Genomic DNA, 108,973 nt, shown 5'->3' on the forward strand with positions numbered 1-108,973 from the left:
ACAGCAAGCCAGATCCTTTGCAGCTATGTTTGATCTGCTGCTTTACAGCACAACACTAATCTGGGTTGTTCTCAGGGGAAGAAATCAATACAGCAAAATGACTAACCTAAAGGTAGGAAACCTAGTAATGGCTAGTATGGATGAGCAGGGTAATTAGGGCATAAGAATAAATGTCACATAATAATGTGTTAGTTTTTCCACGTATAGATTACCAGATTAAATCTGGTAACATTACTGAGCCTGTGAAAATCATTCTATCATGTCTTTTGTTGTTTTGGTAGAGCGTCTATCTATCTATCTATCTATCTATCTATCTATCTATCGATCGATCGATCGATCGATAGATAGATATATGCATGTATGTATGTATGTATGTATGTATAAGAAGTAAATTTTTGAACACCGTCAGACCATGAATGGACACTGAAGACATGCAACAGCACTCCCTTCCAGAAACACTCTTAATACCACAGCACAAAGTGGTGTGTGCTGTAACAGGCTAAGTGTGGCTCTTGCTGTGTGAGCAGAGTAGGAGGACTGCAGTCGGGTACAAAGCGGGAGTGTTTCACTCAGTGTTTATGTGATTCACACAGCCGAGGCTGTGGAAGGCTTGACCCTCCAAAGACCTCCCCAGCACAGCGGAAATGACTTCTGTCTAAGTAAGACTTCAGCTTCTCTGTTTCAGTCTCTCCCAAAGTCCTAATTTGAAGCTTTAGGAAATGTAAATAAGACAGGAAAGTAGCTAAAGCAGAGGGAGTGTTACGTTGCTTGTGCTTGCATTCTGTGTATCAGCCACTGTGCTTTTGTGTTTTTATATGTATACGTGCCAGCCAGGGTGCATGTGCTTCTATTGTGCACATAGCTGCCTGTGCAGTGTGTTTTACAAGTTCTTCGGGCAGAGATTGTTGTGGCAGAGAGGAAAACATGAAATAACACAATGGAATTCAGGCCTGGAGTTACTCTCCCCACGGGAGGCAGGCAGACTGCGTTTGGTCTGGAGCCAGGAACACTGAAGGAAAATGAGAACAGTGTCCATGCTACTTTTCTTATTCTCTCTTTCTCTTAAGTTGTGACAACGTCTTTTTGATTTTTTTGTGTGTGCTTGTTTGGGGGTTTTTTGTTCTCTTAATGCAGAACAAGCGCTTCCATATGATTCTTCTTCTTTCCTTGCCTTTCTGTATATCTGTGTTTCATATTTCCTGTGTCAGTGTGTGCTCCTCTCACTCTGGTATATTAATAGCACTTTGCAGTGATGATTAGGTTGCCACCTGCGCCCTATCACAGTCCCACCCCACACACACACACACACACTCATTGGCTGTGCGTGTGTGTGTGTATCACTGCAAGGAAATTAACAGCAAATAAAAAATATGCATATGAGAGAAGGTAGTGAATATGCAGTAGTTTATTTGATAAAAAAAAAAAAGGGAGGGGGTCTATGCAAATGAAAATATATTTGTCTGATATCCAGTTCAAGAATATCTTCTCCAGCTTCTCTTAGATGTCTCAGTGAAAGTCCCACTCTGTCCCCTTGCACTTGTGTCTCAGACAATGTGTGCAGTGTTCAACATGTCAAACTTTCAGTTTGACTTTTGGAACGTGGGCAGGAAAGCAGGGAGACATACCTGGTAAGGAAGGGAGGCAGTTGGTAAGACTGGTGTGGCCAAAAAGCTCCTGGCTTTTCAATTTGTCGGTGTTTGCTCAGTGTTCTCTCCATGAGCCTCAGGATTTTCTAATAGAAATCAGCATGGAAGGTTTTGCCTTTGGGTGCCAAGTCATGGTGCACAACCAAATGAATTTAGGGAGAGAAAAAAAGACAAGCATGGTTTTGGTCTCTCCCCTTGCCCTGATCATTGAGCTGTGATAACCTTTAGCACAAACATGGGGTTGCTCTCTGTCCAGGATTGAGGTCCATGATGAAACTGCCAAGTGCACAGCACAAGTGGTCAGAATGGGACGTCTAGTGAGTGATCTAAAAATAGTAGCTGCACTAGAAGCTGTCTGGATATGGCCAAGAAGATGCCTTCGAATGGAGATATAGCCAAATTCAAATCAGGTAATTGTTTTTCACTATTATTGGACTATCCCCAAAACTTGTCAGTCATATCTGTCTGTATGTCACAGACTAACAGAAAGATCACCCACGCACAGAGCACTGAGAAAGCTAACCAGGTTTATTTTTTCTGGTTCTACCAGAGGTTCCTTCCTGTTAAAAGTAAGTTTTTCGTTCCCACTGTCGCCAAGTGCTTGCTCAATGGGGTTTGTCTGACTGTTGGAGTTTTCTTCTTAATACTGTATGGTCTTACAATATAAAGCACCTTGGTTGCTACATATAAATAAAATTAAACTGAATAAAATCAAATTAATATCAATGCTTAAAATATAGTTGTGAGTGTTTGCGTTTTAGTTTAGCAATTCCATCATTTATTGAATAACTTTATCTTGATATTCATATTGCAGAAAAACATCCTGACATTTTCTTTAAAAACATGATGGCACAATAAAGAATCCATGCTATGTGTTCAATCACAGATCAGTTAAATTGAAACTGTAGAAAATAGTTATTTTACCTTTTTCAGCTTCATGAGCATCAATTATTCTGATTCTGTGGGATTCTGAGAAATCTCTTTCTTTTTTTCAAATTTGCACAGAAACAGAGAAAATTGAAAAGCATTCACATTCTGAACAGAACAGTTTTAATATGAAAGAGTAATGTAGTTATGTTTAGATTGTTCAATTTCACTTACATATTATGTGCAAATCAGTGGAAGTCACCAGTACCACTAGAGAACCCACACAGACATGCAGAGAACATGTACACTGCACAAAGAACGGCTCCGAGCAGATGATGGATTCAAACTCAGGACCTTCTTGCTTGCTTTTCCCCCCACTTTATTACTTAAAAATTTATGTGTTTAATGCAATTTATTTTAGGTTTTTTGGAGGGGGGTGTTCACACCAATGAAGTAGAAGTCTGAAAAACTCACAAAAACTATGTATCAAATATGATGCACGCGTTAAGAGCAGCTCTGCAAGAGACTAAAATTTGCAATTCAATGAGGAGATTTGGCAGATCCTGTTCTTAGCATGATAGATTCTTTGAAAATGTGTAATATGTTGAGCCACAAAAAGGAAAAGATTGAAATAATTGGAAGAAAATGTGAAGCCTTGGAATCAGTAGGCCCAATTATAGAATTGACTCAGTTTAGTTTCAGTGTGGTTATAAATATAATCCAATGTGATGAATGTCTCAATATCTTAATGAAATGAGTGCTGGAGCTGGTGGAGGGGAGAACAGGGAGGACAAGAAGGAAAGAAGAGGCAGAGGAGGTGACAGTGAGATGTCAGCACAACAGGAAAGAAAAATGATCTGACAGGAACTGGGAGGGTATAGTAAAAGAGAAGAGAGAAGAGCGTAGAGAGGAAGACTAGGCGAGATTTAATGGCGGAGAGTGAGTGGGAAGAAGAGAGCAAGAAAAACAACAAGGCCGAGGGAGGGTGGACAGGGGAGGGAAGCTGGGATGACACAGTCATGGGAAACCACATTCGGTCCCTGCCCCAGACTCTGCAGTTGTTGGCCTCGTCAGTGTTGTTGTTTTGTTTTCACATGGCCTTAAACCTCTCTGTGTGGACCACAAACAGATGTTAATGACGTTTCTCACTGCAGTTTGTGCTCGAAGTCATCAGTGCTGCAAATGGGCTGTGGTGAGACGTCCTGTGAGGATGGACGCCAGCAAACAAGAAAGAGGTTAAAAAAAAGAAAAAAGAATCTCAGAAACACTCATGAAACAAAAACGTGAAAAAAATTTGTTTGGCGATGTTGGCCAAAAACCCAATTTGCTTACTTTACAGTTATACCATTACAACGATGATGAGTGGAGGCCTGACAAATGTCAATATTAAAGGGTTTACAGCAGTTCCAGTCAACACACAGCAAACAGAAGCCGGTGGTGCAAGTCTTTGTGGCTACAGCTGGGGGTGAATTCCATTCAGGCTTTCTGTGGTAACAGGTTTCTTACAAAACATATAATTAGCAACAGTAGAACAATGCACCACATTATGATTAAAGATCAATGACAAATTACACAAAACTCCCACAGCTTGGTTTATCAGAAGTGCTCATTAGCATTGATTCTCTTTGATTTCCCGTCAGTGCAGCTGAACATTTATTTTATTTGTTTTTTACCTGTTTACTGAAACATATTCCAATTATATTGGAATAGTTATATAATTTACATGGACACCATGTGTAGACTCTCAGCTTTCATTTGAGAGTATCCACATTCAAATTGGATGAAGGGTTTAGGAAATTCAACTCCTTAACATGTGCCAGCCTCTTTGTAAAGTGACCAAAAGCAATGGACAGTTGACTCAAATGCTATTTTATGGGCAATTTTGTTATGTCATTATCAGTTAAGCAGATAAAAGGCCTAGAGCTGATTTGAGGTGTGATGCTTGCATTTGGAGGATTTTGCTGTGACGATATGTGGCCAAAGGTGCTCCTATGCAGGTGAAACAAGCCATCCTTAAGCTGTGAAAACATCAGAGAAATTGCTACAATATTAGAAGTGACAAAATCTACAGTTTGGTACATCCTGAGAAAGAAGGAAAGCACTGGTAAACTCAGCAACACAAAAAGATCTGAATGTCCATGGAAGACAACAGTGGGGAATGATTGCACAATCATTTACATGGTAATGAGAAACCCCTTTGCAACTGCCAAGTTAACAACACTCTCCAGGAAGTAGACATAATGATATCCAAGTATAAAATAAAGAGAAATAAAGAGAGCCTCAAGGCTCAATTGTACTTTTCTAAACAACATCTAGAAATCCAGCAAAGCTCTGGAAAAACCAAGACAACTTCTAACAGAATGACGGTATGAAGAAAGTATGGAGAAGGGGTGGAACAGCTCATGATCCAAAGTATACCCCATCATCTGTAAAACACTGCGGAGGCAGTCTAATGGCGTGGGCCTGCATGGCTGCTAGTAGAACTGGGATACTAGTTTTTATTGATAATGTGACACAGGACAGAAGCAGCAGAATTAATTCTGAGGTGTTCAGAGACATACTGTCTGCTTAAATCCAGCTAAATACAGTCAAATTGATTGGGTGGCGTTTCATAATACAAATGGACAATGACCCAAAACATCTGTCTGTCAATCTCCCGCTCCTTTCTCCCATCACTCGTAACCAAGACCCTGAGATACTTATACTCCTCCACCTGGGGCAGGAACTCGTCTTTGACCAGGAGTGCACACTGCACCCTTTTCTGGCTGGGGACCATGGCCAGATTTGGAGGTGCTGAATCTCATTCCCACCGCTTCACACTCGGCTGCAAACCATTCCAGTGCGAGCTGGGGGTCATCACCCGATAAAGCCAACAGAACCACATCATCTGCAAAGAGCAGAGATGAGATTCTGAGACCACCGAAGTGAAAGCCTTCTGCCACTTGGCTACACCTAGAAATTTTGTCTATAAAAATTACGAACAGAATCTGTGACAAAGGGCAGCCCTGGCGGAGCCCATCACCCACTAGTCCAACTTATTGCCAGCTATGCAGACCAAGTTCATGCAATGGTTGTATAAGGATTGTATGGCTCGTAGCAATGGGCCAAATACCCCATAGTCCCTAAGCACCTTCCACAGGACACTCTGACGGACATGGTTGAATGCCTTCTCCAATACCACAAAGCACATATAGACTGGTTGGGCAAACTCCCATGCACCCTCAAGAATCCTTGAGAGGATAAAGAGCTGGTCCAGTGTCCCACAACCAGGATGAAAACTGCTCTGTTGCTCCTGCATCTGAGATTTGACTAATGGACAGACTCTCCTTTCCAGCACCCTTGCATAGACTTTCACAGGGAGGCTGAGCAGTGTGATCCCCCTATAGTTGGAACACATACTCTAGTCCCCTTGCTTAAAAGTGGGAACTACCACCGCAGTCTGCCAATCCAGAGGTACCATCCCGGATCTCCACGCAACATTGTAGAAACGTGTCAACTAATACAGCCCTACAACATCCAGAGACTTCAGGAACTCAGGGTGAACCTCATCTACCCCAGGGGCTCTGCCACCAAGGAGTTCTTTAGCTGCCTCAGTGACCTCATGCCCAGAGATAGAAGATTCAGTCATTAAATTTGTCCAATTAAATAACTGAAATGAGTTGTCTTATTTAGAATGCATTGTGGTAATGCAAAGAACCAAAATTTGAAAAAAAATGTTCTCTCTGTCCAGATATTTATGGACCTATTTTTATTTTCCAGATTTGTCCTTTGTAAATCATAATCCAGGAATGTCAAAGATTAGGCCCGGTCCAGCCTGCTGGAGTGCTTTCCAAAGTGTGTCAATTTCAGCAAAATCATCACCAGTACTGCTACTGTACTGTATGTGATAGTGTACAGGGCCAGTATTGACAATATTCTCAATACTGATACTTTTGACTTAAATGCAGCTTATGTAGGGGAGAGCAGCGTGTCATGGTTTGTGAGATGAATCATCATTTTGCAAATTCCCAAACCCATTTTAGTGACTAACTAAAATGGGTTAGTCACTAGTTAAACCACTAAATGATTGTGATTTTTACTTTTCACGATAACTGGTGAACGGAACAAAACATCTATTTTGACATTGAGGTTTTTTTTATAGAGGACTTGTAAATGTTTCTGTCTCTAAAGCACTTTGGATCAGCTCCTGCTGTTTAAATATTATATAGGCTATAAAAATCATAGACATGAAAGTGAACACAGAAAGGCTTTTTTTTTTTTATATATATATATTTGAGGTACCCAAAACATTGATTTGGTTGATCGAGACGTGACATTTTCAGATGAACAGAACAGAATCAACTTTTTGGGATTTCGTTAGCTGGATGATTGAGCATGCATCAAGACATATTTAACCTCTTAGGACCTGGTGTCCACATATGTGGACATCACATTTTCTGATGTCTAGACCAAAATACTACATTTTGCTCTTCAAGGACCTGATATGCACTTACGAAGACATCATACTGCCACTGTTCTATCGAAATTTAAAGCGAATGTCCTCAAATGTGGATCTCATTTTTCTCAGAAACTGAAATCAGGTAAAAAAAAAAAAATGCATCCCACGATTCTTTGTTTTTACATTCATCAGGTCCCAATCAGCCCAAATAGCAAAGAGAAATTAAAAATTCATGCCATGAAAGAGTTCAGGTCTTATGAGGTTAAAGTATATTTATAATAATAATAATAATAATAATAATAATAATAATAATAATAATAATAATAATTTAACAAAATTCAGAGATCTACATACTGATCTTAGAGGACCAAAACAAAGTATCGGTCCTATCATATCATATACAAACAAAATTTGGATCAATCTGCCCATCTTTAGCCAGGAGTACTGGCATGACCAGGAAATAGCAAGTTAAAGGTATGTTTAGATCTTGATAAGTTGTTTGGTTAAAAATACACTGTTATCTGTGAATTTCATATGTAATGTATGCATAAATGCATTATATATAGTGACTGCATATGGAAAGAGTGAGACATAGTGACTAAAATGTACACGTTCATTGTGAGTGCATGGTACTTGAAAGAACTTGACATATAACATATATGTCAACTGAAGTAATTCATTTAGTATTGCTCACTCGGAAAAAACAAGTTATTCTAAGTACTCATTTTGAACAAGTTGCCCTAACTTAAATATCTTAAATAAACTGTAAGTTTTCTAATGCAGTGAGTCTGCATAATCTTTTTAAGTACTGGCAACTTGTCAGATTTTACAGTGTCAAAGCACAAGTGGTATGGAAAGCATTTCCCATGACACACAGGCGTTAATCTACCTTCATTATAACCAAAACAAAACCAAACACTTTCCCTGATAGGGACAGTCTCACTTTATCATTACTGTGGCTACAAGAACTACGGTATCACCATTATTTTTACAATTATGTTTACAAGAAGTATGTGTGTTAAGAACAAATTATTCCAATTTTCAGGTCTTTCAACCATCAATAAAATAGCACAAATTGTGATTATATAAGAGATATGTAATAAATCAAGAACATGCATAGATCTTATGCTGGAGCTTCTTTTTTCCTGTAGCAGGGCAGTCTGAACAGCTGTGTTTGTTATGAGAGAAAGAGGAGAGAGGATGCTGGAGAAGAATCGGGAGTAAGAGACTGTATACTATTATGTACGCTTGTTTGATTCTGTGTATATACAACATACATGGGCCTGTGACATGTTTGTGTGTGTTTTTGTCTGTGTCTGCATGTGTGTTTTTAGGGAACTGACCACAGCAGGAGGCCTCCAGCAGCAGGGGCTACCAGTGCTTCTCACAGCCTGCAGAGTGACTCCTTGACAGGGATCGTGAGAACCTGAGTGGCAGGGGTCCTTGTGGTCAAGAGGAACTTGACTAAATGTAAAGAAATGAGAAAAGGCAGTGTACACAGAGCATCTGGCAATTCTGCTCAGGGAAACAAGGACGCTCTTTGATTTTCTCCTATTGTACTCCTTGCCACTGAAACATCCTCTTTTTTTAAAAGAAATAATAATTATGAAAAATTATTACTCATTGTTTTTAAACATGCAGAAGTGGTCGACATGACCTGCCAAAGCTCAAAAGATGAAAGAAAATTGATTCAAGTGACTCTGAACCCGGCATGGTTGTTGGTGCCAGGTGGGGTATTTCAGGGACTGCTGATTTACTGGGATTTTCCCCATTCATTACAACTGAGGTATGGAGAAGAGCATCTCTGAATTGCCATGGAACATTGAAGCAGATGGGCTAAGGAAGCAGAGGAGCACACGTTGTGCCATGTCGAAACTGAGGCCAAATTTGGACCATAAAAGATTGGAAAACCAATCTTGTCTGAAAGTGTCAATTCAAGCTAAAATTTTCAATGGTAGGCTCATAATTTGGCATAAACAACATGAAATCAGGGATCCATTCTTCATTGTATCAGTGTTTCAGGCTGCTGGTGGGGTAATGATATCAGGGATGATTTTTTCGGCACGCTTTGGGTACTAATTGTACATCATTTAAGCACCACGGGCTACCTAAGCTCTGTTGCTGACTGTATCCATCCCTTTATGACCACAGTGTAACGACAAACAACAAAATCTCTGAGGAATGTTGTTGAATCTGTGTCATGAAACATTAAGGTAATTCTGAAGATGAAAAAGGGACCAACCCCGTACTACCAAGGTGTACCTAATGAATTGGTTAGTGAGTGTATATTTTAATTCAAATGGTTTGCTCAAGCCCTGAATTTGATTTTTTAATTGATTGTCATTATCGTTATTATTATTGTGAAATAAACAATGTGAAAAATGCGATAGTGTAAATTGACTGTTTGTAAATTAAAATGCTTTACAGTGCTCCAACATTTAATATGTCTATGATGAAAGTAATTTGTAATTTGTAAATTTAAATGTTTTTTTGTTTGTTGTTTTACTTTTGATTTTTTTTTTTTCCATTTTAGAAGTTTCTTTTTTGTTGTTGTTTTTTAAATAACAATAAATTTATAATCAGTCAGAGGCTCATAATCACAGCTGCAAAGTCTTTGGTGGAGGTAACTACATTCTTCTGTGATTTTTCCAAACAACTTTGTTCTGTATGACTGCTTCAAGTCCCTCATCGCTCTTTGACACTGAGCTGGAAGCAGCAGGACATCTGATTTTCTTTCTGTTCCCACACCTGTCTTCTTGCTCTTTGCTGCTGTTCTTCTTTCTCTTAGTCATCAAAAGACACCACGTCCTCTCTGTTTTTTTCCCCCTATGTCCTTCATCTCAAACTCTTACTTGTGTCAGTTTGTGCCTGTGTTATTATTTATGGGCTGGTGAATGGAGAGAGATTGAATGAGACCCAGAGCTTGGCCTTTACCCTCACACTGTCTGCTACTCCTAAATCACCACAGAGTCTGGCTTACTTTCACATTAATGGTTTGTCCATGGTGTTTGTGTGAGTGAGAGAAAGAGCCAGGCACAGAAAGAACAAAAGAGCCGCCTTTTGTCCTTAAACTACTTGGTTGTTTGTCCAAAAGCCTCATATAGCCTTTGTTTTCTGTTTTCTTGTTGTAAAAACAAGTATTTTATTTTAAAAAATTCAGTTTCTTCAGTTATGAACAACCACTTAGTGACAGTGAAAAGGAAAAACTCTCTTTTAACAGGAAGAACCCTCTGGCAGAACCAGGCTGGGGGAGGGCCAGGAGGCTGCCAGGTCACTGTGGAAGAGATCCAACGATTATTAATAACTAATGATTAAATGCATTTAATGACTGGTGTTTTAAGTTTATTTAGTTTAAAGCCTAATATCAAAAGTATAGAAACTATCCAATCAAAACTGGGAGCTGGTTCCACAGAAGAGAGGTTTGAAAGCTGAAGGTTCTGCCTCCCAAAATTGCAAACTAGCAGTCTGAGAGCCAAATGCTCTGCTGGGGTGATATTGCTCTATGAGGTCTTTAAGATAAGATGGGGCCTGATTATTCAAGACATTGTTTGTGAGTATTCACTCTACTGTCAGCTTGTCTCCAGATTTTTTTCAAATGAGTGTGTCAATATTTGAGGGCTGTACAGGTAAAAAAAATGAGCTCTTTTCGTATTGTCATTGGATTCATTATACTACTAGCTTGGCTTAACTCTGTCACTGTGGTTTTCATGTAGAGGAGCATGTTCATGTAGCACAGAGCTGTTTTAACATATGCAATTAAAACTCTTCAATATAGTTATCTGTTCAGTGGTTTACTTCCCATAAAAAAACCATAATATTCTGCACATCAGTGCAACTTAAACCACTGTACCTGCTTTAAAGATACATGCACTGATGGATGTTTTTGGTGTGTGTGTGTGTCTACGGCCAAAACAGGACCAGCTCAAGTTTATGACCCTGCAGTGCAGTCTTTCTTCTCAGGGTGACAGAGCAGACAGCCGATCTGCAGGGGGAATAGGAGGCTAGTCTGAAGGACACCTGGTCTGCGAGGAGCTCAGTTGGACAGTATTTTATGTATTTTGTACTTTCAAAGTCATTGAAGCAATTGTAAAAATATATTTTCAGAGTGTCCAATTTTGCCTTGTCATTGTGATTTAAATGGACATGAAGTTTAAATTGGGTTTGCACGTTAGCCTGGAGCAAAATCATCCTAATCCCTCTGTTTCCCTTTATCTGTGAAGCAAGTCACCTTTTTATGCTTTGAAAAAACAGCAATTGTGTCATTCATTGGTATTTGGTATGTCTATTTTTATCTGTGTATGCTTAACTTCTTCTCAGCTTCAGTAAATTCAAAACACACTTTCTATTACCCCGCACCAAACTACTGAGAAAGGCTTTGGTTTCTTAGGAACATAAATGATATCCAATTCTCCTCAAAGCTACAGAGAGAGAAGGAGAAAGACTGCACACAATAAATCATTCTGAGCTCCATCAACTCAATCCTTTTTGATAGCATCAAAGGAAGGAAGAAGATGAGCAATTTCCTGTGTTGTGAGTGTACAAATTGAAAAGTCTGTATAGTCTCTGTGAGGGTTTGTGTTTATACCTGAAACAGGAACACAATATATGGCCTAGTAATGCACACACCGCAGACACATGCTCAAACAATCTGTCTAGTGGGCAGAGACAGGAAGTAGTCTGAAAAGGAGGAAGAAAAAAATGGTTGCAACATTTAACATTTAAAGTGACAAAAAGCACAGCAGTGCTAAACCAACAAACGTATGGTACACTCACACTAGCACACCCATGTGTGTGTGACCTTCAAATTTAAAGTTTGTTTGACTAGTGGGATTACTGGTCCTGGTCTTACAGGACTCACAGGTGGCCCCCTGTGTGGATCAGTTGGAGCCAGACATCACTAACACATGTAGTGCGATCAACTCCAACAGCTCCCACAGCCTGGTACTTCAAAACCTCAACGAGAGTTTAAGGTACTGGGAGTCAAAATTGGTGGGTAATTGTGCTAAGTAATCAATAAATCTGTGAGGAACAGTGTGTGCCCACTTCATTGTGTCACCAAAGGCATAAAATACTGAAGGGAGAGAGAGTATGACAAACAAATTGTCGCTATTTAAATTTTTAGCTGTTTTCTTGGTTAAGGCTGCAGTCAGCGGGAGCTAGAACAGGGCCTTGACAGAAAGTTAATGGATCAGAGAGCTGGAGATAAATGAAAACACAAACCTATCACATTACCCTCGTGGAACAGAGACAAACCATTGTATGACCATTAGTTCTGAGCATGTTACTCGCCGGTTTCCCCCCCCCTTTTTATCAATATGAAAATTGCTTTTAAAATTGCCAACAATGACTGTAATTCTTTCATGCATGCTTTTCATATTCTTTAAGCATCTTTAAATTTTAAGAAAATCCATGATGTCAAACCATCATTCCCCAAATAGCATTAACGCTCCTGCTGTAGGCACAATACAGCACTCAGTTGTGCAGACTGTGTGAAAGAAATACTTCTTTATTCTAAGCATGAAACTGCACATAAGTGATATTTAAAAGTGTCAGACAATCAAATGCACGTCTCTCCTTTTAGGTTTGGAACCTACCAAAGATTTCAGTACTCACTGTTGATTTCTACTGGAGCCAAAAAAGATTCAGTTCTTAATACACAGTACCCATGAGTGCTTGCCTAAAACTCTGACCTTGATGGGTCAGAGGTTTTGGTGCTTCGTTGTGTTCATCAACATGTTCTGGAAGTTTTTTTGGAAGTTTATGAGCGAACTCACTGGCTGACAGGATAAATGGCAGACTTGCCTTTCACCTCAGCATCGTTGCTCCTCTTGACACAATGATGAGGAAGAGGTTCCTGGCATTCCTCCCGAGCTTCCTGATGCGTTCAAGTCAGCATTCCTAAATCCTTCTGTGTGAGCTAAACCTTTCTTTAGATGTCTGTTAAATGCTAAAAGTTGTATTTTAAAATTGTCTCGTTTTAGACGAATGTCACTGTTCTCAAATATATGGCCAGATAATGTTAGGTAAATGTAATTAAAAGTAGTTTAACAATTATATATTTTACCTTAAAAATTCAAAATTTCCATTCATTTGGAAAACAAACACCACATAGTACATTTCTTTGATGCTGGATTTTTGGTTAAAAATTAAAAACTTCAATTGGACTTAAACAGACATAAAATGATTTTTATTTAATGTAAATATTTTAATTGTGTTTTGAAGAAATTTACATCAAACTTTTAAATGAGTGGGGTTGATAAATATGCAGCAGATTAATAAAAATTGTTGTTGTTGTTGTTGTTTAAAGTGGTTAGGAGTGTTGTGGCTTAAATTTTATCGAATCAAAGTCTGCCATCTTGTGGAAGTATGAGAAACTACAACTGTATTCCCAGTACTGGCCAGTTTGTTTAAACTCGTGGTACTTTTCCTATATCGCATTGCATCAAGATCATACATGCAACATAGTTTAGATAACATCAGTTTAACTTGACATAGAAACAAGTATGTTACATGAACTAGGAAAAACACCACAGCATTTATATCCTAAATCCTATATATCCTTTATTTATATGTATATCCTTTGGTGTTATCCATACCATAACACCAAATATAAAAGACAAACACAGAGAGTAAAAAGTACAGAAAGACAAAAGAGCTAAAGTTAAATACAAGAGGATATAAAAGTAACTTAAACATCTCACACTTGAGCTGAGGATAAAGGAGGCCTGGCTGACTTCAATAAAAAGTGATTACAATATCATTTTATCATTTGAAAATCCAATATCACCACAAAGATCTAACATGTAAATATATAAATGTACTCTTAATACTAACCCCTGACAAAAAGCCTCTCACAACCTCTGTGCTTCAGTTAAATATATTGACCTTTTTCAAAGGAAAGAAAATTATATTAACTTGGCCTAATGATCAGATTTTGCAAGATGTACCGTAACAAAGGTGTCTCCATTTTGCCACATAATAAATATGCAATATTTTATTTTTGTTTTAACCATTGGCCAGATTCAGGTTCCCACTCCATTGATCCAAAATCCTATAAACAATACCTTTTTTGGAAAACCTTCAGCACTGAACTCCCCGTTTGATCCTCTCCCAGTAGCCATTCATTTGCAAGATGCTTGTTGTTGTCGAAGTGATCACCTTTGAAAGACTGCAGCTGCTCAGAGAATGGCTGGGATTGACAAGAAACATTGTTTCTTCTGGAGGGTCAGTAGGAGATACGCCCAGGCGTTTCAGACACATGCCGAGGTAAGCATCTTCAATGTAGATCGGTTTGATCTCAGGTGACACTCCCAAGATCTTCCCAGGAAGGTCTAGTGACATGACGTAGGCAAAGCCGAGCGGATACGGGGGGTACTCTGATTCAGCAATCACAGATCGAGGCATGTAGAACTTTATAAATGGGTTCCTTAAAACAGGACTATGCCACCAAACCAGCCCAGTCATATAGTTTTGCTTAGCTGTGCTAGGATCCACCAACAGTTTCACCAGATTCGGGACATTGAGTATAACATCGGAGTCGATCTTCATGACAAAGGAAGCCTTAGTACAGTGTGCAGCCAGCCACTCCAGCATGACCATAGTCTTGATAGTCAGATTATAGTAGCTGTCCTGAAAGTTGCTCTGAATCAGGTCATGGTACAGCTGATTCTCCTGCTGAAGCTTCTCTTGCTGATGTTTAGCATCACTTCCACCAGGGAGGCCCACTATGAAGACAGTCTCTACCTGCTGACCCAGAACCAGCTTCTCATTTGCCCACGTCTGCCGGATGGCATCCCGAGTTGCCACATTACCGGGTGCAACAGGAACCATCAGAATAAGGAAAGGAGTTGTGGTCCTACATGTAGGCGTGTCATCCATGATGAATTTGTAGTTTCGTGGGTAGGCCACATGATATGGTCCTGGATCCTCCCAACGTGGCTCTGCTGATGCTGGTTGATAAGGAATGTTCCTAACCACTTTGTTGGAATTGAGATAGAAAAAGATGAAAATCACTGCTGCTGCAATGCAAATGAAGATGCCTTTTAGGTGCCTCTTCTTGTCCATGAAAACTACAGAGAAAGGAAACATATTTTATCGCGAGAACTTGTACAGCACGTATTCTGATAACACAGCAATACACAAATTAATAAATAACAGAATTAAAGTCATAAGGTCTGTGAAGGTTCTCAGTCATCCAGGTCATCGTAGTCAAAGGAGCTTGCAAAGAAAAGCGTCTGGACTTCTTTAAGTTACTTAATGCCCACTCACTTCCTGGGCCATCTGATCTCAGGAATTCGCATGATAAGGTGGGGCCAGGTTGCACAATGAACACACCCGAAACTCTGGCTGATTGGGACCCACACCCAGTTTCACACCTTGTCTCAGGCGATTAGAGGATCATCAGGGGGTCCTTTGTCCCTCTGTGGGGGGATACTCCCACTAGGTTTATATCTGGGACTCTCCACCATTTGACCTTAGAACTGAAGAAGCTTCTCGGATGAGAGGTGAAACGTCTTCAAGTAACTTAAAGAAGTCCAGACGCTTTTCTTTGCAAGCTCCTTTGACTAAAGTCATAAGGCTTCCAGCTTTGTAGCCCTCAATTTCTCATATCTGCTTTTTGCAGAGAATGTGGTTCTGCAGGCTTCATGAGGGGTTCACAGCTAAGTGTGAATGACAATCAGCACCTCCACATCTGAGAACATGGTCCTCAGTAGGAAAAGGCCAGACTGCCCACTCCGGGTCAGGGACGAGTCACTGCCCGGGAGTGGAGGAGTTCAAGTATCTCTGGGTCTTGTTCACAAGTGAAGAAAGTGGGAGCCTGACAAACAGTTTTGGTGCCACAGCAACAGCAATGCAGACGTTGCACCCGTTTGGCACGAGACGGCCGCTCATAGAAGCAAAGCTGTTGATTTACTGATCGATGCATGCCCCTACTCTCAATGTGATAAAGGAGCGCCGCATGATTCACAGTTCAAATAATTGTTTCGTACTGGGCCTTAGTGTGGTCACCCAATTAATCTAATGTCTGAAAGAAGTTGTTTCCATTGCTCTCAAGGACACGCTTACCTTTCTGAGTGGCTGGCCCTTGAAAAGCTCAAAACAGCAGTCAGGTGGGACTGCTGTGCAGATCTATCCTCAGTTACCTATCCAAATTCGCTATCAAAAGGCCTTTACACACCAGATGTGTAATATTTGTGTGAATATTTCTTGTTAAAAATTTATTTGGGCCTCACCTATTTTCTTTCTTGCAGCCATTCACACAGAACAATGTTTTGACATTTATCTTTTTTTTTTTGGACACGAATAAACAGCTTTAACCTAATCAGACCACTGCACTTGGCAACAAATGCGCTCATCGTGTTGAATATACAATTCGGAAATAATTCTATTTTAACTCAGACACACAGCTAGACACGATTCGGGGTCAATCGGCTCACTGAACCTATTTGTTTGCCTCCTCAGATGAAAATCTCATGGTTTGATGGTTGCTTCTGGTGAGAACTAGACATAGCCAGAATCTCTTTCTTCCTTTTCTGGTTCAGAAACATCAGGACCAGCTCATCGTCACTTGATGTCAACTTCATGTATTTCACAGTTTCTTTTTTGAAAACTAATTTTTCACAAAACCAAAACACATTCAGTACATCTCTATGTTACAGGGCAGGGTCACATTCGGAAAAATTTTTTTGCAACATACGCGGTAGATAATGACTCAGAAAGCTTTGGCAATTTCTAAAAACCCTCTACCCTTGCCATTCATTTATGAAGTCAAATATCTTAACAGTCAATACAGAAGCAACATCCAGAGTCAGGGGCGATTCTAGGATCAGGGCTTTGGGGGTGCTGAGCACCAGGAGAGCTGCCCAGCCAAGCAAGATAAACTTTACTTGTCACAATGAGACTTCTTCCCTGTCTCTGTCAGTCCCTGTATCCCTAAATGTCTCCAGTTGTCCCGAGTTCTCTCTGATTGTCTCCTTGGTGCATTTAAACCCCTGTTCCTCCCTGTCCTCATCGACTGTTGTCTTCGTCTTCGTTATCAGTCATCATAATTTTACCATCTCTGTGCAAGTCTGCAAATTTCTTTATTAAATAATAAGATTCTTAAATTCATCAAGTCTCAAAACATGAGATCACTGTTTTGTACATTTTAACACAATTTAATAAGCATATGCTTCAGCCAATACCTTTTCATTAGCCTTGTCTTGGTTTCTTGCTTTGTGGTAGATCTTTATTCTGTTTTCACTGAGATATTTGAATGCTAATCAATAAATCAATATTCAATTCTAAAAAAAAATCTAATCCCCACATTTGTGAAAGAAAACCAAAACAGCTTTTTGAAAAGTCTGTATCAAAACCATCAAATCTGACAAAGGTTATTTAAATGCTGCAAAAGAAAAATGGATTGGAATAAAAAAAAAAATACATATCCTAACCTTAATTACTGGGGGAGAATAATGAATGATGCTCACAGTGAGTAAAAAGTAAACTGAATGCATTTTTTGGACAGAGATTCACTTTTAAAGTGTATGTATAATATAATACAGATACATAAAAAATACACTCCAAAAATAGAAGAGTCCTTGAAATGTACAAAATATTAATTAAAAAAATTATAAAAATGGAGACAACTGTGCCTATGGTACAATGTATGAAAAGCTCTTTACTGCAGATACTACTAATATGGCTCTGCAGATTTTTTATATCATTTTAACCTATGTCGCCTCACCTTGAGGTTGGAAAATCTATCACTGTTTCGTGGTCAACTCTCTCAAGCAGTTTAACAGTTTCTGTTTTGCCTGTCACTGTTCCCTGTCTGTTTTCTTACCTGGTTCTTCCTGACCTTGTACTTTCTCCTCACGTTCCCCTCTTTCCTCTCTCCCTCTTTGGACTGACAATCATACACAAATAGATTGTATTGAATGAAAAAAGTTAAATTAATATGAAAAAAATACTATTGAAATCACTATTAAAGTCCCTTCTCAATGTACTTTCAACCAAAAGGCAAATAACCAAACACATGAACATCTAATAAAAGATATAAATACTGAAACACTGATCCAACATTATCCTTTATTGACGGATAATTTGATCTTACACTTTTAACTAAATGTGGCTACTTTTTTGAAAAAACTTCCTTATATCCATTATGAACGTGACTGTCTCTCTGTACACACACACACAACAGGAGTTAAGGCTAATGGGAATGCAGTCAGTTAGCTGATAAGTACCTTGGGTTTAATATCGGCACATATGACAAAATAACCGGCTTCTCTCATTCCTTTTCAAACAGGACAGTGGTAACAACAGCAGGCTACAGACACTTTTAAGTTTTAGATTTTAAATAGGCTTTATACATTTCAATGGGAGCAACAGGACCGTCAACTGTCGCTTATTTTACTACAGAGCAGGACGGATTGTAGGGTAGCAAACATCATCGGAAAACACGTTTTCAACACTGCAGGTTACCCGGGTGTAATGTTTTTCAGCTAAAAAGAAACATGGTCTGACTCCTACCTAACTATATAAAGAGTAACTGAAGGTTAAATGCAGCTAATATGTCCTGTTTTAAGGCAGGCACTTACACCTCCGCTCCTCTGCATCTCAGCGACTATCGGTCTGGCAGTGAGGGCTAGTGGTGGGCGGATTGATCCAAATATCGATAGTATCAATCCCAAGTCGGGATCGGTATCGGATCGATACTAGCCTGGTTAGATCGATTCTTTTATGTTATGTTTTGTTTGACAGTTCTGCTTGTTTGCTATGCTATGCTGTGCTTTCGGCAAAAACGAAACAGCCAGGTCGCTGGACTCGCCGCTCCTGTGTCAGCAGTAAACACTTTGCTTCCCCCCCCCCCCCCCCCCTTATATTTCGGTGTTGCGCTCAATAATCACACGGTTGCTGTAACAGTTCATTCAACCGCTGCAGCTCTCCCGCTGGCAGCCGTACACATCACCACCACCAAACCTGCAGCGGCATCACAGAACACGCCCTGCCACATACCCCCATCGCCCGCTTCACCCCACCCCGCGAGCAGGCGAGGGAATCGGCCCGGACCATTGGCGCCCCATGCCCCGGCCCAGCGACAGGGAAGTGTTCACTCTGGTGGTCGCCCGCGACTCCAGCGGAAGCCCGGGAGCTGGCCTGATGGCCACCCATGTGGCAAGCAGCGGCGGCGCAGCAGCAGTGGAAGTGAGCCAGGGCTCAGAGGCAGCTGGGCGGACAGCATTCAGGGCCAGGCAGGACCCCCGCGCACCTCGACCTTCATCTCCAGCTTGGCAGGTCCCGCTGGCGTGCCAGCCTCCGGCTCACCCCAAGCCGCGCGCTGTCCACCCTTACAGTGATCACCCGGTTGCTGTAACTGTAGCCTACATTTAATGGCTGCAGCCATCCTGCTGCCAGCTGTACACATCAACACCAAAAACAACAACAGCACAAGCAGCGCACAGGTTTTAAGCCGGTGAGGCATCATTGTAGATGCAGTGAAGGTGAGTCCATCTCCTCTGCAGCAGCATCGCAGACCATGGCCCGCCACAATAATAAAGCATTTTTTTATTTAATTATAAATAAATGATTTCTCCTAATTATGTCCTGGGTTTTAAGTAATTAATAATACAAAAGGAAAAAAAAAATCACAAAAAACACTTAAGGTCATGAAAATTAATTGTGATTTAGCAATTCAATGAGGCATCCACCTTATTTATTGAAAAGTATCGGTAATGGTATCGGCGATACTGGCCCGTATTTACTTGGTATCGGATCGATACCAAAATATGCAATATCGCACACCACGTAGGGCACAAGAGCCAGAGCAGGGGCAAGGCGAGCTGGAACAAACCATTTTGGGAGGGGGGTATCTATACTTTTGTTGTTAAAATATTACATCTCAACCAAGTACTGCATGCTTTCTATATTTTTTGTAGTGTATCACACACACAAAAAAGACAATATCCTGTACCAAATATTGTCAAAAAAGTAAGAAATCTTTGGGGGTGCTTTAGCCAGAAATGGGCTAAAAACGCTAAAAACGCCCCTGTCCAGAGTACACTGTTAAAGATTCTGTATTTTAGGTTCAGTGAAATGTTTTACATAGGCTACTGAACCTGATAACTTGTTTTATGCTGGAGCGGATGTAGACAGAAAGCAGTCTACAGACACTCATAGAGTGTAATGCAGAGAACACTTCCACTTGTAATATAACACTTGAAAACTGTGGTAATCAGATGTGTACAATAGTTCTGCTTGTTTTCGCTGTTTATAACAAAATATTAAGCCTAGGAGCAACTCTTGGCCTTTTTTCCATTTTAGAGATCACCACACTCCAATGAGGAAGTCAACGTGTAGTGTTAGTCTAGCTGCACAGATGAGTGATGTCCAAACAAACAAAAAACAGAAGCGAAAAAGAGGGTTCAAAAACAATGAAAAAATATGCACTCCACCACTGCCTGTGCATTTCATGCTGTACTTTTAGATCTGTGTTGATCTTCCTTATTCCGGCCCACTTATCAATCAATCAGCATTCGACCTACATATGGGTCATCCGTGTCCAGCCTCGTGCAGCTAACATTTAGAATTGCCCTGTTCTCCAGAACACCGGCAGTGTGTGCCGTTTGTGAATCCCCCTCTACGTTTGCTGATCAAACGGAAACCGCTATGCAGACGGAAAAACTACAGACACCATAAATGTAGGCGTTTAGCCATCATTTCCGCGTTCGGTGAAATTTCTCGAAGCATGCAAGCCGACTTTGTCTTATCAGGAGAACTTTTCTTTATTCCAGAATAATCCTTTCACGTAATAACATCATTCTGTGCTCACCTGTTTTTGTTGGGCATTAAATCGGAGCACGAAGTAAAGCGTGGATGGAAAGTTTATTCAACACGGGAAACCCACGTAGGTTGCGTTGTTCCTTGATTTCCATCCGCTTGTTTGTGAAAAGCGGTCTTCTACGCTTTTGTCTTTATAAACAGATTTTACGCAGATAAACTCCAAAGAGTTCCTAAACGGTGTGGTCGCAGACAGGGGACCTCCCAGTGCAGAGTTTACCTGAAGTCACGCCGAGTCTAGGGTTGCCAACCGTCCCTTAAAATACGGAATCGTCCTGTATTTCGAAACAAAGGTACACATCCCGTATTGAGCTAATAAGGGACGCACTTTGTTCCGTAATACAGTGAGAATCAAAAGTAGTCTATAAATGTTTATGGAATTAACACTTTGTTTGAAAACATAATTCCCAGACCCTCTCCTGCTTTGTGACCAATGAGCTGACAGCACACTTATGACAATTCGAGTATGACAATTCAGATTACCGCTCATCTCATTGGTCGAGGAAAGGTCGCTTGCGGAGAAAATACCGGAAGACAACAGATGACCACAACAAGAAGCATGGCCAACAGGGAAACAAACGCCGACACTGCGGTGCAAGTCTCGGACGACAGTACACACCTAAAGCTGGACAGACACTGTGCGATTTTCAAACTGCACGATTGACTCGCAGGGGTTAGAAGTTGGTAGGTCACGTGCAGGGTCTCACACTATACCGCCCGATGCTCTGATGCGACCTGAGTGCTCACACTGTGCCTCCATAACATGAAGGTTATAACAGAAAATCTGTCGCTCGCTCTCTCTGTCTTTCACTCACACAGACACACCACCACCATCAACTTTGCTAAATTGCTAATGAAAAACATTGATCAGGCAGCTGTGATTGAGCAGCAGTGTAAATCCAACTATTTTCACGGTTGTTGTGGTCGTGATAATTTTGTGATGCCACATCGAAAAACTGCGGTCAAGTGAGCCCTCACTTACGAAGTCGCAGTCAAGCTAGCCGCCCCGCCAGCCGCACCGAAAATGTGGTTGCACTACTCTTACGTATATTACGGTATGGGTGAAGACCGGCTTAGAAACGCAGTGTTTTGTGTCCTGACACTATTTTACTTCACAATCCACTCCCATTTTTAGTGTATCTCCACTTTCCCCCCTGTGATCCACAGCCCAAATTACTGTATGATTCAGAGAAAATTAACAATAAAATTTACCCAATTTGCTCAACTATACTTTTAATGTCCTCATCTTTGACCTCAGATTACAGGAAAACTGTAAGAGGTGACGCAGATATTTCACTGGATTATGACTCTGGGTGACCCCCACTCTGCACCCTGTGATCCACAGCCAAAATTACTGTACGGATTTTGAGAAAATTCATAGCAAAATCTTCCCATTATGCTTTACTGTACTCCACATATTGACATCTTTGAGCTCTGATTACAGGAAAACTGTAAGAGGTGACACAGATATTTCACTGGATTATGACTCTGGGTGACCCCCACTCTGCACCCTGTGATCCACAGCCAAAATTACTGTACGGATTTTGAGAAAATTGATAGTAAACTTTGCACAATTTACTCTACTGTACTCTATATATTCTCATCTTTGAGCTTAGATTAAAGGAAAACTGTAAGAGGTGACGCAGATATTTCACTGGATTATGAATCTAGGCCATCTCCACTCTGCACCCTGTGATCCACAGCAAAAATTACTGTATGGATTTTGAGAAAATTCATAGCAAAATCTTCCCATTTTGCTTTACTGTACTTTATACATTGACATCTTTGAGCTCCGATTACAGGAAAACTGTAAGAGGTGACGCAGATATTTCACTGGATTATGAATCTAGGCCATCTCCACTCTGCACCCTGTGATCCACAGCCAAAATTACTGTACGATTTTTGGGAAAATCCATAGTAAATATGCACAATTTACTCTACTGTACTCTATATATTCTCATCTTTGAGCTCAGATTACAGGGAAACTGTAAGAGGTGACGCAGATATCTCACTGGATTCTGACTCTAGGCTGTCGCCACTCTTCACCCTGTGATACACAGCCAAAATTACTGTACGGTTTTTGAGAAAATTGATAGTAAACTTTGCACAATTTACTCTACTGTACTTTTAATATTCTCATCTTTGAGCTCAGATTACAGGAAAACTGTAAGAGGTGACGCAGATATTTCACTGGATTATGACTCTGGGTGACCCCCACTCTGCACCCTGTGATCCACAGCCAAAATTACTGTACGGATTTCTGATAAAATTAAATCCTATTCCATTACCAAACAAAATGAGTTCATTGAAGTATTTGCTTAACTACAAGAAATGTCTTTCCACACACAATTTAAATTTTTCAAAATGTCATTCACACACCACCTCAAGTATCAACTTCAGTTTTAGACATTATTTATTCAGTGCTTAATCACAACAATAGTCAACTTAAGGCACTTACATAATAAGTTAAACCTTACAATAATACATACAGAGAAAAACCCAACAATCATATGACCCCCTATGAGCAACAGTGGGAAGGAAAAACTCCCTTTTAACAGGAAGAAACCTCCGGCAGAACCAGGCTCAGGGAGGGGCGGCCATCTGCCTCAACCGGTCAGGGTGAGAAATTACATTTCTCAGATTACTGATTTCTCATATTACTACTACACAGTTTAGATACACTCAACAAAAATATAAACGCAACACCTTTGTTACTGCTCCCATTCCCCATGGGATGGACGTAGAGACCTAAAATTCATTCCAGATACACAATATAACCATCCCTCCCAAACAGTGGTCACAAATCAGTCCAAATGTGTGGTAGTGGGCACATCTGCCATATTGAGATAATCCATCCCACCTCACAGGTGTGCCACATCAGGATGCTGATCTGACATCATGAGTAGTGCACAGGTGTACCTCAGACTGCCCACAACAAAAGGCCACCCTGGAATGTGCAGTTTTTTGCGCTATTGGGGGTCTGGGGACCCAGAACCGGTCAGTATCTGGTGTGACCACCATTTGCCTCATGCAGTGCAACACATCGTCGCATGGAGTCTATCAGATTGTCAATTGTGGCCTTTGGAATGTTGGTCCACTCCACTTCAATGGCTGTGCGAGGTTGTTGGATATTCGTGGGAACTGGTACACGCTGTCGTATACGCCGGTCAAGCACATCCCGAACATGCTCAATGGGTGACATGTCCGGTGAGTATGCTGGCCATGCAAGAACTGGGACATTCTCAGCTGCCATCTGCCCTGAACAATGTGAACCATGATTCATCCGTGAAGCGCACACCTCTCCAACGTGCCAGACGCCATCGAATGTGAGCATTTGCCCACACAAGTCTGTTACGGCGACGAGCTGGAGTCAGGTCAAGACCCCGATGAGGACGACGGGCATGCAGTTGAGCTTCCCTGAGACGGTTTCTGACAGTTTGTGCAGAAATTGTTTGGTTGTGCAAACCAATTGTTCCAGCAGCTGTCTGGGTGGCTGGTCTCAGACGATCTTGGAGGTGAACCTGCTGGATGTGGAGGTCCTGGGCTGGTGTGGTTACACGAGGTCTGCGGTTGTGAGGCCGGTTGGATGTGCTGCCATATTCTCTGAAACGCCTGTGGAGACGGCTTATGGTTGAGAAATGAACATTCAATGCACGGGCGACAGATCTGGTTGACATTCCTGCTGTCAGCATGCCAATTGCATGCTCCCTCATTGCTTGTGGCATCTGTGGCATTTTGCTGTGAGACAAAACTGCACATTCCAGGGTGGCCTTTTGTTGTGGGCAGTCTGAGGTACACCTGTGCACTACTCATGATGTCAGATCAGCATCCTGATGTGGCACACCTGTGAGGTGGGATGGATTATCTCAATATAGCAGATGTGCCCACTACCACACATTTGGACTGATTTGTGACCACTGTTTGGGAGGGATGGTTATATTGTGTATCTGGAATGAATTTTAGGTCTCTACGTCCATCCCATGGGGAATGGGAGCAGTAACAAAGGTGTTGCGTTTATATTTTTGTTGAGTGTATCTAAACTGTGTAGTAGTAATATGAGAAATCAGTAATCTGAGAAATGTAATTTCTCACCCTGACCGGTTGAGGCAGATGGCCGCCCCTCCCTGAGCCTGGTTCTGCCGGAGGTTTCTTCCTGTTAAAAGGGAGTTTTTCCTTCCCACTGTTGCTCATAGGGGGTCATATGATTGTTGGGTTTTTCTCTGTATGTATTATTGTAAGGTTTAACTTATTATGTAAGTGCCTTAAGTTGACTATTGTTGTGATTAAGCACTGAATAAATAATGTCTAAAACTGAAGTTGATACTTGAGGTGGTGTGTGAATGACATTTTGAAAAATTTAAATTGTGTGTGGAAAGACATTTCTTGTAGTTAAGCAAATACTTCAATGAACTCATTTTGTTTGGTAATGGAATAGGATTTAATTTTATCAGAAATCCGTACAGTAATTTTGGCTGTGGATCACAGGGTGCAGAGTGGGGGTCACCCAGAGTCATAATCCAGTGAAATATCTGCGTCACCTCTTACAGTTTTCCTGTAATCTGAGGTTAAAGACGAGGATATTAAAAGTACAGTAGAGTAAATTGTGCAAAGTTTACTATCAATTTTCTCAAAAACCGTACAGTAATTTTGGCTGTGGATCACAGGGTGAAGAGTGGCGACAGCCTAGAGTCAGAATCCAGTGAGATATCTGCGTCACCTCTTACAGTTTCCCTGTAATCTGAGCTCAAAGATGAGAATATATAGAGTACAGTAGAGTAAATTGTGCAAAGTTTACTATCAATTTTCTCAAAAACCGTACAGTAATTTTTTCTGTGGATCACAGGGTGAAGAGTGGCAACAGCCTAGAGTCAGAATCCAGTGAAATATCTGCGTCACCTCTTACAGTTTTCCTGTAATCTGAGGTTAAAGACGAGGATATTAAAAGTACAGTAGAGTAAATTGTGCAAAGTTTACTATCAATTTTCTCAAAAACCGTACAGTAATTTTGGCTGTGGATCACAGGGTGCAGAGTGGAGATGGCCTAGATTCATAATCCAGTGAAATATCTGCGTCACCTCTTACAGTTTTCCTGTAATCGGAGCTCAAAGATGTCAATGTATAAAGTACAGTAAAGCAAAATGGGAAGATTTTGCTATGAATTTTCTCAAAATCCATACAGTAATTTTTGCTGTGGATCACAGGGTGCAGAGTGGAGATGGCCTAGATTCATAATCCAGTGAAATATCTGCGTCACCTCTTACAGTTTTCCTTTAATCTAAGCTCAAAGATGAGAATATATAGAGTACAGTAGAGTAAATTGTGCAAAGTTTACTATCAATTTTCTCAAAATCCGTACAGTAATTTTGGCTGTGGATCACAGGGTGCAGAGTGGGGGTCACCCAGAGTCATAATCCAGTGAAATATCTGTGTCACCTCTTACAGTTTTCCTGTAATCAGAGCTCAAAGATGTCAATATGTGGAGTACAGTAAAGCATAATGGGAAGATTTTGCTATGAATTTTCTCAAAATCCGTACAGTAATTTTGGCTGTGGATCACAGGGTGCAGAGTGGGGGTCACCCAGAGTCATAATCCAGTGAAATATCTGCGTCACCTCTTACAGTTTTCCTGTAATCTGAGGTCAAAGATGAGGACATTAAAAGTATAGTTGAGCAAATTGGGTAAATTTTATTGTTAATTTTCTCTGAATCATACAGTAATTTGGGCTGTGGATCACAGGGGGGAAAGTGGAGATACACTAAAAATGGGAGTGGATTGTGAAGTAAAATAGTGTCAGGACACAAAACACTGCGTTTCTAAGCCGGTCTTCACCCATACCGTAATATACGTAAGAGTAGTGCAACCACATTTTCGGTGCGGCTGGCGGGGCGGCTAGCTTGACTGCGACTTCGTAAGTGAGGGCTCACTTGACCGCAGTCATCGAAAAGGCTCGGATGAGCTTTTCAAAGTTCTACAAGTTGTGCCTCCATTGCTTGTGTCCAGATCACACGCTGCACAGCTGTGCTGCTAAGTCTTTTTCACCGACGTTTACGTGTTTGCGAGTGAGCAGTGTGAGCGGCTGCGGTGACACGTCACGAGCGATTGATGATCGGGAGCTGGTCGTGAGGTGTTAATCGCTTCTCGTTACCCCACGTATACTACACGACGCACGATGAAGGCCAAAATCGGGCCGATCACCAAATCAGTCGCACGACTCAAAAATCGTCTCAAAATGGGCCAAAAATCGCACAGTGTGAGCCCAGCATTAGAGCAGCAATGTTTGTTCCCCTCAGAGAAAGGGAAGAATGGGAAAAGGAAAACACCTGGCTGGAAAAAGTTAATATGGGCATGTGCAGTGAATATCAGCGCTATGTGGCCAGAAGTGTGATAATATAACTTATTTTGTGTAATAAACAACTGCAAGGATAAATGATTACAACAAATAGATGACTAATACATAAAAGTAATACATAGATGAATAATGATGATGAGTTAAGATGCTTAATCATGGGAACAAGCGGGTTTACAAACAGGAGCAGCTGATTAGCATTAGAAAAGCTGAAATAATACCTCAACTGAAGCCAATTGTACTAAATGCACTAAATGTGCACTGTTACAAGAATATTTTTCGTTCTATTGCTTTCTATTGTTTTCTATTATTTTAAGTTAAGCAGGACAGAGTTCTTTTAAAGAAAGATTTACTTATATTCTCAAAAGTTAAGCATGACAGGCTTCTGTTTAAGAAGGAGACCTGTTTTACTGTGTTAATGTTGTCATTGTGAGCTAAAAATAAATGGCTAAATGATCATTTGTTTCACATGTGTTCATATCACAAAGAATAGAATATGCATCTACTTAAATCAACTTCAAGTCAAATAGTTAAAAAAATAATTTCACACACAAAAAAAGAGCTAGAAAATTCACCACACTGGGAAGGGTGAAGACAACTGGGTCGCCCGGCCCTGGCCACGAGGTGTCCCTTATTTATTTTTCAGGGAGTTGGCAACCCTAGCCGAGTCTGAGCACCGCCCGCGTCAATCCAGTCTCTTCCGCTTATTCGCAATGACCTCAGTCGGCAGGAAATCATCTTGAAATTATATTTAGAACAAATTTCTAACAATTGATATTTTTCACTCCAAACACTTCCAACTGTTCGCTTGTGAGGATTTTCCAAACACTACAATTAGAAACAAAGTATCCTAAATGTATGTATTTAGTGTTTTAATTAACGTTTTAAAAATGAAATATATAAACCCGTACTAAATATTTGTATGGGGAACCTAAACAAAGACTATATGTCAAAAAATATTCTGCTATTTCTCAATTCTTTCCTAGAAGGTTTTGATGAAACTGATCATTCGTGCAGAGGTATCGAAAACGGTTTCTTACTGCCATTGTTTAAATTCACAGTATATACAGTATACCTTTAGGGAATAATATGGGCATCTGATCTCTTCTTCGGGTCAAATAAGGCCAAACTTTTATAAAATGTTTTTATTTTTAAAGTTGTGCTTAAAATGTGGTTGCCTCTGTTTGTACGCTGTACGGGGATTCTAAAGATCACAAACGTGTCACATTTGACTGGTTAGTTATTTTGAAATATACTGTAGTATAATTTTATGTAATAAATATAAATATGTAATGAAGTAAAGTAAAGCTCAAAGTCCGTACCTATCCACGACTTACTTCTATGTAATGTTTGTGTGATCGAAGTAGACGTCAGGCTGCCCTTATCTGATTTTTATTGCATGACTAAAGAGAACAAAGAAATCAAAATGAATATACAAAGTAAATGTTGCCCAGGGCTGACCTACCTGGAAATGCAAACTCACTGCAAAATATGACACTCGTTTCTGAGGTTGGAAAAATTCCCCTGGCCCCAAATGATATCTGCACAGTGCTTTGACACGAAACAGCATTCTGTCAATGTGAGAGTGAAATGCTTTTCTTTACATGCAAAACAATTTCTTTATCTTTAACAAATAATGGTGTCTTTTATCTGCCTGCAAAACTGTATAATGTAAAACGACCATCATGGCCCAGATGAGATGAGACTACACAGTGAGCAGAGCAAAGCTGTACAAGCATCATCAAGCCCAACACTTCAGACCTTGAATGCAGACAGCAGAGGTTCAAACAGCACACCAGTGAAGAATTTCTAAGCCTAATGAAAAAGTGTTTTAAAAGCATTTTAGCAGTTGAGCTGCTGAAATACTGTTATTATTTCATAAAGGAGAAATGATGCATTACATGAAGCATTTCATAAAGGATAAATAAAGTAAAAAGAGAAACGTAGCTGAGACTGAATGCCTGTGTTTGGTGTCAGACGAAGGCGTGTTATTCTTGTATCATATTTCTGCAGCGTTTTCATGTTATTTGCATAACAGGTGCCTTTTGAGGAAGTCATGTGTCATCTAACAACGAAATAACACATTGTCAAAAGCATCCTGACAGATTACTGCCTGCAGGCAGTAATCTGTCAGGATGCTTACAGGGCAGGCATGGCTGCTGTCATAAATTTAATAAAATGCAACTACAATTTATTAACTCAGTAGTTAATTCTTTATAGCACACTTGATAAAATACTCAAAAATTCTAAATTTGAATCCTACCATATTGTTTTTTGTTTTTACTTTTATGATATTTTTATTCACATTTTTCTTTTTTGGGACCTCAAAATGGATGTCAGCATGCCGTCTTGAAGAATGTGTCCATTCCTAAAATGCATCTGAAGTTGAGAGAGGGCTCCTTTATTGAAGACGTTTTCAGCAAATAAACAAATAAAATGACACACAGCTTGTCCCTTTAATGTGAACTGAGATAAAAAGAAACATATAAGTCATCATGAATGCTCCTGCTTAGCAGTCATCACATGAAAAACACAACAATAATACCTCATATTCAACTATCAGCTATGTATGCATCATTCTGATGCTCATACTCCATATATGCACACATGCCTATGTTACAAAGTTACTTGTGAGAGAGAACTTTTTCTACAAGAAAAATAAAAGTAGTTTTCATATCCACGCTGAAAACTGTGCTACTATATTCCTCCTCAGGTACATGGACTGATATCATCAGATTGCACCATAAGGGCAACTGGAACTGATGAGCATAACTGATAGCTAAACAGACAATTCAACAGAATTGAACTACCGGGAAATGGTTATCTATAAGAGCTGTAGAGAAAAAAAATCCACCAAAAGCTGTTGCATAAGTACAAAATATCATCAGCCACAATGACGATGTCAGTGCTAACAAGCTTGCCACCAACAGATGCTTGTTAGCTGCCATTAGGCATTTGTTTAGTCTAAGTTAAAATGTTTCTATTTTTGACATGATATTTACAATTTGCAGGACATGTTGCAAATATCAGTCAACCATTGCAAATATCATTTCCAGTAAGTGTACCACTTGTTACTACAGCATAATAAATGAAATACTACATGGTGGTATCTGAATTCATGCAGTCTGTTTGTGTAGTTAGAGAGTGTGAGTCAATTGCAGTCTTCCAGTGAGTGAAGTTGCCCCCCCCCCACCTTCTTCAAATCCAACAAAAGTGGTATCAAACGTTTGTGCTACGTTTGTGCTGGTTTGTGCTGCAAAAATTTTCGTTTGTGCTGCTATCATTTTAAAGATATTAATAAAAATTACTAGAGGTCATAAGAGGTCAACCAGCCCCCCCCCCCCCCCCCCCCCCCCCCCCCCCCCTCACATTAATTAAATCAAACAAAATGGGTGTCAATCAGTTGTGCTATGTTTGTGCTGGTTTGTGCTGCTAAAATTGTCGTTTGTGCTGCTTCTGTTTTAAATATATTAATGAAAAGGTAAAGGTCAAAAGGTCAACCAGCCCCCCCACATTACCCAAATCCAACAAAATTGTTGTTAAACGTTTGTGCTACATTTGTGCTGCGTTTCTGCTGGTTTGTGCTGCAAAAATTTTTGTTTGTGCCGCTATCATTTTGAAGAAATTAACAAAAATTTCTAGAGGTCAACAGAGGTCAACCAGCCCCCCCACATTAATGGAATCAAACAAAATTGATGTCAAATGTTTGTGCTGGTTTGTGCTGCAAAAATGTTTGTTTTTTCTGCTAACATTTTAAACTTTTTAATAAAATAACATCTTGATGCGTGCTTAATCATCCAGGTAAGTAAATCCCAAAAGGTTGATTCTGTTTATCTGGACATTTTCAGTTGGAGAAACGTTTCGTCACTCATCCAAGTGACTTCTTCAGTCTCAGCTGACTGCAGGTTTCCCCAACCTTATAAACAGTACATTTGCATAGGGAAGAAACTAGCACCACTGAATGAACAAAGTGCTGGGGGGTTAGTTCCATGATTGTTAGTATGCAAATTCTTATGAGCATTGATCAATGACAACTAATCAAAGCCTACTGAAGAATGGCCATGAGTACCATTCACAGAAAGTGGGGAATGGCTACAATCATAGCATTGTAGGATGGCGAAAGATGTACCCTTGGGCCCCCCTTCTCAATTCAGAGATGATCAGCATCCTGACAGCCCGATGGACAAAGCTGTCTCTCAGTCTGTGTGTTCTGGCCCGGAGGCTCTTCAGTATCCTTCCTGATGGCAGCAAACTGAAGACGCTGCTGAAGGGATGAGTGGGGTCACCTGTAATGGAGACGACCTTCCAAATGAGGCAGGTGCATTGTCATTTTTTCCTGCAGAACCCAGTGCAGGAGTCATACCACACAGTGATGCAGCTGGTGAGGATACTCTCAACTGTGCCTCTGTAAAAGGTGCTCATAATGGGGGTTGAATCTCTTGTGCTTCTCAGTTTGCAGAGGAAGTAGAGTCGCTGTTGGTCTTCTCCACATTCAGGGACAAGTTGTTGTTGCTGTACCACTCTGCCAGATGGTTAACTTCACCCCTGTAGTAGATCTCGTCGTGGGTCAGCAGAGTAAAGAGAAGGGTGCTCAACACACATCCTTGGGGAGCCCCCGTATTCAGTGTTCTTGGGCTGGAGTTGTTGCAGTCGACCCGTACTATCTGCTGTCTTCCTGTCAAGAAATCTAGCAGCCAGTTATACAGCAAGGTGCTGATCCCCAGCAGATCCAGTTTGTGAATGAGTTGCTGGGGAATGATGGTGTTGAATGCTGAACTGAAGTCTATGAACAGCACTCTGACATATGAGTCTCTAGTGTTGAGATGTGTGAGGGCTGAGTGAGGGGCAGTTGAAATTCCATCATCACTTGAGCGTTTTGACGAAAGAGATCATTTGATTTGATGCAGGACTAACCGTTCAAAGCACTTCATAATGATGGAGGTGAGTTTGACAGGACGGTAGTCCTTAAAGCAGGAGGTAGATGACTTCTTGGGTACAGTAATGATGGTGGAGGCTTTGAGGCATGTGGGAACGGCGGTACTGATTTTGGCAAGGGATCTCCACACACTGTCTGGGGATTGTGTCACCACGGTCTGCAGAGTGGGCTTGTAGTCTGTGATGGTTTGTATTCCTTGCCACTGCCTCCAAGTATCTCTGCTGTCGCTGAAGCTTTGCTGTAGCTGATGCCACGTGACAGGTTTGCCCTTGCTGTTCTTTTGCTCACCTAATTCCCGGCTCTGAAGGCTTGCATTTTTCAACTTTAGCAGCATTTAAACCTGACCTGTGAGCCATGGTTTCTGATTGGCCCGGACAGTGATAGTCCTGGTGTCACGACCTGCAGGATCGGCAAGGTGCTGATCAGAATCTCTCCACTCCTAGCCCTCCTTCTCTTCTCTTTTTTCCTCTCTCTCCCCCTCTCTCCTTCTCTGCCCTGTTTTGCAGGGGCAGAACTCATGGCGGCTTCACGCCCTCGGTCCACACCTTCCTGGATTGGGAACACCTGGGCCTCATCAGACCAACTGGTATATTAGAAGGAGGAGATCAGCTGTTCAACGCTGGATTGCTGTGAAGGCTCTAGTCAGTACACGTCTAGCTCAAGTTTCCTGTGCCTCCGTCTCAGAGACTTAACGAGTGTTTCTTTGTTCCTAGATTCCCCGTGTTTCCCCGTGTGGAGTGTGGAAGGAGTGACTGGTCGCTAGCGGAGAAGAGAGAGGTTGAACTGAGCGCGTGTGTGATTTCCCCGTTTTCCCTGGACCCCTGGACCCCTGCCCCTCACGTCTTGTATATAGCACTAACCCCGCACTGTCTGTACATACACTTGGTGAAGATCTGTAATAAACAATCTCTGTTTAAACGCTACTCATGAGTCCTGCAAGTGGTTCCTCTAAGCAACCGGTGACACCTGGTCTCTGTGACATCATCGATGCATTTTGGGATGTAGGCAGTAACAGTTTCTGTATATTCCTGAAAGTCTGCGGTGTTGTCGTGTGTAGCAACCTGTGGTGGAAAAGCAGTCTTGCAGTGCCTCTGAGTACCCTTCTGGCCACACCTGTACCTGCTTACGAACTGGTTTGGTGACTTTGACCAGGGGCCTGTGGGAACCCATGGCACACCTAGGTTTCTGCCTGTACTGACCCTTATGCAAAATAGGTGGAATTAAGACAGTTCCAAAAGCAAACACAACTGATCAGTGCTGAGAGTGGTCCTGTTGCTGAGGTTGGGGTGATCCTGTAATCTCTTATGAACTACCTCCAACGCTTCTATGACTGGGATGCAAGTGAAGACAGATGTAACATCTCTCTCTCACTGTACATGTACTGTTTATAAAATTAGGGAAACATAACCTGCACAAACAAAATAATTTGCAGGACAAATGTTTGACATCAATTTTGTTCGATTTGAAGAAGGTAGGGGGGCAACTTCACTCACATGTGTTTATAAGGTTGGGGAAACCTGCAGTCAGCTGAGACTGAAGAAGTCACTTGGATGAGTGACGAAACGTTTCTCCAACAGAATCAACCTTTTGGGATTTACTTACCTGGATGATTAAGCACGCATCAAGACCAGCTGATCATTGATCAGTTTCATGATTGAAGTAGTAACAGGAGAGCGAGGGTGAGAGAATTTGAGAAGAAGAGGCAGCTGACAGCGTAAAGACGCAGAATAACTCCAGAGAGAGATAATCCCATACAGCTTATGACAAAATTTGATCCAAAGTGATTGATGGCCCTAATCACGACCTTTTGACCTCCCGCCCCTCCCCCCCCCCGGAAGCGTGTAATGAGCGTGACGAATCGCATCCGGAGAAGGGGGGTGGGAAACCCCCCGCGTGACGAATCGCATCCTGAGAAGGGGGGGGTGAACCCCGGAAGCGCGCCATCTGTTGCTAACCGTGTCGAATCGCATCCTGAGAAGGGGGGTGAACCCCGGAAGCGCGTCATCTGTTGTTGGGGAAAAAAAAGTTTTTAGAGGGAGGGGGGAAACCTCCGGAAGCGCGTCATCTGTTGTTGGGAAAAAAAGTTTTTAGAGGGAGGGGGGAAACCTCCGGAAGCGCGCCATCTGTTGGAGGGGAATAAAAAAGCAGAGAGGTGGAGTCCGTCACAATTTCTAAGGCACAGACACAAGATGGATTTCCTTCTGCAGCGTTCCTGTGTCCGATGAGATCTGCTCTCCCAAAGAAGAAGGCTTTGAATATGACATATTCAAATACAGCATATTTACTATGGAAGGCCTCGATCCGGACCTTATGACCCTACCGGAAATACTCCGGAAGTGTCTAGTCATTTTCAGACCTGTTGCGTCATGTTCCCTAAGCACAGCGGTGATGCAGCAGATGATTCTGTGATGTATAGAGAGACAGAGCGGATGTAATTTTACTTTCTTAAGCTGCACCGGCGTTTGTAATGGAAATAAAGAGTGACTTCCTGTAGAGATTTCAATAGTATTTTATTTTCCTATAATACAGACGCTGTAAAAAAAACCTTTAAGATACACCATAGCTTGTGATGAAAAGAAGAACTTTCTATCCGCTTGTAACCTACAGGCTGCCTATGTGTAAAAAAACGAATAACTATCCCTTAGTGAATACTACTTTTCCTTTTGAGAGACTGAAAAACAAACCAGCGACAGGCGATCTTGTTTCACTCACACACACACACACACACACACACACACACACACACACACACACACACACACACACACACCCCGCGGGCCAAGGAGGAGTTTTTTTTCTTCAATACTTTAACAATAAGTTTTCTCAATAGATAGAAAATGATGACGCTGAGGAGTCAACATCCGATATTATCATTGCTTGTAACCCGGTAAATAATTTCGTACATCTCCCCATAAAACAAGTCTTAGCGGGGAAAAAAGCTCATATTCGAATAAGTTTATTAAAGCACCCCCCTCTGTGGGAAAGAGTCAACCATGAGGCGAGTTTTGTCAACAGCAATTGTCCATTTGGTAAAACAAATATCCGTCTCAAAGTCGTATTTTACCGTTGCAGAATGCGGAAAACAGACGGCGTTCGCAAGAAGGCACACACACACACACACACACACACACACACACACACACACACACACACACACACACACACACACACACACACACACACACACACACACACACACACACACACACCGCGGGTCAAGGAGGAGTGAGACGGCAGAATAGTTTTTTTCTTCATTACTTTTACAATGGGATTTCTCAATAGATAGAAAATGATGACGCTGAGGAGTCAACATCCGATATTATCATTGCTTGTAACCCGGTAAATAATTTCGTACATCTCCCCATAAAACAAGTCTTAGTGGAAAAAAGCTCATATTCGAATAAGTTTATTCCCCTCTGTGGGAAAGAGTTTTTTTCTCAGAGTCAACCATGAGGCGAGTTTTGTCAACAGCAATTGTCCATTTGGTAAAACAAATATCCGCCTCTAAGTCGTATTTTACCGTTGCAGAATGTGGAAAACAGACAGCGTTCACAAGAAGGCATTCAAAAAAAAGGAAATTGGATACCCCAACACCCCAACTCTCCCGACTGCACACACACACACACACACACACACACACACACACACACACACACACACACACACACACACACACACACACACACACACACACACACACGCTTGCATAGATAAACTCTGAATATAGTAGTGGGACTTCAGCTGTTTATGTAACTTACTATCTTAAGACTTTTGTGTCTACAATAATTAGTTTCCTTGGAACCAGATCCCTACCTGTTAATAATTCTCCACTGTACCCATGGTTCAGAAAATTACAGTCAGCCTGCCAGGGACACGTCACTCAGAGAGCTTTTAGAAACATGAGAGGCATCCATACATTTAGAGCACGGGCCTGTTATCAGAAAAAAGTACAAGCCGGAGTTGAATGGTGTTCAGTTTCACCTTCCTTCCTGTTGCTCTATGACGTAGTTTGAAACAGAAACCACAAGTGAGTCAGTCTCGGGTCGAGGTTAGGATTTCCAAAATCAGAGTTCACACACATGTAGCTCTTGATCATATATGTTCATATGTTAACAGTCTTTTTCTTCCCCTTCTTTATTTCTGCGGGAGTCAGGTGGCAGGAGCTCTGTGGAGGTATTTCATCTCCAAAGGCATTGAGTATCTGGACACTGTGTTTTTCATCCTGAGGAAAAAATTTAACCAGGTCACCTTCCTGCACGTCTACCATCATTGCTCCATGTTCACGCTCTGGTGGATTGGCATCAAGTGGGTGGCAGGAGGACAGTGTGAGTAGCTTACAACACAGCAGACATCAGCTATATGATATATATATGAATTTATCAGCATTGCTGTTGATAAAGCCTTCACCGGCTCTGTAGTTTTGTGGTTTATACTGGGTGAGGGCTGGGAAGAGACACAAATGCCTTGGTGGATGCTTCAGGAAGCTAAACCAAACATGTGGAGCTACTTGTCTATAAACCTTTTATTCACTACTGGTTAATGTATTCATTATTGTTGTTTGTTGAGCTTATTTTTTTTTTTTTTATAATATGCATCTGCATATTAACAGCCATGCTAGCAACTCTGTAAAGGTATACCACAGGCAGAGGAGCACTTTGAGCTAAGTGCTAATGCCAACAAGGCAACATGTTGAGAGTAATAGCATTTAATTGCTGAAGTTTACTATTGGGTACAATGTTTATCATGTTCACAGTATGTATTTAGCATGATAACACGCTATCACTTGCTAATTAGTAAACACAGGTGCAGCTATATGTATATTTGCAAGTAGATGATTGTGACTGAGAGTAAACTGAGTCTGAACACTGATGAGGAAGCTAGATGACAAATTTCACTGAAACCCACAAGCATAGTATCGTCATATGTAGCTTGGATAGTTTAATCTGGATTCATGGGCCCCTGGACCTACACTTGTTTGTATCTCCCACCCCCTCAACTATTGTCTTTTTATTGGATACAGACAGCAGGAGTTCAGAGCAACTCAGTTTAAGATTTTTTTTAACTATAGTAAGCAGAACAAAATTAAAAACTTATTGTTTCTTCTACTGCAGCATTCTTTGGTGCACATATGAATGCGATGATCCATGTCCTGATGTACCTGTATTACAGTCTTGCCTCCTGTGGACCTAAGATCCAAAAGTACCTGTGGTGGAAGAAGTATCTGACAATTATCCAGATGGTAGGTTGATTTCCAGGGTGGCTGATTTTGAAATTAAATATACTGATTGTAGGGATCATTTGACTGAAAATCATTCTTCTTGCTATGAAAGAACGGTGAAAACACAATATGGTGCAAAAGCATAACTCTTATTCTCTCTTTGGGGCTCAGATTCAGTTCCATGTCACCATCGGTCACACGGCCTTGTCTCTCTATCTCTAAAGACAGAGCACATATCTGAACCACTGGAACACAGAGGTAAGAGAAATCTGTGGAGATACATGCGAAGGATTAAACTATAAATTAGTTAATATTAGATTATTTCTGCCAAGAAAAATGTTGCCTGAGTTGATGTAGCAGTAATCTTGTTTGCGTTGGCCATGTTTCTTTTGGTTTGTGTTACCTTACCTGCTTTTCTTTCATACTCTCTTTAGGTAATAAAGCCACATCTTTACCATGAAGCTACCTTTGGCTCTGGTGTTTGCACTCACCCTCCCCATCATCAGGGCTCAGGTTCCTCACTGGGGTCCGTGTCCAGAGCCTGCTGTTCAACCCCCCGTCAGCCTTAAACAGGTACCAGTGACGATGCAGACTGTGCAGAATATGCTGAACACATTAGGCGTGAATGTCATGAGATACTTCTTCTCTCGCACAGTTTGAAAAGGAAAAAGCTGACACCACAAACATTATCAGAGATTTCTGTTAAACGAGAATTTATTAATATAAATATTGTTTTCATGTGAAAAAATAATTTAATTTATTAAAAGTACTTTTTATTTATATAGTTTATAATATATATATATATATATATATATATATATATATTTTTTTTTTTTTTTTTTTTTTTTTTTTTTCAGCATTTCAGCATAATCTTTGTTGTAAGTCAACTCAGTACCCAAAGTATTGTGTAAGTAAAGCTTTTCAGTACCTTTAATAGCATAGAAATGTGCATACATTAGTACAATAACTGAATAAATGAAGACAGACTTTTTCCCAGAGGGGAAACTTGGCAAAACATTGTGTTTAATTACTTCCTCAGCTGGTGTAGAGTAGGTTTTTATAAAACACATACCATATATCAGAGTATGTAGATTTATTCATAGTCTGCCGACCCCCTCTTCTTCTTCTCTGTGTTGGTGTTGTTGTTCGTGTGCGTGTGTGTGCGTGTGTGTGTGCGTGCCTTAGAAGTCAATTAATACATTAGCCATACTTAAAAAACATCTGAATTTCATTTAGAACTGAGATTCTAAGTTGTAAGCAGAAATCTTATGCACAGCCAGAAACATGTTTCCCCACTTTCACAATGCTGAGGTGTCAAATCCACAACCCCCAACAAATGGTTTGTTACACGCGGGTGTGAAGGGCAAGCTTTACTTACACAGCCTCACACACAGTAGATTTTTAAAGTTTTTGGGTACAGGGGTTTAGCCACAGATGCAACATCCACTTTTGATAAAGATCCCTCCACCTGTTTATTTCTTAAGAAATTAAGCATCTTTATTAAGCTCTTATTTATAATTGTCTACACAATAATAGACACCGTGTGCTCTGTGACATTATAGTCTTCTACTGCTGCTTCCATCGGTTTGCATTTTAAACTCCCAGCCTTTCAGTTTGTTATGAACGACTTTATATCACAAAATGTTAGAAATATAAAGTGATCCATGCGACTTTTTTATTTTTTTTATTTTATTTATTTTTTTATTTTCTGTTTGATGGAAGGACTTAAGACACGAGTTATTTAAACAATTCTAAATGACAGTGTGATGGCCATAGCACTTTATGCGGGTCAAATGTGTTAAGGATAATGTTTATCAATGTAAAATTGCAAAGAACTTGTGGATAGATTATAACATTTTGTAAACAGTTACCTCAGAAGCTGTACTGGTAGATCTATGTATGTAAGGTAAAACTATCCACAGTACTTCCACTTAAGTAGCTAAACACATAAAGTCACCCTTACCAATAATCCGCTGCTCCTTGAAAAAGTAGCACAAACAGACAACTGACTGAGCAATGATAAGTAGAGCTACCCGAGGCCGAGACTCAAGCAGAAGAAAATTAAAAGTTGTTGTTTTTGTGGCTCGAAAAATTAAAGAAAGTATGTTTAATAATTCAACAAGACCCGCACCTTCAACACATGTACATTCAAATTCTGGTACAGGCTCATCATTGCTGCTGTTCAATAGTTTTTATCCGTTTGAAAAAGTCATTTTACGGCTTTAATGTTTCCAGCTGATAAGGAGAATGAGCGCGTTTTAAATGAGCGTTCAAAGGCTTTAAACATCTGCTTTGTCTGTAACGACAGTATCAAACTACAGAGCATTGTTTTTACTAAAATTCAACATTTTCAGATGAAAATTTGGCTGCTTTTTGTTTTTTTCACTGTAACACCCACCTCAACGCCATTTTTAGGATATTCTTGGTGATCCCACCTTTTTCATATTTATGCTTCTGGCACTGAGGGTATCTGATACGCATGTTGTCACTGTGTTTGTACTACCAGCTGTGAGGGCTCTGCCTTTGCTTTGAGCAGTCTGTTTTTATTTTGTCTCGTGACTGTGTGTGTGTGTGTGTGTGTGTGTTTTTCAAACGAGATCCTCGTCAGTTTGATTTTGTTACCACAAACTTTGTGTGAAGTTCACAACAGAGGTAAAGAGATTTAAACACCCCAGTTTAAGGAGGCAGGCAGGCAGGGGTTGGACCACCTGCACAGGACAGGTGAAGCAGAGAGTGTCGGGGGGAGATGTGCAACAGAAGCAGAGGGAACATTTTACTAGATGGTAAATGACAGATTTAGGTGATTAAGGATTTGTTGACAAGATTAAAAGACACGTCCGTCAGAGTTCAACAACATTACAGTTTGATTAAATAAAAAGTTTTTAAACTACACAAGGGTCATTTTCTCCTCTGATAGTAAGCATATTAAACATGTCAAGAAAGAAAGAGTATAAAGAAAAATAGTAAATGTGTGTCTAATTAAACTCTTCCTGTGAACCTTATATCATCCTTTAATATGTTCGGTGTTACAAACTTGAAGAAGCACAGAAAAGATCATCAGACATTAATCTAATCAGTTTTCAGCCTTCATTCATATTGAAAAGTTGAAATATGAATGAAGACCCAAGACCCTGCTAGACCCAAGTGCAGCGTTTAACACCGTTGGCCATAACATTTTATTACAGCTATTATTAAATGGAGAGTCCTCTTCACACACTGAGGTTAATTATGAAGCTCCACAGGCTTCTGTGCAAAGACCAGATTTGTTTACATTATACGTGCTTTAGAAGACATAGCATAGCATACATTTTCACTGCTATGCATAAGATACCCGCTTTTATTGGTTAAACTGCCGGGATGTCTTAGACACATAATGAGCTTTAATTTTCTGCTTCTAAGTTCAGATAGAACTGAGGTTATTGTAACGGGGCGTAAAAAATCTTAGAAACACTGTGGCTAACAAGATCCTTACTCTGGATGGCATCGCCTTGAGCCGCCTGTTGTAGTGATTTGGCACATTATAAGTAAAATTGAAACATACAATCCCATAGCACAACATCAACATTTATTTATATACAAAAATAAAAATGCTTTTTCAGAAAAGAATTGTAACTTCACAATTCATCACCGATTATGTGGGTACATTTTTTTTTTTAATGCACTATATGTAGAATACATTGTTTGGTAAAATGCTGGTTACACGTTCTAAGAATGAAAAAATCAGTCTTTCAGAGAAAAAATTAGCAGCCTCCTTTGTAAAACTCTGCGACCAACCGTAGCTGTCTGATTTTCACCATGTCCAACCCTACCAGATTGTGGTATGCCTCGGCTATGGCGTCAAAGACTTTCCTTTCCGATTTCAGTTCGCGCAAGAGAGTTTCCGCCACCATGCAGACTTTGACGTCGTCCATTTTGATGTGGCGAGCAATCAGCAGCCGTTGAATGGATGGAATGAAACGAGGGGTGAGGAGTCTTTTTCTGATGCTGTAATAATTTTCAGCGTAAAAGTCATCCTCCAACACTCGCAAACACTCATGCTGTTTCTGGAGGGGTTGATCGGCCATACAATCGTTGCATGTGTCAGTGAGGTACTTGTTGATTACGAGGTTGACAAGATGATACACCGCGGTTTTCACGGTATCGATGAACAAAGAAGATGCCCAACCGTCAAGCTCGTCCTCTTGCTGCTGCTTTTCCAAGGGGCGATAGTAACCGGACGTGTCAGGTAATATTGTGCCCTTGTCCGCAGAACTTTCCTCCTCCTCCGCAGGGTGGCGCAGGGCTGTAGAGGCCATACTTCTCTCTGTTTTTGAGCTAAAAAAAAAAGGTTTGAAGGAATGAGACGGCGGTCTTCTTTTTAAATAACAGAAGAGGGCGTGGTCTGGAAGTGGGTTGATCTTAAAGGGTGCGGGTAGGTGTGGCAGCTATTTTCAAAAACCGTAGAGTCGGCCACTGCGTCTCTAGCAGCTGTAACTTTGGAAAAGAACGGTAATTCCCATCTGTTGGGCTTGAAATTCTCCATGAAAATGGCATCTTCCAGCCCTTCTGCTCAATCAACCATCAGAGTGACAGAACTTGGTACATATTTGGTACTTGGTACCAGGGATACTGAGCAATCTTTAGTCTCTGAAGATCCAGCCACGAACCCTACATTTGAAGATTGGAGTGAAGTGTCAGAGTGGAGCACACCCCCCTCACCACCACAGCTGTGGACGATGGACATTGACAACGAGGAAGATTTTTTGTATTTCGGCGACTCTCCCGACATTGATGAGGTAGACTGGACATGGCCACCCTTCCAAGGCCCTGAGAGATTACCGGAACAGCTATGGGATAATGATGAGGACTTACCCTATGTACCCACATAATCGGTGATGAATTGTGAAGTCAAAGTCTGCATGGTGGCGGAAACTCTCTTGCGCGAACTGAAATCGGAAAGGAAAGTCTTTGACGCCATAGCCGAGGCATACCACAATCTGGTAGGGTTGGACATGGTGAAAATCAGACAGCTACGGTTGGTCGCAGAGTTTTACAAAGGAGGCTGCTAATTTTTTCTCTGAAAGACTGATTTTTTCATTCTTAGAACGTGTAACCAGCATTTTACCAAACAATGTATTCTACATATAGTGCATTAAAAAAAAAAATGTACCCACATAATCGGTGATGAATTGTGAAGTTACAATTCTTTTCTGAAAAAGCATTTTTATTTTTGTATATAAATAAATGTTGATGTTGTGCTATGGGATTGTATGTTTCAATTTTACTTATAATGTGCCAAATCACTACAACAGGCGGCTCAAGGCGATGCCATCCAGAGTAAGGATCTTGTTAGCCACAGTGTTTCTAAGATTTTTTACGCCCCGTTACAATAACCTCAGTTCTATCTGAACTTAGAAGCAGAAAATTAAAGCTCATTATGTGTCTAAGACATCCCGGCAGTTTAACCAATAAAAGCGGGTATCTTATGCATAGCAGTGAAAATGTATGCTATGCTATGTCTTCTAAAGCACGTATAATGTAAACAAATCTGGTCTTTGCACAGAAGCCTGTGGAGCTTCATAATTAACCTCAGTGTGTGAAGAGGACTCTCCATTTAATAATAGCTGTAATAAAATGTTATGGCCAACGGTGTTAAACGCTGCACTTGGGTCTAGCAGGGTCTTGGGTCTTCATTCATATTTCAACTTTTCAATATGAATGAAGGCTGAAAACTGATTAGATTAATGTCTGATGATCTTTTCTGTGCTTCTTCAAGTTTGTAACACCGAACATATTAAAGGATGATATAAGGTTCACAGGAAGAGTTTAATTAGACACACATTTACTATTTTTCTTTATACTCTTTCTTTCTTGACATGTTTAATATGCTTACTATCAGAGGAGAAAATGACCCTTGTGTAGTTTAAAAACTTTTTATTTAATCAAACTGTAATGTTGTTGAACTCTGACGGACGTGTCTTTTAATCTTGTCAACAAATCCTTAATCACCTAAATCTGTCATTTACCATCTAGTAAAATGTTCCCTCTGCTTCTGTTGCACATCTCCCCCCGACACTCTCTGCTTCACCTGTCCTGTGCAGGTGGTCCAACCCCTGCCTGCCTGCCTCCTTAAACTGGGGTGTTTAAATCTCTTTACCTCTGTTGTGAACTTCACACAAAGTTTGTGGTAACAAAATCAAACTGACGAGGATCTCGTTTGAAAAACACACACACACACACACACACACAGTCACGAGACAAAATAAAAACAGACTGCTCAAAGCAAAGGCAGAGCCCTCACAGCTGGTAGTACAAACACAGTGACAACATGCGTATCAGATACCCTCAGTGCCAGAAGCATAAATATGAAAAAGGTGGGATCACCAAGAATATCCTAAAAATGGCGTTGAGGTGGGTGTTACAGTGAAAAAAACAAAAAGCAGCCAAATTTTCATCTGAAAATGTTGAATTTTAGTAAAAACAATGCTCTGTAGTTTGATACTGTCGTTACAGACAAAGCAGATGTTTAAAGCCTTTGAACGCTCATTTAAAACGCGCTCATTCTCCTTATCAGCTGGAAACATTAAAGCCGTAAAATGACTTTTTCAAACGGATAAAAACTATTGAACAGCAGCAATGATGAGCCTGTACCAGAATTTGAATGTACATGTGTTGAAGGTGCGGGTCTTGTTGAATTATTAAACATACTTTCTTTAATTTTTCGAGCCACAAAAACAACAACTTTTAATTTTCTTCTGCTTGAGTCTCGGCCTCGGGTAGCTCTACTTATCATTGCTCAGTCAGTTGTCTGTTTGTGCTACTTTTTCAAGGAGCAGCGGATTATTGGTAAGGGTGACTTTATGTGTTTAGCTACTTAAGTGGAAGTACTGTGGATAGTTTTACCTTACATACATAGATCTACCAGTACAGCTTCTGAGGTAACTGTTTACAAAATGTTATAATCTATCCACAAGTTCTTTGCAATTTTACATTGATAAACATTATCCTTAACACATTTGACCCGCATAAAGTGCTATGGCCATCACACTGTCATTTAGAATTGTTTAAATAACTCGTGTCTTAAGTCCTTCCATCAAACAGAAAATAAAAAAATAAATAAAATAAAAAAAATAAAAAAGTCGCATGGATCACTTTATATTTCTAACATTTTGTGATATAAAGTCGTTCATAACAAACTGAAAGGCTGGGAGTTTAAAATGCAAACCGATGGAAGCAGCAGTAGAAGACTATAATGTCACAGAGCACACGGTGTCTATTATTGTGTAGACAATTATAAATAAGAGCTTAATAAAGATGCTTAATTTCTTAAGAAATAAACAGGTGGAGGGATCTTTATCAAAAGTGGATGTTGCATCTGTGGCTAAACCCCTGTACCCAAAAACTTTAAAAATCTACTGTGTGTGAGGCTGTGTAAGTAAAGCTTGCCCTTCACACCCGTGTGTAACAAACCATTTGTTGGGGGTTGTGGATTTGACACCTCAGCATTGTGAAAGTGGGGAAACATGTTTCTGGCTGTGCATAAGATTTCTGCTTACAACTTAGAATCTCAGTTCTAAATGAAATTCAGATGTTTTTTAAGTATGGCTAATGTATTAATTGACTTCTAAGGCACGCACACACACACGCACACACACGCACACGAACAACAACACCAACACAGAGAAGAAGAAGAGGGGGTCGGCAGACTATGAATAAATCTACATACTCTGATATATGGTATGTGTTTTATAAAAACCTACTCTACACCAGCTGAGGAAGTAATTAAACACAATGTTTTGCCAAGTTTCCCCTCTGGGAAAAAGTCTGTCTTCATTTATTCAGTTATTGTACTAATGTATGCACATTTCTATGCTATTAAAGGTACTGAAAAGCTTTACTTACACAATACTTTGGGTACTGAGTTGACTTACAACAAAGATTATGCTGAAATGCTGAAAAAAAAAAAAAAAAATATATATATATATATATATATATATATATATATATATATATATTATAAACTATATAAATAAAAAGTACTTTTAATAAATTCAATTATTTTTTCACATGAAAACAATATTTATATTAATAAATTCTCGTTTAACAGAAATCTCTGATAATGTTTGTGGTGTCAGCTTTTTCCTTTTCAAACTGTGCGAGAGAAGAAGTATCTCATGACATTCACGCCTAATGTGTTCAGCATATTCTGCACAGTCTGCATCGTCACTGGTACCTGTTTAAGGCTGACGGGGGGTTGAACAGCAGGCTCTGGACACGGACCCCAGTGAGGAACCTGAGCCCTGATGATGGGGAGGGTGAGTGCAAACACCAGAGCCAAAGGTAGCTTCATGGTAAAGATGTGGCTTTATTACCTAAAGAGAGTATGAAAGAAAAGCAGGTAAGGTAACACAAACCAAAAGAAACATGGCCAACGCAAACAAGATTACTGCTACATCAACTCAGGCAACATTTTTCTTGGCAGAAATAATCTAATATTAACTAATTTATAGTTTAATCCTTCGCATGTATCTCCACAGATTTCTCTTACCTCTGTGTTCCAGTGGTTCAGATATGTGCTCTGTCTTTAGAGATAGAGAGACAAGGCCGTGTGACCGATGGTGACATGGAACTGAATCTGAGCCCCAAAGAGAGAATAAGAGTTATGCTTTTGCACCATATTGTGTTTTCACCGTTCTTTCATAGCAAGAAGAATGATTTTCAGTCAAATGATCCCTACAATCAGTATATTTAATTTCAAAATCAGCCACCCTGGAAATCAACCTACCATCTGGATAATTGTCAGATACTTCTTCCACCACAGGTACTTTTGGATCTTAGGTCCACAGGAGGCAAGACTGTAATACAGGTACATCAGGACATGGATCATCGCATTCATATGTGCACCAAAGAATGCTGCAGTAGAAGAAACAATAAGTTTTTAATTTTGTTCTGCTTACTATAGTTAAAAAAAATCTTAAACTGAGTTGCTCTGAACTCCTGCTGTCTGTATCCAATAAAAAGACAATAGTTGAGGGGGTGGGAGATACAAACAAGTGTAGGTCCAGGGGCCCATGAATCCAGATTAAACTATCCAAGCTACATATGACGATACTATGCTTGTGGGTTTCAGTGAAATTTGTCATCTAGCTTCTTCATCAGTGTTCAGACTCAGTTTACTCTCAGTCACAATCATCTACTTGCAAATATACATATAGCTGCACCTGTGTTTACTAATTAGCAAGTGATAGCGTGTTATCATGCTAAATACATACTGTGAACATGATAAACATTGTACCCAATAGTAAACTTCAACGATTAAATGCTATTACTCTCAACATGTTGCCTTGTTGGCATTAGCACTTAGCTCAAAGTGCTCCTCTGCCTGTGGTATACCTTTACAGAGTTGCTAGCATGGCTGTTAATATGCAGATGCATATTATAAAAAAAAAAAAAATAAGCTCAACAAACAACAATAATGAATACATTAACCAGTAGTGAATAAAAGGTTTATAGACAAGTAGCTCCACATGTTTGGTTTAGCTTCCTGAAGCATCCACCAAGGCATTTGTGTCTCTTCCCAGCCCTCACCCAGTATAAACCACAAAACTACAGAGCCGGTGAAGGCTTTATCAACAGCAATGCTGATAAATTCATATATATATCATATAGCTGATGTCTGCTGTGTTGTAAGCTACTCACACTGTCCTCCTGCCACCCACTTGATGCCAATCCACCAGAGCGTGAACATGGAGCAATGATGGTAGACGTGCAGGAAGGTGACCTGGTTAAATTTTTTCCTCAGGATGAAAAACACAGTGTCCAGATACTCAATGCCTTTGGAGATGAAATACCTCCACAGAGCTCCTGCCACCTGACTCCCGCAGAAATAAAGAAGGGGAAGAAAAAGACTGTTAACATATGAACATATATGATCAAGAGCTACATGTGTGTGAACTCTGATTTTGGAAATCCTAACCTCGACCCGAGACTGACTCACTTGTGGTTTCTGTTTCAAACTACGTCATAGAGCAACAGGAAGGAAGGTGAAACTGAGCACCATTCAACTCCGGCTTGTACTTTTTTCTGATAACAGGCCCGTGCTCTAAATGTATGGATGCCTCTCATGTTTCTAAAAGCTCTCTGAGTGACGTGTCCCTGGCAGGCTGACTGTAATTTTCTGAACCATGGGTACAGTGGAGAATTATTAACAGGTAGGGATCTGGTTCCAAGGAAACTAATTATTGTAGACACAAAAGTCTTAAGATAGTAAGTTACATAAACAGCTGAAGTCCCACTACTATATTCAGAGTTTATCTATGCAAGCGTGTGTGTGTGTGTGTGTGTGTGTGTGTGTGTGTGTGTGTGTGTGTGTGTGTGTGTGTGCAGTCGGGAGAGTTGGGGTATCCAATTTCCTTTTTTTTGAATGCCTTCTTGTGAACGCTGTCTGTTTTCCACATTCTGCAACGGTAAAATACGACTTAGAGGCGGATATTTGTTTTACCAAATGGACAATTGCTGTTGACAAAACTCGCCTCATGGTTGACTCTGAGAAAAAAACTCTTTCCCACAGAGGGGAATAAACTTATTCGAATATGAGCTTTTTTCCACTAAGACTTGTTTTATGGGGAGATGTACGAAATTATTTACCGGGTTACAAGCAATGATAATATCGGATGTTGACTCCTCAGCGTCATCATTTTCTATCTATTGAGAAAACTTATTGTTAAAGTATTGAAGAAAAAAAACTCCTCCTTGACCCGCGGTGGGTGTGTGTGTGTGTGTGTGTGTGTGTGTGTGTGTGTGTGTGTGTGTGTGTGTGTGTGTGTGTGTGTGTGTGTGTGTGTGTGTGTGCCTTCTGTTTTCCGCATTCTGCAACGGTAAAATACGACTTTGAGACGGATATTTGTTTTACCAAATGGACAATTGCTGTTGACAAAACTCGCCTCATGGTTGACTCTTTCCCACAGAGGGGGGTGCTTTAATAAACTTATTCGAATATGAGCTTTTTTCCCCGCTAAGACTTGTTTTATGGGGAGATGTACGAAATTATTTACCGGGTTACAAGCAATGATAATATCGGATGTTGACTCCTCAGCGTCATCATTTTCTATCTATTGAGAAAACTTATTGTTAAAGTATTGAAGAAAAAAAACTCCTCCTTGGCCCGCGGGGTGGGTGTGTGTGTGTGTGTGTGTGTGTGTGTGTGTGTGTGTGTGTGTGTGTGTGTGTGTGTGTGTGTGTGTGTGTGTGTGTGTGTGAGTGAAACAAGATCGCCTGTCGCTGGTTTCTTTTTCAGTCTCTCAAAAGGAAAAGTAGTATTCACTAAGGGATAGTTATTCGTTTTTTACACATAGGCAGCCTGTAGGTTACAAGCGGATAGAAAGTTCTTCTTTTCATCACAAGCTATGGTGTATCTTAAAGGTTTTTTTACAGCGTCTGTATTATAGGAAAATAAAATACTATTGAAATCTCTACAGGAAGTCACTCTTTATTTCCATTACAAACGCCGGTGCAGCTTAAGAAAGTAAAATTACATCCGCTCTGTCTCTCTATACATCACAGAATCATCTGCTGCATCACCGCTGTGCTTAGGGAACATGACGCAACAGGTCTGAAAATGACTAGACACTTCTGGAGTATTCCCGGTAGGGTCATAAGGTCCGGATCGAGGCCTTCCATAGTAAATATGCTGTATTTGAATATGTCATATTCAAAGCCTTCTTCTTTGGGAGAGCAGATCTCATCGGACACAGGAACGCTGCGGGGCTGCAGAAGGAAATCCATCCTGCGTCTGGGCCTTAGAAATTGTGACGGACTCCACCTCTCTGCTTTTTTATTCCCCTCCAACAGATGGCGCGCTTCCGGAGGTTTCCCCCCTCCCTCTAAAAACTTTTTTTCCCAACAACAGATGACGCGCTTCCGGAGGTTTCCCCCCTCCCTCTAAAAACTTTTTTTTTCCCAACAACAGATGACGCGCTTCCGGGGTTCACCCCCCCCCTTCTCAGGATGCGATTCGTCACGCGGGGGGTTTCCCACCCCCCTTCTCCGGATGCGATTCGTCACGCTCATTACACGCTTCCGGGGGGGAGGGGCGGGAGGTCAAAAGGTCGTGATTAGGGCCATCAATCACTTCGGATCAAATTTTGTCATAAGCTGTATGGGATTATCTCTCTCTCCAGCTTTGTGTCTTCTTCCATTCTAGCTGACGTCCAGGACAAACTGTGTTCTTTTTCAGCTCCGTACGAAGTGCGTAATAATTTCTCTGAATGCGGGGCGATTCTGTTTTTTACAGAACAGTTGGCAACTCTACTAACTAACTTTATGAATAAAATAAAGTTCACTGTCAGCAACATCATAGCTCCCATAGTACGCAGTACAACTTATTGTAACTGTAAAAAGTCAGCACAACGAAAATAAACTCCACCTAAACTTGGTTTATATCTGACCCAGATAGACTGCAGGTCATAACTTCTTACCTGAAGTTCAGTTCACCTGATACTCGGACCGGCAGCTGCCTCGGGTCTCTCCTCCTCCTGCCTCCACTCTCCCTCATCCACCTGCTGGCCTCTGTGGCAGCTCCGCCACAGCCACCAAAAATTTGGTTACTGAGTTACTTTTACATATCGGCCAGCATCTGGCCAATCCACCACCTTTCATTGTTTATACCATAAAAAAAAAATTTTTAAAAACGAAAAATCGCCATCGGCCCACCGGTATGCCCGATGGCCAGTCCAGCTATGATGTGGCCATTACATTTTTGGTTGTCTAGACCAAATCACAAAATTTTGCTCTACAAGGGCCTGATATCAACTTATGAGGACATTATACTGCCTCTGTTTCATCAAAATTTAAAACAAATATCCTCATATGTGGCTCTCATTTTTCTCAGAAACAAAAATTCAGTTTAAAAAAAATCTGGTAATTCTTTGTTTTTACATTCATCGGATCCCAATATGCCCAAATACCAAAGAGAAATTAAAAATGCATGCCATGGAAGAGTTTGGGTCTTAGGAGGTTAAGATGTGCAGTGAACCTTGGCTGTTTTGAGTCTTTGCTGTCTGTGTGTCTTATTTCTGGTGGGAGAGATAAGGACACAATGGGAACATAACAGATGTATGCAATGAGAGATGAATACAATTGAAATAAAGAAATAGTCTAAAAGAATTGAAATTGCTTTGCAGATTAAAACAATCTGAGGCACTATAGAGAAATATGGATTCTGTAACTAGTATCTTTCTGTATGTCAGAAACTGTCCTCTAAGGGCTTTTAAGGATCCCAGATTTGCCAGTGATAGAAAACAAAACAGGACAGTGCTCTACTGTGGTATTATCATAGACTCTAGTATGTGAATGGCGTTTCTCACAACATTCAAGAGAACACTGAAAGGTTGAGGTTTTGGAAAAACATATTCATTACATTCAAATGAATAAGAACAGTCCATTTAATTAAATGTACTTTAATATGTAAAATAAACCTTATAATCTTTTAAAATATTTACACCTTTCATTAGCAGTCAATTTAATCTTTAACCCCAACTGTATTATTTGTAAACGCATTTAAGTAACCTCAGCATTCTCACATAATAATCACACATGTAAAAGTGCACCCCAATGAGACCTGGTAAACCTATAAAACCTTGAAGCAATTGTTCACCTTCACCTTTCCAAACAAGTAACTCTAAATCACATTTAAAAAAATAAATAACTTCGGTAGTTTATAACAATCTATAAATACATTAAAACTCTAGCATAAAGCTAAGGTGTTAAGGACAAGGTGGCCCAGGCTTTTTCAGGTCTGTCCAATAATCCAGCAGCTGTTTAGAAGAACCAAGAATGTATGTAATGACCTTGGAAAATTCACAGCGATTATATGCATAGTTATAGGCCTTGAACTGGGAGGGTGTTGGTGGTGCTGTGAGGGCAAGTCCAAGCTTTTTCATGCACATCCCAATATAAGCATCCTCAATGTTAAAGGGTTTGACTGACTTTGACATTTCCACATATTTCTCTGGAAGATCATTAGAAAAGACATATCCCATACCCAGTGTGTAGGTCGGGTATTCAGGCTCTGGATACAATTCCTCAGGCACATACCACTTGGAGTTCTTGGAACGAATGACTGGTCTGTTCCACATAAGCATCCCTGTCAGGTAGTTGGTCTTGGGGATGCCCGGCTGTTTTAGCATGATTACTAGATTGTCAACATTCAGAAACATGTCAGAGTCAATCTTCATGGCATAGGCTGCTGCAGGGCAGTGTGTACTTAGCCAGTCCATGATCACCATGGTTTTGATTGTTAGGTTTAGATAACTGTCTGTGAAGTCACTCTGGATCAGATCATGGTGCTGCAAATTTTCCTGTTTGAGCTTCTCAACATCATCTTCTCTAGAGACACCCAACATAAATAAAGTGAGTACCACCTCACCCTGAACTATGTTTTCTTTGCCCCATGTCTGGCGGATCGCGTCCCGAGCTGCCACATTTTTTGGTTCCACTGGAACCATGAGAACCAGGAATGGGATCTTGTTCTTGCAAACCTCTGTGTTATCCATAAGAAAATGGTAGTTGCGTGGATAGGCTTGGTGGTACTGGAGGGAGGTAGATCGCACAGTCGAAGGTTCAGTGGTTTTGTTTAATATAACTTTGTTTTTGGGATGAATGCGGTAAGCAGGTGCATTAACCCTACTGTTCTGGTTTAAAAACCACTGGTATTGTTCCTGCAGTGGGAAGCTCTGCCATAGTGACAGCGGGCGGCTGGACAGGGTGTAACACAAGCCTAAGGCCAAAACACAAAATAGAAGCAGGAGCTGAAACCAGGAATGAAATAAGATCTTCTTCTGTGGAAAGATGCTCTGGACAAGTTCCCTAAAAAGACAAGAAAGATAAAAGTGGTGAGTTATATCATCTTTCTTTGCCATTGTTAACAAAGTGTACAGCTTCACAACATTTGAGTTAGAGCTGAAAATCTCTAAGCTCACTGATACTGAAGATTTATGCTTCAGTGGGAAATCTGCCTCATATCAACACTCCTCTGAAATCCTGCGCTATAACCTATGGAACAACTTGATATGCACCTCCTTAATGATGTAAGTACAATCCAGGTGAACACAGCCCACAGCTATTGTGTTCAGCCTCTTTAGTACTGCCAATTTCTGTTGAATGTTTCCAGCTACTTTTTTGAATTTATCAGTGAAAGATTAACAATCATTACCTCAGTATAGGGAACAATATTTATAGCATCAATATAAGGACTCACAAATGGCAACAAATTCCTGGAGGCAGATAATACAGTCATGATAACACTTGAAAAACAGGCCATTTCTTTGTTTCATCAGAAGTCACTTTGACCTTTGTTGGAAAACGATTGTTTGCGCAGGTTTTATCAAAGGGTCTATAAAGATTTTCCACATTTTTTTTTTGTAATGATAGCACTGAAACTGAGTCACGGATGCCTGTTTAGATTATTTTCTGTCACCAATGCCTTGTGTGAAACTTTTTCTGAGGTTTTCTCTCTGAGCTATTGAACTTGTTATTACCTGTAGGGCTTCATATTTTGTTTATCAAATGTGTGTTGTGAAATTTGCATTTGAGTTCTCATCTCTGCACTCCACACTTTGTGACATCTAATGGTGACCATAGGTGGAAAGTTACAAAGTACAAATACCTACGTTATTCTACTTTAGTAGAAATTTTAGGATTCTGTACTTTATTTGAGTATTTTAATTTCTGACAACTTTTTTCTTTACTCTCTACATTTTTACATAAATATTTATGCTTTCCACTTCTTATATTTTCTAACAGATTTGTTACTTCGGGAATTTAAGTGGGGGAAAGGAGTGTAGGTCTAAGTATGTTGTGTTTGTGATACATCAGAATCTAGTGCTACAGAAGGGGGGAAGCATGAAAGGAGTGGCATTTTTTAAGTGTTAGGTCATTTCAAATGTAATGTTTCTATCAGCTAAACAAACATCAACAATCACACAAACTGTTTGTCTGCATTTTGTCACACAGTGTGTTGCCAGGTAAAGGTTCAGCTGCTGTATTTCCAGGGAAAGAAAAGAGAGAGCACTAACTTCACTCAGTGATGGAGAAAGATGTAGGAAAACAGAAAGAACAGGAGAGGAAGATGAGAGGTTATATTTAAAGGTAAGGGCAAATTAACTGCAAATTTAAAGCTTACATATGATGTCATCATTATCAATCACATTGATAAATTACGTATATTATCACATGTTTTATATATAAAGCTAAGCTGTGCTAACTCCTGTTAGCTGTTATTCAAATGTTGCATGTTAGTGGGTAGTTATATTATGTATATAAATATATAGCTTAATTTGAATTGGTGTGGTGGATTCACAGTAAAGCACTGTGTTGGATTGGTGCACAGTGCAGCATAGGGATGGGTATCGTTTAGGTTTTATCCGATACCAGTCCCAATCCGGTACTTTTGAAATGGTGCCAGTGCTTAAACGGTGCTCGAACCGGTGCTTAAAGAATCAAGAACACAAACTTTGTCCAAAACCTCTCATGTTTAGCTGTTTTTTGTAAAAAGATAACAATGTTAGCCTTTTCTGCAGCTATAGGGGATTTATGGTATCACTCTTGGCTGGAAGCAGTGCTTAAACAATGGAAAAAACACAAACTTTATCCAAAAACCTCTCATGTTTAGCTGTTTCCCACATTTTCTTTGGTCATTTTAGCCTTTTTGGCCAGGGTGAAGGGAGTATCTGCCATCAAACAAGAAGACAGCCGCATGTAACTACAACGGTGTTTGCTAGTTCACCTTACATGCATTAATTTAATAACGTGGTTACACACGAACAACATTAAGCTACTGACCCAGAGAAGAACGGCTGCTGCTGCCATCATCATCCGTCATCATTTCTGCTACACTGACAGGGCTAGGGGCCAGGACTCTCCTCTTTGGGTTCATGTTGCTAACTCCGGGTCCGATAACAGGCACCACACCCGCAGTAGATATGCTCGGTGTGAGGTCCTGCAGCAAGCTATCAAATACGGCGCATTTCTCGGCTTTTAAAAAAATGCTATACGTCACCAGGTGTTTCATCAGATTCGAGGTGTTACCTCCTTTGCACAGTATCACCGTATCAACATAATACCACTTGCTGCAGGCTGCTGAGTTTGCCCGCCTACTACGCTTGCAAAGGTAAAATGATTGGCTAGAATCCAAAGTGTATGACATCTCAGGGAAAAAAAGCACCGAAATGTGCGCTGCTTTTCGGTCTGGTTACTACCGTTTATGTCAGAACCAGTGCCGGAACAGGTGTTGTGCCAAAAAGTGATTGTCTGCCAAAAACTGATTTCCGGTATTTGCCAAAAAGCGATTGCTCATATTTAAAGTGCTATAAGTAACTTGTTGGGCTATAATATGTTAAACATATGTCAAATGCATCCCTTATGGATGACATAAAGTCATCTTGAGCCACAAACAACATTCGTGTAACAAGATACAAGCCGCAATCAGTTTTTGGCAGCGACTTTTATATAACCTTTATTTATGCAGTAAAAAAAATCTCATTAACATTAAAAATGTATTTTGTAAGAGTAAGTTGCCCAACAGGACAGCAGAAACGGCAGCAAATATTACAATAGTTCTGTAAAAATATTTTAAGTGGGGATAAAGGACCGGATTGGTTATAATGTAAGTACAAGTTGTAAAGATACTTAAAAAACAGATAATTTTTTAATTCTTTATGTAACCCCTTTGTATCCCCTGTTCACTGAAGTCTATTTACGAACATACGTAAAGATATTACACATAAAAAAATACACAGAAACACTGGAAATCAGTTTTTGGCAGACAATCACTTTTTGGCACAACACCCGGTACCCATCCCTAGTGCAACAGAGCTGAATTAGCATTTAATCTGACTGGAGTATTTTTAAACCTAGGTATCTCTATTTCTACTTAAGTAAAGAAAGTCTGTGCTTTTGCTACTTCTGAGGTTGACGCAGTTTCCAAATTACTTCAGAAATTATTTCTAGTATTGTTATAGTAGTGTTAATGATGATCTGGAGGAAGGAATCAAAAGGTATTTTTCTGCCTCCTCAACATTTTTATTTAATGTATGCTGCGTGACAATGGATGCCATCTATCAACTGGAGTTGATAATTTAACACTTATTAATGCTAACTAGGTGTTAAGAGTTTATATACTAACTCTCAGAGTATTCTAGTTTAACTACATAAGAGATCTTCTAATTAATTCTTAAAAGTTTGAATTTTACTCTTCTGAACTTCTAGAAATTCCTTTGGAAATAAACATGTATTACAAAGAGGCAATGGTTTTTGAAAAACATTTATTTTTGAACTGTGCACTACAATTTCAAAACATTTTCTGAAACATGTAACAATATGGAGCAATGTACATGTTCTCACTTTCATTAGAATATTGTTTATCAAATGCTCTGACATAGATAAATGCAACAGCATGCTCATTGTTCTTTTCTTCAATGGAGGAAGTGATGAATGTCCTCCATTCATCACTTCTGCTTTCCCCCATATTCCACCTTCACAAGCATATCCTGTGTGGAGATTCAATAAAAATTAGTTGTGCACTAATTAATTGCACAAATAATCTTTTGAGCTGTAACTTGTATTTAAAGGCAATATTCTACCCGAACATGTTTGTTGAAATGGTGCTCTCTCAAACAACTGAAGAACACAGACAACAGTTAATGGTGAACTAAATTTAAAAACTCAATCTTTTTCATTTTTACCTAAACCGTGTGCACAAAACTCTGGAGGGATCTAAACGTACAACCCAGTCAGGACGTCTGCAACTGCTGTTTGCTCGGTTTTTTTTGTGGGAGATCGTTTTCAGGCTTGAAGTAGCACCATTATACCAACATTTCACAATCTAGATATTGTTTTAGGTGTATTTAAGTTAACCAAAAACCTGACTGAAAATTCATATGCAAGCTTTTTTTCAAGGCTGTACTATTTGCCCGCAGACAATATATTTCAGCTAGCTAAAACAGATTATTATGCTATCAGCGAGCAACATGGCTAATGCCTTTCACACAGCTTTGTCTCAACTCCAAAAAGCCACAGAAGTAAAAGCTCATAATAATAATTGAAACAATCTCACAAAAAAACGACTTACCAAGCATAGCAAACGGCTTCACTTCAGCTTGGATCAGAATCTGTGGTACTGCGGGCGGAGTCTGTGAATTTACTCTATTAGTGTCATAGCCCCTCTAGGAGTTCGGAGTTAAGAGGTCAAGAGTTAATGTTAACATTGTAACACCTCCAGATTTGAAATAGAAACACTCATTTTTAACACTCGATTTTAACTACTATCATTTTACACCTCAGAGTTACATTAAAAGAATGTGACTCTACTTAGAGTAAAATTAACTCTACTTTTGCAAGAAGTCTACTAACACCAAAACATTTGACACTTTTGAATTTGCTGTGGCCTATAATCCTATACGATTAAACACTGGTTTCTGTTTCACCAAACCTGTTTGCCTCACTCCACAGCAGTAGAGCCACACCAGCTTGACTCGTTTTATTTTCTCAAGTAATACTGCTCATATCTGTAATTCTAATTCCCCAAAAGTTTTCCATTGTACTTAAGTCAAGCCAAGTGGATAGTAAAGACTCTGTATGCGCAGCATTGGAGTTCAGGGAATGTTTTATTTGCACACTGCCTTTTGTATTTTATTATTTATTTTGTTCTGTCAGCCAGACTGATTAAACAAATTGCATTTTAATAGTCTACCCATTGTGTTCACTATGTTTTGTTATACTGATGTGTATACAAACTTGCCATGAAAAATCAGTTAGATGCAAGTCACCAATCATTAATCATCAATCATTTCCAGCTCAGAACAAGACGGTCAACTTTGTCTAACTTACCAGGAAGAACAATAGCGTTAACACACCATCAACAATAAAACACACAAAAGACGTTAAATAACATCTTTAAAAATGTTAGTTTTCGTTTGTTTTGTTTTGTTTTCTAATCATTCATTGACACCGAAACTGTTTCTTGCTTTTAAATAAGTTGAAAGTGACTTCAATTAAAGAGTTTTGTCTGTCAGGTATCCAGTATTCAAGTAGAGAAAATGTATAGCTTATATTATCGCATAAGTCAGCTTCTCCCCGAACGCTAACATTTAAGTTTAATCAGTTAAACTTTTTAATACTGATCTTGTCACTTTTTTCATCACAAAAAATGGAATCAAATATGAATGAAAGCTAAAGAATAGCGACTAATGCGTCCCAGAATGATGAATTCAGAGCCTTTACATGCTGCTGCTTTTCAGGAAACCAAAGCTGAGTTTTGGTTTGGAAGCAGTTTGATAAGTTCTTACCTCTTCGTTCCATTTGCACCTGAGCCAGTGTCGGAATCCCCCATGATCGGCCCCGATCCTTCTTTTCGTGATTCCTTGTTCTCTTTCTTTCTTCTTCGCTTCAGCCACAAAATCCAGCGATTATTTATTTAAGTGGCTCACTTAAGGTGTTCTATCCATTAATGTTTCCAGATAAATGAATGAAGCGACTTCTTTTTGTCTTTTTCCTTTCATTGTGTGTGATATAGGATAAGTGAGAGAAGGAGGGAGGCGCAGGAGGAGACTGGGGAGGGAGAAAAGGGGGAGGAGAGAGACGGGACACGGGGGGGGGGGGGGGGGGGAATTATAGCTTGTAATTTTCCCCTAATTAGAACCAGCTCATCTTTCCACTCAAGTTAACTGTAATCTGAAAATTTACTGCATGTGGTCTTTTATGGTATTAAAATGGATGTCTATGGGAGTAGGAAGGGTCTTAACCACAAAAATTGTGCGCATGGGAGGAGACGCATTCTTTTTAATATTGAAGGAGTCAGCCGAGTATTGACAACTTTTACGCACAGCACTCTACACCCTAACCCTCTACACCGGCACTGTCAACTGCCTTTTAACGGCTGAGGTGCTGTGGTTCCTAGAAGCCCGGAGAACTACTCTCTTGTAATTTCTTTAACACTACATAAAGAAATTTCAAGAAAGCTTGCCTAAGACAGCTCGGGCTGTGTTGAAGACTTAAGGTTAAAATCGGGTCGCAAATACCTAAATAAACATTGACTTCAAAGCATCTTTGAATTGCACAACTATTCTTTTGTGTATGTTCTATTTGTTTGAACACTAGTGTTTGTTCAGTACAAGGGCGTAGATTTGGTTTTGGCATTGTTGGGGACGGATGATTCAACCACCGAACCCTGCCCTGTTTCTTTTTTTTTCTTTTTGTCTTTGCTTCTTAATAAAAAAAAGGAGAAATATACTTGCCTACATATGTTATTCTACATGCTTTTAAACCATTTAAAATTACAATTCATAGTTTTATATGGGAATTATATAATGTTAAGTTACTATTAAACAAATGACTGACTAAGTATTTTATACTTTAGTTTACTTCAACCATATTCCATATAAATCAGATATCATACAAAAATAAAAATACCTTAAAATACAGTCATGACAATAAAAGAATATGACTTTAAGGACTTAACAACATTACTTCAGTTATACTACACCAACATCTCTTATAGAATAGAATAGAATTCAACTTTATTGTCATTGCACATGCACAGGTACAGGGCAACGAAATGCAGTTTGCATCCATCCAGAAGTGCTTTAGTGATATAGATATATTACAATATATATTAGCAATAGTATAGATATGTAAGTATATTACAGAAATGGGTCTATTATGGTATGTTATAATGTACACGGTATGAAGTATGTTGTGAATATTCTATAACTAAGTATGTAAAGGCTGTAGTGAGTACAAGCTATGTACAGGCTATGAACAGGATATAAATATGAAAAACTATACAGAATATGAAATAAATAACTTTACAGAAATCTGAGATATACAGCTATACAGAAATGGGAACTATGCAAGTTGTAAACAGTTGTAGGATTAAAGATTATTGAATGTACAGAATGATTATTTACACAGAGCTATACAGTAGTGCAGTTAAGATAAGTGAGGGTGTAGATAGTTTCTACAGAGGCTATATAAAGTGCTAGTGGTTGTGAGTGGTGGTTCACTCCATGTTATTATTGTGTGTTTGAGGGTACAGTTGTCCATTGTGGGTGTGTGTATGTTCAGTCCATGAGTTTAATGTGGGTCAGATGTCAGGAGGCAGAGTTCAGGAGTCTGACATCTGTGGGGAAGAAGCTGTTCCGGTACCTGGTGGTCTTAGTCCGGAGGCTCCTGTGGCGCCTCCCAGAGGGCAGGAGGGTGAAGAGTCCATGTGATGGGTGACTGGGGTCTTTGATGATTTTCCCAGCCCTTTTCAGACACCGCTTCCTGTAGATGTCTTTTATGGCAGGAAGTGGTGCTCCGGCGATGCGCTGGGCAGTTTTCACGACCCTCTGCAACGCCTTCCGGTCCGAGGCAGAGCAGTTCCCGTACCAGACTGTTATACAGTTGGTCAGGATGCTCTCGATGGTGCAACGATAGAAGTTCACCAGGATGTCTGAGGACAGGTGGTTCTTCCTCAGGGTCCTCAAGAAGAAGAGGCGCTGGTGAGCCTTCTTGACCAGCTTGGAGCAGTTGGTCGTCCAGGTGAGATCCTCGGAGATGTGGACTCCCAGGAACTTGAAGCTGCTCACACGCTCCACAGCCGTCCCCTTAATGTGGATGGGTGGATGTGGGTCAGCATTCCTCCTGTAGTCCACGATGAGCTCCTTGGTCTTCTCGGTGTTAAGCAGCAGGTTGTTTGTGTCGCACCACTCAGCCAGACGATCCACCTCCTCCCTGTAGGCGGCCTCATCGTTGTCACTGATGAGGCCAATCACCGTGGTGTCATCTGCAAACTTAATGATGGTGTTGGAACCATCAGCAGGTCTGCAGTCGTGGGTGAAGAGGGAGTAGAGGAAAGGGCTCATCACACAGCCTTGTGGTACACCGGTGTTCATTGTGATGGTAGATGAGCAGTGGTTATCCAGCCGGACATGTTGGGGGCGGTTGGTCAGGAAGTCCAGTAACCATTTGCAGATGAGGGAGCTGATGCCCAGGTCTGTCAGTTTCCTGATGAGTTGTGAGGGGTGGATTGTGTTGAATGCTGAACTGAAGTCTATAAACAGCATTCTGGCGTAGGTGTTGTTGTTGTCCAGGTGTGAGAGGACAGAGTGCAGTGCGATGGAGACTGCATCCTCTGTGCTCCTGTTCCGGCGGTATGCGAATTGGTGGGGGTCCAGGGTGGGGGGGAGACAGGATTTGAAGTGTGCTAGGACCAGCTGCTCTAAGCACTTAGTGATGATGGGGGTGAGTGCTACTGGGCGGTAGTCATTGAGGCAAGATGGGTTGGAGTTTTTGGGTATCGGGACGATGGAGGTGGATTTGAAGCAGGCCGGTACCACAGCGTGGGCCAAGGACAGATTGAATATGTCTGTGAGCACTCCTGCAAGCTCCCCAGAACACGCTCTGAGAACACGCCCGGGGATGCCATCTGGACCTGCAGCCTTGTGGACATTGATCCTGCTCAGCACCGCTCCTACATCGGTGGGGGAGAGAGTCAGAGGTTGGTGGTCTGGCGTCATGTCTGCTTTGGTTGTGGTTGTGGGGTTCCCTCGCTCAAAACGAGCATAAAAGTTGTTGAGCTCGTTGAGGAAGGAGACATCAGAGGATGCGGGGGAGGGTTTGGTGGTCCTGTAGTCTGTAATGGTCTGGAGTCCTTGCCACATGCGTCGGGGGTTGGAGTTGGAGAAGTGTTCTTCTACCTTCTTTTTGTAATGGTGTTTGGCTTTTTTGATGCCCTTCTTTAGATTAGCCCTGGCTGTGCTGTAGGCGTGTGCATCTCCTGACCTAAAGGCGGTGTTGCGGGCCTTCAGGAGGAGACGAACATCCCGGTTCATCCAAGGCTTCTGGTTGGGGTACATGGTGATCCGTTTCTGGGTGGTGACACTGTCTGTGGTTTCGGAGATGTAATCCAGTACAGATGAGGCGTACTGGTCCAGGTCTGTGTGGGTGAACATATTCCAGTCTGTGTTTTTAAATCTGTCCTGGAGCACTGCGTCTGTCCCCTCTGGCCACACTTTAATTGTCCTCACAGCAGGTTTCACACGTTGGATGAGTGGTGAATACCGAGGTGTGAGGAACAGGGAGAGATGGTCCGATTGTCCAATGTGGGGGAGGGGTGTGGCTTTGTAGGCTCCAGCCAGGTTGGAATACACATGGTCTAAAGTCTTGTCTCCTCTGGTGTGGCAGGAGACATGTTGGTGGAATCTGGGGAGGACTGTCTTTAAATTGGTGTGGTTGAAGTCGCCAGCAACAATAAAAGCAGCCTCGGGGTGTTTATTCTGGTGTTTGTTAATGGCTGCAGAAAGTTCTTTCATGGCTAACCTAGCATTAGCGTCGGGGGGGATATACACGGCAGTGAGTATGATTGAAGTGAGTTCTCTGGGGAGATAATAAGGTCTGCATTTGACCATTAGAAACTCCGCATTAGGTGAGCAGTGACTCTCAGTAGTAGTGGAGTTCATGCACCAAGCATTGTTAATATAAATGCACAAACCTCCACCTCTGGTCTTGCCGGAGTCATCTGCTAGCCTGTCGGCTCGGTGTGTGTGGCGTCCTGCTAACTCGATAGCATTGTCCGGGCAGCTGTTGTTCAACCATGTTTCGGTGAAAAACATGACATTTGAGTCCATAATCCGTCTGTTGTTAGAGATGGAGAGCCGTATCTCATCCATTTTGTTTGCCAGAGAACGGACATTGGCGAGGAAAATACTGGGTAAAGGCAGCCGGTGTGGTGTTAGCTTTAGCTTAGCCCGTAGCCCTATACATTAGCACTAAGGGAACGCACTGAATGACCTGGTGGTTTTTGTCCATAAAACTACTCGTCTAAGATTACCACAAAGTAAAAGATCTCTCAGCAAAATTATGCAACATTTTAGGCACACTATTGCCCCGATCAAATCAGTGAGCTGGGATGTTTTACTCTAAACATGAACTACTGTTACAGCAACAGACATGGACTACTAGTTGTAATCTGGAAAAGGTCACCTTCTATTTGTTCTCCCGTAAATTTTTTACAGCGCTGTTAATTCAATCTTGCAGGCCTTCTTAGAACAAAAATGAGAAAAAGAGAGCCGATTAGTAGCTCATCCAAGCACAAAACAAAATCACCTGCCAGGTTTTCTCTAAGTGCACTGTCACAATGTTAAAGGGCCCCGTTATACACTGAAAAAAAGGGATTGGCCAACTCTTGGATTTACGTAAGCATCTTGCGTGTATTTAACATAAGTGCCTCATGCTTTAAAGTTAAGTGTAATTATATAGTGTAGAAACTACATGATATGCAGAGAGGCTAGATTAAATTGTTCATATCATGTTCGAGTGAAGTAAGTCAATAACTTACTGCGACACCACACGGGATTTCAGTCTCGCACGCTTTGGATTGTGGTTTCAGGAAGACATCCATCTCAGTCAAATCGAGCAGCCGCCTCTAAGTAAATTGGGTGGTTGTTGCATTAAAAAAGTCGAACTTGTAATTTAAACACAATAATTTCATGTTTCTATGAATGTAATTAAATCATGAAGAATCTGTACGAAATTCAACAACTTAATTTGTTCTTGTTGAGACGACCTGATACAATCTAGTAAGAGTGGTTAGTTGCTGAACTCATGAAATTCACAAGATCGCACGAGATTTCAAACTGCAGGAAAACCACTGGAGTTATAAGAGGCAGACAACTACACACACACCACATGTATGCTATTGCTATTTATTGTGGTTTAACCTGTCAAGGACAAAAACGTACAAAAGAATTCTGCATCAAGCCTTGAAATCATAGCTTTCCTCCTTTCGTTAAGTCTGGATTGGTGGCGTGGTGGTTAGTGCTGTTGCTTCACATTAAGAAGGTCCTGGGTTCAAATCCACAATCTGGCTAGTTTGCACTGGGTTCTCTTAGGGTATTCTGTTTTTCGTCCCAGAGTTAAAAGTCAAGCAGTTGTTAGAATTAGGTTAATTGGTGATTCTAAATTACCTGTGAATGTAAGTGCAAATGGTGGTTTGTGATAGACTTGGGAGCTGTCCTGCCTTGTAACCTATCACTTCAGGGTTATTTCCCAGCCCCCCTGCACCAGAATAAGGTTAGGAGGATGGTAGCTATTGTAGATCCATTCAATTTTTATGGTAACCAGACTCTAGACTTTGTTGAACATTATGTAATATGAAGACAACATGTAGTATTTAAGTGACCAAGTAGTACTGGGGTAAAAGTTATTGAATAGTGTTAAAATAAAATGACAAAATTGTGAAGGATTAAAATATTCCAAGAGCTCAACTTACATCATCTGAACATGTTTCAATCGTGTTTTATGAACACAAAATGCACATGGTTATTACATATGAAAAAGCTGTGTTGATTTAACTCAATTGTTTAAGTTTTTGCCAAAGCAAGAAATTTGTGTGCAACCAATGTCCACTATTGAATCAAGTAAATTCAACATGGCCTTTTGTTCAGTGTAGACATGTCCATGGTGGAGATGATTCCACACTGCTTCAATAAGTTTGAGCTCCATGCTCTGGAGAAGCCAGTCCATGACTGATAGTATTCCACTGTGTGTTTTCCCATACAGCTACATGTTTACTGAATTGGCATTGTGTTTGGGGCAATTGTCATGCCAAAGCAAAAGCCATCACCAATAAGATTGTATTGTTTGTATATGTTCGTAGTTCCATCCAATTTCGCCAAAATCCCCAACATCACTGGCTTGAAATGCAGCAGTCACTGTTGTACGCCTCATAAGTTCATGACCGTTTGACTCAAAATTCTGAAATCTGATTTCACTCCTTGATAAGAGGCGTAACAATTGTAATTTGGCAACCTCAGCCTTTGCTCCATGTTAACCTTCCTTGACAGCTAACCTTCTGAGACCATTTCTAATGAGGCTTCTCATTTCAGGTATTTGGTAGATTTCTTTAATTTCTTAATTTCAGATACTATTCATCTATTGCAGGTAGTTTTTAAGCAACACCACTTTTTCTTTTGTCCTCCACAGTTCCACATCATGCAGAGATCCACTAGATTTTCAGGTGATGGCTCTTTGGAGATCATCCTGTTGGTGCAGAAATAATATTTTTATGCCTATCAAACTGTTTTATTGTTGGCATTTTTCATAGATTCAATTAAAGAAATGGGGAGGGTTAACTCGGCGCAGACAAGGATTTACACTCACATTAACACCTACAGGTCGTTTAGAATCAACAATTAACTTTTCCCTGCTGGGGGGATTTTCCCATGACATTTTTATCAGACACTTCTGTGGTTAACCACAATAAGCCAGTAATTGGTTGGAATCCCATCCCTCCATTCCCTCCTCTTTCTTTTTGTGTGTTTGTGTGTGAATGTTATATACCACAGCCACAGCATTTAAATGTCCTATTTCCTCAGGCTGGCAGTTCATGCCTGTCCAATCAAGGTTAGAATTAGGGTTAGGGTGGGGACTAGGGGTCTAAGTGAGCATTTGCAGATTGAGTGTCATCACCCCATGAGGTTTTGGATTGGAGGTATAAAACTTGTTCCAACCAATCCACTGTCTTCAGTCCAGAGAAAGATTACACGTTTACAATGCTTATACAACTGTATTACTTCTCCAAGTGCTGAAACCTAAGGCTTTCATTACAAAGGTGTATTTACACGTCAAATATTTACTGATTTTCTTTCTCACCTACGAACAATTACCTACCTGGAGGGGAAGAGGGGCCCTTACTATAACCAAAGCTGTGACAGGCATGCCATTGCAACACCCATCAGAGATGTTTTATTGTTAATATGTCACCCGAGATGTGGAGACATATTATTATAACCCACTTAGATATGGGAGGACCATTTTCTGATTCTCCTCGGAGCTATCAGTAACATTCACGTGGTAATTCTTTCACATCGATAAGAAGATACCTGTTTGTCTGCTTTTTCCTGCTTTCTATTAATGCTGGTATACAAGGAAGCTACCTGATGTCATAATCTCAAACAAATGAAACAGCAGAGGCAAACTCTAACTGTGAGTGGGCATAACACAAATAGAGAAGAGTGGACACGCACAGTAAGAAAAACCCTAATTTATTACAATTCTTTATTCTACCATGTAGTCTTTCAACTTGTAAAGTAACAAAACAAAAAACATCACAGCACAAAAATTACACAATGGTGTCACACTCTCTCCTTTAATGCATTTATTGACACTGAGTCATTGCCATAGTCGTAAACATTGGTGGAGTGTTTAAAAGGTGTTGCAGTCGCCCTGATGTACAAATCACATCTGTTGTCAAGCCTTTAAAAAGTTTAACGTTTCCTAAAATGTAATTTTTAAAAAAAAAGCATATATATGCACTTTACAGCTGAGTACATATGTTCCATATACTGAGTGATATATTTTAGCTGAAACACAAGGCACTTACTGGGGCACCTTTGAAATACTGATCAGGATGTGCAAACAGGAATACAAGATCAACACAGATACTGGCCATGTGTGGCCATCGTCAAACACTTCCCCTTCACTGCCTCTGGACAGACTGCTTTTTTTTCTGTTCCTACTTATGCCATGTCTCAACATTTGTTCAAAGCAAATGTGTAATTATTATTGCCATATACACACCTTTGTCTACCCACAAGAATTATTCCTTCAGGCAGGGCTGATCCTGTTTAGACCATTGTCTTGAAACGATTAGTACAACAAACACTAAACTAATATAATCTGCGAGTGAAGGAGCTCTGACCTTCACTTGTGTCAATATGTTTGTTTTTCGTTTTTTTTTTTTTTTTTTTAGTTCGTTCTTCTTGCGATTAGAAAAATCACATGGTCAACATAGCTTTTTGTTGAAAATAATCTGTCACACATCATTGTGTTCTAAGTCTGAGTCAAGGTTTTACTGTTAGCTAAAATAAACAGCAGTGGAGATATGAGAGCAACACTGAGCACTTTTCTATGTGCAAATTAGTGCGATAACTGCTGACATTGTCCTGTGTAGCGTGAGACCTCTTGTGATTTAGCATTTTTAAATCAATATTTTTGGGGGTTGGAGGCAAGGCAATTATTCTGTTTGCTTTTGGCTTGGAAATTAAGCAGGTGAGGGGATATACCAGGACTACATATTGCACGTAGCAACTGGTGTACCAAACTGAAACCATAGAAACCTTTACATGATCAGACCGAGTCAAAGATTTTGATTTCAAACTGACTTAAGTACAATCTATAAGAAGACTGCTGTGCAAAATCTTTTCCATAAACACATAATTTCCTCTTCATATGCATAAATATTGTGTAAACAGCTTTGCTCAAATAAAATCAACTGTATCAAGGGTAGCTCTGTATTGTATGTTTTAATATTACATAATTGTGTGTGTTTTGGTGTGTGGACTGTACTTCCTATTGCTCCCCACATCCTTGTTTCCTCACATCTTTATTGTTGAGGAAACAATCTGAGTCGATGGAAGCACTCTGTGGGGGTTGTCGAGCTTAAAAACTACACAAGGCCGGGGTGCCAGCTGTTTTTCCTTAGCAGCTTTGGTAAATTTAATCCACGAGCTTGCCTGTGGAAAAATCCTTTAGGAAATCAAGCTGTAGATGAAATTAAAAAGATGGGTTTATGAAGGCTCAGTTCACCCAGATTACACATATTCCCCAACTTCTGTTATTTAGCTGTGCAGCGATGTGGTTTTGTTTCTCTTTGGAGTAAACATTTCCTAGTGGGTTTATGATCTCAGGCCCCAGTTTCAAGTCTCACCATGATATTAACTTGGTAAACTGTGGTTTAATTTAGAGTAAAACAGACTATGAAGGTGGGTATACGTGATGGCCGGGCAATCACAATGTTTTCCCTGGTCATTACTGTATGAGTCACTATTATATGGACTTACTTTTTGACCTTTGGTTCTCTTACTCATCATCTGGGGTTTTAAAACCAGAGACCAGTTAAAGCAAACAAATTTTAAATGCCCGAGACTTTTTATCAAGCCTACTAATAACTACAAACAGCTATAGTGGTTGAGGAAATTATCCAAACAACATTGCTATCCTTAGGAGTATTTCAACAGGAGAAACTGTTTGCACTGATGATTTAACATTACCCAGATAACAACTAGAGCTATAGAGATACTCAGTAGGTATCTCAGGTCAATGTGAAAAAAAAAATATAAAGTGGATCTGCATGCTACGATTAAGGATCTGGCTTTTTTTCTTTTCTTTGCAATATGGATGAACTGACCTTCTCAAAGTTAAGACAGCTAAATGCATGTATGGTGTAAAAAATAACTGTTATGCAGTACAAAAAGGCCCTGCTGAAGTTTTGCTCATTACAAGACCACTGTACTCAAGTCTGTCTTTAGTTATTATTGGTTGGAATGGCTGAACTGTTGCATGGCTCTAACTGTGGAAGGGATTTTTATAACCTTATACACCCACAAAAGCTTTCCACAGTCATATGCACTGCATTATGTTAGTAAAACCAATAAGGTTTCATGCCCGGGTATTAAATACTAGTGTTTTGTCAGGAGCCACCAGCTTCACAGAGATCTACACCTTTGGTTTAACTCCTTAATACAACATAAATGAGGAAGTAAACGTCCTGTTTTAAAGAGCAACAATATATCAACAAAAGGAAGTGATGCAGGCATACACTGAGGGACTGTAGATAGAATTATCTGGATTTTCCATGATATGCCAACATAAAGACATTTCAGTGTATCTTAATGTGGCACCAAGGTATCCAGAGCGAGTCTCACATGTTATGTACTTTTTTAAACTATTACACTTACATTACCAGTGATTTCTGATAAAATGTTAGTATGAGACACGGTGATAATGATGATGGCAGGCTGGAAAAACACAAAGTCAAACTCTCTGGTTCTCTGAGTTGCTGACAGTTCATCTTAACTAACAACAGCTGGTTTGAGGAGTAGCGCCCTTGATGGAACCACCACCCAAGACAAAGCGTCACTTTGTCTCGCCCCAACCCCTGCAGAGAGGTTCAGCACTTCCCCGTCCTCTCCTTCCTCTGATTCCTCCCCGTCCTCTGGCTCCCTTCTTACCACCTGCCCCAGACCTCCCAAAGCCCCCAACCCAAACATAGACGCAGCTGAAAGTCCAAAGCGCAACAGTGGGGAGTCTGAAAGGCTGAGCGATCCCATGCTTCCTCCTCCACCCATGGAAAAGAGCGGTGCCCGGTTGTGGCCTAGAGCTCTGGCATGGCAGAAAGCAGAGAGTGGCAAGGACGTCCCAAGGCCCCCAAGAAGGGCTGCAGCAGCCCCAGGGATGATGACAGGAGTCCCGCCTACAGAGGGCTGTTCAGTGGCACTCTGGTGGGTAGGAAGGCCCAGCCCTGTCCCTGACCTACTTGAACTCCCCGGCTCTTGGGCAACAAAGTGCCCATGAGCCTTGATGTGCTTGCGTAGGGAGCTGGGGTCTGTGTAGCGCTTCAGGCAGCCAGCCATCTTGCAGTAGTAAGGCTTGTCCACATAGTGGGTGCGAGTGTGCTTGAAGCGGTCACTAGAGTTGGAGTAGCGCTTGCTGCAGCCTTCATAGGGGCAGATGTAAGGCTTTTCCCCTGAAAGAAAAGAGAAACAAACAAATATGAGTCAGAGACAGAAGGACAAAGGAAGGAGAAATGGAGGGGAAAGAAATGATTTGATTTGAGAACAATGCCAGAGAAGGATGTTGTCAGTTTGTTTCTAACTCTTGAGATTCATGGTGTGTCATTGCTCAACAAGGAAAGGAACAAAGAAGAAAGTGTTATTCCGATGTGACACTTTTTAAAAGAACAAAATAAAATACTGCATAAGAACAAAAGATATAAAATACTTTATTTTTAATGGTCAATGGTCGCCATTGACCATGGTCGCCTTAATGGTCGCCTTTTGTAATAGCCTCACTGGGACGTTCCTTTTTTTTCAAAAGGTTTAATTTGCTCCTTCTTTACATTATTAGAGTAAAGTCTGTCATTTATGACAGAAGTGATAGCAGAGTTGTACGTTTTATTTTTTCAGAAATCACTCAGTCAGAACATGCTATATTATTTAGTCTTAAAATATTTTTGGAATCTTCCCGTGTACCACTAGAGGGAGCCCACGTACCACCAGTGGTATGCATACCACAGTTTGAGAATGACTGGTTCAAGTCATTGCTGGTTTTGATGGGACTGAACTCACCTGTGTGCGAGCGAGTGTGTATCTTCAGGTTCTCCAGACGTGAGAAGCTCTTGTTACAGGTGGGACAATGGTGTGGCTTCTCATTGGTGTGTGTGCGGATATGAATCAGCATTTTATACCTAGAAATCATAACAAATAAGACACACATTTACAATCAAGATCAAGCCGTTTTTATTTTTTTCAGCATTTTTACCTAGGATGTGGCTGCTGATATTCAAATGTGTCTTATCTTGGAAGCCTGACATATGATGCTTACATTTATTAGTTTCAGATGTAGCCATTCTTGTATTTTGCTTGTTTACATTATTGTATTTGCACAACTCTGTTGCTTGTGAAGCTCGCACACAAGAATTTCACTCACATGTACTGTACCAATGTACCTGCACATGTGATGTGACAATAAAAGTGATTTGATTTTGACATTATATTGAAAAGATCATGACTCGCTCTGATGACCTGTCACACTGGATTCAAAGCTACTATTGCTAGCATGTTTTCATTTCTTTGTTTCTTAAGGCAGCCAACCTTTTTTGCACCACGGACCAGTTTATGTCCAACAATATTTTCACAGACTGGCTTTAATGTGTCGCGGATAAATACAACAAAATAAAATCAGTACTGGTACCAAAAAAAGAAGATTTATTCATGATATACGGGAAAAGACCCAGGGAAACCGAGTTAACAATAAAAAGGATAAAAATTAAAACAACGCTAAAAACCAATAAAAACCCTGAGAACCATAAATTTCGCACTCAAGCCTCAACTGTCGCGGCCCGGTACCAAGCGACTCGCAGATGGGTACCGGAAATTACATTGCTTTTAACACCTGTTGCTTAGAGACTGGTATAATTTTTATGAGAAATATGCTTTGTGTCATCCTCATGACAATGGAATAAAGCCACAGAATACCTTGCATTGAAGCCCCTCCCATTTCGAGCACAGCCTTCCCATTGGCAGCAGTATCCAGAATCCTTTTCGGGCTTGACATGGAAGTCGTTGATGTGATCCACCAGGTCCTGCAGTGAATCGAACAGCAGGTGGCACTGAAGGGCAAAAGAGGGAATGAAGCACATGGCTGATAAGAAACCTGATTGTGACCTTTTTAGGAAACTTTCACACAAACAGTTGATGTTTTTTTCTTCTTATGTCACTCTTTCTTTTTAATTGAAAATGTTTGAACAGTATACCATTAAAAGCAACCTTTGTCAAAGTATCTACAGTTCCACAGTTCAGTACAGTAGGTGCTATTTCCTAAATTTGTAAACTCCGTAACATATTGTATTATTTAAATAGTTTCGTCTTTTACTGTTACTGTCTTGGAGCAACTGTAACCCACACAATTTCCTTAGGGATTAATAAAGCATTCTGATTCTGATTCAAAGGATTAAAGAGAAAATAAGCCTCTGTCTCTAGAATTTTCTGCATTGTCCCAGGATATGGATTTTATATCTGTAAATTTAATGTAAATTAAAAAATAAAATGAAAAAGCAGAATCATCCTAGACAAAACAAACCAATAGGCGATTGTGGCAGAGGTGTGGTCCTTGGCTCAGCTGCAGGGGAGGGGTGGTGCAGTGAGCTCAAGGGGCAGTGCCAGGGAGGTTGGTGGGACACGTGTGTGGTGTTATAGTTAATGAGCTCTCTCTCTTTTCCTGTCTGATTTTTAGTGAAGCCGGAGCAGAGAGTGGGGAGGTGTGTCAGAGTGTGGCTGGAAGCTGCTCGCGTGGGTGCCAAGCCGGGGAAAAACGACAAAGAGACTGTCAGTAGTGTGTGTGATGGCAATAAAAGGAAAATAAACCCATACAGTGTGTCCATTTGTGGTCCTTCTTCACAGCAATAGTATTTTCTATAAATTTGTATATTTTAAACATTTATTTTAAAAAGTTTCTATTGCACTAAAAATCAGGTAGCATGACAGATGTTTTGTCTAATTAAATTAATATAATGTAGGAGTAGGTCGTGGATAATAGGCATTGATTTGTAAATAACTGGACATAAACTTGAGCTTATTATATAATATTATACGAGAGTATCTTTCTAACTAAATAGGCAGCTTGTAATCTTTTGCTTGAGGTTATATCAAGAGATATAAAACGTTCTGGGGTCTACTTGAAGGAAAGGCAGATGCCAAATTTAAAGTGAGGTCAGAGGTCAAATGTGACATGTGTCAAACTATAATAACATGATACAGGCACGCAAGCAAACACTATCAAAAACATAACTTTGGCAGAGTCAACTGCAGTTTAAATGACAGGTAATAAGTATGTGTAAGTATAAAAAGATCATTTCATAGCTCGGATAAAGCCATCATAAAAACATAATGTTATTGATGGGTAACTCTAAATCTTTAAAAGAGTTTTTCCTGTGGATTCACAACAGTCACAAACCCCATGAATGTGTGACACAAGCTTTAAGTGTGCAAGCTGATCATCACAAAAAGTTATTCTTCTTTGCTTCATATTTATGGTTCATCCCATCTTCAAACTTAGTCTTAGTACACAACTATACATTTCTGTGACTTTGATGGCTCTGTGTGCGGTATGAATGTGAGTATTAATGGGTAACTGTGGCTTGGTGTAAGAGAGCTATAAAAAAAACAGGTGAAAACACTCTGAGGAACACTGCTGCTGCTAGCAAAAAGGGAGATTCTGGCTATTATTAGCCTGACGTGATGATCTTACTGTATGTAATAAATTTAAGTGTGACGTACTGAAGAGCATGTCCATTAATCATAGCATCTGTTGTTCTGATATATGAGTTACGTTTTGTACAGTTTACCTAATCAAGGTACTTCATTGTTTTTCATTCATTTTTTATACATAATTATTAATCCTTTAGTTCTTAAAACACCAGAATATAATATAGGAAATGGTTGATTTTGACCTTTTAATTCACCCAACTATATTTTTTTAAAAACACAAAGTTTATCTATTTAAAATTATACAAACAGATGAAAAAGTAAATCCCTTTTCACACCAAAATGGTTAATTTGTTATTGCTAGATCACACCGCACACCACACTCATTTTTTTATACTGTAACCTCTGATAGCATTTATCCCCGCTGACCTCTTTTTCTGTAACTCTCAGCTTTATATATTTTGTTTCCAGCGCCACTTAGTGGTCAGAGTAATGTTTGCAGGCTCTTTTTCACCCTCATTGAAGAAACTGCTTGTGCCTGCTATTAAGTGTAGGGTTTGAAGCGCGACACATGATTAATAATATTATCTGCCAAAATAATATGACTCAAGCTTCTGCTAAAATGCATGCAATAAACATATAACTAATATATAAGTATAACTAAACCTACAATATTTAATTACACGTACCTTCATCCAACGACAGGCCAACTGAGCATCCATGGAGGGTTCCGGAGAAACCGGCTTCTCTCTAGTCTGACTGATGAACATGGAAGAGGGAAAGCTGTAGCTTCTTGGTGGACTTCTAACTGGGACATAAAATGGATAGCCCTGTGGTGAAGCACCAGGTTCCACACCTCGGTGAAAAGGTGATTCCTAAAGCAGAGGAGGATAGAGAGAGGTCAGAGCAAGAGAATTTTGTGGCAACAAAGGCAAGATGTTCATTAGCTATTCACAAGAAAAGAAAAATAATTAATTTACTTCACCGTTAACGATGAAGAAAGAAGCTGACCTAACACTAAAGCCTGCCACTTTGAGCTTGATCATTAGAAAGATACAACTATCAGAGGAAATGGAGGAAGGTTGTGAAATAATAATGTACTCCTTCTGATCGTGTTTACTTCAAGTGTGTTAAAGTACGATTTAAGAGCTTTTGCATCCATGACATGTATGTTTATTAAATGGGGATTGAAGGTCTGCATTTGTTTTTTGATTTATAGAATACACTTCAGCAAATCCAGTGATGACAATGAAAAAGGGCTTGATAATGTAAAAATGAGGACTTTCTCTGCTAAATGATAAATCTGGTCCAAGAAGGGAGATTTTGTGCCGTAACTAAAGGAGTTGTGTGTTTGATGTTTTCACCATTAAAGCACAGCTAAAATTTGATTTAGACAGAATCACTGCGTGGCTGTGGGCTGTGTGCAGATGCTGCACCGGCAAATTAGATTCACTCCCTGGATCACTTTTCTATTCAGTCCTGCTGAAGAAAAATGGAGCGCATTCAGCCACGATTAGTCACCGGTGTGAGAATTCTAAGATTGTGGTCATGCCTGTTCAGAAGATTAAGTGATTACATGAATACATACACGTACCTGGAGTGCGTGCTTGTAAAACATTTTTATTATTCTTTTTATTCTTGCAATCGTCTTTAAAATGAGTGCAACACACATGTGTTTGTAATGAACCCCGCTCAGGTTAGGGGAATGTGACATTCCTGGGTTTTTCAAAAGCTGGACAAACATTAAAGGAACTGTTTTAGAAACATGCTCACATGCGTTCATGCTGAGAGACAGATGTGACTCACATGTGTACTGTGAAGGTAACACTACAGCCAGCAGCCAGTTAGCTTGTAAAATATTCATTTGTGAGCTGTACAGGTGCTAGTAGTCCCAAAAACCGCTGTTCTATTAATGTCCTCTTGGGTTCTGCTCCCATTTGTAAAATGCCAAAATCCAGCTGTAACAACTACATCTCTGTACAAAAAAAATTATATTCACATTCACAACAGCTTCACAGTTGGTGATCTTTTTTTTATATCTCATCCATTTTGATACTTTTAAGACATCAATTCAGGGGCATGTGCATTTTAATCCGACCAGTGTGCTGACACAGGGAAATGATTACCATTTCCTAGGCCTCACTTCTGCTTATCTGAGATCTTAAACAATCACATGACCTTCTATGAGTAAGCATTTTGTCAACAGTGGAAAGAAAAATCTCCCTTTTAACAGGAAGAAACCTTCAGCAGAACCAAGCTCAGGGAGGAGCGAACATCTGCTGCGACTGGTTGGAGTGAGCAAAATAGCACAGGACAAAAGACGTGATGTGAAAGGGAGCCAGAGATTAATAACAACTGTGATTCAATGCAGAGAGGTCTATGAACATAGTGAGTGAGAAAGGTGGTTGAAGAAGAAATACTCAGTGCATCATGCAAATCCCCCAGCAGTCTACACCTATTACAGCATAACCAAGAGAGGATTCAGGGTCACCTGATCCAGCCCTAACTATATGCTAAGGACAGTTTTAAGCTTAATCTTAAAAGTAGAGATAGTGTCTGTTTCCCGAAGCCAAACTGGAAGCTGGTGCCATAGAAGAGGGGCCTGAAAACTGAAGGCTCTGCCTCCCATTCTACTTTTAAATAATCTAGGAACAACAAGTAAGCCTGCAGTGCGAGAGTGAAGTGCTCTAATACGGTGATACTACAAGGTCATTAAGATAAGATGGGGCCTGATTATTTTAGACCTTGTATGTGAAGAGCAGGATTTTTGATATCTCAAATCAAGATCAACAAGGTCAACAAAATTCGAAGCAGAGGTTTGGCAATACAAATGTGCAACATAGAAGATGTCATTTTTTTCTCCCGTTAATTTTTAAACAAACTAAAACGCTATCCACACAATCCTAGCAACCGCTATCTAGACTCGCAAATTGACATGTAGTTTTTGACAACAATCATTTTTCAAGCTTGATACACTGCTCACAAATTGCTGTTATAAAAATGGGTCTTAATACAAGGTATTGATTCGGTCTGATGCTTTGCATGCTAAGTATACTGCACCCAGCCACTCAATTCAAATCTTTTTAATCCCCATGTCCACTCTGGAATGTCACAAGAGATTGAAGTCATTACCAAGTCAACTGATGAAACAAGCAAAACACAACTTTCGTGTTTGCACACTAATTGCAAAGTGCAGCAACGCAAGGAGCGGTAGCATTAGTGCACTCCAGCAAACACATGGACTCACCCGAGAGAAGAGGTGTGGCTGAGGGCTGCTGCTGCTCTGAGGGGACTCCATGGGAGAGGATGGAGAGAGGGAGGATGGCGAGGAAGGGGATGGGGAGAGAGAAGAGGCATGGCGCAAGGAGGGGGACAGGCTGAGGTCCATGGCTGGAGGGGTGAAGCAGGACCCAGGTCGTTCTTGAGAGGAAGACAGGGAATCTAGATTAGAGATTAGAGATAAAGCAGGATCCTTATTACACCCATCGCAGTATCATGATTCATTGATTTCTTGCTTTGCTGAGGTTCATTTCACAAAATGTCCCTGTAATTTTACCAACGCGTTATTGTTTGCAGGTAATGCCACGGTCTTAGCAACACCCCTGCTCACTCTTTTTAAATATGTTTCAAAATATTTTAAATATACCTTTTCAATTTCATTGAGGCATGTAGAACATTTCTATAATCCTCTGACTTATTTTGTTCTTTCTTCTTCTTAGATTTTATAACAATCACAATAAAAGTAATAAATAAATCATGAGGCACTTTTCAAAACACGAAGAAAGTCGCATAAAAAATTGCACAAAGCGACTCCCAGGCCATTTCATTTTGTTATTATCGCAGCTATCTGAAACAATCACACAGAACTCATTAATGTAAGTGCATGGTGCTTCATCCATACTGGACACACAATAGCTACTAGCCCTTTGTTTGTCATCAGTAGTTAAAGCAAGCCATTTATCAGTTTGAAGGTTGGTGGATCAATTCCCAGTCTACCCCAGACTGCGTGTGAAGTCATCATTGGGCAGGATACTGAAACTCAAGTTGCCCCCAATCCATCCTTCAGAGTCTGAGTGTATGTGCAAATGTTAGACAAGGCACTTGGGTATGGATGTGTGCATGACTGGGTGAATGAGACTTTTAATAACAAGAGCTTCCATAAACATGGAAGGGATGACCTTGGCATTGTTCATTAGTTCAGTCACGGCATCCATTGTGAATGATGGATTAGGTCCTCTTTATATGGTGATATATGGACTATTTATTATTATTTATATGGGCTTAAGTTTTTCCTTGTGTGAAGCTCAAAATCTCTTCTCTCTGTCCCAGGTTCACCACTCACCCCAGCTTCAGCCGTCTGCCTGCACCCTCTACTCTCAGCCCGTCCTACCTGCCTAGCTCTCCAGAAACCTTCCTAAGACTATATATGCAAACCAACCAACTAAATTTGTTGTAATCTCAGTTTCTATTTTCTGCCCATGTGTCCTTTAATCAATAGCAACAGCAGTGTTTCTGTGTTAAACAGAGACGGAAGCACACAACGCAGTAATGCTGAGCACAAAAGCTGACACAAGAATGAAGACACAAAGTCCATTGTGTTTGTGAATGTCACAGAGGTGCTGTATTTTTTTTAGGTCACTTCATATCAGTGTCACACTCCTCTTGTTATGAGCTGCACTGACAAAAATGGGGACAATCTTCTCGAGGACACAAATGAGCTACTGTTCACTGGGTTTGCAATAATAGGTTACCAGGAAAGTGAGGACAGAGAATCAACCTATTACGCTATTGCATTACCACAGTGATAAACTTAATTACTGCGCCATGACAATATCAAAGTCATGTCATGTGTGTATTTAGGAGAGTAGAAATGATGGAGAATTTATTTCGGTGATGCTAAAACTGCCAGATGTTTACCAGGTTAACTCGTACCTGGAGAAGAAGGAGGCGATGGAAAAGTTGTGCACTGTAGCCGCAGTCGTTTGATGCTGATGTGGGCACAAATAGAGGACGGGCAGCTCCTCTTTCCCAGTATCCCTGGACCGTCTGTGCGACCTGAGGGAAGCTTCAAGTCCAGTGGCTCATCCACAGACAACATGGCCGCCGATTATTGTTGCCCACCTAGCAACAGACAAACAAGTTAACAAACAAAGTGTCTTTATTTCAGTAAAGAGCAATGAAAGCAAATTTATTATTAGGACTTGCTTACTAATGTGTTTTTTTTAATAACCTCCTGGAATAAATCTGTACATTTCTTTTCCCTTTTCTCTCTCTCACACTCAGGGATACTGAGTCTGTTGTGGGTGCTAACCACAACTCCCCACACTCTGAAATGACTCTGACTCATCTGGGAAAGAAATACCTGGGACCCACAAATCAAAACAATCTCATTTACACGCAGGGAGACATTTCTTTCACACCACCGTGCTAACGGACGACTATATAACAGGTTATTAAACAAAAAAATAATTTTGCACATCTTACAGCTACAGATGAGTTAAAAGATACGATTAATTCAATTAATTCACTCAATAAAGTGAGTTGTATGACTAAAATCATCCGTTTTTCTTGATCCAGGTTCTTAGGCTCTCGAGATTCAACATTCACACAAATAGTACAGAGTTACACATCTTTCTTCATGGGATATCCGCTGGTGTATCATCAGCTATCATTCCCCTCTTAGAATTTGGATAACAATATTCCTCTCTTTAGTAGTAGAGCATCCACATTTAGACTTCCAGATGCAATGAGAAATAATTCTGCAATAATCCCAAAAAAATTCTAAAATGACAGTCACAAAACTGTTACAAAAAGCTACTTAATATCCCACAAACTGAAGTAATAGTAACAGTTAGTCTAGATGACACTTCACTAAATTGTGAATACTTGTTAATTAACATACTACCTACAAATGTTAGTTGTTCTAGGTCATGTATTCTGTAATAAGGCAATTTGAAAATAGCAGGGCTTAGTTCTTTCGTTGTCAATTTTCGTTGTAGCTCAGTTCCCGGGGGGAAATCATAATGATGTGGGCCTGTTACTTTGATCCTCTGCATTTCTGTGGTGAACACTCGAGGGCCTAAACTAGACTTTTCAGTAGTTTTCCACTTCTGATGGTATGATACTCTGGGTGAAGCATGCGACAAAAGTTATCCCAGCCAACGACTAAACTCATGGGTTCTTGTTAGACTAAATGACTCAAGACGCAGATATGTGCTGCAAAGAAAAAAAATCTCCCAGCAGAAAACCAAAGAGGGGAAATTCTTGGACCAAACCCGCAGTGAAATGCTTGACAGCTGCCGGGAAAGTCAACGCAATACACGACATTTTTGCACCTGAGAATTCCACAGCTGTTATTCACTCCGTGTCAGTGGGAGTGTGTACGCGATGTCAAAAAAAGCTCATCTAATGTTGAATTACATTTGGTATTATATATAGGGTGGGCCATTTATATGGATACACCGTAATAACATGGGAATGGTTGGTGATATTAAAGTGCTGTTTGTGGCACATTAGTATATGTGAGGGGGCAAACTCCTCAACATGGGTGGTGACCATGGTGGCCATTTAGAAGTCGGCCATCTTGGATACAACTTTTGTTTTTTCAATAGGAAGAGGGCCATGTGACACATCAAACGTATTGGTAATGTCACAAGAAAAACAATGGTGTGCTTGGTTTCAACGTAACTTTATTCTTTCATGAGTTCATGAGGTTTATCTACTCTATGTTATACATACATAACTATAACATAGATATACACTCAACAGTCATAGCATTATGACCACCTGCCTAATATTGTGCTGGTCCCCTTTTGCTCCAAACATCGAGTCATGGACTCCACTAGACCTCTGAAGGTGTACTGTGGTATGTGACACCAAGATGTTAGCAACATATACTTTAAGTCCTGTAAATTGCAAGGTGGGGCCTCCACGGCTCAGACTTGTTCGTCCAGCACATCCCAATGATGCTTGATTTAATTGAGATCTGGGGAATTTGGAGGCCAAGTCAAAACCTTAGACTCATCGTTGTGCTCCTAAAATCATTCCTGAACTATCTTTGCTCCAGCATTATCCTGCTGAAAGAGGCCACAGTCATCAGGGAATACCATTTCCATGAAAGCGTGTACATGGTCTGTAATGGTTAAGTAGGTGGTACGTGTCAACATAACATCTACATGGATGGTTGGACCCGAGGTTTACCAGCAACATTGCTCGTAGCAACACACTGCCTCCACCAGCTTGCCTTCTTTCCATAGTGCATCAAGTTGCCAGGTGTTTCCTCATTCAAAACTTTGATATATATGTTGCTAATTGCAAGTTTACTTTAAAGAAAAGAAAAGAAAAAAGACCGAACCAGGCTTAACTGTTAGCCCTTGCGTTTAATTGCAACCCTAGCATACAGACAAGACAATGGTAAAATAAAAATATTTCCCCATCCTACAAAAAAGACAGTTTGAAAACATTTCTACTTTGCAGAGTTCACTTAAAATCTTACACCCACAGTGCAGAAATGTTTGCAGGTATCCGTTTCAAAGACAACAGTATTTAAACTGCATTTAGTCAGTGTTTGCCTCCAGTGGAACTCCTAACTGGCGCCAGACGTGGGTTGTAAGTGCATTTTGTGACACAACTGCAAAAGCTCCACAGTGTGTCTCACCATATGACTCTTTAATGATAGCTGGCAGCAAGAGCATTCTTAATTTACTTTCACCGGCTGGATTAAACCTTCCAGCTACATGTACACCTCCTTAACTTCTAAACTTGCTGTCGCCGCAAATTCTTCCACAATCACCGACACAATCCCCCGACATAATATAAGGCAGAGGCTAAACCACAATGAAGTCAGTGTTTAGGTCCTCCTGTCGGCTTGCCAGCTACCTCACCACACTAAGTTTCACATTCCACAGCAACCTTGTTGACTTCTCTCTCTCACACGCACACAGCTATTTGGAGGTACTGTAACAGCACGCACACTCAGGACCATATGTCACACCAGTAGACATGTGTATGGCTCATAACCACACATGAGCCCCCAACCTCCCAACGGGTCCACCCCCTTTTTTCCCCTCAGTGACCTGCATTTGGGCAGCACGCCCAGATCCACTTATGGATCCTCCACTGCCTACAAAAACACATAGTTTGACTATTTGCAGACTTACAGTCAAGCATATGTACATACTTGTGCACTAGTGCATGCACTCACTGTCCTATACAGTATAGTACATACTGGTATGGTCTTTGTATGGTCTTTCCATACTGTCCCTCACTGAAAGATGGCACCACTCTACACAGCAGAATCTCCAGTGTTAAATTAACACTGGAGAGTGTCTATATGGGTCCACACCTCTGAGTGTTAAATACAACACTGTTGAGTGTTAAATTAACACTTTTGACGGCGTTATATGTTTAAAAGTAACCTAGTCAGTTTTGAAGATTAACAAAGACTAACACTGAGCAGTGCTGATTTTCTAACACTGGAAAATAACTCAAAATGTTAGAAATATTCCAGTGTTAGAAAATCAGCACTGCTCAGTGTTAGTCTTTGTTAATCTTCAAAACTGACTAGGTTACTTTAAAACATATAACGCCGTCAAAAGTGTTAATTTAACACTCAACAGTGTTGTATTTAACACTCAGAGGTGTGGACCCATATAGACACTCTCCAGTGTTAATTTAACACTGGAGATTTTGCTGTGTACCTCAAACCTTCAACAACAAAGTTATGCTTAAAACCAACCTACATTAAACCCATTTGTTTGAAATCCAAAACACCTCATAAGTCAGGAGCGTCCTCACACAGTGGTTAGATATGCCTGTCAGAACCCCATAATTCTTACAAGGGAGGCAAGCTGACAAACACGCATACACACAAAGTGCATTGCTTACACATTTTTGCATGGAAATACGTACTGGTTTACACTCAGACTGGATTGCTGATGCTGTGTGTATTCTCAGCACACAAATCGTTATTAGACTCATCCAAATCCCACTTTGACTGTTCGATTTTTTGACGCTATTATATATGAAGCAAAGCAGACACACACATATGCTCACACAGTTTATCCCCTCCCCTCAGGTGTAACACACCCACACATGAGAGTTTGTCCTCCTCTCACAGGAAACATTTGCTTCCACGGTGCCCCGATGTGGCCTCTCCCTCTCTCTTATTTTTTTATTTTTCCTCCCCTGTCTCTCTCTCTCGTGCGCTCGCTTTACTTCCCTCCCTCTCACTCCTTCCTGCGGTTTTCCTCTCCCAGTCCTCCAGCGGAGCATACCTCTCCTGTTCTCTGTACCTCCCACTCCTTTTTCTTTTCTCCTACTTTTTCTTCTCAGTGCATTTTTGAGCTCCCTTCTTTTATTTCTCCCCAGTTTCACGACTTGTTTTTATTCCTGTTCTGTCCTTCAAATCGAACAAGATACAATGACATGAAATGACAGTGTTAATAACTGAGAAGATAGACTGTAAAGCTTTGGATCAGGCATGGACTTCACAGTCTTGAAGTAAAAACCTTTTTCAGTGTAGGTATTCAATGATTGTTTTTTTTATGTTTTACTCTAGACCTATGCTTGTTCCACGTGTGAAAAACTAGCTGTCAGGATGAGGAGGAATCAGGTTCAACAAGGCAGCAGACAGAGAAAGAGATTTAAGCCAGTCCATCACTCCAGGAACAACGTCAGGCCTGATTTCTAAGGTTTATATATTCTTTGATCTTCCACTCAGTGTCCTTATAAGGTATTATGCAAGACCGCCGCAACAGTGAGGATGATAGGAGGCTTTGTTTTTGTGACGTGGAGGCATACAGAGACAAAAAGAAAAGAGGCCGAGGTGCCCTCGTGAGAAATGAAATTGGACACCTGTTTGAACAGCAGTGGACAAAAAAACAAAACAACTGGTTTGCATTAGGGAGAAAAAAAGGGTTTCTAAGGACATAGAAAGGTTGTTGAGAAGCATGGAGGAAGCAGCGGGGGGTTCCTCTTACCACACACTCTGTGGTGAGTTGGAGGTAAACAAGTTCTTGGAGGCAAGTTTGTTTTTCTTTTAAAGAAAGAGGACAAACACGAGTTTTTCTTTTCTCATTGAAGTCCAAGTGTTGCACAATATGTTTTTTGAGGGCCGGAGAAACTGTGCAGATCATCCAAAACACTAATGACTATATCACATTTCAAACTCCAGTCACAAAAACAAAACCACCTCCGCTGCAATCAAGCGGCTTTTTTTTCTTTTCACCGCCACGGCAGCAAAAAGGAAATTTACTGTCAGTGTTCACAACTTGAGAATGAGTTGCGCTGTTGTTTTATATGATGTCAACTCTGATTCACGGCGCGCGCTCTGTGCCAGCATTCACGAGGGTGAACTTCCCTCAGGAGAGAGAAAAACGGCAACAGTGCGGGGAGACTGAGAGCGAGTGGGCGATGAAAAATGGCAAGGAGAAAACAGAAACTGTGGGAGTCAGACATGGGCTCCCACCCTTTCCTCCCCTCACACTTTTCCCATTATTTGTCTCGGCATGTCTCGGCCTTCCCTCTCTCTCTCTCTCTCTTGCATCTCGGCAGCACAAAGTGATGCAACTGTACCGAGCAAGTCTGCAATAGCTACCAGTAGAGCCTGCAGTGTCTCTCATACTGACACTGGCGTCTACACCACTTATGAAGGGAGTGGTGGCGACTGTCAGGGGGAGGGGGAGCGGGGGTGGGCGGGTGTAACTTCTGGAATCAGCGACTGTCTTTTTTTCACTTGAAACATACCACAAATCTCACATCTCTATACGTCAATAAGCTTACTTCTGACTCTTGCTGTCTATAGGGAGACTTTTGAAAGGCATGAAGTAGCTGCTCACTTTACCAAAAAATTTGTTCCAAAAGGGCTGAGCTGCTAAGTGTCATGACAAGAAGTGCACATTAGAAAACCCAACTTTAAAAGTTGAACAGTGCTGTTTATTCAAGCTCAGATTCACTCACACAAACAATGCTTTTCCTATTAATTCCTTGAATTAAAGCCCCAGTCAGCCCAAGAGACAGATCAGAAACTCCATGGCAACCGCCAGCTGCTAGAGGAAAATATATATTCCCCAACCAGATGGTGAGGGGTTGCTAGAGGTTTCTGACTGACCATAGGTGAACTTGATCGCTAAAGACTAGTCCAAGTCCCCCTGCCAAACACAGGTTATTACAGAAAACTGGGTATTCCCCAACAGGTTGGCGAGTGGGTGCTGGAGGATGCTGGTCATCAGTAGCTGAAAATGGTTAGTAGCCATTGAAAACAGGCATCATTTTGACTGCTTGGTTAGCGAGCGCTTGCAACATCATGGATCACAAGGAGGATTGTTGGTGTAACACCTACTTTGCAACTACTCACCAATGAATGGGGAATGCATATTTTTTCTCCAACCAACCAAAGATTTCCAGGAGAGGTCGCTGACCAGTCTGTAGGCCTATATGACTAGGTCCTAGGGTTTGTTTTTACATTCAACAACTTCAATAATCAGGGAGTCAAACTTCATTGGAAGCTGCAGTGTTGCACACTTGATACTGTCTGAAATGCCACCAGCAATGATCCTCCAGTGCTTCTAGTAAACTGTTATTGCTAATACAAATTGTATTTAGAAATCTGTTCCTTAGGGTGTTTTCACACCTGCTGGTGTTTAGTCCGCTTAAATCAAACTCGGGTTTGTTTCCTCCCTCGGTGCAGTTCATTTGTGCAGGTGTGAACATGGTAATCACACTCAGGTGAGGAGCGAAAGCAAGACCCTAATTAACTCCAGAGTGGTTCATTTATAGTGTGAACGTGAGCCGACCACGATCTGAACCAACTACCAGGTGTACATTACAAGTTTGAACTAAAAACCACCTTGGATTGCTTTTCTGGGATGTGCCAAGGTACAATTAAGGTACAATTAAGGTACAATCAGTGGTTTACTTTTGTTGCTCCCACCCCAGACACATCTGGACAAGAAGCGAGCTGAACGTTTTTTCGTGGTTTGTAGTGATGCATTTAGTTTTGCTTGGAGTTCATTTTGATTTTTCTCTGTGTGAAAAGAAATCAAATCTACAAAACAAAAGAGCTACAAGGTTACTGTGGCGGGGCGGGGCTTGCAGTCCTGTGCAGGGAAGGCAGACGCACCTGCACAGCGAACGTGAACGTGCACCCAGGTCTGCTGTGGGTTTGTTACAGTTACAAATTAATCAACTTATACGGACCAGACTAAACAATCTATAGGTGTGAAAACACCCTTAGTAGTGACCTCAGCTGTCACAAGTAATAACAGTTATTAACCTGTTACAAAAACATCTTCCATGTCTACTAAATTTACAGACTTTTAACATAATTCTTCACCATATGTATTGTGTTAAAATCAACCATATGGTTGTCAGCAATGCCCTTTAAAAAAAACCTCTGTTATATACACTAGGTAGCATAACAATGAATGAACCAAACCTGCTTTATCATACTTTCAAAGTAGATGAAAGGATGAAAGGACTTGATCTTTAAACAAAATGTTTACTTTGTATAAAGAGCAAGGGAGCAGAGAGTCATTTTGTCATAGAACCAAAATTCTTAATGCACCCGAAGGAGTCGCCCCCTGCTAACCATTAGAAAGTGTGCAGGTTCAAGGCACTTTTTCACTGACATGTACTTTTCTGACCATAAAGTACACGACACGCATCTTTTGTAGAAAGTACAATAGTGGTGTAGCTAACACTAATGGAAGCATTTTTTATTCGATTGCAAGTTAATTATTCATTTGTGTCAGATGCCAAATACACAATAGTTTTTGCTTTTTTATATTTAAATCCCAAACAGACTCCAGTGCAGCTATGACCAAAGAGTCACATTTGCTTTAAAATAAACAAAGTGGAACAAGCTCGATCAACAGGTTCTTAAACAGCATCCAGAATGCTGAAAATCACATTTAGGGACATTAGGCAGTGAAATATGTGTGTTTATTGCAAAAATATGGGATACCTGTTTTTTATCATATATAAAAAAATTGCTGAACATTTTGGAAGATAGGCCCTGGGAGGAAAATGCTGGAGAGTTATTTAAGACTCCCCCACTTAGAGCACATGGGGTGGGCGGGCGTTAATCAGATAGGAGCTTTATAAATGGAAAGATCAGTTGAGGAAGAGCTGTAATAAAAGATAAACCCCCCTCGTTACAGTTTATCCCTTCATAACTCAAAGATGAACATAACCATGTATAGTAAACTTCATGCTGGTGGAAGTTAAGAGCATATTTGTACTAACTGAACGGTTCTTACTCCTTAGTTAAAGAGGGTCTGTTTTTCTTCTCTAATTCTTCAGTGTTAAGAATTTTGTCAAATCTAACTCTTTTCAAGAAACACTCTGAAACCACTCCTTTGTGCTTACATTAATGAAATGGGTCAAATGAATGCAAGAAAAAGGGGTGATTTGATTTCACTTTAACCATATCAAACCAAATCACTCCAGAGCTTTTCACTCCCTTTGTACACTCGTACTCCTCCCTGACCAACCAAATGGTTTATTAAACCAACAGTTCATTCTTCGCTCAACACCAAGCAGCAAGCAGACAAAGGAAGTAGCTAACTGATGAACATTTAATCAGCCAATTAGCTCTGAAAGAACCATTATTCTGAGAAGAATGAATATTGGATTTAAATGAATAAGTTAACAGACACTTCACCTCTACCTGCAGCTTAAAGAATAGCCTGTGTTGCTCAGCTTTATAAAGTAGGCCCACACTGGTATAGTACGTCTGTTTTGTGTTTTGAGATTGTTTTGCTCATTGCAAGTGTAAGAAACAGAAATTGCTCACTGTTTACTTACTTTTTACGTCTGTTTCATCAGATATCTGAAATGTGCAGCAGTTGCACTGATGCAGAGTTTAATATGTTTTGTGTATTAGTTTAGAAAAGTGAATCACTATAATAGATGGCTATGGTTTATGTATTATCTGTCCTTATGAAAAGTTTCTGTCAGTGGTAAATGTAGGGACAAATTATTGGCCTGTTGACAAAAAGCTGAGGGTTTCATCCCCATATGGTTTAAATCAGAGTATAAAATTTTCTATTCTTCCGTACGTAAACTCTGAACACAACAGAATACGCATAACCATAACACCATAGCAGTAATACAGCTTATAAAAACCACTTATAGAAAATCATACAGACAGAGCACTCATTCACACTGCATGTTAAAACATATGCATGGCCTAAAAGAATCAAAAACATTGGGGGAGATGAATGGCTTAGTTAACTCAGAACATGCTCATCACTGCCAGTAATTAAACCACATGAGGGCAAAGTGAGCATGTTTCACTTATTAAATCATTGTTTGTATCTACCTGTCTGACTCAGCCCATGCCTTATGTTGTAAAAACGAATTCATAATTATTTGTAATTAATTAGTTAGTAATTAGCACAGACACAGCGCCCCAAGCATGCACTTTATGACAAATAGATGCTAGTCAAATTTTTTATAGCAGCAACATCTTTCCAAAAGATATGTTGATCTCACGGTGGTTTTGGTTTAATTATACTTGGTTTTGGACATGAACACAAATGCCACAAAGAGGCATTCTTGTTACACTTCACTGAAGTCCAGCTAAAGGGTCGATGCATAGCTGGCATGCTGTACTCTGTTTTTTTCTGAGTCTGCGCAGGCACAAAAACTGGCATGTGAACTTCTGCATCGATGTTCACATGCACTCTCTGATGATAAATGCTCACATTCATGGAAGCAATAAAACACCTCCAATGAGTTCACTACTCTGTTAAAGGGTGTGTCGGGCAATTCTTTTCATCAATCTAAAAATAGCATATTCTAATGTAACAGCGAATGTGTTTATTCCATCATCTGAGGCTCATCGTCGTATTTATGACCTGTCCACGTGTGCTTTGGTATTTTGGTAGCCTTTTTAATGCATTTTGGCCACTCGTCCACACATAAACTGCATTCTAAGTGACTGAAAATGGAAAAAAAAACAACCTTCTTCCAGGTGAAGATTTTCACAAAGTCCATGAACATCATGTCCACATGTAAATTTATATTCTTCTTTTTTTTTTTTTTTTTTTTTTTGATGATCAGCAATCCGGTTGTTCAGTCTGACGTCACTAGCCGTATCTGGGTCTAAACTCCGCTGCAGCTCCATGTATCAAACGATCACTGTGGCATTACTGAGAGTTGAAAAACTGTCTAAAGTCTTTCATCTTTAATAAAATGATCAGCGTTCTGCTCTACCAGGTGTAACACTTGAGTTTAACATCCAGGCATCCATGAAAACGGAACTTATGACATTTAACGGAGTTAGAAGTTAGCAGGGAGTTAGCTCGCTAGCTTCTATCTAAATACAATATAGCATGTCCTGACTGCGGGGTTTTGGAAACAAATTAAAACGTACAGCTCTGTTATCACTTCCAGCATAAATGAAGACAGAAAACTAAACAGCAGGGACGTTTGTAGGGTTACTGAAGTTTGGCTAGCTGGTATATAATGATGTGCTACGTGACCGCTAGCGACACAGCTATGTTAGCATAATATAAACAAGCTAACTTTTTTTCCACTCGATAAAAGTTAACGTGAGTGTTCTCGGTGGTCAGAAACAAATGTAATCGCATGGCAGGATGCTGTAAAAGGACCAAACTTCAGCCAGGAGAACAACTGAGATAATCCATCCACAATACGAGGTTAGTCATTCATATACTGCTGCATGGGCTGGGCTGTAGTTACATCCTAAGGTTTTAAAAACTGAGCTTAAATAAATGATTAGCGGTAATAAAAGCCGAGGGAGGTCAACAGGGATCACTGACTGTTTTAGGAGCTTTTTGAGATCAAATAGAAGAAAATACATAACATTAAACATGTTAACAACACAAAAGCCATATTAAACGCAGACTACTTTAGGCCCGGAAGTAGGATTCGTCGCGTCATCACTGAACAACCGGATAGGTTATGTTGCCACTTGTTGCTTAGGAATTCTCTTGACATCAAGTGAGATCATTTTTTTAGCAGAAAATCTTTGTTACAAAAAATACCCATGTATAAAAGTTTAAAAAACAACAACAACAACAATTCAGTAGCATTTTGACATGTAAGGTGTGGTATCGCAAGAAATAAGTGGTTATATAAATATATGAGTATACATAATAGTTATTATTCATAGATACCTACATCCTAAGTTCCTGTTGATCTTCTGAAAGAAACAGAATGAATGTGTTGTTACAATGGTAATGCCAGGAGAGGCAGTATTAGTTCTGTGTTACATTAATGTGTAAGGAAGTGGAAGAAGAGTGTGTCCTGTAGGAGGCAGTAGAAAATGGATGCTCATGTTCTGTACATGCCCTGAAAGTAAGGTTCAGTAAACCAGTGCAACGATACTTCATTGTAAGTCTCAGTTATTGTATTTTTATTTTTTGAAGATGCAACATCTTTTTGGCGACGAGGACGTTTAGGGGGAAGGAGTTTGGGCGATCGGACTGAAAGAAAAGAGAAGAAAATAAAGTGATGGAGTCGGCTACAGGTTTGGCTAGCTTTTCAAAGAATGCAAAAGTTTTCGGCTGGAAATAGAAGGCAGTGACCTCGAAGCGGAAATGGCTACAATTGGTACGCTAGTAGCGTTCGATCCAAAGAATCAGACTTGGGATGAGTACACGGAAATACTCGAGCAGTTTTTCGCAGCTAACGGGATCGACGATGCAGAGAAACAAAGAGCGATATTAATAAGTGTCGTCGGAGCAGCGACGTACAGCTTGATGCGAAACCTTCTCAGCCCGGCCAAGCCCAAAGACAAAACCTTCCAAGAGCTGGTGCTTCTGATGAAAAATCACTTCGATCCGAAGCCCAGTGAAATTGTGCAAAGGTATAAGTTCGACTCTCGCTCCCGCAAGCCGAATGAAACCGTCATGGAATATGTAGCGGAGCTGCGTCGCCTGGCACAGGATTGTAACTATGGCAACACGTTACAACAGATGTTGAGAGATAGGATCGTCTGCGGAATTAAGGATGACCGAATTCAGAGACGTCTCTTGTCAGAAATAGATCTCACTTTTGACAAAGCTCTGTCAATTGCAGTAGCCATGGAGACTGCAAATAAAAATGCACAGGACCTGCAGACCTCAGGGGCGTCAGCAAAATGTTTCAGTCTCGCTAGAGGACAACAGGAGAGTCGTACCTTTAAAGCAGAAAATAAAGAGTGTTATCGTTGCAAAGGAACCAAGCACACAGCAGCAGACTGTAAGTACAAACAAGAAAAATGTCATGCTTGTGGTAAAATGGGACACATAGCTAGAGCTTGTAAAAGCAAGACTAAACTGAACCAGAAAAAGTATGGATCGACATATGTAAAGAAAGAAAAAAAGCAGAGTTCACACTACAGTACTCACAATGTGGGCGAGAAAGCAGATAACAACAAAACTGATAGCTCTGAAGATGACTCTTTTATGTTGAACTGTGTCAAGTGCAGTCAAGGGCACAAAAGAAAACTGTTCAAGTTAGGGCGTGGCAGTGCGGTACACTTAAGAAGAGTAGACCCCTACACTGTGGATATGCAAATTGATGGAAAAAAGGTGAACTTTGAAATAGACACTGGATGTTGCCTAACAGTCATGAACGAAGCAACATTCAGAGAAACAGGGAAAGACAGCAAGCCCCCCAGCCTGCAGCCCATCAAAATCAAGCTCGAAACTTATACAGGGGATCCTGTTAAGGTGATTGGTGCAACACGAGTCAGCGTCAAATACAAGCAGCAGAAAAAACATCTGCCCCTGGTGGTGGTCGAAGGCGACGGCCCCAGCTTGCTAGGTCGAGCTTGGCTCGAGGAAATTAAATTGGACTGGGGTGAAGTGAAAAACAGTCCTAACAACAGAAAGCTGCACCAAGTCAAAACAACAGAGAAAACACTTCAGCAAGTGTTAAGTAAACATGAAAATGTGTTCAAAGAGGAGTTGGGCACCCTGAAAGGAATGAAAGCTGCTATTCATGTGAAAAGTGATGCCACCCCACGCTTCTTCCGTCCGCGTTCTGTCCCCTTTGCTATGCGAGCAAAAGTCGACGAGGAAATAGACCGACTGTTGAAAGAAGGCATCATCTCGCCAGTGAAATATGCTGAATGGGCGGCACCAGTAGTGCCACTCCTGAAGCCCACAGGGACAATAAGACTGTGTGGGGATTACAAGCTTACTGTAAATACCGTGGCTTCACTGGAGCAGTACCCCATACCCAGAATGGAGGACTTGTTTGCCACACTGTCCGGGGGTAAGCAGTTCTCAAAATTAGACATGAGCCACGCTTACCAGCAAATCCTCTTGGATGACGAATCGAAAAAGTACGTGACAGTAAACACATCTCGGGGGCTGTTCACGTATAACAGATTGCCTTTTGGAGTGGCCTCTGCTCCAGCAATATTCCAGAGGACCATGGAAAGTCTTTTGAAGGGGATACCTCATGTAGCAGTGTATTTAGATGACATCTTAGTGACTGGAGTGGATGAAGTAAGCCATCTACAGAACCTGGATGAGGTGTTGACCCGGTTGGAGGAAGCTGGGTTGAGGTTAAAGAGGTGCAAGTGTGCCTTCATGCAAGAGAAAGTGGAGTACTTGGGGCACATAGTGGACGCCCAGGGGCTCCACCCAGTGGAAAAGAAAGTTAAAGCAATCATGGACGCACCTACCCCCACAAATGTCACTGAACTGAAAGCATACTTAGGTTTGCTAAATTACTACAACAAATTCCTTCCAAACCTGGCAACCCGGTTGGCACCCTTACATGAACTTTTGAGACACGAGGTACGGTGGACATGGCAAAAGAGACAAGAGGAAGCATTCCAGAAATCTAAGAACCTGTGGAACTCAGCAGAGGTGTTAGTTCATTATTCTGCTGACCGTGAGTTGGTTCTCTCATGTGATGCATCCCCATATGGCGTAGGCGCCGTATTGTCACATAAGATGGAGGATGGAAGCGAGAGACCTTTGGGGTTCATGTCACGCACACTCTCTCCTGCTGAGAAAAAGTATTCTCAGCTTGACAAAGAAGGTCTAGCTGTGATATTTGGCATCAAGAAATTTCACAAATACTTGTATGGCCGAGTTTTCACGATTTACACAGATCATAAACCCCTAATCTCACTGTTCAATGAAAAGAAGCCTATACCTCAGATGGGCTCACCAAGAGTACAAAGATGGGCCGTGACATTGAGTGCTTACGAGTACAACATCAGGTACAAGCCAGGAAAACATCATGAAAACGCGGATGCGCTCAGCCGGTTGCCGGTACCAGACTCAGCACCTGAGCGAGAGATGGCTGAGCAGGTTTTGATGATGGATGTACTGGATGACACATTAGTGGACACTGCACAGATCAAACGATGGACAGCTAAGGATGTCTTGTTGTCGCAAGTCCACGAGTACACCTTAAAAGGCTGGCCAACTGAGACCGACACCTGTTTAAAGCCGTATCGACAGAGAAAGCTGGAACTGAGTGTGAGGGATGGTTGCGTGCTCTGGGGAGCCCGAGTAATTATTCCCACCAAAGGCCGAGACAAAATATTGAAACTCCTGCACCAGACTCATACAGGCATGTCGAAGATGAAAGGCTTGGCAAGGTCGTATGTATGGTGGCCAGGGATGGATGAGAACATTGAAAGAGAAGTGCAGGCATGTGAGGAGTGTCAGAAACACTCCAAGTCACCACCTACTGCACCATTACACCCTTGGGAGTGGCCGGAGTCACCATGGTCCAGAATCCATGTGGACTATGCAGGGCCTTTCCTCGGGGAGATGTTTCTAATCATTGTGGATGCTCATTCCAAATGGATGGACATTTACCCTGTGAAATCCTCTACATCACAGGTAACTATAGAGAAACTGCGCCAGAGTTTCAGTGTGTTTGGACTACCTAAAATGTTAGTTTCAGACAACGGAACATGTTTCACAAGTGCTGAATTTGAGTCATTCATGAAGCAGAATGGAATTGACCATGTAAGATCAGCACCTTTCCACCCTTCTTCAAATGGGCTGGCTGAGAGGGCGGTCCAGACCTTTAAGGAGGGGATGAAGAAAGTCAAAGGTGATACCTTGCAAACCAGACTGTCCCGATTTCTGTTCAGTTATCGCATCACACCGCATGCCACTACTGGTTTATCACCTGCAGAGTTGATGATGTCACGGAGACCTTATGCTCCGGAGACTCCAGCTCCCGGAGACTCCTCAGGGACACCCGTGTTGCGACGTTCCCAGAGAGAGAGACGTCCACCAGAGACTTTAAAGGACTTTGTTAGGTAGTGTGAGATCTTCCAGAAATAGAGCAACAATGCGCTCTGATCTCACAGGAAGGACGTACCTTCCTAGTTAGAAAAAAAAAAAAAAGAGAAACATGGAAACCTATGTACAGTTGAATGGTTGTATGGTTACCTTAATTACATGTTGATTGTTTGTTAAGCATTCTTTAGATAAACAGTTATTTTGTAAGTCAAGGGAGTTGTTGACTTAAGGGGGGAGGAGATGTGGTATCGCAAGAAATAAGTGGTTATATAAATATATGAGTATACATAATAGTTATTATTCATAGATACCTACATCCTAAGTTCCTGTTGATCTTCTGAAAGAAACAGAATGAATGTGTTGTTACAATGGTAATGCCAGGAGAGGCAGTATTAGTTCTGTGTTACATTAATGTGTAAGGAAGTGGAAGAAGAGTGTGTCCTGTAGGAGGCAGTAGAAAATGGATGCTCATGTTCTGTACATGCCCTGAAAGTAAGGTTCAGTAAACCAGTGCAACGATACTTCATTGTAAGTCTCAGTTATTGTATTTTTATTTTTTGAAGATGCAACATAAGGGATCACACTGTCAAATACCTTTCAAATTGAACAATGAAATGGTGCAAAAACAACACAAAAAACAAGATAAAGAAAAAGTAAAAGTATCAACAAAAAGCCTGGTTAGACAAAAAGGTTTTTAACTGAGTCCACAGAGTCGGCTAAATGTAATTACAGTGGGAGACTGTTCCAAAGTCAAGGAGCCACAGACTGAAACGCTCTGTCCCGCTTCTGTCTCGTACACGGGAACACCAGCAGATTGTGAGCCTGCGATCGAACCCTATGAGCAGCAGTCTTCGATTCAATCTGAAATTATTAACTTTTTACTTTTCATTCTCGTTATATTTTAGTTTAGTCTCTTACATCTGTCTCTTCACCTCGTTCAGAACCCCCACCCATAATGCCTTGCAACACATCCGCTACCACCATCCCACCATTTGGCAGCAGGACAAGATCAACATAGACTTCACTTCTCCCCTCTGCCTCTCTGTAATTCCTTGCCGTCAACGGTGCAACAGAACCCCCACACCCACCCACGGGCCCTCCATCCTGACCGTTTCATCCACTGCCACCTTCAAAGAGAAAGACCACGGATGGAGAAGAGGACGAAAAAAGAGAATGAAGGATGATGGAAAAGAATGAGTGGAGGATGAAAAAACGGGAAGGGATGTGGGAAATGAAAGACAGAAAGAAAAGCGAGAAAAGTGTTTTTAACCTTGTCAGGCGAGACAGACGAGGCCAAGCACAGTCTGCATCCCAGAAATCCGTCTCTCTTTTTCCCTTTCCCTCAGTTTTTGTTTTTTCTTTGTCCTTCTTTCCTCTTTCTTTCTCAGCCTCCCTCTTTCATTCCCTCAGCTCTGTCATCCAGACGTAAAACACACAAACACATGTGCCTCACATTCCTGCGTGCAGAGCAGATTCACCCAATTTGTTTCCACTGAGTGTGTGTGTGTGTGTGTGTGTGTGTGTGTGTGTGTGTGTGTGTGTGTGTGTGTGTGTGTGTGTGAGGGAGTCTCTGCATGCGTGCTTTCGTATGCGTGTGCTCGTGTATGTGCCAAGCCAGTAAATAATAACCAATCCCAGCTGTACTGTGGACCGTTCCTCTCATTCTAGCTGAGGAAACAAAGAGGGAGGGAAAGGAAAAAGGCTCCATCAAATAGCAGAGTAATGAGCTGGAAAAAAGTCAGCTGAGAATTGAGCAGGAAGAATTAATTTTGTTTTAATGCTAGCAGACATTATGAGTCCTGTAGGAGTGCCAGTCAGTATAGGAGTTGGGCCAGATGCCACCTGAGAAAAACAGTCCATTTGTACACATTTCAATAGAGAGTCAAGGTTCGGCTACCTTTAAGCTATAGGTAAATCACTGCAACAGATTCCTTCCAGATTCCACAAAACAATCCATTACTAAGTTGGCTTCCTCACACTGTGGGAAACAAGCAGACTGACATTTTCATCCAGTTTTCTCTCTGGATTTGTGAAAAACAGTTGAATATGACAGGAACCAAATCTGAAACCAAAACAGGGGTGTTTTTTTGTGCAACCTTAGAAAAGAAGGCGGCTATATCCAAGGAGATTAGACGGGGAAGTAGACAGGACAGCCCACATGAAGAAAGGCAAGGAAGATCTTGAGGAGAGAAATAAATGTTTAGCCACAGGGTCACATCACAGGCCTAGCAGTGTAAGCAGCAATGTCCAGACTTCCCTATCCCTCGCTATCACCTCCAGTTCTTCTGGGTGGATATGTTCCAGAGCCTGCCAATTATAATCTCTCCAGCACATCCTGGGACTTCCCCAGTCTTCCCTCCCATTTGGGCATTTCCAAAACTACTTCACCTAGGAGGTGACACCATTTCGTTTGGAGGAGCCTTTCACTAAGTCCAGACAATCTTCTGTCACTAGCAGCTGGAGGTCCTTTTCTTTCTGTTACTACTCACTGTGGTGATACTGTCCTACTTTTCTATGCATCTAAGGTGGAGATACTGACTTTCCTATATGGCAGGGATTACAAGCTCTTTATTGCTCTCACTGTTTCAAGATTAAAGCAAATCTGTTATACAGATTTACAGTGTAATAATTTTAACTCTGCAAGTTGTCCATTAAAAAGTGGAGATTAGTCCTGAAACAATAAAAACAATCTCTCTCATCTCAACTTTAATGCCACTGATCTGGGTCAACACCACCCTTGCCTGTTCCTCACCTCTCCGCTAATTTCATTACATTACAACTTTAATTACATCATTACTTCGCCTGAGCCAAGGTGAGCCATACCCGAAACTCTGGCTGATTGGGACCCACACCCAGTTTCACACCTTGGCTCAGGCGATTAGAGGATCATCAGGGGGTCCTTTTGTCCCTCTGTGGGGGGTTACTCCCACTAGGTTTATATCTGGGACTCTCCACCATTTGACCTTAGAACTGAAGAAGCTTCTCGGATGAGAGGTGAAACGTCTTCAAGCAACTTAAAGAAGTCCAGACGCTTTTCTTTGCAAGCTCCTTTGACCAGTGCCACTTGATTTTCCCTTCAGTGGAATAACTTATTAAAAAAGTTTGGAGTGCTTTTTAAATCCCTCGTCAGACTCCTTATCTTACACAAAGGTTTTCTTCTGAAGGCACTTGCGCTTTCCAAGATGGTGTCACGCAGTTTAATAGCAAAGACCCTGGAGATCAGATGGAGTCTTTGCATCAAGCAACAAGAAGACCCTAGACATGAACATGACATAATTTCTTTAGGGATTATTAAAGCATTCTGATTCTGAATCTAGATCCTCTGGGTCTACTTTTCAATGGTTTTGAATGTGCAATAAAAGTAGTGGACCACCAAAAGAGTTCCAAAATGTTACTTTGTGTCATTAGTTTGAGTATATCACTTTTAAAAAGGGAAACTGTTTTAAAGAGTGTTGAATCTTTGCTTGACCACATTTGTCAAATTCAGTTCAGATCAAGTCACAACAACAGTGGGCTCAAGACGTTTCATATAGTGAAGTATAACAGGGAGATAAACAATAGAGAGAAAACCCCAACAATTAAACGACTCTCTATGAGTGAATACTTGGCAACAGTGGGAAGAAAAAACTCCCTTTTAACAGGATGACACCTCCGACCTAACCTGGCTCAGGGAGGGGCAGCAATTAAGCCAACAATCTTTCATGTAGGCTTCCTAGCAGACCTAGAGATTTGTTGAGACTGACACCTACGCAAAATTTAACATCATCAAAGTAGCCACAAGAAAAAAAATAAACAGTCATCATATTGTTGTCTACATCTAAGGCCACTTGAACACAGAACAAGATCCTACGCCCATCTGCGACGGCACTTGAGCCCCCTTTACAATCATAATTCCCAACCTTGAGGAGACAAGGCTGTTTTCCTCTCTTTCTGTACCTCACAACTCACTCCCTCGCTCTGCCAGGGCTTTTTCACTGAGGCCAGCATTTCGTTTGCCTCTTTCCTCCAAACACAAACCCAAAAGAAAGAAAGAGGGGTGGGAGAGGAGAAAATGAGAGAGAGAGACGGGGGGGGGGGGGTTTGAGTCGGGGTTTTCGGAATTTGGTCTATGTTTGGATTGGAAGCGAAGGCCCCAGCACTGGGCTCTCAGGAGGATAATGGAAAAGAGGGAGAGAAGAAAGGGAGGTTTATGGCTGTGTGTGTACCCTCACAGGTGGTCGGCACATACTGACGGGTCCGGGGGGGGCTTTTGTGTGTCAAAATGTGTGTGTGTGTGTTCACGTGGGGTTGCCGAATCGTGTCCGCCTGTTGGCAAAAGTAACGCCATGTGTGCTCAAAGCATGTATGCTCAAAGATACATGTGTGTATCTTTGCAGATGTTGGCACCAACGCATGTGCACTTTAGCTTGTAAGAATCAGAGAAGAGAGACGTAGAGAGGAGGTGAATAAGACATTCCTTAGATGCAGAGGAGTGGGGGGGATGCAGGGAGCCAGTGGTTAGTTAGTGGTTTGAAACTAAGAGGAGAAAAATGAACGTCTCGTCCAGGGCTAGGCCTGAAAATGCTACCGCAAACCAACCAACAAGCCAAGTGGGAGAGGAAAGGAGACCGGAGCACAGAAGAGGAGAAGGGGGAAAAAGCGAAGGATATGAAGAGAACCAGTGAGGCCTCCTCTTCCTCCTCTTCCCATATGAGGCCTGCTAACTCCTGCCTGTGCCGCAGGGGAGAAAGAAGGGGAGTGGTGCTTTTATAGCTGGACTGAACCGACTGAACCCATCATGTACAAACAGCAGGGAAAGTATGGAGACAACAGAGGCCTGAGGCCAGCAACCACGCAGGGGGCTTCAGATGGTTTCAGGTTGAGGGCCACAGGAGGGCTGGAGGTCCAAGGAAGAGAGGGATGGAGGAGTAAGAGAGAACCCCTCCAAATCTCCCTCGAGTCCCTTTTCAGTGATACATCAACAGTTTTGGTTGTTCTTTCTTTTACCTGTTGCTTCTTTTATTCACCTTTGTCCTTCTTTTCTTTCTTTGACTATTTTTCCATCTCTTTTCCTTGTTTTCTTTCTTATTTCCTCCACCCTCATCTTCATTCTTTGGTTATTCCTGCCGCATGTCTGCTCCATTTTCATTTTCATTCCTGTTTGCCTTTATTTTTGTTCCCTTCATTTTGTAACATTTCTTTCGTCTTTCTTTTTTATCCCGTCTTTCTGGCCTTGGATTGCTTCCTTTCCCAAACTGTTTTTTTTTTCTTGGCTCATCACTGGACTACTCCACTTATTAAATAACTCATTCAGTCAGTCTCTTTTTTTGGCTAAATTGCTTTCTTCCTTCATTCCTTTTGTCTTTTTTTTGCTGCACTTTTTTGTATTGCACACTCCCTTTCTTATGTTTTATTCCTTTTCTTTTCTTCTGACTACCGTCCTATCACATCTGTTCCCATTGTTTTCCATTCTCTTTCCATCATCTTTGTTTCCCTTGTTTTCCCTGCCATCCTTTCATTCTTGCGTTGATTTCCTCCTTTGTTAGTCCACATCAGATTATTTATTTTTCACTTTATTCACTTCTTCCATTTCATCTTCTGCCATCCTTTTCCTCCCTGTGGCTCTGTTTGCCCTGAAACTTTAATTTTTGCCCATACAGTTTAGTCATTTTGTGTATTTTCTTATAACTGATTAGTGTTGTGAACTGTGATCCTTTGTTTCTTTTTTCACTAACTTTGTTTCTACTTTTTTTGTACTTTCTGGTCTTTCTTCCTTATTTTATCATTCCTTCCTAATTCTTATCTCCCTATTCTATTTGTTTCTTTCTTTCTCCCTCTTTTAACAATTTACTTAAAACTTGTACACACAACCCTGCAGGTGTCCATATGCATGAGCAATGTTCCCACCCTGTAGCAGACTAAGTGGGTGGAAGGGGCCTGTAAGACAGATGCACCCAACAACAACAGGAAAGGAGTTTTCTTGGCTCAGAGTCTTTTCTAAAATCCATCCATGTGCGTCTGCCCAACCTTTGGAGAGCAGCATGATGCAACAAGCCTGCAACACACGCAGTACTGCATGACATGAAAACCACAAAATCAGCAAAAACTTTCGCCCCGACCACCATGTAACATCAGTAAGGGATTTTTGTTGGTCTTATGCACCAGTGGCCACTCCCCAAACCCTAAACCAGGATTTCAGACCCCGGAGAATTGAAGTCTAAGTGCAAGAATGAAGTTGGGAAGTGTTTTTCTGATACAAACTTATGCAGCAAAGCACAGAGGAGCTATGCTTGGTGTGAGGAGAGTGGAAGTTTTGTGTGTGCTTTGTGTCCACCTTGCCACACTTATGGGTGTGTAGAGTTGGTGTATATGGGAGTATTTGTGTCCCTAAATATGGCAACGTAGCTGTTTTAAATTTAAGCATTTGAGTCTAGCACAAGTTGGTAGTTTGTGGACAGAAAAGGTCTTACGGTATGCAATTATATACAAACACAATTGTGGATCACCGCAAAAAACGACAATAACGCCACTGTTACAATGCATGAAGCTAAAAATATGTCCCTTGTCAATGCATTTTCTCAGAGTATAGGCTTTCTGCTAATTTGGTTCAACTGCTTCCAGAGTGAAGACGCTACATTAGGAAATTCCAGCCAATGTCAGTGTTCAAAATACCAGTCTGGGCAATACCAACAGTAATACTTGGTAATCGTGTAAAGAGTCTTTGAGATCTTAATTAATCAAATAATCTTTCAACATTTAGTCAGACCACATCTGATACAGGCAAGAGAGAGACACGGGAGATGAACACAGGCCACTGACACTGCTAAATGCCATCTAATTTTTAGATATGCCAATAAAAAGTCAATAAGGTCAATGCCAATATTTGGCTGACATGTTGTTACAACCCCACTTCAAACTTCATGCCCCACCTTGAAAGCACTTTACCCCACCTTTTTATTTGGGCATGCTCGTATGGCACAAGCACAGTGGACACAGTACAAACTGGTTACAGGATGATGGCAATAACTGTAACACAGGCCAAATGATGTGGATGGTACATCGATGTGCAATGCTAGTCCAGTTAACTGTCACTCAGAAAGCAAAAAGAATTGTGGTGAAGAAATCAAATGTAATTGATTTTATGGGTTTTGTTTTGGGTTTTTTTTTCTTGATTGATATTGGATTTCTTGAATTGATCGAGAAGTAGTTCTAGTTAAGCTGAGAAATTCTTAGTGATCTGACAGCCAAACAACGTCCACCCTAATTTTGTTGTTGTTGTTTGTTGATAAACTGTTTGTTCATAAAATGACAATGTGAAACAATATTGACCACAAACCTTTTCTTGCTAGATATTCCAACAAGGACATCCAGCTGAGTGTAAGGTATATCTCCAGTCTCAGCACAACTTTGCTTTTGGAAACTATTTTTCAACCAGACATCAAGGTAAAGGGGACAGCTGATGCTTTTTCATATGTAGCAATTCTTTTACAGCTCGTTGAGCCCTAAAATTGTGATGTAACTTACCAATTTGTTACTAACCAATTCATTTGCACTCTTCTTTGTAAACAAGGAAATAATGCTGTTGTTTTCCTAGCTTGGACCACTGTCCCTCACATCAATGTTTAATGTTTAAAATTCAACAAAACAACATTTCATCAAGTCCACAGAGTTTTAGTGACTGGTTATTTCTTTAACTTTTTTTTTCTCCAAGCAAAATACATTTCAGAAGAAAATCAGAGCTCCCAGACGAAACCCCTGAGGAGCTCCTGAGATTACCAGGAGTAGGAAGATCATATATGGCTGTAAAGATTATTGTCATTAATATTAAATTAATCGTTTTAAGAAAAAATCATAAAATGTCATTTCAAAAACTCAAAGCAATATCTTTGAAAAGGTCAGAAAAAACAATATATATCCAGATTACAGACAAAGAAAACCACAGGTGCTAAAGATTTCTAGTATTTTTATTGATTAGATTCATTAAAACCCCTAAAGACAACAGATGTCAACCTGTATTAATACTGTAAATGTTTGTTTTTTAATACTTGAATCATGGCTCGTATATTTATACATAGCTAGTTAAATTCTGTAAGTGCTGCCACACTTATGGCCGCCACATATTGTAAATCAATATTAGGGAAACGTCAAGGGACTCTTAGATTTCTAGATACACAGACAAAGCTGAGATTTACCTTATAACAGCCTGTTAGTGAGGCAGATCTTCTCCCTGTAGTTTGCCTGAAGATGCTTCTTCAATGGTCGTACTGTGAGCTCAGAAATTCATCAAAATCAAGCGAGTTTGTCCGACGTGTCCTGTATCATCTTCATCAAAGTTGTCGGTTTTCACTGGCTGCTCTCAAAATCAAAGAAATCTGCGTTGTTGAAAAGCAAATCCTCCCCTCGGGGGATCGTTCGGAAGGTAAAATATCTATTGCTAGTGGTCAGTTTTCACATATGTATTGGAAAACCTTGTCCTGGGAATATTTTTTCTTCAAAATGACTATTATGTAAAAAAAATTTAAATGAATAGGGATTTTTTTTTTTAAATTGTGTGTCACTCAAATATACGAATGCAGGATACTCTGCGGCGTAAATGTCAAATCTGGCGTAAAATCAGGCTCTCCGAGAGGCGCATCGCTCAGTTGCGACGCTGGTCAACTGAGCTTCCAGCGGCGGAGAGGAGGGAAGAAGCTGTCTGGGAGGGAGAAAGGGAGAGGGGGCGTGGAGAGACACTGTGACAGCATGAGCGAGAGAAAGAGAGGGAGAGAGTCTGACATCCGAGGGAGCATTCCTCCTCCAGCTGTTGAATATCTGGACGTTTTCATTGCAGCGCTTCTTCATTTTTATTTTGTCATAGGGGAGACCGGGGATAGCTGTAACGTGGGTCAGTTGTAACACTTCCAATTTCTCCAATCAGGGCTAAGTTTCAAATGATGTGACTCATCCTGTGCATGCCCAATTCAGTTCTGCTATCACATGTGAAAAATCAGCACATTTTGTCAAACACAGACAATTTAACATGAAAAAAAGTAATTTGTATGCCAAAAAGTAAGTTTTTCTACTTTATTTCAATTTCTAATAGCATTATCTGCTTTGCAGCTAAACTCAAACTTAAATTATGTTATTTGTATGTCTATGGGGATATATTCTGTGTAGGTCTTTAGTGCTAATGTTTTAGCCGTTGGCTGTAATGTTAGCTAGTTTATGGCTATAGGAGTTCTGGGTCAGTTGTAACAGCAACAGTCTGGGTTAGTTGTAACAATAATGTATGTTACAACTTACCACACTATTACTTTAACGTATATTAAACAAGTTGGGGCAACGACATCAGCAGAGAGAGGTTCACTGGTCGCATTTGTATATGCGGTTAATGCCATTGGCAACACAATTCCTCCACTGTTTGTGTTCCCACACATACATTATGCAGACCACTGTGTCAGAGATGGGCCGGTAGGAAGTACTGGTAGTGGAACTAAATCAGGATGGGTGCAAGAAACAGATTTCCTCATCTTTCTGAAGCACTTTGCAAACCACACCAAGGTAAGCCAGGATAAAAAGTAATGGAATTGCGATGCTGGTGAACAACTACATTTTTTCAGCTTCATTGTTATGTTCAAAATTGGTGCAAGAGTTGTAGGTTACAATGCCCACTGAGCCAATGAGGCCAAACTCAAGGAAGACCAACCAAAATTAATGAAATATTCAGCTGCAGAAAATTCCATAATTTGTCTTTTTTGGGGGGTTGGAATATGTTCAAAAGCTAGATTTCTGCATTCTGTCACACACATTCATGTGTTGAATAAACAAAGATTACATGTTAATGTTTTGTTAGTACCCTTATTTCATTGTGTTACATTTCACCCCAGGATATGTTACAACTAACCCAGACTATGGGGTTAATTGTAACATTTCACTCTTCGTGTTTGAGGCCATACCATGCAATGGGTAATTGTGCTGCAGAGAAAATAGCTGCATTATTTAATAGCAGAGACATGTAAATACTTTGCATTAAATTTTGAATCCACTACCTTAAAAGAGCTTCAATTTACAGACAGAAATGTCAAAAATGTTACAACTATCCCCGGTCTCCCCTACTTTCCAGATCCAAATTGTTGCTACATATCATCCATCCGTTTCATGCTGATTTAAAAGTAGGGTGTAAGTGTGCGTGATTTTCAATATTTTTGCAATTACTGGGAATTAAATCGGGAATCAAAAGCGGTAATTATGCTACAAACCTTGAATTTCTAGATGTTGATTTTAAATTAAAGCACACACACTCACGACTGGTTGTGCGAGCCTCATGTGTTTGTTCTTGTAAATAAAAGATGTACATTTATTTGTGGTCCCGTTTTAAGGCTTTGACATTTGCCTTTGTGTTATTCTTTCTTTCTTTGAGCTTGAAGTGATCACTTAGACCAGAGGGTTGAGAGGCACAGCTGCCCCCTCATTAAAATGAAATCATAATCTTCTTGGATGACCTGTACCACAAAGCAGGTCATTTAATTTTTCATATAATTCTATTACAAATGCACCAAAAGACACAAACAGCAAAGCCACTGTGGTGAGGCCCACAAGAGGCTGAAATTGAAGGTGATGCTCAGCAAACAACAATCATCCACAGCAGCCTGTATTGGCACACTTGTCACTCGAATCCATTTATTTGTTTATTTTGCTATTTAGTTGCTTTCAAAGAATATCCGTCAAATTTTAAGATCATTCTGTTGTTTCAGTATGGCTGAAAACTTCCAGGAGGCTGCGACCCGTCACCATTGAGACATTTGCATTTTGCAGCTTTGTTTTGCATTTACTTTTCATTTCTTTTTTTACTTCCACTTTCACTCACAGATAAGTTTTAGATTTCATTGTTGCACCGTGAATATGCACCAGTTACCTGTGAGTAGATTTCACTGCAGCTTTTTCATGCTCAGATAGTGAGACATGCAATATCGGTCTCAAGGACTGCACTGACATTAGAGCTTTACAATATTATCCTATACTTTTTAAACACTTTTCAAATTCATAACAAAATTCTCCGAAACATTTGTCTGTAGCTCAAAACAAGGAAAACCAGAGAAATTAAGGGCAGCAAAGCTGACTGCTTTGGGAACTGCAGATAAAAAAAACATTTTTTGATTAACTTTTATTTCTTGTATTGAAATGGCTTTTGTTTGCTAATTTTCACATGAAAATATGATGAATACTTTGACCTTCCTCCCTGAAACTAAAACTGTGCAGGCGGGCTACATGTGTGCTGAATCTGAGAACTACAAAGTGGCTGCGTGTTTTTATCACTCCTCTTTCAGGGACATAAATCTCCTAAAACAGTTATATTGTCGTGACCTGGCTCTTTTTTTTTCTTTTTTTTTTTGAGGAAGAAGGTCTCTGCAGTCTAATTCATCACTTTATAATGTAAACACTTTAAGGATCAGAGTAAGGGCCGTGGCCTCCAGGCCTCCAGGAAAATGATGTAGAGATGAATATACAACTCTCTCATTTTTTTTCAGTCCATTCCACTGGGGTGGAGGTAGGGAGGTAGAGTGGCCAGTTGGAGTGGCCACCAACCAGTTGGAAGGTTGGTGGTCTGATCTCAGCTCCTCCCTTGTGCTGAGGAATCGTTTAAGCAACAAATTGAACCCTGACTTCCCCTGTGCATCAGTCTTATCAGAGTATATGAATGGTAAATAGCCTGTATTTGTATAGCACTTTACTTAGTCCCTAAGGACCCCAAAGCACTTTACACTACATTCAGTCATCCACACATTCACACACTGGTGATGGCAAGCTACATTGTAGCCACAGCTCCCTTCGGGCGCACTGACAGAGGCGAGGCTGCCGGTCACTGGCGCCACCGGGCCCTCTGACCACCACCAGTAGGCAACGGGTGAAGTGTCTTGCCCAAGGACACAACGACCGAGACTGTCCGAGCCGGGGCTCGAACCGGCAACCTTCCGATTACGAGACGAACTGCCAACTCTTTAGCCACGATCGCCCCCCAGAATTGTTTTTAATTGTGTTGTTCTGTTGTTTATGAGCCTTTTCTTGTCTCCCATACGTGTTTTATGTATGAAAAGAAAATTGTTAAAACGTTCGTCAGAGCCCAGGAACAATAGCTACTGCTACTGCAGGAGCTAATGGGGAACTTGGTAAACTAAACTAAACCATTCTCTTTGCTTTTCATACTTATTACAAGGATGATGACAGTCACTTATCAGATGCACAAACCTGTTAGACATTATTAGCAGCAGTAGCAGTAGTAGTAGTGGTAGTAAATGTCAGTTTTCAAAAATGTCCTTTTTTGATAATAAAATGTTAAAAATTAAAGTATTATGACATGAATACTCCAGCGAGTTTTAGCAAACAACTTTATTAGGTGACCAACATGTTTTAGTTTGTGGCCTTCATCAGGGTCATTGCAAAACATATATTTAAAAAAAAACAGGAAATAGAAAAAATCCAAGTGGACCAATCACACATTCATCATACTTTATTCAAAAAAATAAAGTATGGTCGTTTCTGCAATCCAATCATGTACAGTATGGACTAAGAATAAAATAAATCTGTAAACACCTTAAAAGGTTGTTCTGTCAATCTACAGCAAACCAATTTCATAAATTACACGTCTTTTATAGTTATAGTTATTCATAGATGTGAGGAGATCCTGTGTGAACATTAGCAGGGATGTTTCTGAGACCCAAGCAAAACTATACAAAAAACCTCTCACGGAGATTCAGGAAAACACTACACCCTGCAGGGTCATTTTTTCCTCACACCAGCCTTTTTAGTGTTCAAAAGCTGTGCTGAAGTGTTTCTACATGCTATTGACAACATGATACTTACATAGTAATAACAAACAACATGTAAGCATCTAAAAATATTCTAAAATGTCCATATTTGATATTTCTTACAGCACTTTATATTTTCTTTTTCTCCAAGGCAAAAACCAGCAGCTTAGACAAATTTGATTCATTTGGTCAGAGAATTGAAGTAGCACAGAAGTGAAGTGATGAGTAGTTTTTAAAATACAAAATACAAACTCGCTGATGTGATGCTTGTCATGTTATGTTGTCTCTCTCTGTCTTGTAGTGTGATCACCTCCAGATCTCCATGAAAAAATATTCTTTGTGATACTTTCAATCCTGATATATGAATTGCAATAAATTAATCCTGTTTAATCAGATTTACAATTATCACTTTTAGTGAAATATTCACTATTTCTCTTATATTATCATGTAATGATCCTTGTAGAAGAATAAAAAATTATAAAAAAAAGAAATACTAAATGTCAGCTACTTTAAAAGTACGTTTTTTGGAAATAAAACAATAAATGAAATTTACTTTATGGACCAGATGAGGAATCTGTGTATTAGGAAGACAATGATTGTTGTCATATCTAGTTATATGAAACAAGCCTGCCCTGACAGCCCTGATAAATTCATCATTAGTACTTAATAATGATAACTGGTTTTGGTGTAACACCTTTGGATTGCTTCACACATCAAAAAACTAGACATAGTTTAGTTTAATTTGGACAAAAGGATGATTAAATATTATCATAATTACTAATACTGTATTATATGATATATTACACTTTGATAGAATAGAATAGAATTCAACTTTATTGTCATTGCACATGCACAGGTACAGGGCAACGAAATGCAGTTTGCATCCATCCAGAAGTGCTTTAGTGATATAGATATATTACAATATATATTAGCAATAATATAGATATGTGAGTATATTACAGAAATGGGTCTATTATGGTATGTTATAATGTACACGGTATGAAGTATGTTGTGAATATTCTATAACTATAAGTATGTACAGGCTGTAGTGAGTACAAGCTATGTACAGGATATGAACAGGATATAAATGCGATGGCTTACAAGATATCAGAGTAGGACCGAAGCAACTCTAGTATGCAAAGTTTTAAACAGGAAGTAGCTGTGGATGCGACATCACTGATCAGCAGTAATAAGTTATAAGTAATAAGGCTAAAATATTACTTCAGTATATTAATTCAAATACATTTGGAGAAACAGAAATTTTAAAAAGTTCAAAATAAAGACACAAATGTTTTAATGTAAAAAATAAGTATGTTAAAGCCAGATAAGCAAACTTGATATTTACAGTGTTCTAGATAAACTTCTAGGAAGACGTATGAACAAATCTCACTTCCTTGCAACTCTTTACACGGAAGTGAGATTTGTTATATATTTGCCATCAGTAGCAATATCAGCTACAGATAGTAGTTATGGTTACACGCCAAAAGGATTGTTAGTGTACACTTTAAACACTGCAAACCCCAAAAAGTAGCAGAACTTAAAAAAAATAAAACTTAAGGCAACCTATTGCCTTAATCTGCATGATTTCAGATCTGCTTTCACAGACTCGTCCTAAACGAATGAGTGAGAGTGATCACAAATGAATCGGCTAATTACAAGATGATTTTAGGACAAATCACCTCTCCGATTTCTCGTCTTCATCATAATCTTCATCAGAAAGGTGTTTACACTACTTGTAAAACAGAGGATTCTGCAAAATGTCATGATACTTTAATGTGTTTAAACATGAAAAGATGTTGGAGATTGAGCTAAAGGCAGGAAGGAGAAAAGGCAAAATATGAAAAAAAAATCTGAACAAAAGGTCGGTTGGCTGTTTTTAAAGCTTGCAATTGATGCAGATGTTTTAAATGCCCCCAATAAATTCACTGCAGTAAAGTTTTTTTTAATGTTTACAATGTTTATTGTTTAATGTTTGAAAAAGAAATCAGAATCTAAATCAATCCAGCTGTTGTATCAAACTAAAGACTAATATATTTAATGTTTGGGGTCAAATTGATCCCAGAATTTAAAACCTTACAAAGATCTCTGCCACGGGGCGATCGTGGCTCAAGAGTTGGCGGTTCGTCTTGTAATCGGAAGGTTGCCGGTTCGAGCCCCGGCTCGGACAGTCTCGGTCGTTGTGTCCTTGGGCAAGACGCTTCACCCGTTGCCTACTGGTGGTGGTCAGAGGGCCCGGTGGCGCCAGTGTCCGGCAGCCTCGCCTCTGTCAGTACATCTCAGGGCAGCTGTGGCTACAATGTAGCTTGCCATCACCAGTGTGTGAATGGGTGGATGACTGGATATGTAAAGTGCTTTGGGGTCCTTAGGGACTAGAAAAGCGCTATATAAATACAGTCCATTTACCATTTAGATAAATTGGTACATTTTTTTAAGTAGCAGGTACTTAATATGCAAAGTAGATGAAGCTGATCAAAAATAATAAGCTGAATGAACTGAAATGGAACAAAATGTTAGATGAACTTACGCTATTTCTTAGTTTTTTTTAAATTAATATTACATTACTTCATTTATTTAAGTAGTTTCAGCATTTGCATTTACTGTGTATTAAACTAGACCAGCTAATAATAAAAGTCTTGAGTCATGTATTCTGTTTCCAACCCAGACATTCATGTGTTAAAGTGTTCTATAGGCAGTTATATACAACAGTTCTCCAGGCTTTCTGAAGGTCTGGCTGCTTTTTCACTCCTTTTCATTCCAGTCCTTAAACTTGACCATTTTCATAAGAGTGTTGTTGGTTTTTTATTATTATTTCTGAAGCAACCTAATACGGACGTATGACTTAATCCTGTCACTTCGCATATAAAGAAACTCTACTAGTAGAGCACAACAGTAAGTAGCAGACCTACAAAGCTCTGTACCCGAGGTAACCAGCAGAGACCTACAACAAGCACGTATCTACATCTGTAAAACATGGTGGACAGACTTTTGCACAACACTAAAACCATTAAACAAGATTATTTTGATTAAGCATTTCAAGAGGAAGGAAGTTACAGCTAGATCTCAGGGCTGCGTGTGATGTATTTATCGTCCCCAACAAGATGAAAACTTGCCTTTGCTGAGACACTGCTCTTAATTTCAACATGTGAGTTAAATTTTATGTTTTTATGGATATAAAGTAGGAGATCTTAAAAAACCAGATACAAGTTCTGTTATTTTATACATTTTCTTGTTAATATAGAAACCGAAGCATTCCTGCAGTCATGCTGTTTGTAAAGACTCAGTGGACGGTGATGTGTTTCCTCCTGCACATAACAGGTATTATTATTATTATTATTATTATTATTATTATTATTATTATTATTATTATTATTATTAAAGATCTGTATCTATAAACTTTAGAGCTAGATATTTCACATGAAATAGGAGTGATGTTTTTAGTAAGATTGGTTTTACTGACAACATTAATGAGGATTATCTTCTGATTAGACACAGAGCATTGATATAGACTTTATTAGCAACACCTCTTTTTTCTTCAGAACCTTTCCTATAGATTTGAGTTACTGTTGCCTTCTGCATCTCACCTGTGGCCTCTATCATTACTATAGCATTTTCTCTCTGAGTGCTGGATAGTTTCTCATTGTCGGGCATACTTTCTCTAAGAAAGTTGTGTGCGAATATCCCAATAAACAAGCAATGTGGCACCAACAACCATCAGTAACTTAAATCACTTTTCCTCAGCAGGTTGTCTTGACCATGTGTATATGCCTAAATGCAATGAGCAGCTACCATGTGACCGGCTAATGAGATATTTGCAGTAACGATCTAAACAACTTTTAACACCTTTGCTCACCTGTGTGGTCAAAATGGTGTAGAAATCATAAATACACTGATTTAAACAAACATGTTTAATGGTAGAGCAAA

At 40.4% G+C, this 108,973-nt stretch overlaps 5 protein-coding genes across 7 annotated transcripts; 1 reads left to right on the forward strand and 4 right to left on the reverse strand.

Moving 5' to 3' along the window:
- Positions 1-13,141: 13,141 nt before the first annotated feature.
- LOC146667658 (beta-1,3-galactosyltransferase 2-like) lies at positions 13,142-21,352 on the reverse strand. 2 transcript variants are annotated; one of them, XM_085409310.1, is made up of 2 exons: positions 20,993-21,352; positions 13,142-15,020 (listed from the first exon to the last, which is right to left on the reverse strand). In XM_085409310.1, exon 2 carries the CDS (start codon positions 15,013-15,015, stop codon positions 14,032-14,034), a length of 984 nt encoding a protein of 327 aa, XP_085265436.1. In that variant the 5' UTR covers positions 15,016-15,020; positions 20,993-21,352; the 3' UTR covers positions 13,142-14,031. The 2 variants fall into 2 exon arrangements, with proteins under 2 accessions (XP_085265436.1, XP_085265435.1); XM_085409309.1 differs by having other exon boundaries at positions 20,765-21,346.
- A 14,702-nt stretch (positions 21,353-36,054) lies between these two features.
- On the forward strand, positions 36,055-71,217 carry LOC146667659 (very long chain fatty acid elongase 4-like). The gene is made up of 6 exons (XM_085408798.1): positions 36,055-36,059; positions 36,172-36,380; positions 37,167-37,294; positions 37,445-37,531; positions 37,708-37,846; positions 71,084-71,217. Exons 1-4 carry the CDS (start codon positions 36,055-36,057, stop codon positions 37,493-37,495), a joined length of 393 nt encoding a protein of 130 aa, XP_085264924.1. The 3' UTR covers positions 37,496-37,531; positions 37,708-37,846; positions 71,084-71,217.
- Positions 45,492-47,277, reverse strand: LOC146667660 (very long chain fatty acid elongase 4-like). Its single transcript, XM_085408799.1, has 5 exons — positions 47,273-47,277; positions 46,952-47,160; positions 46,038-46,165; positions 45,801-45,887; positions 45,492-45,624 (listed from the first exon to the last, which is right to left on the reverse strand). The coding sequence occupies exons 1-4, from the start codon at positions 47,275-47,277 to the stop codon at positions 45,837-45,839; spliced, it is 393 nt and encodes a 130-aa protein (XP_085264925.1). The 3' UTR covers positions 45,492-45,624; positions 45,801-45,836.
- LOC146667661 (beta-1,3-galactosyltransferase 5-like) lies at positions 50,464-57,794 on the reverse strand. The gene is made up of 2 exons (XM_085409313.1): positions 57,595-57,794; positions 50,464-52,117 (listed from the first exon to the last, which is right to left on the reverse strand). Exons 1-2 carry the CDS (start codon positions 57,636-57,638, stop codon positions 51,016-51,018), a joined length of 1,146 nt encoding a protein of 381 aa, XP_085265439.1. The 5' UTR covers positions 57,639-57,794; the 3' UTR covers positions 50,464-51,015.
- On the reverse strand, positions 66,010-100,920 carry LOC146667662 (zinc finger protein GLIS2-like). 2 transcript variants are annotated; one of them, XM_085409312.1, is made up of 7 exons: positions 100,460-100,920; positions 76,987-77,175; positions 75,302-75,474; positions 72,744-72,929; positions 70,327-70,460; positions 69,418-69,536; positions 66,010-68,816 (listed from the first exon to the last, which is right to left on the reverse strand). In XM_085409312.1, the coding sequence occupies exons 2-7, from the start codon at positions 77,150-77,152 to the stop codon at positions 68,143-68,145; spliced, it is 1,452 nt and encodes a 483-aa protein (XP_085265438.1). In that variant the 5' UTR covers positions 77,153-77,175; positions 100,460-100,920; the 3' UTR covers positions 66,010-68,142. The 2 variants fall into 2 exon arrangements, with proteins under 2 accessions (XP_085265438.1, XP_085265437.1); XM_085409311.1 differs by having other exon boundaries at positions 75,302-75,495.
- Positions 100,921-108,973: the final 8,053 nt, after the last annotated feature.

The sequence above is a fragment of the Rhamphochromis longiceps genome, linkage group LG6 (assembly GCF_057381845.1).
Source record: "Rhamphochromis longiceps isolate RC_006_pf linkage group LG6, R_longiceps_female_GT1.1, whole genome shotgun sequence".
NCBI lineage: Eukaryota > Metazoa > Chordata > Actinopteri > Cichliformes > Cichlidae > Rhamphochromis > Rhamphochromis longiceps.

Coding starts and splice junctions, on each gene's coding strand:
- LOC146667658 (XM_085409310.1), bottom strand. CDS start 15,015: ATGGACAAGAAGAGGCACCTAAAAGGCATCTTCATTTGCATTGCAGCA.
- LOC146667659 (XM_085408798.1), top strand. Junction 36,381..37,166: donor GTGGGTGGCAGGAGGACAGT/GTGAGTAGCTTA, acceptor CTTCTACTGCAG/CATTCTTTGGTGCACATATG. Junction 37,295..37,444: donor ATCTGACAATTATCCAGATG/GTAGGTTGATTT, acceptor TTTGGGGCTCAG/ATTCAGTTCCATGTCACCAT.
- LOC146667660 (XM_085408799.1), bottom strand. Junction 46,166..46,951: donor GTGGGTGGCAGGAGGACAGT/GTGAGTAGCTTA, acceptor CTTCTACTGCAG/CATTCTTTGGTGCACATATG. Junction 45,888..46,037: donor ATCTGACAATTATCCAGATG/GTAGGTTGATTT, acceptor TTTGGGGCTCAG/ATTCAGTTCCATGTCACCAT.
- LOC146667661 (XM_085409313.1), bottom strand. CDS start 57,638: ATGGGGGATTCCGACACTGGCTCAGGTGCAAATGGAACGAAGAG. Junction 52,118..57,594: donor GGTGCAAATGGAACGAAGAG/GTAAGAACTTAT, acceptor TTGTCTTTTTAG/GGAACTTGTCCAGAGCATCT.
- LOC146667662 (XM_085409311.1), bottom strand. CDS start 77,152: ATGTTGTCTGTGGATGAGCCACTGGACTTGAAGCTTCCCTCAGGTCGC. Junction 75,496..76,986: donor ATCGCCTCCTTCTTCTCCAG/GTACGAGTTAAC, acceptor TCTCTAATCTAG/ATTCCCTGTCTTCCTCTCAA. Junction 72,930..75,301: donor AGCCACACCTCTTCTCTCGG/GTGAGTCCATGT, acceptor CCTCTGCTTTAG/GAATCACCTTTTCACCGAGG.